The sequence below is a fragment of the Alosa sapidissima genome, chromosome 3 (genome assembly GCF_018492685.1).
Source record: "Alosa sapidissima isolate fAloSap1 chromosome 3, fAloSap1.pri, whole genome shotgun sequence".
NCBI classification, from domain to species: domain Eukaryota; kingdom Metazoa; phylum Chordata; class Actinopteri; order Clupeiformes; family Clupeidae; genus Alosa; species Alosa sapidissima.
The window spans coordinates 5,617,215-5,747,214 of NC_055959.1; the positions used below are offsets into that span (position 1 = coordinate 5,617,215).

At 42.6% G+C, this 130,000-nt stretch overlaps 2 protein-coding genes, 1 long non-coding RNA gene and 1 other non-coding gene across 5 annotated transcripts in view; 2 read left to right on the forward strand and 2 right to left on the reverse strand.

The window, feature by feature from the left end:
- The first annotated feature begins 59,856 nt into the window (after window positions 1-59,856).
- Window positions 59,857-81,063, forward strand: LOC121705911 (reticulon-4 receptor-like). The gene is made up of 2 exons (XM_042087238.1): window positions 59,857-60,316; window positions 78,957-81,063. Exons 1-2 carry the CDS (start codon window positions 60,295-60,297, stop codon window positions 80,336-80,338), a joined length of 1,404 nt encoding a protein of 467 aa, XP_041943172.1. The 5' UTR covers window positions 59,857-60,294; the 3' UTR covers window positions 80,339-81,063.
- A 9,472-nt stretch (window positions 81,064-90,535) lies between these two features.
- Window positions 90,536-90,607, forward strand: trnat-cgu. The gene has a single exon. It is a non-coding gene; the product is annotated as a tRNA-Thr (tRNA).
- Window positions 90,608-123,150: 32,543 nt separating this feature from the next.
- Window positions 123,151-124,510, reverse strand: LOC121705762. Its single transcript, XR_006030890.1, has 3 exons — window positions 124,344-124,510; window positions 123,814-124,010; window positions 123,151-123,703 (listed from the first exon to the last, which is right to left on the reverse strand). It is a non-coding gene; the product is annotated as an uncharacterized LOC121705762 (long non-coding RNA).
- A 2,912-nt stretch (window positions 124,511-127,422) lies between these two features.
- rab11fip4a (RAB11 family interacting protein 4 (class II) a) overlaps window positions 127,423-130,000 on the reverse strand; it is a 72,270-nt gene continuing 69,692 nt past the window's right edge. For both annotated transcript variants that reach the window (XM_042087194.1, XM_042087195.1), the window contains 4 exons: window positions 129,722-129,859; window positions 129,421-129,576; window positions 128,508-128,651; window positions 127,423-127,930 (listed from right to left, as the gene is read on the reverse strand). In XM_042087194.1, the coding sequence (XP_041943128.1) occupies window positions 127,814-127,930; window positions 128,508-128,651; window positions 129,421-129,576; window positions 129,722-129,859 (555 nt within the window). In that variant the 3' untranslated portion in view covers window positions 127,423-127,813. The remainder of the gene's footprint in view (window positions 127,931-128,507; window positions 128,652-129,420; window positions 129,577-129,721; window positions 129,860-130,000) is intronic.

Here is a 130,000-nt window from a genome sequence, read left to right on the forward strand (position 1 = left end):
TGTTAATAATCAATGATCTCTCTCACACACACACACACACACACACACACACACACACACACACACACACACACACAGGAGCACTAAAATAAGTAGTGAAGTCACCACCTGCCAACGGACCACACACTGGCAGGCACATTGAGAGAACACACAAGCACACACAAGCAAGCAGAAACTGACACACAATGATATACACACTGACACACATTGATATGACCACACACATGCCATCACACACATACAGACACACTGACAAAAAAGCATGCATAGGCACACATAGGCACACACACACACATTTGTGAGAGACAGTAGCTCCGTAGCTCAAAACACACAAGTAACCACAAATGAACAAAACTTCAGTGAGTTCTCTGCAGCAGGTTGTAGTATTCTAACAACCTATAGGCTGCACCTTTATCCACTGTTTATACTGATGAGGGTGAGTTCAGGTAATGTTTAGTTGGGTTCATGTGTATGTGTGTGTGTGTGTGTATGTCTATATTTGACTGCCATATTTGATTTACAGTCGTCTCATGTGCTGTCGTGTACAAGCTGATTTCACCCTGTGTGCACAATCACACCTCCCCTGCAGTGCTGCGAGTCAGAGAGTGTGTCACCATTGCTGTCCCATCAGCCACCTGTCCGATTTTCCCCGGGTGCACCAGACCCCACTCAGCATGAGGCCAGACCTCCACCAAAGTCCTTATAGGCTAGTCCCCCTACTCTGCGGCCATCTTGATAACACGCACTGGGCATTTATTTCGGGCAGCTATTTTCCTATTCAAATTAATGGGGAGGTATTACATAAGGGAAGTATGTCAGGCGAATCTGTGTTTAAATCTAAATTGAATATAAATATCTCCTCCCAAATTGCTAAAATAAGGAGATAAATGCGGTTGGATACTTACATTACAAGAAGGGGCAGGATATGTTTAGACAACTGCCGTATTGGTGTTACAAACCAATACATTTCTATGGAGGATTCTTTGAATGCTGTGTCTCATTAGAACGTTTCTGCCTCCACTGGCTCCACAGTTGTTTACAGACCACCACCGCATCACTCTCACATAGCTGCAGGAGGAAGACACTAAATCTCCTTTAAACACTGGTGCTTATCTTTTGCCTAAATAACCACAGTGTTGTTAAATAAACCTCTTTGACTGTAAATAAATGCTGTTTGCATGGTGAGACTTGATAGGCTTTGTGTGTAAACTGCAGGCAATCCAGTATCCAGACAAACTCGGAGGTCTGGGATTCTGTCCTTCTACTTGGAACTCAAAGTCGGAGTTTCCACTTCTAAACGGGCAAGTCTGACCTTCAATGTCCGAGTTGTCTGGAATGCATCTTAAGCATGTCTTTCTTTTATGAGGCAAGAGAGAAAGGGAGCAGTGGAGAGGAGGGAGAAAGAGTGAAAAAAGGCAGAATCACAAAATAGAGAGGGAGAAAGGCAGAGCTCCACTGTTCATGTCCATCATAGTCTTGTGGTGGGGGGTTACTTCTGTTTTCTTCCAACAGAGGGCACTGAGGGATGATGGAGAAAGAGAGAGAGAGAGAAAGAGAGAGAGAGAGAGAGAGAGAGAGTCAGAAAGCAAGGAAGCCTGATCTAAAAATCCAGACAGCTCATAGTGCAGAAAGTCTAAGACGTGTAACCTCACAGAAAGAAAGAAAGAAAGAAAGAAAGAAAGAAAATGCTTATAGAACGGAGAAGAAATGATTCAAAAGGAGAGCTCAAAAAGAGAGAGAGATGGGGAAGGATGGGAACTGGCGGGAACAGGGGGAAACATGAGCCAGTGGAGAGAGAGACAAACTCAGGGGCAGAGGAATATTTCTGTGTGGAAAATTTGAATGAGGCCGAGAGCTGCTAGCCACATCAGACTGGCTGCTTTTCAACATCAACCTCCAGCGACTCTCCGGCAGACTGCGCTCCCACTGTGAGGCACAGGCAGACAGAAAGACCAATAGAAAGAGATGAGATACGAGGAGAGACTCACGGTCTAACCATAGACGAGAACTTCTATCTTCTTGTATTACTGTGCACAGTAGTTCTCAAACAAACACGCACATGGTGAGGAAATCAGAGATAGGGTGAGAACGTGGTGAAGTCAGCAGAGACATTGGACAGGGTCGGAAACAAAAATGGACCATCTTCCAAAGCAAACCCAAGGTGCTCAGGGGTAACCTGAGCAGAACGGTGGGGGGGGGGGTGATGTCAGTGATGTCTGGACAGCCCTTGCCATTGTCTTCATCACAGCTGAAGCTGCAGTCGATAAGATAGGTGCAAAAAATGGAGAGCAAAATAGTGAGACAGAAAAAGGAAGGGTGAACCAGAAGAGGGAGTGGGAGGGAGAAATAAGAGAGTGAGACAGAAAGACAGAGAGTGAGACAGGGACAGAGAGTGAGACAGAAAGACAGAGTGAGACAAAAAGAAGAGAGTGAGGCAAGAGAAAAGCAAAAGAGACAAAAGCAGACAGACAGAATGTGAGTTAGACAGAGAGAGAAAGAGAGAGAGAGATTGAGAAAGAAAGAGAGAGAGAGAGAGTTGGGTTTCAATCCACCCATGACTGGATATTTTTCTTTTTTTTTTTTGTTGGAGTGCCAGAAGAGTCCTGGGTGTCTGCCCAGTGGGAGGGGCATCTCAAATATGAAGCCTACCATGGTTTCCCTTGTGGAGGGAAAGAAACCCTAGCAGACAATCTCAGGTCACGTCACTAGGAAAGAACAGACTCTCCCAGCATCTGCAAACATGTGCAACAGACCCTGAGCTCTGTATAAGGGTGCGTCAATAGAACTTAAACATTTTGTTTTTTGAAAGAAATAAAAGTAGGGATTTGGAAGTATTTGTGATTCCTTAATAATATGTCTCTCTTGTAGATTCTACTTATGAAATGAAACACTTACTGTGAAGCACTTCTCAGAGTTTTTAAAGCAGTCTGGGGTGGGGCCGTGTTTAGATGAGGGATGTTTTACCTTTCTGTAGCCTTGCCAGAATTGTGTAGAATGGTACATCATGCTGCTTGGAGGTCCTGGAGCCTGCTTCAAGCCATTGGACAGAGAGAAACTGCAGAGATCTCTGCCAGATAAACGACCAGACATGTGTTTCTTGGACCCCTACTTCATCACCATCCGGTTCTGGGGTTGAGGCGGTGTGTGTGTGTGTGTGTGTGTGCAGGAATGTCTGAACATCCCCAGTCCCAGTCCCCCTGCTGGAGAAACATGTCTGGAGAGGGAGGGGGGAACAAGCAGAGAGGGCCCCTGAAACCCCAGCGCTGCAAACACGCCTCCCACTCCGACACCCCCCCTCTCACGAGCCGCCACAGTGAACTCCTCACACCAGAATGTGTGTGTATGTGTGTGTGTGTTTCTCTAAGTGTGTGTGTGTGTGTGTGTGTGTTTGAGTGTATGTGTAGCAGACATGTTCAAAAGAGGAGTGGTGAAAATTACGTGCTGAGATGTGGAGAGAGAGAGAAAGAGAGTGAGACACACTATGTGAGCAAAAAGAGAGAGAGGAGAGCAAGAAGACCTGGAGAGTGTGGGAGAATGTGCGTCATAGAGGAAAGTAGCAGAAAAAAGGAAAGTGAGAGAGAATTAGACAAAAACAGAAAAGAATCACATCAAGCAAACATCACAATTAAGAATCCTACATCCTACACAGAGGGTTCTGGTGCAAACAATATCGTGTGTATATGAAGGGTTCAGATGCAAAAGCCTCTAAATGCCACCTACGTCAAAAATGAGATAAAGATGGAGAGTGGATGCTCTCCACACATAGTATACGTTAATCAAATAATTTTACTTCAAAACCCACTAAATACCACTATCTTCCTGGTCTGAAATATCGATTTATAGGCAAAAAATAGGAGCCTGAATTTAAATGCTCATTTAAAAGAAAAGTGGTCAGACGGATTTGGAGGGTTTTGCATCTGAACTCTTCATACCATCTCTACTGTGTCATGTCACACAAAATCATGACATCTCATATATCATTGGTCTGAAACATACCAAGCATCCCACTATATGATATAATGTATCCTGAGTGTTATTTAGATGCTATTAACTGGTGCTGATGCCATCTTAAAAAACATGCTTAACATAACTGTCTGCACATCTGTCTGTCAAGCTGTTAGCTGTGTAATAGCCTGCAAGGAATGCATGGATCAATTGAAAACCTTGCATATTCTTGCTCGTTATAAGGGTTTCAAAATGGGAGGGGGGGTGGAACTGTGCCAGGAGTGAAATGACATCTTTTAAAGCTGCTTGTGTGTTTAATTTATAAAAGAGCCTGGATGGTTTGTCATAGTAATGCATTGTGCATGTAGCCTGACGAGCCAGACCCACATCAATATGTATGGTCTGGGAACTTACCATAGTCACTGTTCAATCCGAGGGGCGGGATAAACAGTTGTCTTTCAAATTTCCTCTGCACGCAATAGGATAGTGCTACAACTCATGAGTCCCATGCATTTTCCCACCAGCGGAGCTAGTTGGCTAGTTGATCAAACTTTTGCCAATTTAAGAAAAGCTTAACTCGAGTTGCGATTTAAAGACCACTGTTCGCCAGCAGCAGCATCCATCTTCTTTGTTTTCAAGTAGCAGGAAATTCACGCGGAACCGTTGCCGACTCTATACATGATGTGATTGGCCTGATAGAAGTTTCACTTTTCCAGCTAACGGAGAGTTGCTAGACTACCCTGGCTGCAAATTACATTTGCTGCCACTAGGGTGCGTCTAGATTTCTAGGCTATTGTGCATGCACAGTATGAAATAATCCCCTGCCCTGGGCCCCAATCTGAGTCTTGCTCTAGCCTTTTATCTGTGAAGCTCTAGAATCATTAACAGCTGACAGTGGGCATTCTGCCTTTCTCTCCAATGCTTGCTCACTCTATCCCTCCCTCGCTCTCTCTCCTGCCTCATTTTTTACATTCTTTCACTACACATACAGTACATACATGCTTTACATGCACTCTCACACACACAGGAAGCAAACTGGATATCTACAGAAACATGCAGCTACAGAGCCAAAACACCACCCTATGTACCTGTTAGAGTTAATGGGTTTTAACATTACATGTACATGAATCTGCTGAACTCATCCCTGCTCTCCATCAGCTTTATCAAAGTTCTTTTAGGCAAGTCCCTCGACTTGGCACTTTAGGCAGTTATCGGGTAGCTGTTTTCCTATTCAAGTGAATGGAGAGGCATACAGGAGGGGGCGGGACATATGTGTAGACAACTGCCATTTTGCCATCACAAACTAACCCCGTGTATTTCTAGTATGGAGGATTCTTTGAGTGCTGTGTCTCCTCATTAGAAAGTTTCTGGCTTTATCACGTAGATGTGGAAATGTCTCATGCACAGGAACAGGGCACTATCAAGTTGTGAATGATCACAAATGTAAGCATGCATTTGTGGTGAATCACATACACCTTTCCGTAATGAGCAGCTGAGGTCACTGGGTTTCCCAAAAAATAACTGCAGTTGTACTGCAGTTTGTTTCCTTGAAGTACAATGCAGTTATACTACAGTATAAGTAGTGTGTGGATTACAAAGTGTTCTCCTTGAATGTGTGATACGCTGAGAAGGTTGGTTTGTGATCCTTGAAGGGACTGGTTTCCCCAGCTGTAGTAAGCCAAAGGAAAGTGGTGACCTAGGAGTAAACTTAGACTAAACACAAGAGAGCATAAAGCACAAGACATCACTGGTGGAAATTCCTCACAAAATGGACTCCTGGTCGCTGTCACAGACATAACTTAGGAAACAACTGGCATTACTGGGAAACTAGCAAACTAAAAAGCTAAGTCCTCCTAGTACAAGAAAAAATGATTACCGGTAGTCCAAATATTATGAAAACAGCCTGTTGAGGGTAAAATGAGGAAGTGCGGTTTTGAGCAAGTTGGTCACACTCAGGAGGACGCAGAGGAATATGTTTGACGATGGGATTTTTCATTTATTCCCAAATAAGGCCAATATTTGGCAATAAGGATGATAAAAATAAACAAAAGAAAAAAATACTTTCAATAAATTAAACAAAAAATTGACATGATAGTCAAAAAAGTGACTAATCAGTATAATAAAGGTAGCGCCTCGCTACTGTGACAGTGGGTATGCGCCCTGTCACACAGCCATAGTGTCAAAGGTTTAATATCATGAATCTTGTTTCCTTCAAGTATACTGACTCTATTAACACTCAGGAGACCATGTGAATCCAGCACAGTAGCTGACAGTCTCACACATAAACACTCACATGGTCATTCAATGCTGCTTGTCATTCTCTATATGAATGGCTGGTTATGATCAGCCTCTTCATGTTTGGACATGGCTTCATATAGAGTGTACCGGTATATCGATTAACATAACCTGTGACTGGACAAATTACAGCCTTGTGTTGAAAGACCGATTTTGATTTCACACACCTACCCCATGATTACAGGAACATTTCAACCCATGGTCCATGGATGTAATGACTGTGATTTACACAGTGCATATAACCTGTAAATTAGTGACAAGTTTGCATCATCCACACAATGGAAAACAGTCCTACACTGAAAAATAATTTGGATGAAAAGTTCTGTTAGCTACACTATGTAGTTGCAACCATGTGTGAGGGTTTGGCATTAAACATGAAACTAGTGATTCGTATTCATTTAGATAAAAAAACGATTTAAAATCTATTGTAAAGATGTTGTGTTCATTTAATTTGTTGCATGAACATCTCTAAATTGCTGAGAAAGTAAGAAACTCTTGACGAGGACTAAACTGGTTGTTTTTAGCCCGGAGAGCTGTGGAATTTTCTAGAAGGCCGAGGCATTAGGCTGCACTGCAGTTGGTGAGCAGCAGACGAAGGGAGATATTAGAAGCAGCTGTGGGTGTCTTGGCTGGGGTGCAGCTGGGACTCTCATCAGAGGGTCAGACCAACCAGAGAACAGGCTCAGGCTCAAGGGGTAGGTGCATATGGGTGTGTGTGTGTGTGCTTATGTGTGTGTGTGAGAGAGTGTGTGTGTAGCTTGAAGACTTTGTATGTGCTATACGCTTTTAAATTCACTACTTTCTTTTACTAATGTTGCTTTTCTGTCTTTATCTTTCCTTTGAAGGTTCCTTTTGCTTTTATTTATGTACATCACACTGAATTGCCTCAGTATATGAAATGTACTCTAAATAAACCTCGTCTTTCCTTCAGTGACCTCTCTTGGGTGTTTTGGACTGTTTCTGTATTGCTCTCTTTTCAGATATCTATAGATATTTAGTCTTGTTTTACTGCTATTGTTATTTAGGTTTAGATATGTAGTGCTTTTTTACTGATCCTGTGTAAGTATCAAAACCAATCTCTTTTCCACTGTGTTAAAACGGTCCTAACTCTTCACCTTGTCTCGGAGCCATTTCCCTAAGACTTGACTCTTCCCGTCCCCACAGGGTGAGTCATCTGGCTGCAAGGCTCTGCAAGGACAAGAAGCAGGACTGAGACCAATCCTTCTGCTATACATAGGCTGGCAGTGTGGGTTAAACACAGTCTAATTGAGAGTTGCAGACTGTGTGACGTGGTAGTGGCGGTAACTCAGACGAGCCTGAGTGTCCTCATCCTAACCTCAATCCACTCATCCTGTAGCTATATTATTAAAAAACGTAATATCAAGACCTATATCATTAGGCCTACATATTTTATTTCTGCTGTTGTCTTCAGTATACATACTATTATGTCTTTATTTCAGTCAGAGGCTTTCAACATTAGTTTGCAATATATAGTTTGTGAATATTTTGTTGAGGCAAGAGTCTAGCCCCTCCTTGTGTGAATTCATAGAATTCTCTACCTGCTATTCTATACTGTTCTCTGAATTAATGCATGGGATATGTAGAAGCTGAGGTGTGGGATGGATAGAGCTCCTTTTCGTTTTGCAACAACTCTAGAAATGACTTACTATATAGCATTTAAAAAATACTCAAAGTACATTATCAGTATCCTGGAGGGTCTGAACTTGTAACACTCTGCTGAGTGGTGTGAAAGCAACCACTTTGCACAAGCACTCTCAGAGCAGCTGTAACTGTATTCTGTAAGTTTGAATGAATGCTTCTGCTATGTATGTAAATGTATGCTTAAATATTAGAGCTACAACTAAACACACACACACACACACACACTCTCTCTCTCTCTCTCTCACACACTCAGAGAGAGAATCACTGCTGTGATATGGAGATTTCTCTTCTCATACCTTGTTGCCAGGTATACCGGTAAGTGAGTTATCTGGTGGTCAAGAATAGTCACATGCATGCACGGACGGACGGACAGACACGGGCACACACACACACACACACCCACACACCCATCCTCGCACAGACATAATAATAAGTAGTGGCCACCACACCTCAGTCTCAGAAGTGGTGAATAGAGGCCTCATAAAGTATTTACACATGAAATGACGATGACACATGAAATATTTACATCTTGAAAAACCCTAAATCCCTCTAAACAAGTATATTCATTCTGACTAAGGTTGCAGTCAGTGTTCTATTTGAAGGCTATATTTAGCAGGACAAAGACGAGAATAAGAGAATATGAGAAATAGCAGCTTCATTATGAGTGCATATATTCAATATAATTGGTTGTGGGGAGTTCTAAAAAGGGGGTGGGCTGTCAGCAAAGAAAAGGTGGGTATGGGGGCAGAAGGACAGCAAGAGCAACTGAGAAGGGGGGCAAGTGAGAGAGAAGTTAGTGAGAGGGAAGAGTGCACAGTAAGTGAGCAGTCTCGCCCCCCCCACCCCTCTCTCTTCCACCTCAATATAAAGAGGGCATTCATCCCTGAGCCGCGGCACACAGCGCTGGCCTGATCTGCCTCATGTTTCCCCAGGAAATGTTCACTTAGCTCTGGGAGCTCTGGGGCTTCCCACAACACCTTTGATTCCCGGCCTTGTCCAAATATCCACCGGAAGATGACCCAAGGGGCAGCGCCACCGCCAGGAGTTCCCGCTGAGGTCAGCTAAACAAACCCACGGGTGGCAAAGACAAACTCAGGCCAGAGGCACCTGCAGACACCTCCAGTGATAAGCTCTTGAGTTTCTGACAAATTGCTCACCTACACCATCCCACAAATTTCAAAATCACTCCTGACATGGACCAAGGCAGACACAAGTTCTGCCAACTCAGCATACTGGATTCAGACATGACCAAATAGAGGATAGCCTAAGAGACAGGTGCAGTTCTTCTAAGAAAGGAATGTTGAGGCACCTGAGATAAAATATTTAAATTTAGCGGATATCTTTACTCAGTAGTGTCAGGGCTGATGGCAGAGTGAGTTATTTTCTGTGATACACACAGCACATCAAAGCCAACAGTTTACCAGACATGTATCAAATGTGTCTGGCAATCAAACCCATGACCTTGGTAATTCTAGCACATTTTGCTACCATATCAGTAACAGAAGAGATTAACTGCCCCCCCCCCCCCTCATCCTCTGGAAGTCATTGTATAAGGATGTATTAAATAAACATATGGAATTTGTATGGAAATATTATAGACAGACCATACTAAAGTAATAATAATAATAATAAAGCTTTATTTGTATAGCACCTTTCATACACAGAATGCAGCTCAAAGTGCTTTACATTTGAAGCATGTAACACAATAATAGTCAGTCAGTCATTATCAATCACTTTTCTTTGCTGTTTATGATATACTCAGCAACATATCAAAAATATAGAAAATGACGTCATAAGACTGGCAGCCTTAACCCTCTTACCCCCCACAAGCACGCCATATGGCAACTGTGGCAAGGAAAAACTCCCATATTCCAGGAAGAAACCTTGAGCAGAACCTGACTTAATAGGGGGAGCCCATCTGCTTCTGGCTGGCTGCGCCCTCCAATAGTAGCAGATGTAGAATAATCTGAAAATGTAGTCTACAGGATAAGATGAGTTAACTAAAAGCTTTCCTGTACAGGTATGTTTTCAGATCTTTTTAAAAAATATTTACTGAACTCGCCTGCTTGATGTACAGAGGCAGGGTGTTCCATAGTTTGGGGGCATAATGGATAAACGCAGCTTCTCCACTTTGTTTGTGGAGCACTTTGGGTACGATTAAAAGATTAGAATTGGATGATCTAAGTTTCCTTTGTGGTTGATAAGATATTAAAAGCTCAGAGATATATGAAGGTGCTATGCCATTCAGAGCTTTGTAAGTAATTAACATAACCTTAAAATCAATTCTATAGGAAATAGGGAGCCAGTGCAGTTCAGCCAACACAGGGGTGATGTGTTCTCTCTTCTTAGTCTTAGTTAAAAGTGCCAATTTTGTAATCATAACTTAAAATGCTTGAGTCTGGGCCCCCATTTCACTCATGGGCATAGTCAACCATGCATGAACTAATGCTAATATAATAACATTTTGCTAATTTAATCCAAAGAGCAAGATCCTGAGTTTAAACCGAAGTGGGTCAGCCACTTTTTTCACCCACATTCTTTGCAGATAAACAAGAACTCCAAATTGCAAATATCACTTCCCACTCTTACGTACCAATCATGTGTCAAAATGAAAAAGAGAATAGCAGAACAATATAGAAAACTGTACTTAAAGGACAAGTTCGGTATTTTACACTTAAAACCCTGTTTTCAGATAGTTTATGATTAAATAGAACGTTTAAGATTGAAATTTGGACACATGCTGCTGTCCTGAGAATTTTCGGTTTCTGTGGTAGCGCCCCCCTCCTCCAGAACGCTGCATAGGTGCACTGGAACAATCCTTCCTAAAACGCATTAAACTTTCGTTTACAAAGACGTGAAACTCACCGAGTGGTCTGGGGTGTTCGCTGATATGCTCACACAAAAATCGCTGCAAAAGATGCTTTCCAGGTGTTTACCATGCGTTGTAAAACTGTGGAGCTATTTTTCCAAACGCCTCACACCCGTACATTTTCCGTTGAGAGCTTGAATAATAGACACTCCAGCCCAGTTGGTGGCGATAATGCACCTTACACCGTCTTGCCAATTACAAGCAAACCACTGGCATTTCATTGAATACACAGAAGAAGCAGAAGATCGCTGTTGAAGTATTTTGCAACAGACAGCTAAAAATGAGGCGATTTTGTGCAGTTCCGAATTGCGGGAAAATTCGTAGCAAAAAAGTTGTCACAGACTTCCTTTCAACGATCCAGAAAGGCTAAAGTTGTGGCTGGAATTTCTGGTGTTGGATGTGAGCGCACCTGTTGAGAATCTGCAGAAAGCTGATCACCGTGTCTCTGCGGTCTGCATTTTACTGAACTTTCGCTGGAGGTCGAAAGAAATCGCCCAAAAAGCTCTTTCGCCTGAGAAATACAGCGGTTCCCACATTACCTCCTGGGACAATAGAGTTGGAAGAACTTGGGGTAAGGTTGACATTTTTTAACGTAATGTTTGTAACAGGCGGAAAATGAACTTATTTGTTTTGTCCATAACCTGTCATGTTCACATCATAAGCCTAATACTAACCCTAGCCTACATTAATAATTTGGCTACATGATTTTGTACGTTTACTATTTTTTTGGCTGTGGAACTTTCATGATGAAAGCCTACGTGAATCATTACGTTTTCATTCACATCGTGCAAGTTCCAAGACATTTTAGCATTAGCCATGGTTGGACGTGACAATAATTTGGATAGCGTAGTAGCCATAGGTAGTAGCCTACGATACCGCGACTGCATAAGACTACAGAAAGAATACAAACAACCCTATATCCGTTTCCGGCAGCGGAGTAATACCCAGTTCCGTTATTCTAGCGAAATTAGCGATTGTTCAGCGAAAATAAGACTTCCGGTTGAGCAGAATTTGCTAAATAAAAGTCGCGTAATACACAACGTGTTCTAGACCTGTTTTTTTAGCAGATTCGGTCTTTGTAGGTACGCAAACCCGTGTATAATTGCTCAAGTTCGATTGACTTGTCAGATGAAAAGGAGAATTTTGAACCTGTCGCTATTCTGAGTGTCTGCACGTAATTCTTCATAACGTACTGATTCACTAGGTGCAACACCCAAACGGGTCCGTGCAGACACTAATTACATACAGAATATCGGTCCATTTGATTTGCTTTATATCCATTTAATATGCTTTACTGTTTACAGGACACAAGACCAGAAATCAAATGCCTAACAATAAAAAATAAGCGAAACAAATGTGGTAAATGTTTTGTTTAAATATTATTTTATTGTTCTTCATTTCATTTGCAATAAATATTTAATAGGTTTAAGAATGTGTAATTCTATTGCATGAGTAGTTTCATTGTTTCCTTATCAGCAATCAGTTGTTTGTTTAGGCCTATTTAGGCTACACATAAATACTGAAGAATTAATGATACAATGCCGCAATTTAGAATGCACATTTATTAATAAAGCTATTAAAACAGTGAACAGCTGGAAGACACATGCATTATATTCAAAATCTGAGGGTCAAGTCACAGTAACGTCGTACAGCACTGAAAGTACAAAACGGTTAACAGTAGTTAAATATAGCAAAAGACACTACGCCTAAAATAACACTAAGGCAGTTTACCAGGTAATTCAGTAAATGGTACATAAAGTTGCCTACAGTACATTATAATTTCCAAAAAAATACATAATAATTAGCCAATTAGTGACCCAATTGGCCAAATACTTTTCTACCAACACAAGGCAATGCCATGGGGAGTTGAACCCCACCCTGGTAAAACCAGAAGTGCCACCACCAGCATTTTTTGCCTTTTTGTAGGGAAAAGCAAAACCTGCATTACACACAATATGATACAATTAAGCCTAGTGTTAAGCTAATTAATGACATACATATAATGCAGGGAAAACGTTAATCAGTAAACTGAATTGTTTGTGTTTAAGCTGACATTATATGATAAGAAGCTACATGGACATAACATGCAAATGTGTGTGTGGTACCCTTTGGTAGCTTTAAAGTCAGGTTTCTACCAACATAGCCTAGTACATTATTCCGAGAGCTGAAGGACCTTACAGTGCATACAACTGGCACTAAACAAATACAATGTACTTCAGAAATTATGTCTAAATAAACTACATAGTCCATTCCTTGTCTCACCAGCTGGGAGGACCAGAGAAGCTTCATGTCTAACCTGCTAACGCAGGGAATAGGCAGTTATACACTTTCAGGCAATAATAATAATACAAATATGTGACCTGAGAGTGCTAGGCTACCACTCATGACACTCTGTACAACTTGTGGCAAGTGTCTGCATCACATAGGCCTAATTCACACTGAACCAGAGTATTGAAGAGTATTCAGATAGAAAAAGAGTATTCATATTAAGGTAGGTAATAGTATAGTATAGTATACATCGCCAGGTACGTTGCATATTTCCTTAAGTCTGTAGAATATTTAAGCCTATGCTTATGCTGGTTTAATTTAACAGGCAGACATGGATGTCTTCTATGTTCACATTAACGCTCTGGGATTTGTTTCCCTGTGACATATTGATTTAAGATCATATGAAATGATACCGTTGTTATCATGACGTTTATCACAGATCTCGATGGCAAAGAATGGTCCAATAATGTCCATGTGTTGGTGTCTGACATCAAAACGCAAAAGAGCTGCTGCACTACAGGAATTCAGCAATCTTTTTCACACCACACATAGCCTGACAATTACAAAACACTTGTAACCATGTATGACTTGCCCTTCCTCCAACTGTTCCTACACCTGTTATCTTCCTATCCTGACTGTCTGGTCTTATGCCTTTTTTTTCCCTTATGGTTTCTTCTCTCTGCCCAGTTAATGCTTAGGGATGGCGGAGCACATCTACACCCAGAAGGTGGTAAACAATGCCAAGTTGGACAGATTTGGGGCAAAGTTTCCTTTTTCGACTAAGCCTTATATGCGCTTGCTTCTCATTTAACCCAGCGTTTCTCAAACTTTTTCAGACCAAGGACCACTTAACCAATAAAAAGAAACCTCACGGACCACCTAGCTAAAACAGTAGACCTACTTCAACAGTATATTACACAGTAGGCCTACTCACTGAGCCACCTTGCTTATTGTATTTGCACCTTGCTTATTGTGCCAGAGGATTCATATGATTTAAACTGCATGGCGTAGCTTACATAGGCAGTGTTGAAGAACTGTTTGGATTTACATACAAATTGGTTCAATATTGCAAAAAACTAATCTATATTATATTTGACCACGTTTTCTCATGGACCACTTGGGATAGATTGCGGACCACCAGTGGTCCCCGGACCACACTTTGAGAAACACTGATTTAACCCACACGTTCTTGTCTGTGGTGACGGTGGAGACTGATAAGACCTTTTTAAATTTTGTGGAATACTCGGTTTTTTACTCCAGCCTTCCTCTGGCTCTGTCTCAACTTGTTCCGTTTTCATCTTTATCACAAAACTGCCTTTCTCGGGCCTAAATGTATGGGGTACATAAGGTCTGCTGGATCATTGTGGTTACCTAGATGGATAGATGAAACACCCTCTACAATATTGTTCTATCGTATTATTTTGTTCAGCACAAAGCCGTAGGAGTTTTACATAACTCTGAGGCAAATGTCGGCTCTGTGATGAGTGTGGTTTTAATAGCTAGACAACATCTACTTTTAAAATGGCCTTGCACCACCTTTCAACAGGTATCACCACACCCAACAGCAGGGATGTACAGTGCTACAAAATAAAAATTTGACCTCGAAACGCAAAAGAGCTGCTGCGCTACAGGAATTCAGCAATCTTTTTCACATCACACATAGCCTGACAATTACAATTATATTTTTGGAGCATGAAAACACCACAGTCTAGCCTACCCTAAAGCCCTTGTCCAGCAGTGTAAAACACTTCGGACAAGGTCCTCAAAATCCTTCCCGGGCTTTTCAATTGTGCGACTCCAAGTTATGTTATTACTTGGAGCCGTAATACATACCAGGTCAGGAGTCTGTGGCATGGTGACTGCCTGTAACTCCTGCCGGAGAGCCTTAGCAGTAGCCCCCGGCGTTCTGTCGAACCTGAAGGTCAGACCGCTGACCGGCATGGTCACAATCCCATCTACCAGACATCGAAGATGGGAAGCCCCAAATACCATGACAAACTAAAGAAATGCACACATTTGCAAATGACAAGTCAAATAGCTCACACAACCAGTTGTCAAAAATTGAGTTTTAGTGGCAAGGCACTAATTACAATGTCTTTATTCTAAATTATAAGTCCTAAATGGAATAGTCAGACTGCAAAAGCCTATAGCGATCTTCGTATGGCACCCTGATTGAAATTGCATTACTTATAACTTATCCTAACTGAAGTAGTACTAAACTTAAATTAACTCACCTTCTTGTCTGTCAACGGGTCTGGAAAGACCGTCTTGTGGTAGTGACCTGTGAGCTCAGATCTCGGCCACTGCGGACGGTGGCGATATCCTGTACCATACATTGCGTTCATTTTTCCTTACACATGCGATGCGAGTTTTTCAAGTGAGCGTTCAGAGCAGCCACACCAAAAACGCAAAACACTGTTAAAATCATGATGGATGCATTGCTTTTTATAACTTACTGTATGTGCAATGCTTTCTCTAACATCAGTTTACTACATTAGTCTACTGCATATTTTGGGAGCATGAAAACACAGTCTAGTCTACCCTAAAACGTACTTACCCTTGTCCAGCAGTGTAAAGCACTTCGGACAAGGTCTAACAACATGTCATCCATGCCAAAGGACACCAGACCTACACAATAGAAACCACCAGCAGGAACTGCAAAGTACACATTACTTAGAAGGCCTGTTAGACCACAATCTGGGGGGGCTACTCTTGACACGGACCTTGGCCTTGGCTAGAGGTGGTGTTGGGGGGTTCAGGTGCAGGTACGAAGCACACCACAGAAGGTCCACCAACACAAGCAGGCCTCTGTCATCACTCAAGTGGACACCGTCCCAACACCATAGGTCTGTGTTATGGTATAAGTATAAGTATATATATCTCTCTCACTCTCTCTCTCTCTCTCTCTCTCACACACACACACACACACACACACACACACACACTTGATGTTGTCAGTTCATGTCATAGCAACTGCATAGCCACTTGTGCATGTGAACCACCAATGTTCACACACATATGCATGCACACTCTCTCTCTCTCTCACACTCACACTCAAACACACACACACACACACACTCTCTCTCTCTCTCACACACACACACACACACACATACACACACACACTTGATGTTGTCAGTTCTCCCTCTCAAACACACACACACACACACACTCTCTCTCTCTCTCTCTCTCTCTCTCTCTCTCTCTCTCTCACACACACACACACACACACACACACATACACACACACACACACTTGATGTTGTTAGTTCATGTCATAGGCTATTAGGCTACTTGTGCATGAACCACCAATGTTAGCACACATGCATGCACACTCTCTCTCTCTCACTCTCTCTCTCCTTGCTGTCTCACTCTCTCTCTCACACACACACACAAACACACACTCTCTCTCTCACTCTCTCTCTCTCTCTCACACACACACACACTTGATGTTGTCAGTTCATGTCATAGCAACTGCATAGCCACTTGTGCATGTGAACCACTATTGTTCGCACACATATGCATGCACACTCTCTCTCTCTCACACACTCCCTCTCAAACACACACACACACACACACACACACACACACACACACACACTTTCTCTCTCTCACACTCTCTCTGTCTCTCTCACACACACACACACTTGATATTGTCAGTTCATGTCATATAGCAACTGCATAGCCACTTGATGTTGTCATATCACTTGTGCATGTGAACCACCAATGTTCTCACGCATGCACACTGTCCCTCTCTCTCTCTCTCACTCTCTCTCTCTCTCACACACACACACACACACACAGACACACACATACACAAACACACACATACACTCTCTCTCTCTCTCTCTCTCACTCACACACACACACAGACTTGTGAACCACCAATGTTCACACACATATGCATGCACACTCTCTCTCTCTCACACACACACACACACACACTTGATGTTGTCAGTTCATGTCATGGCATAGCCTCTCTCTCACTCTCTCTCTCTCAATTCAATTCAATTGAGCTTTATTGGCATGACAAAAAATACAATTTGTATTGCCAAAGCATACATGTACGTAGTAGTGTGTAAAGACATAAAACAAAACATCATGCATCATACATTACTGCAACGGCAGTGTGTGTGTGTATTTGAGTTTTTGTGTGCTTCACTGATGAAGTGACTCCCTTTGTTTATGGCAAGCATCTATATATCTTGCTGCGACTCTTGCGCTTTTTTGTTCCTCGCCTAATAGTATTCTTAGACTTAGATCCTTAAAGTTTTGAAGGTCTGGATGCATTTCTCTGAATTTAGGAAAGAATTGATCTCGTATGTCTTTCCATTGGCAGCATTCAGCCAAGAAGTGAAGCTCTGTTTCTATGGCACCTTGGTTGCAATTGGTGCACAGCCTGTCTTCTCTGGGCAGCCAGGTTTGCCTGTGTCTGCCCTTCTCAATAGCCAGACTGTGATTGCTTAGCCTGTACCTGGTCAAGGTTTTTCTCTGTCTGGTATCAGTGACTGTGGATAGGTAGTCTGCCACAGTGTACTCTCTGTTTAGGGCCAAATAACATTGAAGTTTATTTTGTCTTTTTGTTGTTTCAGTCCAATATGATAAGTAATTTTGTTTTTCTGCATTTATAATTTGATTAGGCCGAATTGTTTGAGAAAGGGTGGCAAGGTCCTGAGGCTGACTATTAGTTGTGTTAGTTGTACTATTAGTATGTGTGAGTCTCAGGACTAGCTGGATGAGGGGACTTGTTTTTACACTCATCTCTTGGCTTTTTAGGGCTTTATAACAATAGGAGTTGGGGTCGCTTGTTTTGAGATGTTCGAAGAATTTGATAGCTCTTTTTTCAATTTTAATTAGTAAAGGGTATTGGCCTAATTCAGCCCTGCATGCATTGTTAGGTGTGTTCCTCTGTACCTTGAGGATGCTTTTACAGAACTCTGCATGCAGGGTTTCGATTGGGTGTTTGTCCCATTTTTCAAATCCGTTGTACATAAGAGGACCCCACACTTCACTGCCGTATAATGAAATTGGTTCGATAACTGTTTGAAATATTTTGAGCCAGATCCGAATGGGTATGTCAAATTGAATAGTTTTTTTGATGGCATAGAAAGCCCTTCTTGCTTTCTCTTTCAAATCATTCACGGCCAAGTTGAAATTACCAGTTGAACTGATTTTTAGCCCAAGGTAGGTGTAACTTTTGAGACTTGATGATGCCCGTACGCCGCCCGGGCGATTCAGTCGACATAAATTGTATATTTTCTGAAAGCTGATGATGTGAGGATGTCACATCACCCCCATGTTGAGGGGGCACAAGACTTAGTTTTCTTAGCTCAACAACTTGAATGTCACTATACCATACCATTGATTGTGATGCGGTTGGCACATGATGATGCCCGTAGGCCGCCCGGGCGATTCAGTCGACATAAATTGTACATTTTCAGAAAGCTGATGATGTGACGATGCCATTTCACCTCCATGTTGAGGGGGCACAAGACTTAGTTTTCTTAGCTCAACAACTTGAAGGTCACTATACCATACCATTGCTTACGACGCGGTTGGCACATGATGATGCCCGTAGGCCGCCCGGGCGATTCAATCCGCATAAATTGTACATTTTCTGAAAGCTGATGATGTGAGGATGCCATTTCACCCCCATGTTGAGGGGGCACAAGACTTAGTTGTCTTAGCTCAACAACTTGAATGTCACTATACCATACCATTGTTTGTGATGCGGTTGGCACATGATGATGCCCGTACGCCGCCCGGGCGATTCAGTCGACATAAATTGTATATTTTCTGAAAGCTGATGATGTGAGGATGTCATTTCACCCCCATGTTGAGGGGGCACAAGACTTAGTTTTCTTAGCTCAACAACTTGAATGTCACTATACCATACCATTGTTTATGATGCGGTTGGCACATGATGATGCCCGTAGGCTGCTCGGGCGATTCAATCCGCATAAATTGTACATTTTCTGAAAGCTGATGATGTGAGGATGCCATTTCACCCCCATGTTGAGGGGGCACAAGACTTAGTTTTCTTAGCTCAACAACTTGAATGTCACTATACCATACCATTGCTTACGACGCGGTTGGCACATGATGATGCCCGTACGCCGCCCGGGCGATTCAGTCGACATAAATTGTACATTTTCAGAAAGCTGATGATGTGAGGATGCCATTTCACCCCCATGTTGAGGGGGCACAAGACTTAGTTTTCTTAGCTCAACAACTTGAATGTCACTATACCATACCATTGCTTACGACGCGGTTGGCACATGATGATGCCCGTACGCCGCCCGGGCGATTCAGTCGACATAAATTGTACATTTTCAGAAAGCTGATGATGTAGGGATGTCATTTCACCCCCATGTTAAGGGGGCACAAGACTTAGTTTTCTTAGCTCAACAACTTGAATGTCACTATACCATACCATTGTTTATGATGCGGTTGGCACATGATGATGCCCGTAGGCTGCCCGGGCGATTCAATCCGCATAAATTGTACATTTTCTGAAAGCTGATGGTGTGAGGATGCCATTTCACCCCCATGTTGAGGGAGCACAAGACTTAGTTTTCTTAGCTCAACAACTTGAATGTCACTATACCATACCATTGCTTACGACGCGGTTGGCACATGATGATGCCCGTACGCCGCCCGGGCGATTCAGTCGACATAAATTGTACATTTTCAGAAAGCTGATGATGTAGGGATGTCATTTCACCCCCATGTTAAGGGGGCACAAGACTTAGTTTTCTTAGCTCAACAACTTGAATGTCACTATACCATACCATTGTTTATGATGCGGTTGGCACATGATGATGCCCGTAGGCTGCCCGGGCGATTCAATCCGCATAAATTGTACATTTTCTGAAAGCTGATGGTGTGAGGATGCCATTTCACCCCCATGTTGAGGGAGCACAAGACTTAGTTTTCTTAGCTCAACAACTTGAATGTCACTATACCATACCATTGCTTACGACGCGGTTGGCACATGATGATGCCCGTACGCCGCCCGGGCGATTCAGTAGACATAAATTGTACATTTTCTGAAAGCTGATGATGTGAGGATGCCATTTCACCCCCATGTTGAGGGGGCACAAGACTTAGTTTTCTTAGCTCAACAACTTGAATGTCACTATACCATACCATTGCTTACGACGCGGTTGGCACATGATGATGCCCGTACGCCGCCCGGGCGATTCAGTCGACATAAATTGTACATTTTCAGAAAGCTGATGATGTAGGGATGTCATTTCACCCCCATGTTAAGGGGGCACAAGACTTAGTTTTCTTAGCTCAACAACTTGAATGTCACTATACCATACCATTGTTTATGATGCGGTTGGCACATGATGATGCCCGTAGGCTGCCCGGGCGATTCAATCCGCATAAATTGTACATTTTCTGAAAGCTGATGGTGTGAGGATGCCATTTCACCCCCATGTTGAGGGGGCACAAGACTTAGTTTTCTTAGCTCAACAACTTGAATGTCACTATACCATACCATTGCTTACGACGCGGTTGGCACATGATGATGCCCGTACGCCGCCCGGGCGATTCAGTAGACATAAATTGTATATTTTCTGAAAGCTGATGATGTGAGGATGTCATTTCACCCCCATGTTGAGGGGGCACAAGACTTAGTTTTCTCAGCTCAACAACTTGAATGTTACTATACCATACCATTGATTGTGATGCGGTTGGCACATGATGATGCCCGTAGGCCGCCCGGGCGATTCAATCCGCATAAATTGTACATTTTCTGAAAGCTGATGATGTGAGGATGCCATTTCACCCCCATGTTGAGGGGGCACAAGACTTAGTTTTCTTAGCTCAACAACTTGAATGTCACTATACCATACCATTGATTGTGATGCGGTTGGCACATGATGATGCCCGTAGGCCGCCCGGGCGATTCAGTCGACATAAATTGTACATTTTCAGAAAGCTGATGGTGTGAGGATGCCATTTCACCCCCATGTTGAGGGGGCACAAGACTTAGTTTTCTTAGCTCAACAACTTGAATGTCACTATACCATACCATTGATTGTGATGCGGTTGGCACATGATGATGCCCGTAGGCCGCCCGGGCGATTCAGTCGACATAAATTGTACATTTTCAGAAAGCTGATGATGTGAGGATGCCATTTCACCTCCATGTTGAGGGGGCACAAGACTTAGTTTTCTTAGCTCAACAACTTGAATGTCACTATACCATACCATTGCTTACGACGCGGTTGGCACATGATGATGCCCGTAGGCCGCCCGGGCGATTCAATCCGCATAAATTGTACATTTTCTGAAAGCTGATGATGTGAGGATGCCATTTCACCCCCATGTTGAGGGGGCACAAGACTTAGTTGTCTTAGCTCAACAACTTGAATGTCACTATACCATACCATTGTTTGTGATGCGGTTGGCACATGATGATGCCCGTACGCCGCCCGGGCGATTCAGTCGACATAAATTGTATATTTTCTGAAAGCTGATGATGTGAGGATGTCATTTCACCCCCATGTTGAGGGGGCACAAGACTTAGTTTTCTTAGCTCAACAACTTGAATGTCACTATACCATACCATTGTTTATGATGCGGTTGGCACATGATGATGCCCGTAGGTTGCCCGGGCGATTCAATCCGCATAAATTGTACATTTTCTGAAAGCTGATGATGTGAGGATGCCATTTCACCCCCATGTTGAGGGGGCACAAGACTTAGTTTTCTTAGCTCAACAACTTGACAACAATGTCTAATTAATTAACAACCTAATAAACAATAAATAATACTATACAAATCATAACACATAAGAAGCTTCATAAACTAAACGTATTTTTGAACATTTAACCAGTTTTTTCCTAATAAATTATTTATTTCACATGTATAATATTTATAATTATTTATTTCATATTCACATGTTATAGGGTTAGTCAAATCAAAAGTTTGTTTCATTATTCTGAACGATCTCCATTAAACCCAATGTGGTTAGCGGGACTTTTATTTTGAAAAAATGGCTAACTCTTAGCCGCCTTTGCTAGCAATAGATACATCCGGCACGAACATTCTATTTTCGCTAGGTTCACGCTGCTGTAATACCCGTACCTCACAGCACATCCAATACAAGTCAATGGAGTTGGACAAAAACTACGATAAAACCTGTTGGAAAGAATCTTTTGCAGCGATTTTTGTGTGAGCATATCAGTGAACACCCCTGACCACTCGGTGAGTTTCACGTCTTTGTAAACGAAAGTTTAATGCGTTTTAGGAAGGATTGTTCCAGTGCACCTATGCAGCGTTCTGGAGGAGGGGGGGCGCTACCACAGAAACCGAAAATTCTCAGGATAGCAGCATTTGTCCAAATTTCAATCTTAAACATTCTATTTAATCATAAACTATCTGAAAACAGGGCTTTAAGTGTAAAATACCAAACTTGTCCTTTAACTGAGCAAGGTTAGCCTTTTCTGCATGTGCATACTATGCACATGCAGAACTATTCTGCATACTACAGTATGTTTAGGGTTGTAATTATGGACTAAAAGGGTAACACAGGGTCAAATTTGCCTATAAGAGAAGAGTTTGGGTGATGCTCATAAAAGGCCACATTTATAGGGCCTTCATGCCACATCGGATATTCTGACCTCCGGAAAAATGACTTGAACGCAAAGTTGGCCTGAATTTTTTGCTCGGAGACTCATGCGGAAGTCTTGTGCCCCAAGGTATCCGACTTGACATCACTATCATATTCTCCAACCACGGCGGCCTCCCTTGCAACAACACAAGAGGCGAATTTCACTCTCATTACAAATAGGCAAGGTCATTTATCACTAAATTAACACTACATAGATAGAAACACTCACCTGACATTTTTCACTTGCTAAACCATAGTAAGCAGTTTTAATAACTTATTTATGCATTTCCTGTATTTGTTTTCCGAGCTGATCTCAGGAACACTCTTTTTTCCGAGGTCGGGATTTTTAAAGTCGAGTCCTCTGAACTTACGCATGTTACATGAAGCTCTTGAGTCACCTGTCCATTCAGAACAATGCTCTATGGAAACGAGAATGCATTACATTTTATACAGGACACAGCAGAGTACAAGACTGCATACAGCGGAACATAGCGATAGATAGATAGATAGATAGATAGATAGATAGATAGATAGATAGATACTTTATTGATCCCCAAGTGGAAATTCAAGAATACACTTGACTAAAGGTCAATGCCCACTGGTGGTGACATTCGCGTCTATGGATTTGATGCTCAAGAGAGAGAACTATTTCATATCCTTTGGCGTCAAAACCTGTGTTTTTAGATGCATCCATAATATTTGCAACACAGACAACTTTATCTTGTCACACACATCTGCAAGATTGTGTTGAGGACAACTTTCAAACTGATAATATTATATTGAAAAAAGTAGAAAATAACAACAGAGGACCAATTACACTTAAACAAGATTCATAGTTAGAGATAATGCTAGAGACTCAGAATGACTCCCAAGTCTGACTTTGTTGTGGTCAGGCTATCTGTAGCAGTGTTTTATGACCTAAGGGGGTGATATGGAATTCTTTATCCTGTTCCAATATGTACAACTGACAAAGTTCAAAGTCTATGACTGAAGACAGCTTTGCACTAAAAATGTCCTTAAGTTATGAGTTAACCCTTTGAAAGAAAAGAAGCAAACTTGGTAAATGTAAGTAAAAATATGAAAACACATTATGCATAAGCATACTTGTTTGATAAAAAAAATAAGATGTAACACACATTGTTTGTCAGAGTACAACAAAAGATTAGTCAAAGTCTTTTTGCAGCTTTTGAATTAAGCTTATGCACATCCTCTCTCTCTCTCCTAACCAATATCTGGATCTGTCTTTTAAAATGTGTGTGTTGGTTGTCCTCTGGTGGCCAAAAATGTCAATACAATTTAAGACTCAATAATAAAAAGACTCAATATTCTAGTGATGGAACTTTATTATTAGGCATATTCTATGTATAGTAGATAGATAGATAGATACTTTATTGATCGCCAGGGGAAATTCAAGGTCTCAGCAGCATACATACAACACAAACACATTCTTTAACAGCAGAAAGAGTAATTAAAGTATATAATATAAAAACACAACTAAGCAATAAGGACAGTAGAAAATAAAGTATATGCTAAATATACTAAAATACAAATTATACTAACTAACACTTAATACAATATATAAAAATATACTAAAATACAAATTACAAAAATACAAATTATACTAACTAACACCGCAGGGACTGAGCCTGTGATTCTCTGTGCATAGTAAGGTATGGTAAGGTGCTCTAAGGTGCTCTGTGTGAATGAGTGTCATGGTGGTAGTGCAATGGTGATAGTGGTCATGGTGATAGTGCAAATGAGTAAGTCCAACAGTGCAACAGTGCAACAATGCAGAAGTAAAGTAAAGTAAAGTCTATATATCTATATATTTAACTATTTAAGAAAATGTATAAGTGTGGCCACAGTTCGGCTGTGGCATGGAGGGGGGGGGGGGGGGGGGGGGGTTATGCATATGTGCTAATGTGCTAATATAGCACGCAAACAGTGAGGCATAAAGACAGTGGTACAAGTGGCTAGTGGACAGACAGTACCAAACATGGAGGGGGTGAAGAGGCAGACAGACTATGCAGAGAAGTCTATCTCTCCTCTTCCCTTAAGTAAGGCATTGAACAGTTCAATGGCCCTGGGGACAAATTACTTTCTCAGTCTGTCCGTTGTGCAAGGCAGTGAGCGAAGTCTCCAGCTGATCAGGCTCTTCTACTTAACAATAGTGCTGTGGAGTGGGTGACACTCATTGTCCAAGATGTTGATCAGTTTGTTCAGGGTCCTTTTGTCTGATATGCACTATCACCATGACCACTATCACCATTGCACTACCACCATGACACTCATTCACACAGAGCACCTTAGAGCACCTTACCATACCTTACTATGCACAGGCTCAGTCCCTGCCTCAGTCATTGCAAGCGCCTCTATCTGGATACTGTTTTTAGAATTGATTTAGATTAAGTGTTAGTATAATTCGTATTTTTGTAATTTGTATTTTAGTATATTTTTATATATTGTATTAAGTGTTAGTATAATTTGTATTTTAGTATATTTAGCATATTCTTTATCTTCTACTTACTGCTTAGTTGTGTTTTTATATTATATACTTTAATTACTCTTTCTGCTGTTAAAGAATGTGTTTGTGTTGTATGTATGCTGCTGCTGAGACCTTGAATTTCCCCTGGGGATCAATAAAGTATCTATCTATCTATCTATCTATCTGATAGTGAAGTGATGCACTCCAGTTCAGCTCCCACTACAGAGCCAGCTTTCCTTACCAGCCTGTCAATTCGCCCCGCGTCCTTCTTCCTTGTGCTTCCTCCCCAACACACTACTGCATAGAAGAGGACGCTGGCAACAACAGACTGGTAGAACATCCTGAGGAGCTTACTGCACACATTGAAGGACCGCAGCCTCCTCAGGAAGTACAGCCTGCTCTGCCCTTTCTTGTAGAGTCCATCAGTGTTGGCTGACCAGTCCAGTTTATTGTCCAGGTGGAGACCCAGATACTTGTAGGTGCTAACCACCTCCACATTGACCCCATCAATGTGGACTGGTAGCAGAGTGGGCTTAGACCTGCGGAAATCCACCACCATCTCCTTGGTCTTTGGAGTGTTAAGTTGAAGATGATTGAGTTTGCACCATTGCACAAAGTCCTCCACCAGGCTCCTGTACTCCTCCTCCTGCCCGTTCCTGATACACCCCACAATTGCAGTATCATCAGAAAACTTCTGCATGTGGCATGACTCTGTGTTGTAGCAGAAGTCAGATGTGTACAGGGTGAACAGGACTGGAGAGAGCACAGTTCCCTGTGGCGCTCCGGTGCTGCAGATCACAGTGTCAGAGAGACAATTCTTCAGTCTGACGAACTGTGGTCGCTCGGTCAGGTAATCTGTAATCCAGGTTACCAGGTGAGCGTCCACACCCATCTGCAAGAGCTTGTCTCCCAATCTGAGGGGCTGGATGGTGTTAAAAGCACTTGAGAAATCAAAGAACATGATTCTCACAGCACTTTTCCCCATGTCTAGGTGGTAATGTGTCCTGTGTAGAAGATAAGTGATGGCATCGTCCACGCCCACTTTCTCCTGGTATGCAAACTGTAACGGGTCTAGTGCATGGCGTACCTGGGGTCTGAGCATGCCTAAGACCAATCGCTCCATTGTCTTCATCACATGTGATGTAAGAGCGACAGGTCTGTAGTCATTAATAGAAATAGTATACAAAACCAGACTGAACTACAAAGTTCATAAAAGAAATGTTAAAACAAATAGAAAAAAGAAGAACTTCAAACAAAATTGATTCTAGATGTGATGTGAAAATGTATTATTTGATTTAATTGTATGCAACACTCTTCAGGTGATTTTTGAAGTAATGCAGGCGCAGTTTCATATGGACATCTTCTTTCCCTGGCTGCCGGAACTTCCGGTACTCTGAGTGGGCTTGCTTTGGCTGGTGCCCAATAACCACCCTAGGGCAGGAGGCCACCAGCAAACGCCCCAGGCCATCCATGAAGAACTCTGGTCAGGTCGAGTAAGAGATGCAGAGGGGAGGGGGAAGTAGGAAAGAGTATTGGTAACCTTTAAGTACTTTTAAAATCAGACCTAATTTACGACATACTGCAACTTTACTTGTATTTGTACTGATGTACCTGAAGTGTCTACATCATGAAGTCTTCACAACACACTGATGTGGAGTCATGGGTTTATTTAGACATCTTTCATGTGTCAAGCACTTCTCTACATACACTCAAACATGTGTATCTCTGGCTCGGCTCTTTCCTGGTTTGAATCCTACCTCAAGAGGGCGCTTGTTCCACATGTCCTGGCTTGGACAGTTCTCCACATATTACAACTACATTACAGGAGTCTGATTATCCACCTCTCATATCACTGCTTTGACACAGCTCGGGGAGCAGTGAGGGGTTAGGTGCCTTGCTCAAGGGCACTTCAGCCGTGCCTACTGGTCGGGGCTCGAACTGGCAACCCTCCGGTTACAAGTCCGAAGCGCTAACCAGTAGGCCACGGCCTACTTATTGCTGCACTAACATGTCCATGTCACACTGTATCATAAAAGCACCAATTACCACCCCTTTCGTTTGAAAATTCTAAAACAAAGATGTTTTTCATAGTTCAAAAAAATTGATAAATTAACCTTACATTTTTCAGTAGCCATAGGTGTGTAGACTTGAACAAAATCTAGTTCGGTTCTTACCGGGGCTTTTGCTGCCTGAAATATCTCTGAAATATCTCATACACTTATGTTCCTCTTCAAAGAAGATTTCAAGGAACTTTTCTCGGCCCTATATGAGCTTGGAATACAAATTTTCATCAGTGGCCCACTCCCAGCAGAGGGAAGCTTTGTATTTTCCAGACTATTCAGTTTAAACACCTGGTTTGCAAAAACATGCTTTTCAGTTGGGATGAATTTTATTGACAATTTTAACCTTTTTTGGAATCGCCGGGAATACTTTAGACCAAATAGCACAGACCTGAGTTGGACTGGGGCCAAGATCTTAACCGAATACTATCACCTCTCTCTCCTGCACCCAACATTTTTTCTGCCAACCTTGAGTCGAGCCTCTGATAAGTGCTCAGTGGCCATACAGACGGAACAAGCGGATGACCTCAACAACTCAGCTAAACCAAAACACTCTGCACAGGCTGAAACAGAGATATGCCCAACCCCCCCTGCTGTGGGGCCCTCTGGTAACCACCCGCTAGCCTCCACTGAAAATCTCAGCAAACAAATGGATGTAATGAGCATGAGGAGATAGCACCTATCAAAGCTGCTGGGAGGCTATCAAAAAGGAAGGGTCATGTTGTAACACCAGTACAAATATCCCTCCCCGCCTCCGTCGACTCCTTGTCACCACAAAGACACAACATGGAATACACTACTGGAATACATGCTGAAAGCGGAGCGTCTGCAACAAACTTCCCAGAACCTCAGCAGGCAGATGGAGACTCTGGATCAATTTTCAACCCCAACCTCCTTGATTTCCCATCACCACAAACACCCAATCACGTCCCCACCCAATCAAATTCCCCAGGCCACACAAACCCCCCTAATCTCCCATCACCATCCCCACCCCGTCATCCCACCACCCACTCAAACTCCTCAAGATCCCCTGAATACCCATCACCATCCCCACCCAAGCACATGATGTTCCCTGCAAGAATGGAGAGACTGCTACCAGTAGACATGCAGAGTTTTACTAGCCCAAGATCTTTAGCACCAAAGAAGCGAAAGGCACCTCCACCCCGTCGCCCTCCCCCTTCCCGTTTAGAAGGATCTCTTAAGCAGCAGCAACCTCTTAGTTCATTTTCTCAGGTGGCATATAGCATGGAATGTGCAATGGAAAATACAGATGGCAGCAGCAGGGGACAATTATATGATGACTGTATTGCATGATATTCTCAGGGTCCCTGCAATATAAATGGTACTGACAGTAGTTTTTAGAACATGCCGGGACCCAGTAAGCCCATGACATTCTCTATTCCTGTATTGACAAGAAATAGAACACAAATGCATTGAGCTTATAGGGTAAACCAGTCCAATCTCCTACCCGTACCACATCAACCTCAGATTTCCCCCATAGATCATATTTCCCCAACACTTACAGCAAAACTAGCACTCCTAAATATCAGATATCTTTCAAACAAATCATTCTTAATTAATGATCTAATTTGCACACACAGCCTTGATTTTTTACTTTTAACTGAGACATGGTTAGATCAAGCAAACAGTGCTGCTACGCTCATCGAATCAGCTCCCCCAAATTTCAGTTTTTTGAGTGCTACCAGAGCAAATAAAAGAGGTGGGGGGGTAGCCACAATTTTCAAGACGTCTTTTCAGTGCAATCAGTCGTCATTCGGTGATTTTACTTCATTTGAATATCTGTGTGCACGCATTAAGTCTTCTCCTCAGATTTTATCACTGACAATTTACAGGCCATTCAGCTAAAGTTTTTCTTGAAGAGCTAGGTGAACTGCTATCAGTCGTTTGCATAGAGTTTGACTGTCTTTATTATATCTCTATTATTATATCTCGTCTAGGGATCTAAACTTACATGTGGATAATCCTGAAAACAATTATGCCAAGGAATTCATTGCACTAATCGATACTTTCTCCCTAACACAGCATGTACAGGGGCCAACACACTCTCTCAGCCATACCCTCGACCTTGTTATCACAAAGGGTCTTGATGTCTCTACAGCTGTTAAAGACCTGGCCTTATCTGATCATTTCTGCGTGTTCTTTGATGTGTCTATGTCCCCACACACTCAAAACACAGCTATGATGGTAAAAAGGAGAATCATAAATGATCAGACAAGTGCTCTCTTTGAGCAAGCACTTTCACTAAAGTCAACTGTCAGACTCTGTAGAAGACTTATTTGATCACTTTAATGCAAAAATGGCAAACATTATGGATGTTTGCACCATGGAGGCAAAATCCAGCAGTTAAACTTCTAAAAAGAGAGTGTAGGAAGACTGAAAGAAAATGGCGTAAAAACAAACTTCAGATCCACTATGAAATCCATAAAGAGATGCTCCGCACATATAACTCTGAAATAGGCAAAGCAAGACAGCCTTTCTTTTCTAATATTATCAATAGAAGTTCAAATAACACTCGTATTCCATTTTCAACTGTTGATAAGTTAACAAATCCCCCCTCACAATTAGCGCCTGAACTTCTCTCAACTAATAAATGCAATGAGTTTTCATCTTTTTTTAAAGGTAAAATTGACAAAATCAGACTGAACATATCTGCTCAATTACAAATTCAACAACCTGAACTTCCAGCAACAAACAGAGTTCTACCAGAAAGACTCAGTAGACAGAATAGAATCAGTTAACAATTTAATTAGTAAAGGAACGGCTTGGATACAAGCATGATAAGAGTCCTGAATAGGCAACAGTCTTTGGCGTAGGCCCCGTCTCGGATCCGTCCAGCGATGAGCGGATCTCGTCTCCTGCCGATGGCCCCCCCCCCACGAAGAGACGGGGACCAACTGGTGGCGGTGGCTGAAGGAAGATGATGTGGTAGGCAGACCGTGCCCGATGGACGTGGACTGCTGGCAGAGGTGGCTGGAGGGGAGGTGGAGGGGACGTCAAAGTCGGCATACTGAGAAGCAGAAGCAGTGTTGGGCAGAAGCAGTGATGAGCGGATCTCGTCTCCTGCCGATGGATGAAGCCAGGGGCGGTGAGCCTACCCCCAAAAGGATGAGTGATGCCCGCCAGGGCGGTGACTCAGTAACCTGGTTCTGAGAGGAACAAAGACATAGTATATATACAAGATAATTTAAACAGCATGTCTGGGCAGGGGTGATGAGGTTGTGCCAGGACGCCGACAGGATTTTAAAGTGGCTATGTGTTAACCATTTAACCTAGGGTTGCAATGGGGCCCGCAGCATGCTTTCGCTATAGTGGGATTTAAAAGCTTGACGAGTTGGGCAACCAGCGTCTAGGACAACCTAGACCAATGCGGCGGCCGGGCAACCGGCGTCCAGGGCAACCTAGACCATAAGCACTTCACGATCTGGGCGCCCAGTGACTAGCAAGCTAGTACATCGTGACGAGCCAGGCAACCGGCATCCAGAGCAACCTGGACTTTAGTGCTTATGCGAGCTGGGCAACCAGCATCTAGGGCAACCTAGACCACGAGACGTGCCGGGCAACCGGCGTCCAAGGCAACCTGGACCATTAGCTGGGCAACCAGCGTCTAGGGCAACCTAGACCAACATGACGGCCGGGCGACCGGCATCCAGGGCAACCTGGACCGAACTGGGCCACCAGCGTCTAGGGCAACCTAGACGAGCGTCACGAGCCGGGCAACCTGTGTGGCGCGACCTGAACCATGAGCTGGGCAACCAGCGTCTAGGGCAACCTAGACAGACATGACGGCCGGGCAACCGGCATCCAGGGCCACCTGGACCAAACTGAGCAACCAGCGTCTAGGGCAACCTAGACAAGCGTCATGAGCCGGGCAACCGGCGTCCAAGGCAACCTGGACAGTGAGCTGGGCAACCAGCGTCTAGGGCAACCTAGACCAACGTGACGGCCGGGCAACCGGCATCCAGGCCAACCTGGACCGAACTGGGCAACCAGCGTCTAGGGCAACCTAGACAAGCATCACGAGCCGGGCAACCTGTGTGGCGCGACCTGAACTATGAGCTGGGCAACCAGCGTCTAGGGCAACCTAGACAGACATGACGGCTGGGCAACCGGCATCCAGGGCAACCTGGACCGAACTGGACGTGCATCACGAGCCGGGCAACCGGCGAGAAGTGACCTGAACCATAAGCGTCGAACGAGCTGGGCAACCAGTGAAAAGGGCAACAAGCCCATGGCTGAGACTAAATCACCACAAGCTACCGGCATGCTGGGCCCCAATATGTTTCAGCGATTAGTGCAAGGCGAATGCCAGAATTTAACCACCGCCACCAAGATTTGTGAAGGTAAAATGAGGTACCCGAGTTAACATGGGAGAGCAACTTCTGAGCATCGAAAATGTCAAGAGGAGTTAGTTTGATGCATCCTGATGGATGATGTGGATAGCCCTTTTTGGGCGGCAGTCTTGGCTGCGCCGATGCGGAATGAGTGAGAAGTGAACCTCTTTGGAGAGAGGTTACATTTAAGCAGCACGTTAGCTAGATGGCTGCTGAAAATCAGGTAAAGTGTGAGCCGTAGTTTACGGTAGTGAACGGGGACCAGGGAAGCAAAACATGGTTAGGGTTAAAAGGTTAAACATGATTTACTCAGGATCAATGCAGGGGAATAGAGCTTGTGGTTGCAGATGCTTGGGACCAGAGCAATGAGTTAGTTGATATGGGTGCTTGAGTATATTCGCATCAAAGACATGTGGTTTAATATTTAGGATAGATGAGCATTATGACTAGTTTTGTGGAAGACTAGTGCTTGTGTTCTTTGTTGCCATCAGAAACTGTACCTCAACACCAACGTCCTTGACCTGTGGTATTCCCCAGGGGTCAATCTTGGGGCCACTATTATTCAACCTCTATATGCTCCCACTTGGACAAATCATCCAAAATAATTATGACCGCCGCTAGCGAAGCTTATGGTCTAGGTTGCTACCTGGCAAACCGTCATCTACTTCCTGAATTTTTGGTCAACGATACCCGGGACACTGAACCACCGGGGCACATGAAATTTGGTGGGTATGTAGCCCCACTAGACTTTTACGGAAAAATTTTGTTTCGTCCCCGGGGGCCACTCCCCCCCCCCCCCCCCCCCCCCGTGCTGGGCCCCCTGAACCGCAAAAAAAGCAGTTTTTCCTAAATAACTACCTGAACCATGGCACTGAGGATGAAGAATCTTTTATGGTATGTTGGTCTCAAGGGCCCACATCAACCTGGCCCATAATCACTCATTTGTGATTTGCACTCCCCCGGTAAAAAATGAAAATGCAATATTACTCTGCTTTATTCGCCCCTATCTTCAGTTAAGATGTTCAGAACTGCACCAAATTTTATGTGTATGATTGACCTGGCATTCTCTGGGGGTATGCCAAGTTTCGTAGAATTTTATCAATGGGGGGGGGGGGTCTAAAAAAAATTAGGTTATGTGTACATTTAGTGACTGTACACTCATTGGCCTGTAGATGGCGGTGTACACATATACACATGCACACACACACAGGCACCCACATACTATCGGTATTAGAACGGCCGATACATAATTACAAATTCAGTAGGATTAAAAGAAAGCCAAAATAAATATTCATCATCATCATCATCATGGCTGCATTTCCAGTATTGGCGATAAGTAGTCGTTTGTCCACTAGATGGCGCATCGTTGCAGTGAGACGTAATTTTGTTGGAAGTTAAAAGTAGGTTGGAAAAACAATGGACGCTTCCTACAAGGACTGTAGTTTACCGCAGCAAACATCTAATAAGGATAGGACGATGTTCACATGAAATGTAATTCCCATTTCTTCTTGAAGCCGAAATAAATTTGAGGATGTTTATCGGACATGCTTGGTTTTTACTGCAGGTACGTTAATCTTATAATATCAATCAGGACCTAGGTAATGTTACCATTAGCGTTGGTTGAGTGATGGGGGCCAATTTGATTGATTGCATTTGTAGAAAAATACTATAAATGCGGTTATACCAAGCAAATTAATAGCACTGTAATTGTATCTTTCGACTGTCATTTGTTGCACGTGCTACAAAAATCATTCTGTGCAATGGAAGATTTACCAACGTTACACCGGTCTGATACAGTTTTGCCTATACATGTGTGAGACTGAGACGCCTGTTTATTTTGTTTTAAGTGCGTGCAGGGTGTGAGAGGGGAATCAATGTGCTTTGATTCCAGCTTGGTAGTTGTAGTCTGTGAAATTAAAAAGCACGTGTGTGTGAAGTATCCAAACAATGACACCTTCATTTCATTATGGCTGCTTTAGCAACACACCTTAAGCTACTGTGTAAGTGGGTCCCATTTAGAAGTGGCTACTTCATTCGCGCTTTCCTTGACTCATGGAGCTGCGTGAATTTTATTACAACTTTTCGCCATGATATGGCAGTTTAAGTCCGCTTGATACTGTAAGGCGTGAGCCATTGGTTTCCAAAGGAGATTTTATTTGTGTCGCCAGCATAGCCTATTGACAATTTATGTTGTAAATAGGCCTACCTTATAAGCCTACCTGTAGCTTAGGGAAGCTAACAGCTTTCTATTAGGATCTAGTTTGTTAGTTACAGTTTTGTCATAACTCCCTGATGCATTTTTGCATTTAGAATAGCCAGAGCGTGGATATCTCAATCGGAAAATTGAACAATATCGGGTGCCTATGGACTACCCAGCCTGATCTGCCCGCTATTTATTTTTTGATTTCTTAAAAGATTGAGCTTGGTCTGGTGAAAGCCAGACTAGCCATGGACCTCAGTTACTGTACACAATGCAAGGGAACATGAATCAGCCTATATTTGCACGAACAATAACGGACAACAGCTCTTCAACTTTGGCCCGTTAAAATGTGTATGAACAGTCTAGCGACGCATTTCATCAAGGCCCATTTGGACATGTCAGTTATTTGCACCACTGGTTAGATGTAAAACAGCATTTCGTTTCAGACTACTGTTACTTAATTTGTGCATTAACAATAAAGTATCACATGAATTAAAGATGACTAAAATCTTATGTAGAAGAAGAAACATTCACAAAAAATCCATCCATCCAAAAATGACCTTTGTTTTTGATAGCTGTTGAAAACGGCATGGAACTGACAGAGATGTTTTTTGTTTATAAATAAATAAATAAATAAATAAATAAATAACATTATGCTGATACCTTTTGCTTTTCCCAAATACAATGTAGCCTACAGGTGTAAGTGACCTTTCAGCAATCCAGTTGCAATGGATGAACTGTGATGAACTGCCCTACTTGTGATTGTTTAGAGATTTTAAAGGTTTTATAACAATGCTACAGTACATCTTCTTGGGCTATTCTACAATCTATTCACTTTTTCAGCACCAGTAGGCTACTTTCTGTGCAGCCGCACACACACACTCAGGCATGCCAAACAAGCATACACGAAAGTTTCAAGAGTGGGGGATGGAGTAAAATATGGAGACAAATTGAAGTGTGATTTCTTTGTACAGGACTGAACGGCGGTCATATTTTGTACCGCTATGCGGTACATCTAGTTTGATTTCATATCATAGCTATGCAGATGACACACAAATTTACTTAGCTCTGTCACCAAACGACTATGGTCCTCTTGAATCTATGTGTCAGTGTATAGAACAAATCAACACCTGGATGTCTCAAAATTTTCTTCAGCTGAACAAAGAAAAACCTGAAGTAATTATATTTGGTAAAAAGGAGGAAAGACTTAGGGTTGCCAGTCTCCTTGACACAAAAGGGTTGAAGGCAAAGGATACTGTTAAAAATCTTGGTGTATTAATTGACAGTGATCTAAATTTCAACAGCCACATGAAAGCGATAACTAAATCAGCTTTTTACCACCTCAAATACTGCCAAACTCAGAGGGCTGATGTCAAAACATGACTTAGAAAAACTCATTCATGCATTTATCTCCAGCAGGGTTGATTACTGCAATGGACTGTTCACAGGCCTTCCTAAAAAGACTATTAAACAGCTTCAGGTGATACAAAATGCAGCAGCTAGGATTCTAACAAAAACTAAAAGAACTGACCACATTACTCCAATTCTTACTGGAAGCCAGTGCAAGGACTTAAGTCACAGAATTGACTTTAAAGCACTATTGCTTGTTTATAAATCAGTAAATGGAGCAGGACCTAAATACCTGTCAGACATGCTTCAGCAGTACACACCTTCTCATCCTCTCAGGTCCCAGGTGAAAATACATCTTTGAGTTCTTAAACGCTTACGGCAAAATAAGCAGAGTTCTTAAAATAGACAGTCCTACTCCACTTTATCCAAATACTGCTGTTGTTAAATATGAGAGTGGTGCTGCCATTGAGAATCTAAAGCATGAGCTACCTTGTTCTAGAATATCCCCCTCGGATGAAAATGTGACTCGTCACATTCAACTCCTTTCCACTTTATTCACGACCTCCCTTAGCTCAAGCTTAACTGGTAGCTACATAGCAGAGCTGGAAAATGTCGCCAAGCTAGGTGGCATTGATTTTTGAAGTGCTACTTCAGGAGGAGTTAGCCAGAATCCGAGGGTCTACTAGAGTTGTATCCAAATGTAACTCCCCAAGTGAAACCCTGACTCCAGGAGAGGGATGATGTATCCATACAAATGGAGGAGGATGATTACGTACTTCCAAAGCCTAGTTCTTTTCCAAAGGAAAGCAGCAAGAGCCCTCTGTCCTTGCCCAGAGTTTTGGCTGACACTTCATCTCCCAGTGTTGCGATACATGTGCCCGTTGACCAACTAAGCACCCCTGGAGTCCAAAGATTAGTTGTTGAGCACATTGTAAAAGGCAGCGAGGGTTCTGCTCATCATAATCGTCCTCTCAAACTGAGATCATTCTCTGGAAAAAGTCCTGTTCCAGTCGGGGAAGTTGACTATGAGACCTGGCGAAGCCACATTGATTTTTACCTCAAAGACCCCACCTGCTCTGACTTGCAAGTAGTTCGTAAACTCGTTGAAAGCCTCCTAGCCCCTGCAGCTACAATCGTTAAACACCTAGGCCCTCAGGCCAGCTCTAGCTCTTACTTGAGTTTGTTGGATTCTGCATACGCTGCTGTGGGTGATGGCGATGAACTCTTCACCAAGTTCCTTCATACTAATCAGAATGCTGGTGAGAAGCCTTCGGCCTACCTTCAAAGGCTTCAGGTTGCTCTCAGCGCTGTAGTAAAGAGAGGCGGGCTAGCTGCAAGTCAAATGGATCGCCAGTTGCTAAAACAATTCTGTCGTGGATGTTGGAACAACAGCCTAATTGCGAACCTCCAGCTCGAGCAAAAGACTGATAACCCGCCGTCTCTGTCTGAGTTAATGCTCCTGTTAAGGACCGAGGAGGACAAACAAGCAGCCAAGTCAAACCGCATGACGCGGCACCTTGGATTTTCAAAAACAAAAGTCCAGTCGAACCTGCACGCAGTGTTTGATCCTTTTGCAAATGAGTCTGACATGTTCCAAACCACACCTGACCCCTTTACGGAAAATAAGAAAATGAAAAAACAAATAGCTGACCTTCAATCCCAGTTAGCTAATCTCAAAGCTTCAAAAGCACAAGACTTAGGAGGTGCTAGGCCCAAAACTAAGACCGCTAAAACAAAAGACTCAAAACCACATACACCTCAGCAGTTTGCTGGAAAAGCCAACAAAAAATCTAGACCCTGGTATTGTTTCAACTGCGGTGAGGACGGGCACATTTCACCCTCCTGTGACAATAAGCCCAACCGTGTGCTTGTAGAGGCTAAACAAAGAGAACTAAGAGAGAAACAAAGAGCCTGGGAGGAGCTTAATGCAGCCTCCATTACTCCGGCTTTAAACTAGCTTCTGCTCTTGTTGAAGGGCAAATGGAAGCAGAACTAAGTACCACTAGCCCTAAGCCAAAGACTGTATGCCAGGCTACCATACAGTCACACACTGTAAAAACAAAATCTAACACAAAACCAAAGTTAGTGGGTGAAAGGTGCACTGCAAATGTAAATATTTCTGGTGTTGACTGTAGTGGGTTATTGGACACTGGCTCACAAGTTACTACAGTGTCATTATCCTTCTATAATAAGCATTTGTCACAACTTATCCAACCCCTAGAACACCTCATAGAGGTTAAAGGTGCTAATGGGCAGTCAGTGCCATATCTTGGATATGTACAAATTAGTGTTAGACTCCCAAAAGAACTCATGAACAGTACAGATGCAGTAACCACTTTAGCCCTGGTTGTTCCTGATGCATGCTCCAACAGCGAAGTGCCCATTTTGATGCTCGACACAGTGTACAGTGAACATCTTGGAAGCAGCCCCAAAGCTAAGCGTTCCCCAGCCAACGGCTATGCACAGATCCTCAAGACCCTGGAGATAAGGAAAGTTAAGAGTACCAGTGGACGAGTGGGCCTGATGACGCTGAGAGGGAGAAAGCGAGAAACCATACCTGCTGGTCAGAGAGTTGCACTGGATTGTGCTGTGAGAGTTCCTACGACCCACTCTGAGCCGTATGCGTTATTGGAGCAACCCACACTGTCCTCTTTACCTGGCGGCATCAACTTAGTATATGCGATCACCTGCACTCACTGTCACATGTTATACATCGGGGAAACTGGACATACACTTCGCATACGCCTCAAACAACATCTGCACAACATACAGAAAAATACACTCAACACCTATCTTGTCACACATTTCCAGACGCACAACATCACACACTTGAGGGTCTGTGGCCTTGAAGGGAACCCAGGCTGGACAATTTTACAGAGGAAAAGAGCAGAGAGATTGTGGATTTTAAAACTTCAAACATTACACCCACAAGGTCTTAATGAAAAATTAAATTAAAGTTTTAAACCACTCTGTGTCTTTTTTTATAGTTCCTCTCTTTTATTTCCTTTTAACTTTTATTTTATTCTGTTTTATTTAATTTATTTGACTTTTAGATGAGACTAGGGGGGCGGGGACAACTGGCCAGTGCATAATGGTCCAAACAACCACTCACTAAAACAAAATTTTAATTCTAATTACCTTACCTAGTCAAACACCCAGCAAGTTTTCTGTATGGGTTAGAAACCAGACTGATCATGACATAACACTCCCACTGAAATGTGTTGTCGCACAGCTTAGTGTTGCTCTTCAAGTCCTTGAAAACCCGACTACTGAGAAGTCTGACATTGTGAAGTGCACAATATCCTCCCAAATATGTACTCATAGTCCAGTGGACAGAAAGGTGAACCCGGAAATGTTGAGTACACCAAAGTTTTATGATGGAAATATATAGTATGGGTTCCCAGCATGCAGAAACTGCCGGATGCTAATTTGCATATGTTGGGCAATTTGTGTAATTTAGCTCATTAGCATAAATTAGCATAATCACCTATATTGATCATATTATAAGAGCTGCTTGGCCAAAATGGACCATGTTAGTATGTTTTTAGGGGTTACTGGAGATGCTGAGTCCATATCTGACATTTTCAAGATTCAAAATCACTATTTAAACTTGGTTTGGCCACGTTTTTACTCTCATTAAGCTGATTTTGCTGAGTTTTTGGGGACGATTTAGACGGATTTTTGGAGGATAAAAATGTTCAGTGTTTAGGAATAATTTGGATTCTCAAGTTATTTCTGAATTCCACAATCATTTTGGAAATAGCTATTCACTGGCCCTCTGCTGTGACTCACAATTGAGTAACAAAGGGAAGAACTAGCCTCTACTACTCCTCACTGTCCTCATCCGTTGTCCTGTTGCCATCTTCTCCAGACTCTTCATCCCTGTCCTTCTGCTGTTTTTGCTGTGTAAATATATTGCCACATGTAACATCACTGCCTTTGCAGAAACAATAATTAGTACAGGCCAGGCCTGCAGCTGCACAGCTGCACTTTCCAGATACATGTATACACAGTTTTAACCCAGCTTTGCAGTTACAGCTGATAACATCTAACGAATCAGGAGGAGCAACAGGACAGGACAGAATCAAGGGTGGGCAAGTTCCTCTCCTTTCTTCGTACCTGTCTTCTAACTCCCTCGAAACGCGGTTATATCCACAGCCGGTGAATCAGGACGGTCTGCTGCTTTCCAAAGCAGCACCTGTAGATGGGCACGTTTTCCATGGAGGAGCAAGACCTCACCGCCAGTGATGAATTACTGCACGGGCCTACCGGGCCAGGCCCAGGGGCCCAAGGGGTCAGAGGACCCTGAAGCCCAAGCCTTTGCATGAAATCATTGCCTCAATATCAACACATCAGGATGAATCTAGGCTATGAATCTGATTGAATTTAGTATTGGCCATCCCCAAAATGCACCAGAATACAGGAAATCACATCCATTGGAGGAACGTTGCGGTGGTGCACACTGCGAAAGTGCGACCTGAGGGCGTTCTCTGAAGGGAGCTGGGGACGAGAGGCGACAGACCAGGTGACTGCTAGCACGCCCCGCATTGGGCCGCTGGTGGTTGTGGTTCCCCAGGGTGAGTAGGGCTCTTGCGGTGTGTGCACCCCACCTGCTGTGTGGCAATGCCCGAGACTAATTGCTGGACTCAATGTGGGAACGCCCGCGCCGAGGATGGCAATGGCTTGCTGGGGGAGCTGTGCAATGCCAGAGTGCTGGAATGTGCTTGAGATTCCCACAATGTTTCCCGCTGGGGATTCTGGGAGAACTGAATGATCATCTCAATACCAATGTTTCCCAAAAGGCTTGTCCCAAGGAGAACAGTATTACCTTAAACACACATGAGGAAACTGAACAGTCCAATCAGTAGACTAGGATAAGCTAGCCAACTATGCTACTTTGTATATTTTATATACAATACTTCCAGGCTTCAACCAGACAGCTGAATGTGGTAGAGTTATAATAGAAATAGTAGGCCTAAGCTATAGGCTAATCTGCATAAAGTGTGCTGTCATAAATATCAGACATTCAGTATTCTCTCTTTTTATATCAGGATATAAAATAATACAGATATATTATATTATTACCTCTGGTATTCTAAGGTAGGCTATCGAAATGTCTAGCCCCCCCAAAAAAAAAGAAAAATCAAGGTTTGTATTAAACCGTGGGTCAAAAATCGTGATACGAATCGAATTGTTAGGTTGGTGTATCGTTACAGCCCTACTGTATATCGCTACAGCCCTATCCTCCAAAAACGTTGAGAAGTTGAACACCTATACTGATGTCTTTGCCCATCACGATCTTGCCCATGCCACCAAGGTAAAGCACCATATAAAATTGAAAGATGACACTCCTTTCAAGCAGCGACCCAGAATGATCCATCCACGTGATCTGGAGGCAGTGAGAAGACATCTGAAGTCACTCCTTGAAGCTGGTGTAATCCGCGAGTCGATGCTCTGCATCGATTATAGAAAGCTTAACTCCCAAACCATCAAGGATGCATATGCGTTACCCAATGTGGAGGAGGCATTCTCTGCCCTTACCGGCTCCAAGTGGTTCTCAGTAATGGATTTGAAGTCTGGGTACTACCAAATCCAAATGGAGGAAGAGGATAAGCACAAGACGGCCTTTGTGTGCCCGCTGGGATTCTGGGAATTCAACAGAATGCCCCAGGGGGTCACCAATGCGCCGAGCACATTTCAAAGATTAATGGAAAAATGCATGAAGGATATAAATCTGAAGGAAGTGCTCGTATTTTTGGACGACTTAATTGTTTTTTCTGCCTCTTTAGAAGAACATGAAGCGAGGCTGTTGACTGTGCTTCAGTGACTCAGAGAAAAAGGCCTGAAATTGTCAGTTCTTTCAGTCACGTGTCCGTTACCTTGGCCACATTGTGTCTCGGGATAGTGTTGAGACAGACCCGGAAAAGGTCAGTGCACTGAAGACCTGGCCGAGGCCTCAGACGTTGAAAGAGCTCCGGTCATTTTTAGGTTTCTCAGGGTATTACCGCCGTTTTGTGCAAGACTACTTCAAAATAGTCAAGCCATTAACAAACCTGACAGCTGGGTACCCTCCATCTTGTAAGAACGGCAAGAAGCCTGCCAAAAAGGTGACCTACTTAAATCCAAAAGAACCATTCTCTGAGCGCTGGACGCCAGCTTGCCAAAATGCTTTTGAGTGCATAATCGACAGACTAACATCAGCTCCTGTGCTGGGTTTTGCTGACCCGAAGGTCCCCTATGAGCTTCACACCGACGCCAGTGCCATCGGCCTCGGAGCAGTACTCTATCAGCTGCAAGAGGGTCAACAACGGGTCATCGCCTATGCAAGCAGGGGTCTGTCCAAAAGTGAAGCCAGATATCCCGCCCATAAACTTGAATTCCTGGCATTAAAGTGGGCCATCGTCGAAAAGTTTCAGGATTACTTATATGGAAACACCTTTACAGTAGTAACGGATAACAATCCTTTAACCTATATACTCACGTCAGCAAAGCTTGATGCAGTGGGCTACCGCTGGCTAGCGTCGTTGTCCACTTTCGACTTCAATATCAAGTATAGGGCGGGGAGCCAAAATCAGGATGCCGATGATCTTTCCAGAATACCTTGTGCACCGTGGGATGACCCGTCTTCTGTGGAAGAGAGTGAGAGAATCCGGGAGTTCGCATCGCACCACCTTGCTTCATCACCAAAGTTCAAGAACCTACCTTGCAGTGTGATCGCCGCTGCCTGTACCCGTCACCTGTCAGAGGGAGGTGGTGATGACCTGACACACATGACCCTTGTTGAGTCTCTCGCCATGAGCATCGATGCTGTCCCAGATGTTTATGGCGATGAGCCAGACTTTGAGAGATGTGTGCTAATACCTACCTATACCAATGACGAGTTAATCAAACACCAAAGAGACGATCCCACCATCGGATGTGTGATTCAGGCTCTGGAAGCAGGATGCCTTGTATCTGGAGACCCTGCCACTCATTCACAAGACCTCAAGCTGATGATCAAGGAGTGGAAACGTTATGTCTTGAGGGATGGCCTCTTGTTCCGGAGACGGCAATGCGACGACCACCTTGCTTATCAGCTTGTACTTCCTGGAACACTGAGAACCTCCGTGCTCAAGTGTCTTCATGACGATATGGGCAACATGGGGATTGATCACACCATAGACTTGGTGCGATCGCATTTCTATTGGCCCAGAATGTCATTCGACGTTGAGCACAAGATCAAAACCTGCGGACGATGCGTGAGGAGGAAGGCACTGCCTGAACGTGCTGCCCTATTAGTCAACATCAAAACATCCAGGCCGATGGAACTCGTTTGTATGGACTATCTCTCAATCGAGCCAGACAGCCGAAATACAAAGGATGTTTTAGTAATCACAGACCATTTTACTCGCTACGCTGTTGCTGTTCCGACATGAGACCAAAAAGCACAAACAGTGTCCAAATGTCTCTGGGAGCAGTTCCTGGTGCACTATGGTTTCCCAGAACGTCTTCATAGTGACCAGGGACGAGACTTCGAATCCCACATAATAAAGGAACTCTGTGGCGTAACAGGTATCAGGAAAGTACGAACAAGTCCTTACCATCCAAGAGGTAATCCGGTCGAGCGCTTCAACCGTACGCTCCTGGATATGCTCGGGACTTTGAAAGACAAAGAGAAGAGTCACTGGTGTGATTTTGTGAAGCCGCTCACTCATGTGTACAACTGTACCAGAAACGAAGCTACTGGTTACAGTCCGTATGAGTTGATGTTTGGACGACACCCAAGACTACCAGTTGACATTGGCAAGTTGAAGGCAGTCAAGGAAGCAAAACCCCAGTCTCATTCCCAGTACGCGCAGAAGCTCAAGTCTCGTCTTCAAGAGGAGTTATAAAACTGTCACGGCGAATGCTCAGAAATTAGCACAGCGGAATAAACTGCGATTTGACAAACGGGTGCGAGAAACCAAACTTGAAGTGGGAGATCAGGTTTTGGTCAGGAACCTCCGCCTGAGAAACAAGCACAAGTTGGCTGATAAGTGGGAGTCTGTGGCCTATCGTGTCCTGCAGAGAATGGGAGACTTGCCTGTCTACAAAGTCCAACCGTTGAGTTAAGACGGACCAACTCGAACCCTACACCGTGACCTCTTGTTACCTTGTGGGCAGTTGTCTGACGAGGATGATGAGCCAGCTGCACCGGAACCTGTTCGTCGACCACAAACTAGAACAACTCCATCACAAGATCCTCAGGAGGAACTTGATGATTCTTCTGATGATGATTTTGGTCCAGCCAGCCCATCACCCTTTACTGAAAGAAGGTTCACCCGAACCTATGACATCACAAAAGCAGTACCTGCAGCTAAAATCTCTGAGAGCCATTCACTACTTTCGGACAGACAGTCATCTTCAGTGATGCCACAACAGACCTGTCCAACTCTGGAACCTCCTGCACCAGACATTGCTGATGTGCCTTGGATGGATTCATCAGAAGGAGAGAATGGTGCGCCAATTCCTGTAGCAGAGGATGAGGTGTCCCCCCTTCCTGAAGATTTGACTGCTGTCATCTCCCTGGAGGAGGAAATGACAACAGCAGCAGCAGCAGCCTGAAACTGATATAGCTTCTGAAACCCAGAATGCTCACACAGAAACTGTTAGAGATATAGTAGATCAAAACCTAGTGCGTAGGCCTGAACGGATGCAACGACCTCCAGGTCGGTTCACTTACCCCCAACTAGGTCAACCTTTAATTTAATTTGCCCAAACTATTTTAGAAAGTTTCAATACTGTACTCAGTTCAGTTACTGTTAGTGATAATCCTTCAGTGATAATGAATATTTAACTTAATGTAACGCATGAAGGGACTCATGCTGATTCAGAAGGGGAGTGTGTAGCACTGTTAGATTCAGTGCCACTAAGGCACCGCGCATGCGCGATAATACATTCCTTGCCCCTGTTGCTCTTGGGTGCTCCTTGTTGGTGCCCCCCCCCCATCCTCCCCCACCTTTCTTATGCAGCCCTTGCCACGTAATCTACTAAACCCCTCTTCTACTGCACTTTTTACCCCCCCCTTAAATGCACAAATAGGCTGACAACATAATTTCACTGCATTTCTTACTTCCAGTAACTATATGCATGTGACAATAAACTAACTTCCTTGTATCCTTGTAATCTTTCTCTTGCTTTTGCAGTCCAAGCACGTCACCTTCTTGAACTAAAGAAAATATTCGATATAACTACACATTTATAACTTCTAGAAATATCTATCGTGATAGATTTTCTACTTCTTAACTTTATGTCTCTTATATTGCGCACCAAGAAGATATTTTATTTTGTTTCAACACGAGAAGAGCTTCGATGAGTTTATCTTATCACGGTTGTGAATGATATGTGAATAGTCAATCTTATGGTGAATTGGAGACCATGAAAGCTCACAAAAAAACAGTCGAAGCATTTACACATACACTACACACATACAGACACTTTTATTTGCTGAATTTGAGTGGTAGGAGATCCACATTTTCTTTGGTTGTTTTGATTTAAACGCGAATCTGCGCAGCTAATCTGTTCACTGAACTCACATGGTGATATTAGCTCGCTAATATACTTAGAAATGAATGTTAGGTTGACTGTTAGTCGACACTTGTAGGTGAAATATGTATTGTTGTATATTTTCCTTGATAATTACGGGTGTATTACCGAACCGTTCTATGTACATACTGTCTGCTCAAGGTTGGTTAGCCGTGCTGGCTTACCAGTAATTTGTGCTAGCGATCTGCTTGTTGCAGCTCAAAGTCAAAGTCAAAGTCAGCTTTATTGTCAATTTCTTCACATGTTCCAGACATACAAAGAGATCGAAATTACGTTTCTCACTATCCCACGGTGAAGACAAGACATATTTTACCAATTTAGGTCCACAGACAAACATAACAGCTGAGATGTAGCCTCCATTTATGGCAGTATTACAGCGTTATGCCTATTGATTTTTGATGCTATAGCAAAAGTTTAAATGAGATCTCATAGAAAAGAAATGTTTGATGGTAACTGTTACACTGTTTCGTATAGATTGTTTTTTTATACGGATAGATTTCAGTGGATTCTAGACGAGCTAAGATGGCGAGCCTGTCCAAGATATTCAACGTGTCGGCCGTCTGATCAACTGCAGCAAGGTTTCTTCAACATCTGTGTGAACTTCGAGCAGCGCACACGGATTACAGATAAGCGTTCCTTCCCACACAAGGAGCCCAAAGGAAATTACTTTGGAATTTTCTGTTTATACCATAAGGGACTTTTGCATTTATTTATATCTCAACATTTTCTTTAATACCTAAAAGGACTTTTTCTTACTTTCACAAACTCACTGAACTGCACTCATTGAATTGCACTTGCTCTTGAAGGGTGATTGATTGATACTGGGAAAGTGTTTATTTGTCATTTTTACAATTATACTGCCTTACATACACCACATCCATACATCATACATTGCTACATTTTACTAATAATTACACACATTTATTTTCTTTCATTTACTAAACTAAGGGAAACTGTACAAAATAAAGTGCTTATAGTTGCCATATCTCGGGTTCAGCTTTTACTTATTACACGGCTCAAGAATCTAGTCATCTCAGATGTGTAGCTTTTAACTGGTCCACAACACAAGTGCTACATAGCCTAGTCTGGATCATAGGCATGATGATTCATTCATGGCTTCATAAAATATCAACATCCCATGTTGCTTTTAGAGTATTCTACCATTGGCCCAAATAGTGTGAAATAAATCTAAAACTAGATGTACCGCATAGCGGTATAAAATATGACCGCCGCTCAGTCCTGTACATCCGTTCCGCGAAAATAAATCACACTTCAATTTGTCTCCATATTTTACTCCATCCCCCACTCTTGAAACTTTTGTGTATGCTTGTTTGGCATGCCTGAGTGTGTGTGTGCGGCTGCACAGAAAGTACCCTACTGGTGCTGAAAAGGTGAATAGATTGTAGAATAGCCAAAGAAGATGTAGAATTGTTATAAAACCTTTAAAATCTCTAAACAATCACAAGTAGGGCAGTTCATCACAGTTCATCCATTGCAACTGGATTGATGAAAGGTCACTTACACCTGTAGGCTACATTGTATTTGGGAAAAGCAAAAGGTATCAGCATAATGTTATTTATTTATTTATTTATTTATTTATTTTTTATGTATTTTTAAACAAAAACATCTCTGTCAGTTCCATGCCGTTTTCAACAGCTATCAAAAACAAAGGTCATTTTTGGATGGATGGATTTTTTGTGAATGTTTCTTCTTCTACATAAGATTTTAGTCATCTTTAGTTCATGTAATACTTTATTGTCAATGCACAAATTAAGTAACAGTAGTCTGAAACGTTATTGTTAATGCACAAATTAAGTAACAGTAGCCTAGTCTGAAACGAAATGCTGTTTTACATCTAACCACTGGTGCAACTGGTGTTCATACACATTTTAACGGGCCAAAGTTGAAGAGCTTTTGTCCGTTATTGTTAGTGCAAATATAGGCTGATTCATGTTCCCTTGCATTGTTTAACTGAGGTCCATGGCTAGTCTGGCTTTCATCAGACCAAGCTCAATCTTTTAAGAAATCAAAAAATAAATAGCGGGCAGATCAGGCTGGGTTCACCCAGCCTAGTCCATAGGCACCCGATATTGTTTAATTTTCCGATTGAGATATACACGCTCTGGCTATTCTAAATGCAAAAATGCATCAGGGAGTTATGACAAAACGGTAACTAACAAACTAGATCCTAATAGAAAGCTGTTAGCTTCCCTAAGCTACAGGTAGGATTATAAGGTAGGCCTATTTACAACATAAATTGTCAATAGGCTATGCTGGCGACACAAATAAAATCTCCTTTGGAAACCAATGGCTTACGCCTTACAGTATCAAGTGGACTTAAACTGTCATATCGTGGCGAAAAGTTGTAATAACATTCACGCAGCTCCATGAGTCAAGGAAAGCGCGAATGAAGTAGCCACTTCTAAATGGGACCCACTACACAGTAGCTTAAGGTGTTTTGCTAAAGCAGCCATAATGAAATGAAGGTGTCATTGTTTGGATACTTCACACACACGTGCTTTTTAATTTCACAGACTACAACTACCAAGCTGTAATCAAAGCACATCGATTCCCCTCTCACACCCTGCACGCACTTAAAACAAAATAAACAGGCGTCTCAGTCTCACGCATGTATAGGCAAAACTGTATCAGACCGGTGTAACGTTGGTAAATCTTCCATTGCACAGAATGATTTTGTAGCACGTGCAACAAATGACAGTCGAAAGATACAAACAGTGCTGCTATACATTTGCTTGGTATAACCGCATTTATAGTTTTCTACAAATGCAATAAATCAAATGCCTCCATCACTCAACCAACGCTAACGGTAACATTACCTAGGTCCTTATTGATATTACAAGATTAACGTACCTGCAGTAAAAACCAAGCATGTCCGATAAACATCCTCAGATTTATTTCGGCTTCAAGAAGAAATGGGAATTACACTTCATGTGAACATCGTCCTATCCTTATTAGATGTTCGCTGCGGTAAATTACAGTCCTTGTATGAAGCGTCCATTGTTTTTTCCAACCCACTTTTAACTTCCAACAAAATTACGTCTCACTGCAACGATGCGCCATCTAGTGGACAAACGACTACTTCTCGCCAATACTGAAAATGCAGCCATGATGATGATGATGAATATTTATTTTGGCTTTCTTTTAATCCTACTGATTTTCATTTTTTACCGGGGGGGCAAATCACAAATGAGTGATTATGAGCCAGGTTGATGTGGGCCCTTGAGACCAACATACCATAAAAGATTCACAGAGAACTGTGTCTGCCCTACCCTCCTTTCGGGGGGTCCAGTCCAGCGGGGGGGCTGCAGATCAAAACGAAAAATGACGGTTCCATGCTATCCATGTGGGGGTACATGCCCACCAAGTTTTGTGTACCCCGGTCTTTCAGTGTCCCGGGAATCCTTGTTGGTGTACGTCACTAAATGTACACATAAATTATTTTATTGTAAGGCCCCCCATGAACGAAAGTACACAAAACTTGGCATGCATTCAGAGGGTGTCATAATGATCCTACACTTTCAATTTCGTGCAGTTTTGACCTTGTCAGCCAGAGATATTGAGATGAAAACACCTAATTTTTTGCTTTTTAATTTTTAACTAGGTGGCGCTATACATGAAATAAGTGGTAATGGGATGGGTTGACATGCCCCCTTAAGACCAACATACAAAAAAAAGGTGGACCTCCTAGGCCCTACGGTTCTCGAGATATTCACAGAAAACTGTCTCCGGCCACCTACAGGCCAGTTGGTGTATAGTAACATAAATTAATTTATTGTGTGGCCCCCCATGAACGGAATTCCACAAAACTTGGCGTGCATACAGAGGGTGTCATAATGATCCTACACTTCCAATTTCGTGCAGTTTTGACTATGTTAGGTCACAGATACCTTCAATTACACCACCTCATTTTTACTTTTTTGTGTTTAACTAGGTGGCGCTATACATGAAATGAGTGGTTATGGAATGGGTTGACATGGCCCCTTGAGATCAACATACAAAAAAAAAATGGTCCTCTTAAACCCTACGGTTTTCGAGATATTCACAGAAAACTGTGTCTGCCCTACCCTCCTTTCGGGGGGTCCAATTCAGCGGGGGGGCTACAGATCAAAACAAAAAACGATGGTTCCATGCTATCCATGTGGGGTTACATGTCCACCAAGTTTCGTGTACCCCGGTCTTTCAGTGTCCCGGGAATCATTGACGGAAATTTGGGCATGCGAAAAAGAAAAAAAAAAAAAAAAAAGAAAAAAAGAAAAAAAAATCTGACTAAACCTATATGACCGCCGCTTCGCTGCGCGGCGGTCATAATAAAAGTAGAATTGCACATAGCAAGAAGCTGGTCTGAGGGCAGATCTGGCGTTGTGCTCATCTCACAGTTTTGACCATTTTTATCAAAAAATATTTTGAAAACAATCAATGGTATTATCTTAATATTCTGGCAAGTTTATGGTCGAAAGTGGGCCAGAGGTGGCGATCTGATATCTTGAAATCTGATCTCACTATGGGTTTGTGTTCACAATTTGGTCCCCCTCACTTTCAAAATATCTCCTGCGCCCCTGAGAAATGATAAATATAAGTATAAACATATAACAAAACTCCACTGTACAATAGAGACAGTAGAAGATAACAAAAAATAACAAAACTAAATATACTATATAAATTAAATAAAAAAATCCACAGTGTGCTTGAGGGTGATCAAGCATGAGATGTTTGCAGTGACAGGGCCGGGACTGGCCTGTACAGTAGTTCTGTGTGCATGGTAAGGTGCTCAAGAGAGTGAGTGTCATGGTGATGGTGCAAAAAGTAGTCCAACAGTAGTCCTGTAGTTTTGTGTGCATGGTAAGGTGATCAAGAGAGTGACAGTCATGGTGAAGGTGCAAAAAGTAATCCAACAGTAGTCCAACAGTGCAAGAATAAGGTCTAGAGACCAGCATAAATAATATGGACAAATAACAGAGTAAAGTATAATGTAGACAGGGCAATATAAAAAACGATGTCGGTGCAAGAATTGGTTGAGGTAATAGGGTTACAGCCATTCAGTATTGTAGCAGAAGCCATTGGTCATGTGTGCTAATATAGCATGAAAAACAGTGTAGCAGTAAAACAGTAGTAAAAACATTAGGCTGTAGACAGTAGTAAAACAGTAGTGGGCAGTCAGTACTCATGGAGAGGGTGGAGAGGCAGACAGACTATGCAGAGAAGTCTATCTCTCCTCTTCCCTTTAGTGAAGCATTGAACAGTTCAATGGCCCTGGGGACAAATGACTTCCTCAGCCTTTCAGTTGTGCATGCAAGTCTCCAGCTGATCAAGCTCTTTTGCTTTTTAATAGTGCTGTAGAGTGGATGACATTCATTGTCCAAGATGTTGATCAGTTTGCTCAGGGTCCTTTTATCTGATATTGAAGTGATGCACTCCAGTTCGGCTCCCACGACAGAGCCAGCTTTCCTTACTAGCCTGTCTAGTCGCCCAGCATCCTCCTTCTTTGTGCCTCCTCCCCAGCATACCACAGCATAGAAGAGGACGCTGGCAACAACAGACTGGTTAAACATCCTGAGGAGCTTACTGCAGACATTGAAGGACGCAGCCTCCTCAGGAAGTACAGCCTGCTCTGCCCTTTCTTGTAGAGTGCCTCAGCATTTGCTGACCAGTCCAGTTTATTGTCCAGTTGTAAGCCCAGATACTTGTAGGTATTTACAGTTCCACCCCCACATTGACCCCATCAATAGAGACTGGTAGCAGAGCGGGCTTAGACCTGCGGAAATCCACCACCATCTCCTTGGTCTTCGAGGTGTTGAGTTGGAGGTGGTTGAGTTTGCACCACTGCACAAAGTTCTCCACCAGGCTTCTGTATTCATCCTCCTGCCCATCTCTGACACACCCCACAATTGCAGTATCATCCGAAAACTTCTGCATGTGGCATGACTCAGTTCCGAGGAACTGCAAAAGTGGGTTTGATCAGGGGAATGGAACTCGGCCTCATCCAAGGATTCCAATGATACCTCATTTATGCAAATCGGGTACACGGATCAAAAGTTATCTGCATTAACGCAACATCCAATAACCTAAAACGCATAAATAACGTGGTTGCTATGCTGGTTGCTAGGGCAATCATGCTGGTTGCTATGGTGGTCGCTAGGTTGACATTACAGGGGTGGTTTCTAGGGTAATTAGTTAGTTGCTAGTAAGCCATCTTAAGCTGACTGCATAAAGTGATTATTTTAAGAGATACATTTTCAAACCAGAACTGTGTATAGGTCATGGTTAAAAACGTATCAGAATCTCAGAAATAATCACGTAATGCAGCCAGTTTAAGATTTTTTAAGAAGTCAGATTTTTTAAAGGCAATCAAATTTCTGCTTACTCTCTTCTGGCTGCGGGTAAAGGCCAGCGCCTCCTGAGAGGCCTGAAGGGTCAGTTCTGAGGTTGTTGGCTGCTGGAACCGAAAAATGGACTGCATTTTCTTAAAAGACAATGTGACTGAATGTGATTGAAGTGCGGGCAAAGTTTGCACAGAAATGTACGATTTTTCCCACCCTCATCGACCTTGTCATAAAACTTGTTTAAATGATCACACGACGCCTCCTTGCTGCTTTGTCGTCTACATCAGCCTCTCAAACTTCTTTGACCTGAGGCCCAGTCAAGGCATACTTTGGGGTCATAGAGCCCACCTACATGAACCCACCCCCCATCAAATTGTAATGATATCACAATTATTATTAGTTTTTATACTATATTGCTATACATGCACTTCAAAACAGTCAATGTTTAAAGTGCTAAGATTGTTCACAAAGGTTTGTGAAAGCATGCACATCAGAGTACTGCTTTACTAATGTAAAATATAATTAGGCCTACAATAGTTTCATTGTTTTTGCATTGTTGCATGAGAAATACTTCTCAAAACAACAGCAATTATATGGGTGCCGTTGTTTTGGGATGTTTCCCTCATGCAAGCATCATACACTGATAGAGTATATAAATGCTATTTAATTACATTTCATTTGAATGTCTGAATGTAAGAATTCAGGAAACACAATACCAGCTTTTAACATTTCTGTTGTTTACTAGTTTATGTAAATCACATAACACATGAACTGTTTACATACTACTGATAGCCCATTACTGTACACAATAATACTGTGCCCATTCATTAACATATTTTAAACATCAGGCGTCTTGTTTACACATTTAAACCGAATTTCGACTCCAAATTGTAGTAACTACATCTACGAAGTCTAAGGAAGATAACCAGGTAGTCTTTTCAAAGATTACGTCGATTTTATGAGAACGCCAGCCCTCAGAAAATCAGTAACTATTCATTCCTTCACTTCCTTTTTTCTAGCTCGCAAAATCGCGGTTGTCCTGTTTACACATTAAAACCATATTTACACTTCGAATTTCGCCTCCAAATTGTAGTAACTACATCTACGAAGTCTAAGGAAGATAACCATGTAGTCTGTTCAAAGATAAGATAAATTTGACAGAACTACAGACCTCGTGAAAGTAGTACCTAAAATGACTCCATTCACTTCATTGCAAAATCGCGGTTGGTCTACATTAAAACCATAACGTTACTAATAATTTACATTTCGACTCCACATCGTTGTAACACCATACCAAGGGTCTTAAGAAGTGAGTCAATTTGGCTGATTACGTTTTTAACGCATTTCCACGCATTTTTAACGCTTGTCAGCTCAAAAAAAGCAGTGGCTATTGCTAACACATTCATTTTCAATGCTTAACATGTTAGCTAACATTAATAGGTTTGTATACTGTAGAACTTCAAATAATCGCCGAGTCCCTAAGAGACGCCGGTCTCTTTTAAACGCCTGGCGTGGCTACAGGTTTGGGTTAAAGGCCGGTCTCCAGTAGAGGCCTGGTCTGTTTTTTAGTTTCGGGTTGTATTTAATCTTCTAAAACCCGTCAGATCGTCTGTTTAAAGATTCGCAATGACACGAAACCGTTACAGAAAGGAGGTTACAGCAGTGTGAATTAGATGTTGCATGTCGCAAAGCATTCAAATGTCTGGTCACAGTTGCAAGGTTTTAGAATGTTGCATCAAGTTGCTGCTCATCTCGTTGCAAATCTTGGGTGTGATTTGGGCTTAAGGATGGCGCAGACTGCGCACGTTATGATTAGATGCCATTAAAAGACTGCGGTGGGGAAAAGCTACAGTTCCAAATTGTATAACTTTTTTCCCAATATGAACTATGCCTATATGTCCGACTTAGTCATCCTTCAATTAATCCCTTGTGTTTAAAATTTGCGGATAGGCTGATGGTAAGCTTGTTTTTATGCTGGCAACAAAACCAGAACGGTTCGCGAACGTTATTCTTTATTCTAAATGCCATGGCGATAAAGAGAAAGAAGTCAGAAAAGGAATTTACCTTAGACTAGGCTATATCAGAGCCCGTCTACGGACATTCTCTGGCTATATAACCTACTGAAATAGGTTTATGTAAATGTAAAGTCAAGTGCGCTTCTAGGTACTGGTGTGTGCGCGCGCAGTTTTTATTGATGAGTCAGAGTGCTGCGCATAGTTGCAGTGGAATGTGGCTGCCCAGGGCATTATAAAACTTCTCACTCTTAGACCTACTTATACACGGCGGTGAAATGGCATATTTAGCTGTCTAAATTCGAATCATATGCTGGGGGAGAAATCGTCGGACATCCATGATTATTTTGTTATTCAGCACCCCTGGTCAAAAATATGTTCCCGCGCGCCTGGAAGTAGGCTATGATTTGAATGTAGACTGTTGTCAAATTTGGCAAATACAAAACGGGAGAAACAATATGGTTCATGCTCTCTCATGCTGTTTCATTCATGCCGAAAAGGAGGGAGAATTAAACATTAAGCACGTTCCACTTTTGCATAAATAATTCCTGAACGGTTTTGGTCAGGGCTGATAATGCAACTGTATTTGACAAAGGACCGATATAGGCTATTTGCTAGTGACAAAATATGAGCTTTCAGTGTGATACGATCTCTTTGTAGATTACGTTTAATTAAAACGTGTTTCATCTGTTCTGGCTATCCCCGCTATTTGGATCTTACTGTCTCACTCAATGAACAACATCTCAACACTAAATGAATGATGATCCGTAATTGTCATCAGATAGCTTAGTCATATAGGTAGACATTCAGTGTGTTTGAAATAATTAATTCGATAATATTTTCCATCTTTGCAGAGGAAAAGTTTTGTGTAAAGGGAATTAAAGGCCTGTCTCATATAGACGCCTGTCTCTAATACTAGCCGGTGCAGTTTGGCGATTTAGGAAAATAAAAGCCCGGGCTATTATTTGGAGTTTTACGGTATGTGCTAACGCTTACTTGAACGTTCCCTATTGTGGCTTGTGGGGTAGAATCTAACTTGTTGACACGTTTAACATTACTGTTGTTTACTACTTTATGTAAATCACATGACTATAATAAACTGTAACTTACTGAGAGCTAAGGTAATTCTGATTCAGACTCTCAAGTAACATCCAAACAGTGTGATGAATGGCCATCACGTAAAGCATATGACAACAACAAATAGCTAACGTTTACGTTAGCCTAACTTACTTATCGTTGACGTTGACCCGACACATTCATAAGTGTACTGTTTTTCTTTTTAATAAACTGCCTGTAGACTTACACAGTTCTAAATGCTTCGGTTTACATGTAGATACCCTCACTATGCTACGGTGTAAGTGTGTTGCTATTTGGAGCCTTGGTAGCGATTCATTTTTACTCTACGTTCAGTTCAAGCATCGTTGTTTGGTGGGTCAGGTGACGAGCCGTCGAATCACAGCACAGCACCCAGAATGCATTGCATCACACTGTCATGAAGGGACTCATCGTTAGGTCGGCTTTAAATGGCATACAAAACCTATAGTAATTCAACGTTGTCTGTAAGCTCCACAGATCGTGGCAAGACAATTGAATTGATTGTGGACTTCTTGCCGGGCAATGATAAGTAACTTAACTTGAATAGTAGTGTTGCGTGGATGTGCATAATATCTGAATGAATGTGTGTTTCTCAATGTTATAATCTATACAACTGTTTACATGACTAAGTTTGAATGGAGCTAGCTGGGCATTGAACGGGGCTTAATGGATTTGGAAAATATATTTTTTTTTTAAATGACCTATATGAACATGGATTCACTTTAAAAAAAAGTTTTGATCCAGCCATGCTGTGGGCTTGCTGGATCAAACCCACTAAATATTTGTGTTTCCAGACTATTGCATCTACAGTACTTATCACTTCACTTAGGTCATAATAAACCATTCCTACTGTTGTGTAGCTTAAGATGTCAGTCCACATCAACAAGATACAATTGAATGGGGGTCCTCAGAAAAAAATCTCTCCCACAAGGGGACCCTGGTACCAAAACCAAATCGAAAACCCCTATGCACGTGCCCTATACCTAGCTCTGCTATTTTCGGCTAAAACACTGGTAGACTTTTTTTGATTTTGTAAAAGTTACCAAGACATGGATACTGCATTATCTGATAAACTGTTATTGCAAACAAATAATACTGTTTACGGTGATTTCTGAGGCCTCTGCCAGCAGTGCAGTAGTCTCCAACATGTAGTATGCTGTATCAAATGTGAGTGCACCTTCCAACACAGCACTTCCCCATCGAAAAGTATCCAACAATGGGCAAGTGTTTTCTGAGGGCTAACAAGTTAATAATAAACATTATTATACAGCTCTTCACAATGCTAGTAGAACACTCCATTGACATTATCTAGAATACGGTCAGAAAAATCTACCAAGAAGTTTGAACATTTGAGTATGGAAAAAGTATGGAATTTTAGCTGCTGTTTTACATTACAATCCTATGGAGTAGATCGTGTTTTCAAACTTGCTTTCCCTCATGTTTTTATCATTCAAAAAGAGGGCAAGGGATTATAATTCAAGCCATCCTATATCATATGGAACACTACAATATCAAGATTCACCTTGCTACTACCACATATATGGATGTACCAGCGCTAAACAGCATAAGGATACCCTTTATTATGGGAACGGACGTTTTTATGGACATACAGTGTAAATACTATTTAAAGTGGGATTAGCTGTGTTCTTGTACAGTAAAGTGTAGACGTGTTAGTGGTATATCCGTAAATGCTAGGCAGACACAAGTGCAACACTACTCTGGCTTATACTGCACAGCCTGTGTTAATTGCTTGTGTTATCTCCTCTATCCATCCTCCAACCACTTGATAGCTGAGTAATACTACGTATTGAGTACTAGCTGACCTGTGGTCACTCAACCCTCTGCGAGTTTACAGTCTGGAGACAACCCCTTGTGATAGTGGATTAGAAACATGTCAAGCTCTAACAATAACAAGACCTAGGCCTTTATTCGGTTATTCGTTTTTTAATGTTGACTACAGAGGTAATACAGGCAGAGTACATGTTTGTGGAGAAAGGTTGTTGACACTGCTGAGACCTCATTAACCGATTAAATGCACCAGATGCAACATGTTGAATGGCTGGAATTGTTTATGGTACAAGTTGTTTTAAGTACAATCTTGTTAATGAATACAAAATGTATTTATTTGAAGTGTGTTGATTCTGCATGATTTTAGTATGGGGAATCGTGCAATTTTAGGAACGGTTCATATAGATTTTTGCAACTGGTGATTTTTTACTTTTACTAGGACCCCATTCAATACAAAACAACCTGTTTCCAATTTTTTTCTTCATTTTCAGTGCCAAAATTCAAGATGGTGGACAATATATGCAGAAAAATAATATAAAGGCTTAAAGTGGTCAATTTTTTTGATAAATATACATATAATAAGGTAGACAAGTGAAATACAGACTATTTACAAAAGATGTATTGCATCATTTGCCAAGACATTTGGAGAAAAATGGGAAAAATAGAAAAACATTTAAAAAATCTGCATTTTGTTTCATTATTGAAGAGTTCAACAAAACATTGTCACTCAAGTATTTATCCTCACCACTGTCACTGTCCTTTTAATATTGGTGCACATCTCCTCAGAGCCTTCACACCTGCAAAGTTGTGTGAATGGTAAGTTGTTACTCTTGCAAGAACACCTTCTACTGCATTGGCTGGCAAGACAACAGCACTTCACAAGCTCCACAACAGCCTGTGGTGCTGGTGGAAGTTTTGACAGAACAGGAGCCCATTGCCCATCAACAATTTGCCTCCATCCCAGTGATGGTGAGTCAAGAATCTTTGGAGCAGGCACTGTATCTTGTGCCCAAACATTTGCTTGCCTGTGTGCTCTCAGAATTTCAATTTCAACTTAATTTCACTTATAGAGCGTCAAAACATTACCCATGTCTCATGGCGCTTTACAGAGTGTTAAACATTCAGACAGAGCCAATGAGTAACAGGGGCGAGGAAAAACTCGCAAGAATTGGAGAAACATATCGGATGAAACCCTAAGCAGATCCACGACTCAAGGGCCTGACCCATCTGCCTGGGGTCAGTTACAGGACAGTAAGGTCTATATACAGAGAATAGAACATGATATTTAGAGCCACCTGAGGTATATGTTACAAAGTGGTTAGATGGTTACATAACCAGTATGATAATGCATGAATCCTATTTAGTGTTAAGTTTAAATAGTCCAGTGTAGGGGATGAATTGTCCATAGGGATTAGGAGTTGTCATCGGGCAAGTAGTGGGTCTCTAGGCTGCGCGGGCTGGAATCCGAGCATGGGGACAGCAATAGACGATGGTAGGACAATCATAGGGATGGGATTTCCCTAGTTCCCGAGTTCCACTTAAGGACTTTAGCTGTTTGAAAACCATGTTTTGAGGAGCTGACACACAAATTTCTCACATCCAGCTAACACGTCTGGAGATGGATGAGGACCTACTACAAGCCTACAAAGTGTGTTAATGACATCATCATGACTTGTTTGACTTGAAACAGAAACCTTTCCTTTCCCACGGGATAAACAGTAAATGGCGGGACAAACGGTTGTCTTTCAATTTCCTGACAGGATACAATAGGATACCCGATAGGTCCACCGACTCTATGCACGATGTGATTGGCTGGACCGAAGTTTGGTTTTTCCACCTCACAAGCCAACGGAGAGTTGCTAGACTACCCTGGCTAGAAATTACATTTGCTGCTGCTAGGGTGCGTCAAGATTTCTAGGCTGAGATGTATCTTTTGTCGACGTTCTCCAGTGATATTGAGACTGTCTTTGTTGATGTCTGGTACCCTGCGAAGGGCAAGCACCAAGACATCTGTGTGACGTGTAGATATGTGGGGTTTTGCCAAAATGACTTACTGCTACTGCCACCTTTGTGTGTGTGAACTGTGACTGGCAGTTTACATAGTTCAACAGCTTTATGAGCAAGGTAGAGGACGAGGTTGGCTTTGGTTTCCTTCGATCCCAGAAAGCTTTAAAGTCTTTGATTGGTGTAGTCTTGTATTTTGTATCCCTTATCATGAGCATTTTCCCATTGTATCGACCTGTCTCGTCCTGTCTGTCATGGAGTTTGTGATGGTATAGTTGTTAAATAATAAGTAGCCTATATGTCATTGTAGCCTCGTGCCTCACTTTCAACATTTTCAAAGAAGCATTCTGCCAGATCTTAGCAACAGTTTATGTTACTTTTCCTGACAACCATCTCCTGCACAACAGCCATGCCATCTATTAAGATGCTATCCAATGTGTGTGTTAATTGCACTGAGCTACTCTCTGTAGATTGTTCAGATGATGCTGTTTCTGAAACCAGTCACAATTCATGGATGAAGGCAGACTTAGCTGTAGTGGGCAGCATTAGGCTTGCATATAATCAACAAATTAATATGTTCCCACAATTTCCTGCAAGTCCTGTTAACAGAATTATTGAAGACCAAAGAGCTCATTGTGGACTTCAGGAAGCTTTCTATCTGAGGAGGCTAAAGAAGGTCCACCGCCTCCTCAGATCATGGTGAACTTCTACCGCTGCACCATCAAGCGTATCCTTACCAACTGTGTCACAGTTTGGTATGGCAACTGCTCTGCCCACGACCGAAAAGCATTGCAGAGGGTGGTAAAAACTGCCCAACGCATCACTGGTTCCTCACTCCCCTCCATTGAGGCCATCCAGGGCAAGTGATGCTTGCATAAGGCGCACAGCAGGTTCAGAGGAAGCTTTCCTGCAGCTGAACTCTAGCTCTGCATCCTGGTTGACAACCAACCTACAAAGCCACCCCCGCCCAATGCCTCCTTGCCTGTGCCTGTTGAGGTGTCCACGACCATAGCAATCTTGACAGGGACAACAAGGAGGCAGACCCACCCCCCCCCCCCCCCAATGTATGTTGTTTATACATTGTTCACATTACATCACTGGTTGATAATCATGACATCTCATGTCACCCATGGTCATATTTATTACCTAAGTCATTAAATTTTATTAGAACATGTATGTATATAATGATAATACCTAACATATATCCATTTAAAATGTTTAAAAAGGCGATTATTTGCAATTTTTGGTGATATATCTGCCATCTTGGATTTTGGACCTGTGCAGTCCGGGAAAAAAATGGAAACAGGTAGTTTTGCAAACTATAGGGTCTGAAGAAGTGAAAAAACATAATTTGCAAAAATCTATATGAAATGTTTTTTTGCTACATATCGCCCTGCACTATTTTAGATTATTATTGTTATTGATGGTCATTTTCAAAATTCTCCCATAGCCAGTAGGCCTACTTATATTATTTTTTACTTCAGAACCTTGTGGATTTACAACTGACAAAATCTAATCAAAACTATTCAATCTAATTCATGGTTTCATCATTTCGGACTGACTGAATGGAAGACGTGTTCAGTCAAATGAATCAATATAGGCTACACCGTTTTTTTCTCCGAAACTCTGGGGGCATGATGCATGTAACGAATATAATGTTTTTAACGATGTAGAAATAGGCTACATTTTAAGTGTGTGTTGACCATAGGAGTCTAAAATATGGACTATAGACGTGGTTACTGTTCATTTAGGCCTACTGGAATTATTTTGTTACTTAATCTTATATAAACCCATGTATAGCACTACTGTCTTTAAGGTGGAATTGATGTGGTGCGCTCTCTCTCTCTCTCGCTCTCTCTCTCTCTCACAACATACACACATTCACGCGCACCAAACCCCCCCCCCGGATCCCATGCAGGCGCAGATCCGCCACGAGTCCCCACCCTCGCGGGCATGCCGAAAGCAACACAAGACACGATAACTATCGCCGAGCCCATAATAATCACCTGGAAGAGTGCATCCTTGCTGCAGCGGATCGTGTCGAGAGATAGTCAGCCTATCGTCGTCTCAGTCCTTCGTTATCTGTGTTAGATCCTGCCCACTTTTGTGCTTCTGGAACGGGTCAGATGTGATATCTTGAGAGAGATATTTAGGAGCCGGCGTGAATGACAGTTTCTCTTTTAATCGTTTCGCAGTTTGCTTGCTCAAATGGCAGATGACGGCTCTGAGAGGAGACAGAGCTCTCCGGGTCGTTACCGTGTAGTGGCATCTTGCTAAAGTTTTGAAGATCGGCACATGTCATCCTCATCAAGACTCATGGAACCCTGATCGTATGAAGACAAGAAGTGGCTGTTCTCAATTTCATCAGATTTGAAAATGACGCCCATAACATGCGAAGGTAGGTCACGGCATTAATTAGAGGTTTTGATAACACAGCCTCTAGATCAAACGCGGAACAAACCCGCTAATGTAACGAGATGAGAACATGGTTGTGTTTTAAAATAATCAGGTAGGCTATTGGGGCATGGATTTTGGTGATATGTGCTTTTGCTGCCTGGTGTTAATATACATTTTCTATGATGCTGAAATGTGAGCAGAAGAAATAGCCTACAGACAGCAGGTGCGTGTGTTCGGGGTGGCAGGTCAAGGCGGGCAGTGAGCTGGTTGTTTTTGCGTTGGGGAGGGGGGGGGGGGAAATCTCCCCCTCTTCCGCGCTGTGAACTTGGTTTAAGTGATTTACTTCAGATCACTTTCACATCAGACTTGCATCTGTGTGTTTCTGTGATTGAGTTTTTCAAAGCATCGTCAAGCTTTGAAAAATGTCTGATTGGCATGATGTCAACCAATCATCCACACCTGAATGCATGCACAGCTGGGAGACTAAGATTCTGTGTGGGTTTGCCAGTCTGACTCATGAGTAGTAGCGTGCCTATGTCAGGTGGACCAAGGCCAGGAGCCCATTATAGAACTGAGTCACATTTTATTCAGTGACTTGTAGTTATTTTTTAAATACTTATGATTCACTATACTTACACATCAGTAGCCTCTGCACCATGGATGGATTATGAACTTTCGGGCCCCTGGGCCCAGATGTATTAAGGGCCCCCCTACAAATTGTCGCATATGTGGGAGGGGGGGTTTGGGGGTCCTCCCCCAGAAAAAATGTAATTTGTTTGATGTGATTTCCTGTATTCTGGTGCATTTTGGGGAGGGCCAATACTTTAATTCAATCAGAGTAATAGCCTACATCCTGATTTGTTGATATTGAGGCAGTGATTCCATGCAAAGGCTTGGGCTTCAGGGCCCCCTGACCCTTTGGGCCCCTGGGCCCGGTAGGCCCGTGCAGTAATCCATCCCTGCATACAACACAGCAGCCATGTCTTCTTGTCTTTTGCCCTAATTTTACCAATACGCATACATTTATTTTAAATAGTGTTCAATGCTCATCTACATTGACAATGCTCAGTTGTGTTGAAAATACAAAAATACACATCAGATATAGTCATCAAGGCAATGTCATCTTTCATTTTGCTTGGTAACAGTACCATCTCATCTTTTGGCTAGTAGCAGATTGAGGATATCTGATGCCAAGTAGAGAGAGCACCTTAAAAAGCTCTCATATCTCATATCTGAAAAGATGAGAGCCTTCTGTCCACCCACACATAAGCTGCAGTGGCCACTCATATAGCACACATCGGTGCACACACACACGCTTCAAACATGACTTCATTGAATAGAGGAATACAGATTACATCATGGAAATGTGCACTCAAATCTGTCCTGAAATATTTTTAGGTGAGATGATCGTAAACAGATGGGTTTCAGTATGCACAGGCTGTCACATACAAGTACGTACATAGATACCTAGACATACATAGATATACATGGGCAATGTTGAGCAGAATTATGAAAAACATTGAGTGTTGCAATAAGTTTGTTGATTGTTACACAGAACTCATAAGATAAAATAAAGTAAAATTGTTACATATAACTCATAAAACACTTTCAAAGCAAACCATTCAAAGCAAAAATGCATTCCAGAAATATATTTTGGATTTGATGACGGCTGCAATTTTCCCACATTAACATACCTCCAATTTCATATCAAATCACTAGGGTTGGGTATCGTTTGGGTTTTATCCGATACCGGTGCTAAATCGATACTTTTAAAACGGTGCCGGTGCCTGAACTGGTACTTTGTTTTTAAAATGTTTTAAATTAAAATGGTCTAAAGCATGAATTGCTTTTTTTTTTATTGATAAGACAAATTTGAACATGAAATTGAACTGTTATATTCAATTTACGGTCAATATCTCATTGCTCCTATGAATAATACATTTAAATGTTAAAACAAACAGCTTGCCATGCATGCACACACAATGGTAAGCTCTGCTTTCAAGTTTACCCAGTGTAGGCTGTTTGCCATAAGGTATGTTAAAACCGCTTGCCATAGAACTGCCAGGTCATGCACAACGGCATTTGCAAGCAAGCTAATCTAACAGGGACTCTACTTTCTAGTTAATTCAGTGTGTTCCCAAATGCTTCAAGAAATTTCATGTCTTTACCCATAACACGCAATAGTTTTGAACATGTTAGGCTACTTCTCGGTGTTGAAGTGTTTAGATTTCCAGTGCTAGCCTAGTAGGCATTTTAACAGCAACTATGGCTATGCGCTAACACCAGTCAGCTGAGTTTAATTAGCGATAACCCACGGAGATGGTTTCGTAGCCTCTTTGACAGCTCAGTGACATCAGGTATGTAACCTACATATTTATGTTTTTGCCAACTAACTTTTAACATGATCTTCATATTCATTATGATGCTATATGGGCCTCATGCACATGAAAGATTAATATCATGTCATTATGTTGTTTAGAACACACCGTGAAATAAAGTTTTCACCTTACAACTTTGCTGATAACATTTCAAATAAATGCCAGTTAGCGCATTAGCAAGGATATTGTGTAAGGTATAGGCTACTGTTGATGTTGTTTCATAGCCTTTTGCTATGGGCTCACGCAAGCTGTCAAACACTGTCCCCTCGCCTATGTGGTGCACTATGGTTGGTTTATACATCCAATGTTTATGTTAGCTAACTGTATCTGGATGTGTTGCTATCAGAGCAAGACGGTAGAGATGGCACATGACATGCAGTGACATGCACCGGTGCCATATTAGAACCGTGTTTTGGTGCCCAACCCTACAAATCACACACATATTCACATTACACCCATTGGAGTTCTTAAACAATACAAAATCCATATATTAATTAGGCTCTTATTTGCTGGTCACTCACTGTGTAAATCATGCTTAGCCATCGTCATCGCCAGTGCCGGCCCGAACCTTTTGGGGGCCCTAAGCAGAATTTGATTTGGGAGCCCCCTCCCACAACATGGAGTCACCTGTGCTTGACGATAATTGACAACTTCACACTACAATGTTATATTATAAATTAATACAGTGAGGTTATGAATTAATACAGTGATGGACTATGAGCTACTGCCCCCCAAGGCACAGATGAATAAGGACCCTCTCCCACTACCCTATTTGTGCAAAAGTGGGTACAAACGGATAGGGGGTTCTGGGGGTACTCCCCCAGAAAATTCTGAATTTGGTAGATGTCATTTCTTGTATTCTGGTGCATTTGGTCAGCTAGAGAATGGCAATGGTCTGGGATGGTCAGCTAGAGAATGGCAATACCTACATTTGTTCAGATTCATAGCCTTTTGCTTTTTGACTTATGTATTCATATTCAAAGTGAAGCACTAAGTGTGGTTTACTGAAGTTGAATTGACAAATAACAAAATACAACAGCATTTGTATTTGTTGTAATTTAATGACTTGTTTCTCAACAGATTTGCAGAACAAACGTGCATTAAATGAGCAATCTTCAACTACAAAATAAAACCAAAATAGACAAACATTAATAATCAAAAATATGTCCCAAAAAAGATACTTATTCCTACTTCGTTCTTGGCTTTCAGGCATCTGCAACTCTGCAGTTGACGAACCTGCAATAATTAAATAAATACATAAATAAATAAAAAAGCTATGTTAAATGTGTCATGTCATATTAACAGGCTATGTAACCATTTGCCATCAAGAAAAACCTCACCTTCTGTGTCATCGGCCATGGAGGCAGACACTTGATGAAACATCAGGGATAGAGATAGGTAGAGGTAGAGATGTGCTCCAAAGTACTTCAACAGTGTTCCTGAAAAAAAGAAATAACATTGCATAAGTGCATAGTTGATCGAGCAGAATGAGTTTATTTTGCCATCATTATTTACACTCATCAACAAGCAATTCCACATCTAACAATTCAATTCATATTCTATTGTAGCCTGGCTAGCGCCACCACTTCTCAATGAGACGTGGTCTGGGAACCAAACATTCATTTTCTCGTATTTGAAAAAAATGCCCAGATCCGTTTATTGGGTGCCACGGATGTCTATCAAATGCGTCTGTGCATAGCTCATCATCGTCTTGCTTTCCCCCCTGTTCTGTGATTGGTTCCCTATTTGAGGCAAAAATTAGGGCGGTAGTTTCCAGGCTGCCTTAGCAGCGTGAATCAAATCGCGCGCAAGGCAGCATGGGAACACCCAGGCTAATTCTATTGGCAAATGAGGCATAATTGCAGTATGGTGAATGATTAACATGGTGATCTACTTTCTATTTTCATCACAGAAGTCTCCCCACCCAACATGGTATATTTTCTCATAAACACCAATACCATCTCTCACCAAAGATCTTAGAGCAGAGCGCACGTAGTGTTCCATGTGTGCCTATGAAGCTGGAACGTTACCGACGCCCAGAGTCGCGCTAGTCAGTGGGTTGGGGTTGGGACATGGAGCCTGGGCTTAGCCTGTTGTTGCTATCAGACGTACCACTATGTCACATATTACAGAACAGTAATAAACTATCAACACTTTCAGGTGCGAAATCAGAAACAATCCCTCTGTGGTAAATTTGCCTGTACGTTTTCATGTAGCTAGTGCTAATATCCACTTTAGTCAGCTAGCTAACTTTAGTTTACAACATAAGCCTACATAGAGCTAGTAACGGGGTACATGCTTGATTGAACATCATAAACAATCACACTATCCTTGACATCTGAAATACACCTAGATAAATATATAATAATGGGAGACATTTCTCTGTTGATGGTGGGGATTTAGCTCTGGTGGTGGCGTATATTAGACATTAGATCATGACAGCTAGCTAGCTACCTCAAGCACAAAACATACTGTAAATCATCATGCAAAAATACCTTGATCTTGCTCGTTTTTCTCGTCTGTCCTTTTCTTCTTTCTGTTTTCGGCACCAGAGGGATACGTCCTTTTTTGTGACCTGTCTTAACATTAGCTGCTACCATATATCTCTTCCGATTTTTGAACTTGATGCAGTATCTGCACGAGTTGTATGCACGCCGAGGTGTCTAGTTTATGTGCATGATTCAAAGGCTGGCAGACACCGTAGCAGTAGGCAGGTATATTGATCATGAAATCAGATTTTTTAAAATTATTATTATTAATTGTTTCATTTATTAATTCATTTATGTCACTTGTTTACGTTATTTAATATGTAAAAAAAAAGAAAAAAAGAACTCAATCGGGTGCCCCAAGCAGCCGCTTAGTTCGCTTATGCCTCGGGCCGGCCCAGGTCAATGTTGGTGGCAGAGATGCCAGTGGACATAGGAACAGACATGGCCTTTGTTTGGCCCTGGTCTTAGCCTGACGTCATTAACACTGCAGCGTTTGAACGACGGAACTTTGACCAAACAACACCACTTTCTATACACAGGTGTTACAAGGCTGAGCGAAAGTTGCGTCCATGGTGGTTTAGCAACAATACAGCTTTTGTAGAAACGCACGCCTGGTCTTTATCTCGCTCTGATCTCGTTCTTATCTTGCTCTGCTCCAGTCTTGATCTGGTCCTGATCTCATTCTTATCAGTCTATCTGGCTCCGATCTGGTCTTTATCTTGTCCTGATCCTGTGTCTATCTGGCCCTGATCCGGTCTTTATCTGGCCCTAATTTGGTCTTTATCTGACCCTGATCCGGTCTTTATCTGGCCCTAATTTGTTCTGACCCTGACCCGGTCTTTATCTGGCCCTAATTTGGTCTGACCCTGATCCGGTCTTTATCTGGTCCTGGTCTGGTTCTGATGTGGCCCTGATCTGGGGTGCGTTTCTAGAAAGGATAGTTGGCTGCGTGCCAGAGCCAGCTATGTTGTCAGGGTGTATGCTACACCAGCTCAGCTACACCTTTGCTGACAGTAGATAAAGAATACGAAGGATACCTGTGCAAATAGAATAGGGAAGAAAATAGAAACAAAGGAATAGGTGAAAATACAGGCAAGGGCACAATGACATAGTATAGTATAGTATAGTATAGTATAGTATAGTATATATACTTTTTTGATCTCCAGAGTCCAGAGTGCTAACCAGTGGGCCACGGCTGCCCAACTTGGACTGACTTAGACTTAGACTCTTGCCAGATGATAACAGAAGTGAGAGTGAAACAAGTGTATAATAATTAGCGCTAATCCTAGCCAAATGGCTGCAACTGAAAATACATCTAACAATCCATAGCTCAAAGAGAACAATGTCGAGGAGATGGGCAGACAGAAAAGTGGAGGGGGAGAGGAGGGAGATATTCCTTCCCCATTTTGACTGAAGGGAGGATATTCTTGCACCACTGTTGTGATGGAGTGTCCTCCGTTGGGGATAATGTGTACTTCGTTATTTTGTACTTTACCTCTAATCCTGGCAAACTGGTAAACCGCTTTGGCAGTTTTATTAAGGAAACAACACATGATCTACACATTTGTCCAGCTTCAATTCTTTCATGTTTGCTGGAGATGTTTGCTACTACTTGCTACTACCGTTTTATTGCTTCCTCTACTTCTACCAGTGCTTCTTCAATATCGAAACTGTAACGTCACCCCCTCTGGTCGCTGACTGGCCCGCCTGACAGACTAGAATCTTATTGGGAGAAAAAGAGCTGTATGTAGGATGATACTGGGTCAATCAGTCCATACATTGAGAGTGACCGATTCCTCAGTACATGGTTCTAACACACAGCACTGGGTTGAGCCAGGCCCTCACCCAATAACTCAGCTGCTGTTTGTGTTTATATAGATAACCCCAGAATGTACCGGAGCATTCCTCGCATCAGTAGTTTTTAAATTTATATAAAAAAAAAATAGGACAGAAATTTATTGAGTGGTGTTTGTTTTCTGCAGCTCTGCAGTGGATACTCCATGCGGTTGCCCTCGGGCTTGTTGGGATATTGCTGTTGACTCATCCCTCTTGTCTCAGCAGTCATCTATTTTGGAGAGGAGCAGTGGAACGAGGATCTTTAGAAGTGGAGGAGCTCTGGTGGGTGCTGGATAAATAAGTGGTGGTCACCTTATAGTTATGAAAAAAATAATAATCACTAGGACTAGAACTTGAGAGCTGAATTGTATTTGGCAGTCATATTGCTTGGTTAAAGATGTTAGCCTCTCTCTTCCGTGAAGAACTCACAGACATGCAGATTTCATCAGTGTCCTATCTCTCAAAGTTCACCAGCTAAACTTTCGATCTATGAATGGCAATCTGTTCCAACTTTGATTACTTGCAGGGAAGTGGCTGAGCTGTTGAGAATGTCCTCTTGCACAATGCTGACTTGTCATACTTCAAAGAAACAAGCAATTCAAAAACAGTGGCAACATCAATATGTATGAAGCAAACTCTTCACGGCTCATAACAAATACATTTGTATTTTCCTCAAGGCATTCTTCAGAAATTGTCTACAAATCTCCTGCTGTTCCAGGCCTCTTCTCCAAACATATCACCCAGAAACGTCTTCACAACACTCCAAGAACTGTCCAACATGCCCAGATAGATGAGCACTGTAAAAAAATGTTCTAGTTTACGCTGTTTCATTGGTCAACTCTTTCTTGTTGTATGCTTGGGGCAGCCGTGGCCTGCTGGTTAGCGCTTCGGACTTGTAACCAGAGGGTTGCCAGTTTGAACCCCGACCAGTAGGCACGGCTGAAGTGCCCTTGAGCAAGGCACCTAACCCCTCACTGCTCCCCGAGCGCCGCTGTTGTTGCAGGCAGCTCACTGCGCCAGGATTAGTGTGTGCTTCACCTCACTGTGTGTTCACTGTGTGCTGAGTGTGTTTCACTAATTCACGGATTGGGATAAATGCAGAGACCAAATTTCCCTCACGGGATCAAAAGAGTGTATATATATATATATATATATATATATATATATATATGTGTATATATATATATATATATATATACTTTAAAAACATTACTTTAATATAACCATTTGTGTGGGAATAAGGATTTGTCCGTTTTTAGCATCCTTTTGCAGTAATATTCCGAAAGACATAATCAAGAAACACTAAACAAAATCCTAAAAAATATTCCTGATATTTAAGCCATTATGTTTGTTCCATGACCATGGCATTTCAGGCATTATAAAACATTCTCAGAACAGTGCATCAGAAGGTTGGCATGTAACATTTTGAGAACTTCTAGAGAATGTTATATAATGTGGCGAAAATGCTCTGTTTACTAGGACATTGGGTTTACTTGCGCAGACTAATCGCCGTTCACAGATGCGGTGGTGGCATCTGTATTTTATGACGCCACCTCTCAGCCGTGGTGTTTATAAATCTTCAAGCCAATTGGCTGTGCTGATAAGACTGTGATGAGAAGCCATTAGTTGTGCAGCTGGACAGAGATTAGGATAAATAGCAGACTGTACACACACTCTCACCCACTGAGTGGACCCTTTCATCTCTCCATACGCAAGGTTTAATGAATTAACACACTAGAAAGAAACGTGTGTAGCGTGTGTGTGCTTGTCACTAACACGGGACTGGACTAAATGTGTAAGTGAGTTTGCAATGTGTGTGTGTGTACCTCAATTATAACTTATAGCTGATGACGTATTGTGTTTATGGACCACTGGGGAAATAACATCTTCACCCTGCGTCCCCTCTCTGTTGGCACGTATATTCACTTCTCAATTCTCCTCACACTTCCAGCATCCACGCCAACCCCCCCATTCCCAGCTCCCTGGAGTCAAAGCAATTCAGAGCATGCACAGAGTTCACCTCTCCATAGTCTGGGAGCCGTTAGGCGAGTCAGTGTGCAGATTGGAGCCTGTTTCACTGCCTGCCCTGGCATTATACTAATGGCAGAACGACTGCTCAGCATGCGTAGGGGGCTCCTGCTCAGTGATTTAGCTCTCAATGAAGCCAGGTGTCTCTCACCCTCACCCCGGTGGAGTGTTAGTGGTCATGCTGCATAGCTTCACAACATGTTACCCTCTCAGGGGGACAAAAATGTTGTGGAAGCGAGAGGAAAAACAACACCAGCAGAGAGGTTTCAACTATTGACTGGATCACATCAATTGGATAAATATTTGTGATAAAGATATTTTCAGATCTTAAAAGCACATAACAAGGTGTACATGGCATCTAATGGGAGATTGAAAAGATGCTCAGTGGAACAAATTGGAAGAATATCATGTGAAGTAAATACATGTATAATAATGAGGAGAGGTAGCCTGGCTGCCCTAATTATCTGTATTCTGAAACCTTACCTGTGCAGCTGCTGCAGCAGTTTGCCTTGTAGATTTTTGCTTATTTATGTGAAGGTTTAATTGACAAATTACAACCAATCTATTATTAATCTGTCACCTGCTGTAACAGCGGCAGTTTCAGTGTTCTGCAGGAGAACAGATTGCATCCCTGCTGTTCATTAAAATGACAGCACGCCAAACCACACCAACAAGATTAGTCGGTACCAACACACAACATGGCTCACAAAATGGCTCTTAGCACCCATGCTATTGATTTGATTGTCAGCGGATTGGTCACTTACATAGTGGTGCGTCATTGGTGATGCATAAAACAATATCCACATGGTTCTCGTTCTTTTGTTGATGTTCCCTAAGCAGCAGTCCACAGTGGGAAAAGGTGCTTGCTGTCCTGCTCTAATGGGTACCATCCCTTCTCATGCATTTTTCATGTAGCATTAAGAGGTTGTTTAGACCTGTGCATTTCACACAGAACCTAATTAATCCGCTGACTTGCCATAATCATCATTGCACTCACCACTGTTTTATTCATGTATACATTAACAATAAAGATTCCCCTGAAGGCACTTTAAAATTAATATCAAATATTTTATTGTAATATGATAGATATGAAATTCACCACCAAGATGATTGTACCCGGTCCGGGTTGGTATTTTGTTGTTTTTTTTTACATGTTATTAAGCTTTTGAAATCAACCTTCACAAATAGCATAGGCCATTTGAATTGCACATCCACAATGTAAAGGGTACATCATCACATACACAGCAGTTTGCAGGAAATCATAACGCCGGCAATCTTCACTTTGTCCTCAGAAGGCAAAACACTCCCCAAGCGAATTTCTCTTCTGATACAATCTGCATCCACCTTCCCTCCCCTCCACCCATCCCTCCCCAGCATCTCATCTCATTCTCAAGCAAACTGCTTTTTTTCCCATTTTACTCTAGCAGTTTTTGTTTTCACTCTCTCTCTCTGTCTCTTTCCTAATTCCACACATTCTTCTTAGTCTCAGGGCAAACTGGCCCAGGCAGCTTTGACAATCTGTGCAGCAAATAAAACTAAATAATTTCTTTCTCCCTTGTTGGAGAAATGTATCCTTTGATCTCAGCCACCACCACAGCCTGGCTTTTTAGACAGACATTAAGAGAGGGAGAGAAACAGTGAAAGAGAGAGAGATCTTTGGAGACAGTGAAAGAGAGAGAGATCTTTGGAGAATTTGTGTGAGGAGAAGACGGGGGACAGGGAAGCTTGAAGATTGGGACACCCGTAAAACCCAGTGGGAGAACCAGGGATCCTACACGGCCAGAGTCATGGAAGTCGAACAAATGCCACTATTTGCGGGGGAAACACTGAGAAAGAAAGGGCCAATAGAATATTAATGCCTTGCTGCCCATGCCGCAAACATGACCCTTGCTGGCCCTTAACAAATGCAGTGGCTCTCCTCCAGCGCTCTTAGATGGCTATGGAGGCTCCTTCACTTCCCACTCCTCTAATGCAGCGCGATTCTATTTCAGTATATAGGCTTCCTCCGATCTACCCATTTCCCTGGACTGGTGAGCTGACCCTCTGTGTTTTGGCTTTTAATATGGAAAGACAGTGTGTGCAGGCTGGCTGGCCGGCCGAACCTCAGTGCTGAGAGAGAGATCCAGGTGAGGGGAAAGGGAAGGGCTCACTGTTCACTCATGTGTGTGTGTGTGTGTGTGTGTGGTTATGTGTGCATATGAAGAAAGGGAGAGAGTGAGTGTGTGTGAGAGAGAGAGAACATACCATGGAGGACACACACCAAATTCTGCAGCGTGGCAGTGTGAGTTTCTTCCCAATGATCAAATACTCCTCTAGCTTGAGTGTTCTCTTCGATTTTGATCTGATGTTGGGAAATTTCTTTTTTCCTTTTGATTTGCTCAATTTAATTAATTTGGTTGTTCCTTTTACAGTACAATGGAGTGCCTTTCACACTACCACTGTTTTGCATTGTCTCGTCAGAACACAAAGCTTCAGAGAGTGCTCATTGAAAATACTTCACTTCATTTTCTGTAGATAGCCACAGTCCTTATCAAGCGCTTGCCACAAGGGCGTGAAGAGCCCTGAAAGGATCAAATCTTACTTTGAAGCCACAGTTCTCTCTTCAGCTTTGAGGATGAGAAGCACTTACGCACGCACACAACGCCCAAATATCTAAATATCAGAGCAATCAAAGGCAGCCAAAATAAATCCATTTATCTATCTATCTTCCTGTCTCTGTCTGTCTGTCCACATAAATACAGGTATAGATAGAGACTAGGACATTACACTCTTCTCTCAAAACAAAGTGCCTCTGATACACCATAATGACACTCTATTTCCCCCTTTAGTTGAAGGCTAAATTGTGTTTTTGCAAAGGGTAATTACTTACAGTAACATTGCACTCAATACAATACAACAGTTTTAAGGTTTAATTGGTGTTTTCACTGACACAAGGGATTCATAATTCATTCAAATAGAGCTCTGTCAACTCTGCAGGATGCTTTATGAAATCTGTGAGGGAGACAGACTGGAAAGTGGAGAAGACTCTTAATGGTGAAGCTTTTTTTTTTTTCTGGTGGCGGACAAGTAAGAGGGAAGGAAAGGGATAATGTACACAGTTCCTCCATTGTGTTTGTGGCTTAGAAATTGCAGGTGTGAATTATGCAAGGGAGGAGGAAGTCGGAGCCAAGCTTGACGCAGACCGCGCGGAGCAGGGTGGCGCGAGGAAGAGAGGGATTGGGAGAGAGGGAGAGAGAGAGTACCGTGAGAGGCAGACTTGAAATACCCTGTGGAAATCCATCTGGCATCCTGCCTCTCCGCACAGTAAAAGTGGCATCCGCTCCCCCTCCACACAATAAAGGTGACGGGGAGTCAGCCCACTAAGCTTTTGAAAAACAATGAAGTGCCTTTAAAAACAAAAATAATAATAAAAAATAATGCATTGCACGTTTTGCACATTTCCATCGCTTTCACATGCATGGGCTTTAACAGGTTGTGTGAGTGAGACTCCCATCCACGCTTCGTTTCCTGTGTCTCTGTGGCCTGTTAAATACACCTTAAACACCATCTGACAGTCATGTTGAGCCAGGAGGGGCCCCAGGCAGAAACCACTCGACTCGTCCCCTTCCGCTCCATGCCACGCTCTGCCCTTCACGGCTGATCTGGGATCTGATGCAGCACAATGCCACACTTGACCTGAACAATCAGGACTTCTGTGAGTCCGCATACAGGCTTGAAGCAAGCAAGCCAGATTGCTGCGACAAAGCCTGTCAATATTCTGTACTTTGCGTTTCATATTCAGACAGTTGGCAGGTGCCATTTTCATAACAAACAGGTGAAGCAGAACACCGAATTGGCGGCTGAGGCAGGTGCCCACATGGTTTGTGTGCGCACTGCGCAGCACGAACCTTCTCTGCTAACACAAGAAAAGGAAATGACTAATTTCACCACCTCCTCCTTTTGTTCCTACACTCTGAATAAATAGATCCCTTATTTGTCCTATACAAAGTGAGAACTCCTGCACGAAGAAACCCTTAGCAGACATTAGAGCACCTCAAGGCTGCTGTAGAGATGACAAATAAAGAACCTTATGAGAGGCTCTGCAAACGCAGAAACTGACATTGTTCTTCTATGGGGGTAGATCAAGTATATCTGCTGGCTTACAATGGAGTTTTGAGGATGGCACATTGTACTCTATCTGCATCCATGTGTGCAGATGCTATCTGAAGTGTGAAGGTTTGTCACTACTCATACTGTAGCTGTAACTCAAACTGAGTTTGGTTGGGTGCGTACTTTTTTTCTCCAGCACAAGTCAAGTAGTGTCAGGAACCATTTCTGTCTATTACTGTCCCTTCTCCGTGTCTGCTGCTGTTCTCAGGCCATGCCCTTCAGCTTGCTGTCAGGCTAGCCCTGAATCAAACACGCTATCTCCTGACAGATGCCTCTCAGCGTTCTGGTTCCCAGGATCGTTGTCGTTGGTCCTAATGCTCTCCTGATGGTGAGCGCGTGTGCAGTATGTAGACTAGCATGAAGGACTCTCTTGTGATAAAACAGCAGATGAGAAACGCAAAAGGGCGCTACAGCGGCACGAACACTTTGACATGGCAGAAAAGCATCCATGCAAAAATAGGTGCAATCTCTGGTGCTTTTCAGATGCTAGAGGGGAAAAAATAAGATTCCTGCTGTGATCATGGGGACAAAATTCATTTCATTCCAAATTTGTTGTGTGTTGTGACTGACAAATGATCTCTAGAATACATTCCCTAAAAAGGAAGATGTCTAAATGGAGACAAGAAATCACATGGAGGGCGCACTGCTGCAGAAAACTAGACAGCATCATTCTGAAAAAAGACTCAGAAGTCACCAGCCTGTTAGGGACTCGTTTATAGTTTTGGGCTGTGCTCAATTTGTCTTGTTCAGAAACATATTTTAATTTGGATTACCACTTGATGTGTATTCCTTGTTTGGAGTTGGGATGTTACGCCACAGCGGTTTTGCTGCAGATTTCGGTGGCGACATGTCATTTGCTCAGCAGGTCAATAAACCCTTGTAGCATACTAATGCACCAAGTGCAGCAGACCAGGTAGGAGAGGAATTGATGAGTGACAAGCTGTGTTGTGAGTTCTGGCATTCCCAAGCCTTTGTAGCTTGCGATTTTCTCTCCTCTCTCCGTTTCTCCCTCTCTCTCTCTCTCTCTCTCTCTCTTACATGCACACACACATAGACACACACCCTTATTTTCAGCAGTGCTATCAACAGCCGCCAAATCCTCCTTTATCAGCCGTGTCGCTGTGGTCAGCTTTTAGTCCCTTTTCTCCTGGATTGAGTGTAATAAAAATCCACATTTCCCATCGACTGCATCTCCTGCATTATTCACTGGGCAGATAAAGCAGCCTAAAAGGAGCATAGGAAATAGACAGATGGCTCGGCAGCGAGTGAGCAAGGGAGCTGGGAGAAGGCGCTGAGACGGACATGCCCGCGGAATGTAGAAAAAGTACTGGGGATCAATAAAGGGGCCTTGACCAAGAAGGCTCTTATCGGGACGATTAGCTTGCCTGAGTAGCCCGTGGTCTGGAACCAGGGCTGGAAGCACACCGGACGTACTCAGGCCACTACGACTTATCGTGGCAGTTAATGTGGAAGGGCTGTCTTCGCACCGGGGGCTTAGTGCACACAGGCATGCCCCATGGGGAGCAGGTCTTAAATAATGCAACATTTTTCAACCCTCCTCCCCATCTCTCTCTCTCTCCTCCTGAAGCAGGGCTATGAAAGGCCTGCCTGACAAAAGTCTCTCACAGGAGTCAACCCAGGCTACTCCATCCTGGAAGGCTGTGCACGACCAGGAGGAAAAATTAGTTCTGTCTCTTCATGGGGGAAAGAAAATAGCATTTCCCTCCTGGAAGCATTTGTACATTTTCAAATATTATGGGTAAAAATGTGGCACCTGTAAGCATGTGAGTGTGATTAGGGCAACTATCCACTCCAATTCTTAAATAAAACTGAATGTCTTTGAGGGAGCTCCTGAGCTTGCAGTTTTATTAACCTACAGTAGGCCTATCCTTTGGCATAGATTGGAGGTGACACAATGACACTTCCTATCAAGATGAAAAGTAAGATTAGATTAAACAGGTTAAGACATCTACATGAACACTAAAAGGTTGGTTAAGACCTCCAGTTAGTTTTGTATACCACAACAGTATTATTTCTGCCTAATATATTAAATATGTAATTAAATATTTCAAGTGTTTATTGTATCAGCAAGTCAAACTTTGAAAATTTAGGAGTTATTTTAAAAGAAGCCTTTACTGTAGGAACAGTAACGGTAGGCCTACAGCACAGTAACATATAAAAGCTTTTTGGAATATTCAGACTCCTACTGGAAAGAGCACAAGGGTTAGGCCTATATTTCTCAGAAATATAATTTGTTGCCAAGGGGTGTTGCACACTGTAGGCCTATTATTTACATTTCATTGCATTTATTCATTTAGCAGATGCTTTTATCCAAAGCTACTTACTCATGTCAATTATATTACAAGGGCCATTGTTCCTGGAGCAGACATGTTGACTTGAGACTTGGTGACTTGGACTCGAGTCGCTATTTTTATGACTTATGACTTGACTTGACAAAAAATAAAATAGCCTAGGCTACTTGAGACTTGGACTTGGAAGTTAAAGACTCGGACTTGACTTGACTTGACTTGACTTGAGACATGACTTGAATGACTTGAGTGTTTTTCACGTCATGTTTTCAGTTTGAATATAAAATATATAAATTATTTTAAAAAAAATAAAGTTGATTAGGCCTACCCAGCTGGAGCGCAGGCTGAGAATATTGTCATGACTGGATCACGACACTATCATCAGTCATGCCCTCTCATAGCCTACCTTACGTAGGGTACATCACGCCCACTTAGATCAGATATCACATCAACATGTCAGCCGGAGGGGGTCATCGCTTTCGGCTTCAAGAATTACTCACAAGATGTCAAAAGACGAAAAGTGCAAAGCAATACAGAGGTACGAGTTAGCAGCACACCTCTTGATGATAATAATGCTAGCCGCCAGCCTGGTCAAAGTTAACTTTGCTAACGTAGCCTATTATTTGCTTAGCCGGCCCTATGACCGACTAACTAACTAACTGACAGACAAACTCCCTTACTAAATTGACTACATTTGTTGCACACTTGAAACAAAATGTCTTCAAAAGTATGTTGAAGGTGGTTACATTTATTTCCATTCGTGTTTCTCCAACTCCGGGTACTTTTATGTCCTTGTGGTTGTTTTTGTGGAAAAATATAATATTTTTGTTTCAATCATGTCAATTTGCAAAGGCCATGCCTATATATTCTGATTTACTGCTCTTTTATCAGTGGATTTGGCCATTTTGAGCTTGTCCCCAACCCAGACTTGTAACCTTTAACTGTTAAAATACACTAAAAACAAATTAAACCTAGATGATTTTGTACCATGTTTGTTGCAAGAAAGAGTTAAATGAACACATACCATTTCAATTTCTAATGCAAATAATGTATTTATATTATTTTTTAGGGAAAACATCAGTGTCCCCAGGTTTTCCGTCATTTCCACTACACAAACTATTTCCAGTAATATATACTTTTTACCTAAAAATGTTTATTTGTTTACCAAGGGAAAACATAGTGTTAGTAAAGAGGAAGTTTGATGCCAAATATCAGAGACATATGGTGATCAGAAACTGAAGAAAAATCATTGTAACCATCACTGGAGAATAGAGTATTTTTATTCAACGTCATTTCCACCACAGCTGGAACTTTGTCAAAATATGCAAAATAAGTTAAAAAAAAAAAAAAGCATAGTTGTGTGTATTTTGGATACAGTGTGTCCTATCTCCAAAAGTATCTGGGTATGGGTACCATCTGGGTACCATCACAACATATGTTTTAAGGGAATAAAACATAATTCCAGGTGACACAGACTTATACTTTTTTCAGAAACTATAATCCATACTTCATTATTAATAGAAAAACATGTGAGTGACTTTAATAATTTATGTATACTTTAAAAAAAAAGAGTATTTTTGATTATGAAAAACATAATTCATTGTACTGAGCAACTTCAAGCAATATACACTTAGTTCACAAAGTCTTAGGATTTCTTATGTGGTATGATTAGGTAGTCATAGACATGGTAAGTGATATATAATGTAACATAATGAATTATATTGTATAATCTGCAAATAAAGGACATCATTTAAGGCGTGGTGGAAATTACATTTTTCCCTTACGCTTTAGAAAATTCATAAAATAACAATATTCCATGTCATGCAATTGTGCCCAGTATCATACTCAAGACATATTAATGAGTGTATCAATGATGTTTTTTTACATGTTCATACAAGTATTTCTACTCAAACTTGAACTGCTCCATTTCTTATCCTATTATGTTTGAATGGCCTTAAAAAGGATAAATCAGGGTAGCCTACTCTGCACATGTCATTAACAGTGTCGTGGTAGTGAGTGAGTGGTAACTTCAGTCATTTGCATTTATCATGCTAAAAATCTACCACTACCTGATGCCTGAGCCAAAGGGAAAATTATAATAAAAGAGAGAGACGTTGAGCTTTAAAGTCTATAATGTTGGTTTGGCTATGAGATATGTTCATAGCAAAAATGGATGCATGCGATTAATTTATATGAATTAATCACAGAATATGTAATTAATTAGATTACATTTTCAATCAATTGACAGCCCTAGTAATAATAGCTGAAGTAGCCATTAACATCAGGCACAAGTAGCATCGTCCACTAATAAGAATCAGTGTAGAAGGGCCTGTCTGGAGGATTTTGATGATAAGCAAGATAGTAAATAAAAACTACAAAAAGCAAATCCAAATTATTGTAATTTACTGACAGTTACTTATATCTTGTCTTTTTACTTTATTAAGATCAGATTCTGCAGGTAAAATCTAAATAATAAGGTGACTTGACCTACTACAGGACTTGACTTGACTTGACTTGATATAGCCTGTGACTTGACTTGACTTGACTTGATATAGCCTGTGACTTGACTTGACTTGCCCAAGAAAAAAATACTTGGGACTTGAAGGTTAAGACTTGAGACTTGAAGGTTAAGACTTGAGACTTGCACATGTGTGACTTGGTCCCATCTCACACAACAGTGGAAGCCTGGACTTGAACCCACAGCTTATCAAATAATAACTCATTGTTCATTACCACACTAATATAGACAGCAGCGATCTGGAAAGACAGTGAAGAATCAGAAAATTTTTGCAGCTTCTTTTTTCCTCAATAGGGAAATAAATGTCTTTAAAACATACTGCTCTGCAAAGTGCAAAAATGGCTGTAGTCTCTGCACGATATCTGGCAGGTTTGCTACAGTCCTCTGGTGTATCTTTTCCCATTTATCTGGGCCATATAGGAATAAGCAATAAAGGTCAGGGATTGGGATTATAAAAATAGAACTCTTACTCACCCTATTGTCCTCCTCCTCTGTTTCTGTTTGAGAAAGTAGCCCTGCTCTCACGCTGGCAGAGGAAAGCACAGTTTTAGCGAGAGTTTATGATACACACACATACACACACACACACACACAAACACACACACACACAGTGCTGCACTGGCAGTCTGGTAAAGAGGGACAAATCCCGATGGGCTGCCGCATCTGTGGGCCGGTGGACCATCAGAACAAAATGTACATTGCATTTTCACTAGCCCTATATGCCACATCACTGACCCACGTTACCAGCCAGGATTGAATTTTTTTGCCAGTACACCCCTGTAAACAGACATTGAATTGTGTTAGGGAGGTGTGACCATAACGATTAAATTCAGGACACGTAATATGATGAGATATTAGCACCCAGTAATAATGATACACTGGTCGGTGGGTAGCCATGTCTCCGACTAACATTCTCTCTCCTTTTCTTTTGCAGTCCGTGGTTCCGTCCTCTTGCTCCTCTGGCTGTGGGCGGGTGGGGTTCCAGTCGACGGCTGCCCGCCGAAGTGCAGCTGCTTCCGTGAGCCTCGCCTCACCATGGCCTGCCAACAGCGCGGGCTGTCCGCCGTCCCTGCCGAGATCCCGGGCCACGTCCAGCGCATCTTCCTCCAGATCAACAAGCTGACGGAGATCCGCTCCACCGCCTTCAGCCTGTGCCGGAACCTCACCGTCCTCTGGCTCTACTCCAACAACCTGCGGCACATCGAGGCGGGGGCCTTCTATGGTCTGGAACGCCTGGAGGAGCTGGACATCGGAGATAACGGCGACCTGCGGACCATCAGCTCCATGGCTTTCAGTGGCCTGTCCCGGCTGCAGACCTTGCACCTGCACCGCTGCGGGCTTTCCGAGCTGCCGTACGGCATTTTTATGGGTCTGTCCTCCCTTCAGTACCTGTACCTCCAGGATAATGACCTCTTGGCTATACACGACGACACCTTCCTGGACCTGGCCAATTTAGCCGTGTTGCACCTGCACAACAACAAGATCAAGACGGTGACGGACTATATGTTCCGCGGACTGTTGAGCCTGGACAGCCTGCTCTTGCACCAGAACCGTGTGAGCGCAGTGCATCGGCACGCCTTCCATGACCTGCGCAGGCTCACCACGCTCTTCCTGTTCCACAACAACCTGACGGCGCTGAGCGGCGAGACCATGGAGCCACTCGTGTCGCTCAGCTACCTGCGCCTCAACGGGAACCAGTGGGTGTGTGACTGTCGGGCCAGAACGCTGTGGGACTGGTTCAGGAGCTTCAAGGGGTCCAGCTCACTGCTCGAGTGCCACGTTCCAGAGCGCCATTTCGGAAAAGATCTGAAAAGGTTAAAGAGCGACGACCTGGAGGGCTGTTACGACAGCCACCGACATACGTGGACCAGCTTGCTGAATACAAGGAACAGTCGGTACGGGAAGCTCTTTAGCACAGAGAGCCCACTAGGGGCAGCAATTCCCAGGTGCTGCCTCACAAACTCGGACAAGTCCTCAATCCTCTCCGACAAGGGGCTTCCGGATCTCTCTTCCTTCAACAGCCAACAGATCACAAAGAACCCCCTGAAGGAAAAAGAGAACATATCTAAAACCAAGGGTGTGGAATCAAAAAACGACACCCATAGAATAAACCACGGTGATTCAGCTGGAACACTGAATCACCCCGGGGGCAAACAGAGCCATGACTTGCCTGAGGACCAGAGGTCATCAGATAACCCACTACAGAAAAAGTGTTCACAGAACACACATGGCCATTGTCGTGTTGACAGTGGATCGACCATCAATGTTGTTGAAATAATGCTGCTTCCAGTAGTCTGGCTATTTTGGTCATTGTGATCATGAATTGTATGATATTACACACAATGGCAGTGTCAGTCATAGAGAGAGCAAAAGACAGAGAGAGAGACAGAGAGAGGAGTGAGGGAGGCACCTTTACCTGGACAGAGCTGAGTGTTGATGTTTTTATCTGCAGTGTTGCATCTACTGTGGTGTCCATACATTCAGTGGTTTAGTGCTATTTCTATTGACTCCCCTCCAGCACTCTGCGGGGAAAGTCCAGGACTCTGAAGTTTAACCTGCCGTGCAATAACATCTCTAGTCCCTCTGAGGTCACCTCAAGGTCACATGACACATGCCTTGAGTACCGGGAATGTTTTGAAATCCTCTTGATTGCCCCAAAGATCAGATGAAGGCTATGATTTACTAAACCCTTTAGACTAGAAAAACGTTCTACCAAGTGCAAAACCAATTACATAATTCCTGACTACTCACAAGGTGATTGTCATGCACCAATAAGTAAGATGTGTTTAGTGTTGGTTTTGCATGGGATGAACAATTCTGAACCTTACAAAAAGCCTTAAGTAAATCAGGGCCATTATAGTTTTATGCATATTTCGCTACTATGTCAGAGTTTATTTTATTGACACGTGTACTTATATAACTGTTTTATTGCTTATTGTAATTGTTGGTGTTAGCATCGCACTTGTGGTACGGGTTAAAAATGCAGTCACCTATATGTTATTTTCCCCCCATTTAACCTGTATATAACGTAAATATAAATGTATCATAAATAAATTTTCTTTTCTTACAAAAATCAAACAAAAATGATAGCTGATAGTAGATTTTTTTTTAAAAATCCATGTTTGAGTACTATTTTTAAATGAAATTGTAAGAAAATGTGGAATATGAAGTGCATAATTTGGATCATTCATTTAATTCACTTGTATTTGACTGCTGTATGTCAGATTGCTGTAGACCAGGCCCCCTTATGCACCAGTGAGCCAGTAAAGTAGCAGCTCACTTAGCCTGTATAAATCCCTTCAGACCTTTGAGGAGTGTGTTGTATGCAGTCAGGGAGAGCACTTTCAAACTGTTGATGTAAGATATTTTTTATCATACGAGTATACATTGACAGATGCTGTATGAAATGAGTAGACAGATAAGCCCAGAAACAGATGCATTATTTGTTTACTGAAACATAATTTCCATAACGGATGTGACAACAGTTGTACAAGTACAAGGAGGCCATCTAGTGGTGAGAATTTGGTGTGCAGCACCCAGTGGGCTCCATTTTCTGGTTTAGTTCTGCATTCTGGACTATTTTTGTGACATCACACATATAAACATTTCTATAAATTCAGCATGCTAGATGTATTTTTTCCATGTGATATGCCTTATCAAATCCCATCTCTCCCTCAGGGGTACTTTTTCCGTTGATGGTGCCTCAACACTTTTAATGTCATTCATGACCCAAGTTCATCTTTGATTCTGTCATACACAGGAAAGATGTGAAACACTTTGTGCTATTGGTCAGGCACTTTCCACAGTGGCCGACCAACAATCAAGCCAAATTAATACAATATGACGCAAGATACAAGTTGGCTTGAAACTGCCTCGAAACACAGGGCACGTTAATGCACTCCTACAGCATGTAGCATGTGCTGTTCACAGCCGATCACCAACCCAGATTAATCACACAACAGGGCGCAGGACGTAACCATAAACAAGCCGCAACATGCACCACATTTTCAGGCCTAATAGCGCTCCGGCGCCACGCGGGATTTCTGCACGAAAGTCATAGAGTGCAACTTTATGAAGCCAGGGGAAGACACCAAACTTGTCGATAAAGGTATAAAGAATAAATGGTGCTGGTCTTGGATAGAGGAGGTAGAGACGAAAAGCCCTTTGGAAGCTGGTGTCAAAAACTCCGGCAACCAGGAGCATGTTTCTGCACTTTGTGCGTAAGGAAAATATTATATGGAACTAGAGGGGGGAAAGATAGAAAGATAGATAGATACTTTATTGATCCCCAAGGGGAAATTCAAGGCCTCATAGCATACAGACATCACACACAACATGCACTTACAGCAGAAAAAGTAATAAAAAGTAATATACTTTTTCTGCTGTAAGTAAAAAAACTCCACTGTACAAAAGAGACAGTAGAAGATAAACATGATACTAAAATACTAAATATACTATATAAATTAAATCAAATATCAACATTGTGTGCTTAAGGATGACCAAGCAGGGCAGGGAGTGGGACTGAGCCTGTAAGTCAGTGCGCAGCTGAGGATGATGCTTTCTTGTTGTCCCTGTCAAGGGTGCCATGGTCGTGGACCTCTCAACACACACAGCAAGATGCAATATACAGTTGAAAGGGTGGGGATAGAAATATGGACATGTAAGAGAATAATGTATAATATAGACAAGATAATAGGGAGGGGTTGTGCAAATGTGCTAATATAGCATGTAAACAGACTATGCAGAGAAGTCTATCTCTACCCTTAAGTGAAGCTAGGGTGACAATTTCCATAACACCAAAAAGGAGGCGGCATATCAATAAATTACTATGGTGTACATAGGACTCTGGTATACTCTCATTTACAATACAATTTTGTGTGGTTTAAAGATGATGTTTGTGTAGCTGAATAGGAAAAAATATTAATGAAAAGTCAAAAAATGTTTGTTCACAGTATTTATTCAATACCTTGTGGTGTTCAAAAACTGACCACTGAGATTAATCTTTTAAAGTGCAGAGTGCCACAAAGCATAACATGGTTGGACTTAAATGTAAAAACAAATAACAGGTTAAATACATAATACAAAATAAACTGCTCAAAAAGTGTTACGGCATTGGACATTGTGCTGCGTCCCAGCAAAGATTCTAGAACTCCGCTCTTCAAGCCTGTCTCAAAAAGGAGGACAAATACGCGTCCTGCTTGATGTTGCGCAGGACGCAGGACAAGGCATTGAAAATCAGGACTGTCCTCCCTAAAGCCAGACGTCTGGCCACCCTAAGCGAAGCGTTGAACAGTTCAATGGCCCTGGGGACAAATTAATTCGTCAGTCTGTCAGTTGTGCATGACAGTGAGCGAAGTCTCCAGCTGATCAGGCTCTTCTGCTTTACAATAGTGCTGTGGAGTGGATGACATTCATTGTCCAAGATGCTGATCAGTTTGTTCATGGTCCTTTTGTCTGATATTGAATTGATGCACTCCGGTTCGGCTCCCACAACAGAGCCAGCTTTCCTTACCAGCCTATCTAGTCGCCCAGCATCCTTCTTCTTTGTGCTTCCTCCCCAGCATACCACAGCACAGAAGAGGACACTGGCAACAACAGACTGGTAAAACATCCTGAGGAGCTTACTGCACACATTGAAGGACCGCAACCTCCTTAGGAAGTACAGCCTGCTCTGCCCTTTCTTGTAGACTGCTTTAGTATTGGCTGACCAGTCCAGTTTGTTGTCCAGTTGTAAGCTTGTTTTGTAAGTGTGGTATACTTGTAGGTGTTTACCACATTTACCCCATCAATGGAGACTGGTAGCAGAGCGGGCTTTGACCTGCAGAAATCCACCACCATCTCCTTGGTCTTTGAAGTGTTGAGTTGAAGGTGGTTGAGTTTGCACCATTGCACAAAGTCCTCCACCAGGCTCCTGTACTCCTCCTCTTGCTCGTCCCTTTTGTGCTGCCAAGGCACGAGTTAGACCCTAGTCATCAAGTAGTTGTCCGAGCAATTCAACACACCTCACATAGGTGGCTGTTTACTCGGCTCCTCTGCTCAAATTCGCGTCAGGTTGCTCCGCAGAATTTTGCTCAACTTCACTTAAAAATCATCCCGCTCCAGCGAAATCGTTCCACGCTCACTCCAGTTTAAAAGAGGGAGAAATAAATACAAGCCGAATTGTCACCTTAAACAGAAAACTTAAATCCCAAAGAACTAAGAGCAACAGCAGTTTCATAGATCATTTATTTTAAAATGCAACACGATAGTGCATCAACGAACAAGCTTGGCAACGTCAATACACATAAGCATAAAACTAAAGGGATCAGTGGGACTATAATACAGGCTTAGCATCCAAGTTTTACTTTCATCCTTCTACTTCATATGAAGCATATTCAAATTGCTCACATTTTTCTTTGCCCTCCTTTTAAGGGTTGTGTTTCAGGGTAAGATGTGTTGCAACCATCTTCAGGTGTTGAGGACTGTATCAATGTGTGCAGGCTAGACCTGTGTGATGTATGTGATGGGAAGAAAGACAGTGGACAAAGTGGAAAGTCAGGCCAACACTGTTCCAAAAAAGGTAAACATAGGTATCTGCTCCATAAAAAGTATTGCGATTCATTACAAGCTTATAGGAGAAAGAAAGTTTTACCGTTTTATCCAGTGGCTACACTGTGAGTTTAAGTTTAGCAAACTGAGGAGGCAAACATTTCAAGCAAACTTGCAGACGTTACTTTTTCTTCTTTGGGAACCATAGGTTCCCTCCAGATGCTCTGATGTTGTCTGTAGCAGGGCCAGGAGACCACACTGCTGCTCTGTCCTCTGTAGGTTAAATGGGGAAGGGAACCCATGACTGTCAGACAGACTCCATCCAGTAAAATGGAAGAGCTGCGGACCACTGACTCCTCTAGTGACGTATGGCAAAGATTGGTGTGTTTGATTTAACTTTAATACAGACGTTTCCGTTAGTTTTGGCTACACCTGGGATCAATGGGCTTGTAATAATGTAGGCCAGTGTTTCTCAAAGTGTGGTCTGGGGACCACTGGTGATCCACAAGCTATCCTAAGTGGTCCGTGAGCAGACGTGGTAAAATATAATATAGATGAGTTGTTTGCAATATTGAACCAACTTGTATGTAAATCCAAAAAGTTCTGCAACACTGTCTATGTAAGTCTTGTAAGATATGCCAGTTTAAATCATATGAATCCTTTGACAATACAATGATTTGTATGTTCGTATTTTCGCTTAGCTTAGCATACAAAGCTAGCTAGCATGCTAGCGGGAATCCCATTCTCTGCCTATGGTTTACTAGCGTGCTAAACTAGCAACACTGAACTGCCCAAGATACACCACACCACACCACTCAACAACAAAATCCGATTGGTTGGAACATTTTTTCACCATAGGCTGCTAGACATAAAGGAAACCTATGCCGATTGCTGTGTGCATGTGATCGACATATGTGCAGGGTAGAAATTCGACTGAAATTGCATTAAATCAGGTTGTTTTAACTAATATTAAACTGCAAGATGGGGTTTTGTCCATTACATTTAAGTTCCCTGTTATAGACTAGCTTGCCATATAAAAAATTCCCAGTTTATTCCCATTAATTCCCGTTTATTCCTGTTAATTCCCATATATTCCCGTTAATTCCCATGGAAAGTTTCCAACTTTGAAAATTCCCGGAATTTTGCAACCCTACTTGTGATGTACAAAGCCTTTACACTTGCATCCCACACACGGCGGGGATCGAGGCGCTGTCACATTTCTTTGCCACTCGCCCAGCTGCAGTAGTACCCCCCAATGAGTTTCTGTTGTGTTGATGCTGACGGAGCTGATTTTAACTAGAAACTATTTCCAATACACCATGGGCGTAGATTTAGGGTGGGACGCTAAGGACTAGTCCTAATCAATATTTTAAGATGACAATATTGTCCCCACCAATATTTTAGCGAGCTTTGTGCTGCTGATCATTCCGACAGCCAGCACGACAGTACAAGAAACGTCGTCATATGATTTGCTGAAAATCAGCTGACACGCAGGCTACACGCACGGAGAGTGTCAAAGCACAGGCTACTTTGCACTGGCAGTCAAGCGAGCGGTGCCAACGACAACGGTAAGTTAGGGCTGTCTGTATAGGCCTACATAGCCTACCCAATAAAAGGCCAGAGTAAAACATTGTGATATTCCCTTTGCCCTTCAGCATGTACATGTTTGCCCCTTTTTGTGGTTTGTAGATCAGCTATAAAATACGAAGCTTTTTCATTATGCAGTCTAGGCAAAATAACGCCATACAAACTGGTACTGGTGACCAGGCTTTCAAATTCGGATTTTACTGTGTAAAATAGCATTAGCTGTTAGGATATTAGCCAGGATATTGTCACAGCTTAACCTAGCTTCTGTAATCTTTCAACCAAAGTTAGGAGTCATGTTGAATAAGGGTGTGCCGCATGGACAGTCTCATAGGCTATAGCACAGATAGGCCTACAGTAGAAGTCACCATCACTGACTGTTAGGCTAATTGGGCTACCAATCTTGCAGTCGCAATAAACAATGGATCCGAGACATTTTCCTGTTCCTATATTCTGTTTATGTAGGCTAATGTATTTGTGAATGTGGCCTGCACAATGCAAAGAAATAAAAGATAAACTGGTGCATTTCCATACTCATACAAATGAACATTGCGAGGCACTTCTATGATCTCATCCCAAAAAGATTTTCTTTGACTTGTTAGTTTTTTTTTTAATCTATTGAAATAGCAAACATGATAAATTGAATCCACATATCCTTGCACTTGAGAAACTATGTTTCACGCCAATTGCGTTCACGTTCCTCTTAAGTGATTAGATTTAGCCTACACACCACAATGTGATGATATTAAAGACAAGTGTAGCCAAGTAGGCCTAATTTAAATATCAATATGATGTATTCAAATTACTAAATATGTTTAGCTATTAGTAATTATGCAGATCACAAAATACTATAAATAATTAACAATATAAGTTTATAGTTTATATGAATTCCAAAATATGAAAAAGAAACCTATGACAACCATCACTTTCTATGTGTGTGTGTGTGTGTGTGTATGGAGGGTCAATCAAATTTTATGATTGCCACTGATGTGAATGATCACAAATTACAAATCACACAAACCAAATCAAATTTTAAAAAATTGCAAAAGTATCGAAATCGAGATTCTTCACTTGTTATTGGTATTGAAACAATAATGTTGGTATCGTGACAACAGTCAGATAACAGATGTGTCCCCACCAAAGCTGAGACCAAACCTACGCCCTTGCAACACGTATTATCTCCAGAAACAAGGTGTCAGTATGGGAAGTTGTTTTGCGCCCTCCTATGCATGTTTAGTGATGGGACTCTGGGAGGGAAAATGTATCTACAATTCCCTCAACAATAGATTTCTACACAATATCCCCTTATGGAAGAGATACATAGATGATGTATTTTTTATTTGGACCGGACATCTAGCTGAGTTGAACAATTTTATGGAATATATCAACGGCACCACCCCTTTCCTTAAGTTCACGAGTGAGCATTCACTTGAAAACGTAGATTTCCTGGACTTAACTATACGGAAAAATACCCAAGGCAATTTGGAGACAACCATCTACCGCAAACCTCTAAGCAGGTATACGCTCCTCAGAGCAGACAGTCACCATCCTAAGAGATTGATTAAAAACATCCCAATTGGTCAATTCTTGCGCCTCAAAAGAAATTGCAGCACTGAAGCCGACTTTGAGATCAAAGCCGTGGAGATGGCTGATCGATTCCGTGAACGCGGCTATGCCGAAGTTGACATCTCCGCAGCGTATCAGCGAGCCAAATCCACCCACAGGCCACACCTCCTTGAGAAATCTAGGCGCGCTTCAGCTCCGCGTCTCTAGGCCCTTTCACACTGGCGATTAGAGATTGCAAAAAATCTAACTGATCAAAAGCAGCAATAGCAGAGACAGCACAGTATGTCAATCTATAAATTCACAAAGTCTCCAGACATTCAATGCCTGCTAGAGTTGACTGTAGCTTGGAATGCAATCAGTTGCCATAATAGGCTATCCTAAAATCCAGCGAAAAAACAAAGCATGAACTCGTGAGTTCTGCCCTATATGTATATCCTCTGATTGTAATGCTTACAGATATCTAGGCGATATTTGTAACATTTGTTTTGTATTTGGCCTGTTATAAAATCATGTAGACCTATTGAACAATTTAAACACATTAGGAACCGCAAAGTTGGAGACATGCATAAAGACATTGCTGCAAATTTAAAACCGGATTACTCTGGAATGGCTAACTGTACAGAGGCATGCTTTACACCTTTTTGTTCGGTAAGGTCTACTGTTTATTCTGATATATGGTTTCTCATGTGTTGAGGTAAAGTTCGCGAAGTAGCCTATTCCACCAAGATGAATGGGTAGGGAGACGGGCGCAAAAAATATGATTAAATTAAAGTTACTTTTCTCGCGAACCGTTTACCACAACAACTAACCACTAACATCGTTTAAAAGCTGACAAAAAGCTCTTTCGTGTGATACATGTGATGTCTGTGATAATAGGCTACTTCGCAAGTAGTTTGGGTGGGACAGAATACCTATACAGAGCAGCAGCTCGCCATATCGGCTCTGGCTCACATGATGTACTAAATGCATTATCGCTTCACTACCCAACACGCGAACAGGAAAGAAAAGAAAAAAGAAACCAATGTGCTTATGTCGCGATTTTCGATAGGCCCAGGCCTAGAGAAAAGACAGCTATGGTAACCTAAGAATTAGGATTTGCTTTGCCTACACTGCTGTTTGGTTGTCCCAAACTTTGAGACGATCCATACTCGCATTAACTGAATCTTATCAACCCGAACTGCGATGTTCCAAACAGAGTGACAGGATGCAATGCCTAATAATCTCACTGCCTTCGGCATAACTGCTAACAGTGCCCCTGGGCCTACTGTTAAACACCTGAAAAATATTAAGCTGCTGTTTTCTTTTCATGACGAGCACTAGGCCTACGCTTAAATGATTTATGACTAAATGGAACGTTGCGTTTTTAAGCGCCAGAACTGCTTATCACGTCGTGTGACAAAGTTTACACCAATCATCATCTTCTAATGTATCCTTTAGATGTCCATTCTCTTTGCCCTAGGCTATCATTTGTGCGCGAAGCATGTTTCAATTAAGATAATACACAAGCTATTTTTTATTGTTTTATTGTCTCTGCAATGTTACCAGTATGATTTGACTCTGAGGAAGACGCAGTGCGTCGAAACGTCAGTCGTTTGTGCACCTTAATAAAAAAAAAGTTTAAAAGTTCTCTGAGTGCTCCGGTCATCCCTGGGTGTAGTCTCTCGGAAGTGGCCCAGCCAGTCTTTCATACATAATATTAAATTGTTACAAGCAGTTATACGTTTCTTATATTAAAAAGGGGATACAATGACAAGCCACCTGGAACCTGCCATCCTCTCTCTCTCTCTCTGGTGCGCACTCATGATTCGTTCCCAATTAATTAAAGTAAGTAACGTTCAAGTTAGATCTGCTGCATGATCATCTTTGCATGTAACACGGAGTTGGTGCATTTTGACATCGTAAACATTCTCCAAGAGAGAAAAGCAGTAAAGCTCTTTATTGGCTACATTTTGGTACTTGGTGCACTTGTGCGTGATGCGCGTGGTGAGAGCGGCGTTACTGTGTAGCACCCTATATATACAATGTTGAAACATTTCCTATAGTCTCTTATCTATATTTGCCCTGTGGCTTATCTATATTTGCCCAGTGGTTGCGCGGCAGTTGCTATAGGTAATAAGGTACACCGTATTTTTGCTGCCAATCAACAAAAAGCATGCCTTTTATGTCTGTGTAACACAGGATTACACAGGATTTGATGTACGATAAACACAACAAGAACAAAACTGAATAGCTGTTTCATTTGAAACTAACAGAAATTATAATTTCTCCAAAAACCGGGACAATTCGTGTCCCGGAAAATATTATTAATTATCCGGGACAGTCACTCAAAAAAGAGAACAATCCCGGGAAATCCAGTAGCCTACATGTGGCAACCCTATCACAACTTGAGTTGAAATAACCAAGGCCTACAGTTTCTTCCGCTGTTGTGTTTTAAGGAAGAATTGAATTAGGCTACGGGTCTGGCAACAATCTAACAGTTTGATTGCCAGGGAGGGTCATGGTGGAACCAGTTGATAAAATGTTGGTAACACTTATGTGCGTGTCCCTGCGATTCTTCAATGGAGAGGGCATACTGGTGTCCCAAAGCAGCAGACAAGCTACGATTCTTGATAAGCTTTAGCCACAAGTCCGTGTGGACGATGCAAGCACAGCCAGAACTACGCTATTCATTCGCCAAGTCAACAAGATCTATGAACGGTATGCTACTCACTCGTGATGGCATATGTTGAGATTGTACTATACAAAATCAATAGGTTAAATTCAATCCCTTTAGATAAAAACATGTTTAATCGAAGGCTTAAATGTGTACTATTCTTGCCTCGGCTAGTGCTGTCTGGCGCGGTGGCCAAGTGGTAAGGCGTCGGTCTCGTAAACCGAAGATCGCGGGTTCGAACCCCGTCCGTGCCTCTTTGAGTAAACCCATTCACTTTTGATATAGAGAAAATCTGGAAGTAGCCTACCCGATTCGATTCTACCAATTCGGTAGAAGAGTTGTGCCGTTTGTCGACTTGTGCTCTCAGAAGCCAAAGCTAAGTAGCGCGTCAAAATAAAGTTATGGCTTGCAAAATGTTAGCCTAGGTAGACAAATTGTAGATGTCGCTTAAGGTAGACTAGCCTACACGTCACGTAGACCCCACATACAATATGGTCATTTAGTCCATTGGTGCTGATTACGATGCCAACTACACTTTTTCGGACATAGAAACAGGCTCATCGTGTGATAGACCTAGAGTCGCTATTACAAGTGATGACCAAAGGATGTCGCCCTAAACAAAAAAATGTCCTATTCCGCAGTTGATGTTGGAAACTCTTACCAGCCAATCATGTCTAGGTAAGTTACAGTCCTCAATGTAAACTCTGCCACACTAAACTCGTTTTCAGATAACTTTTAACAAACAAAGATGTATCTTCAAAAGGTTGAAAACTGTTCCTAAATCAGAACAAGAACATTTACTGTCTGGAGTCTCCACGTGGATCCGTACTAAAGTGGACTGTAACCTATATGATCCATCGTAAGTAATTATACATCCCTGATGCTGAATTGTTGAATGTCAACGTTTGGGAGCATACGGCTGTAAAAATGTTGATGTAGTGTGTTTGTGTGTCAACATTTTGGGAGCATAAGGTCGAAAAATAATAAGTCGATGAATTGTGTGTGTGTGCGCGCGCGCAAATGTGTTTGGGGGGGGGGGGGGGGTAGAGAAAGAGGTGCGTCGGACATAACACACAGGATTTCGTAGCCTACGCTGTCCTTTTTAGGGAGTGTCGACTTGCCTAGGCCGTTGCAGAACACCCAAACATGAGATCAATGTCGTCTCCTGCTGCAAAACGCTGTTACGCACTCACACACTGCGGACGCAGAGCACCCGTGTGGAGCTTCCCATTGCAGTAATATACTTTCCAGTAAGTTGTTGAATCTCATAATGGACTGCAATAGCTAACTTTGGGAGCTCTCCAGCGCGTATTCTATTTTAGTCGATATCAGGATTTATGACATCCTATAGCCTACTGTGTATATTATTATTTTGGAGAAAAATAGATTTTCAAGAGGATAAGGACTATGGTGAAGTATGGGGGTATGTTCCTTTGGAAACAGTTGCCAATCGTGGGACACATAGCGCATCGCAGTTTCGTGTATTTGGAGTCAGGTTATGATAATGAATTGGACGTCGACCAACTTCAGTCATCACTTTTTTATACTGCCTACACTGGAGATCCGGGACAGGTAAATAGATTTTAAGTTTACGACTTGAAACCTTTTTGGCAAACACGCATGTTGTCAATTGAAGTGGCTATTTTAGTGAGTTAGAGGTCATAGTTAAGCCCATTAGAAATTAAAGAATATGGAAACATTAGGCTATAGGGTTGCTTTGAATGAAATCATGCAAAGCACGTGAGGCTTCAGACCGAAGCGCACAGCTCTGGGGCCAAACTCTGACCGCTTGCTGAAATTAGATAATCAGTTCACATGTTTATGTACGTGGGTTACTGGACTCCACATTGCAAACAAACATTTGGATGCTTGGATGGACGTTTCGCAGTTAAAACGATCGTGATGTTGGCATAAAACAGTGAATCAGAAGTTGGGTCTTTGCGGGCAAAGTGAGTTGTTCTACATCTCTCAACTGGCCTACAAAGTCCCAGTCTCTGGTTCATATCATCTACTTTGCTTTGTATTTCCAACATGGCAGTTTGATACTTTTATTCTTAATGTTAACATCAAAGTCATGCTGATCTTTGGAGAGCTGCTGTGAAGGCAACAATCCACAGTTTGTCATCTGTTGATATTTAAAATGTTACCTCATTCTTTCTTTCTATTTCTTTTCTTTCTTTCTTTCGTCCTTCCTTCCTTTCTCTCTTTTCTTAAAAAAAAACAGTACATGGGAGTCAACATCATTTGAACATTTTAATTGTTGATAATGATAGTAGAAGGTCTCCTGCTTTTAGGTAGTCTACTTATGTTTTTGTTTCAATCTGGTCTTGTTGTGTTAGAAGAACTAAACTGAGTGTTCTGAAAAGTTGGGACAGTACAATGTATTCATGCACATGAGTGCCAAACAACATGTTCACTGATCAGTAGGCTCAATATTGGGATTTATTGCTGGAAGAAATAGGCTATGTTCGAACTTAATTACAACTTCCATTTAGAAGTACATTACATTACAAGTTGTCTATATAAAGTATTAATGTTTTCTAATAGAAAAAGGCAAATGTAGTAGGCTATCTGCCTATTTTCAGGGTGGTAAGTGCCTTTTGCCATCACTAAGAAAAAGGTTACAGAATACTACTGGGAATTGTCAATGTCTGTGCCACCTGCAGGCTCGAACATATCTGCTTGGATTAGCACAGCTTGAATGAGCTTGTTGGCTGTGGAGCTTCTGGGATGGAGACCAGGGTTTCTGATTTGAGTTGTGAGATAAAGCAGTGCTTCGGTTTGTCTGCCAAGAGTTTCTCAACGGTATTTAGCATCGTCCAGTCAGGTCCATCAGTTGAGTAACTGATGTACTGAATGCCTTGGCACCAGGTATTTCCTACAGTAACCTACCACTTTGCTATCCTGATGTAGCAACAGTGGGCAATTTGTAAAGGTGAATAGTGGAGACACAGCCTTCATGCAACTCTGTGGTCTCCATGGGCCCTCCCAGTAGACAGAAGGGCATTGATTGATTAGAGCTCAAATATTCTGGTCAGCCCTCTCTCACTGTCATATGTCTGCAGCCAGCTGAGTGATTTGTGAGTTCATGCTGAAGTCACTTTCTCTGCAGCCGGGGAAAGCCTTCACTTAGGGAAAGGAGTCCGCTGAACTCGTTCACCTCCCCCAAAGGCGCAGACAGGCAGCCCCCGCACTCTATTCCTTGACCCTTTTTTTTGTAAGAGTAATTTATAAATGGCTGGCATGCCACTTTGGAGGAGGAAGTGAGAGAAATTCCCCTCTCCCCCACCCCCTCTCTCTTTCTCGTCTTAATTTAATTTTTTTGGCTGTTGGATGGGTAACAGAATGCTGACTCCCCCATTGCTGGAGGCAGTTGTAGTAGCAGTAGCAAAAAGAGCTGCTTTGCACTCTCCTCTGATCCAGTCCAGCATTCTTATTAATACTTCTGTCTCAGATGTTTTGTGTTTTTTCAATATGGTTTGTCTGTCTGTCTATCTATCTGTCTGTGTGAAGGATTACACAAAAAATGACCTATAGTAGTTTGGTGGAAAGGTGTAGCATGGGACAGGTCACGCTCATTCCATTTTGGAACGGCTTGAAGCTTGAAGAGTTTTGTTTAATTTTGGATTCAAAAGGAAAAGAGTGAGAAACAAAAGAGAGTTTGGTCATGGTTTGGAGTGCTTCTGGTTCTTTTGCATTTGCCTAATTCTCTCCTTTCCCTACTCTGCGCATATAGCTGTCCTCTAGTTCGTAAATCCTCCTTAGTCCCCTTTTTCTGTTCTGTCAGCCCCCCCCCCCCCCCCCCCCCCCAATCTTCTCTCTTCTTCACTCTTCTATTCCACACTCGAACGAAAGAACGAATGTGTTGAAAACATCACAACTGGCATTGTTTTTAACACATCTCTGTTCTTTTTTTATTTGTTACACAAAATGTGTTATAACACATTATATATTACAACTTGCATTGAAAACAACACAACTTGTGTTATAACACATTATATATTACAACTTGCATTGAAAACAACACAACTTGCGTTGTTTTAACACATCTTTGTATCCAGATAGGGACAACACATTTGTTTTAGGAGTGCAAGAATCTTCTGTTCTCAGCCCTCCACTTATTTCCTTTCCCATGGTTCTCTCCTCCTCTTCAGTCTGGTCTCCACCCCTCCACCCCTTTCCTGATCTTCCCATCTTTCATGTCCTCTCACTCTCCTCTTCATCCTCCATTTTCATCTTTTCATTTGATTCTTTCTGCCATTCCCCCTTTTAAAAACACCTAACTTCTCACTCTTTTGTCTCATCACTCCTCTCCAATCAACCATCTCTCTCTTCTCTCCCCTTTTTTCTCTTCTCATCCCTCATATTCTCTAGTTTCTCACTCTTCTCCTTTCGTGTTACTCCTGTCTTCTCTTTTCTTCTCAGGCCGACATCTCTCCTGTTTTCTTCTCCTCTCCTCTCTTCTCTCCCTCTCTCCTTGGGCAAGCCTTGTCTGCACCCAGTGGCCAGTGCAGATGGCGTGGGTAACAGCAAGCTTGTAAGCTCCGCTGGAACACACGTCTGGGAAGAGGAGCCAAAAGGCAGCAAGAAAAATGAGGGACTTTTAGGGGCAGCTGTGTTTTATCAACTCAGTCATAATGCCCCTAAAAATCCTTATTGCTCTTGCAATGTTCAGCAGATTTTTGTGTTTTTCATTTGTTTTGCTTTTTTTGAACGGAGGGTAGCCGTGTGTGAATTTAGAGACACAATGCAGCTCACTTATAGACATATGTTTATCTTCGCACAGAGACAATGGCCTATGCAACTAGGTCTAAAATGCAGTTGTATTAGAATGTGTTTCAGCTGAGAGAAAGAGAGAGTGTTTCTATTTAAGGCACCGTTCTTCTTTAAGTCATGTGCTGTTTTCTTAAAATTCAGGTAATTGTCAGAAATTGCACTGTTTGTTGAAATTGTGCCATAGGGTAAAAAGGGTCTCCTTAGCAGAGATGATTCAGTTTACAGAGGCAGCATTTTTAGCAGTGCTTCTGTGTTTTTTTTATCTACATCTGTGGCTGACCTTCTTTTGTCGTGTTTCCCCGAATAAGATGCTCTAAAGTGGTGAATTAAATTTTCAGAGCAGAATTCAGGCTTCACATCTGGTTTATTACGGATCTGCTGACACAAAGCAGGATACTGTTTCAGCAGAATTCTTTAAAGTACCGAGTCCGCCCCCTCCCACCATACAAACACACATACACATACACATACACATACAAACACACACACACACACACACACACACACACACAAACACACAAACACACCACCAGCTCTTACACTGGCTGCTGCTCAACTATCTGAGTGCTCTATGTGACTCTGTGCATCATAGTTTAAAAGAGGAGAGGTGGAGTGTAGGCTGGACTTGGGGTCTCACGGGGGTGGGGGGTGGGCAGAGTGGACACTACCTGATGGCTCAGCTCCCAAACTCCTGCTGTCTGTTTCACTCTTGACTGTCTGTCACCAGCATGACACATGCACACACCCAGGCACCAGGGTTGTGCACAATTCCAAAATTGAATCGAAACTGGCTTTTAAATTCCGTAAATTCTTCAATTTCACTTGCATTTCAATTGAGGTAGCAAACAGGAAGCAGAATTGCAATTTGAATTTTGCACAACCCTGCCAGGCACACACATAAGCATGTATACACACACATGCAAATATATTATATTTATCATATTAATATTCCCTCTCTCTCTCTCTATCTCTCTCACACACACACACACGCATAAACACAAACAGGAACACAGGCACACACATACAGTAAACACAAACAGTACATGTGGACGCTTACTGATTCCACTCAGCCCCCTCTGTCCCGCTATCACTCTCTCTCTATCTCTCTCTCTCTCTCTCTCTCTCTCTCTCTCTCTCTCTCACTCTCTCCCCTTCTCTCACAGTGTGTGTGTGTGTATGTTCACAACCATATACTGTAGCTCAGCCCTTTTCTTCCTCACATACCTATCACTCTGCGGACACACAAAAGCAGACAAACGCACACACTGCTGGGGTACCAGTCTTTCAGCATTGCCCTGTTTCTCCACCACTCACTCCATACAGACAAAAATAAACACACATTAAATATCACCAATACAATACACCTCCACTACATGTGTCTCTCTCAAAAGTGGAAACTTTGAGGTTTTGTGAGTAAGCAACAGATAGTCATTCCGCCATGTTTCCTCCTGCTCCACCCATGCAATGAGGCAGCAGATTGCACTCATCAGCAGGTCAGCATCTGCTGCATGAATCATTCTAGTTCACTAATGATTATGACAGCAAGTATATGGGAGTAATTGGGAGGGGTGCCATTTTCGGAAGCTGACCTCAGTGTCAGCCTGTGGGCAGGAGATGGCCATGATGGCGTCTTGCGCGTGGCGACTGAGTCATGTGACCCACTTGGGGAGCGAGTGTGGAATGTCATAAGGATCCTTCAAGACAGGTCCACTAGTGTGCTATGCCTCTAATTAACACACACACACACACACACACACACACAACCCTGATCTTAGCGAGGCAGCCTGAAATATCCTGTGTCCCCCGAATTGTTCAGAACGAAGCTGTTCTTGGTTCTTCAAGGTCTGTGCGGCGGTCTGACAGTGCAAACCCACAGAGTGTAGGATACTATGTCGGCTTGTTTCCCAACCCACATTATAGTAGCATATTACATATTAACAGAGGCTTTTGGGCACATTGTGAGGTCCTTCTGGAGAGGAAAAGTGGCTCTCTGGCCTCTAGTGTGCGGAGACGGTGGCGGCTGAAGTCGGAGCTAAGCATGCCGTATGAGCTGCTGGCCCACTGCAGTAGTCCAAGGAAACGTTGGGAAGGTAATTGGAGGTTGTTAAAATTAAAAAAGAAAGATTCTCTGTGGGAGGAAGGAAGGAAAGAAAGGAGACATTGGTTTTTCAAGCTTGGATCTGTGGTATATATATATTTTTTATTTTTTTTGCTTTTTGTTTTTTAAATCAATCAGTCAAAGTTACACAGCAGCAGGCTAACCTAATGTTATGTTATATCTGCAGGCACACGCTCTCTTTAGTGGGTACATATAGGAATTGATTCAGTTTTCATATAATAGTCAAACAAATAAGAATGCTAACCTCTGCGGTGTCAGTTTTAGCCACATTCTTGTGACATCAAAACCACTTCTCTTTCCTTCTGACAGGCATCCGTCCTAATGTCTGAAATAGCAGTTAGCTAAATGTATTCCTTTGTTTCATTGTTGTAGGTTATGTCAAGTCCCTTAATACTGTTTTGGTCAGTACACTACTCTTTCTTCATGTATTTCCCCCAAAAAACATTGTTTGTATATGGGGGTCCATAAAAAGACATCGCCAACCAAAAACTGGGTCATTACACAAGCAAAGAAATGGTCCAGTGCACTGAGACAAACTGCTCTACAAAAGCTTTGATTAACTGCACAGGATCTCCTCTATATGCACCACAGGTTGCAATGTATTGTATACTCAGCGATCTACCGGTTAATCAGGTTCTCTTTCCTGAGACGCATCCAGAGGCACGTTCAGAAGCTGCATTGTACAGTGAGCAACAACAGTTGTGAATACACATGTCACCCCATGTGTACCTACATACCTAACCATACACAGGTATGCCTGCTCTTGTTCACTTGCATGTGCTATACACACACACACACACACACGGACGCACACACAAACACACACACACACACGCACACACAGACACATATACACACGGACACATACACACACACACACACACACACACACACACGGACGCATACACACACACACACACACACACACACTCAAATGCCCAGGTCCTCACACACACGTGCCGAGCACAGCACATGCGTACACTTAAACATCCACACATGCACACATGATTCAACACCTGTAGTGATTCTCACAATTGCAACGTGCAACATGGGAAATGCAATTCGAAAAACAGGGGTTCCCAACAGGGACACTTATAATATGACTTATAACAGTAGATTAAAAAAGCACTTTTGTTAAAACAAAAAAATCTGTTACACATTTTTAATCAAAACTTAAAAACACAGAAGTATGACACTTTACTATGTTGTAATGTGTGTGTGTGTGTGTGTGTGTGTGTGTGTGTGTGTGTGTGTGTGTGTGTGTGAAATTCATCATTGTAGCCATAGCTGTGACCAGGGTAAGTGACAGAAAACAACCTTCTGTTTGAGGAAGAAGACTTCCTCATCATAGCTCCTGTTTCAGAACTCCACTCCCTCAAAAATGTCCCCTGAAAGTGCAGTTATTATGCACTTACATTATTTATTATAATGTATATCTTTATATTTTTTTATAATGTAGTTAATGAGTGACTGCTTAATGAAGGATGATTGTTTTATCAAGTTGACTTTTTTGCAAGTTGAGTCAACTTGGACTCAGTTGGACAACTGCTGGACCATCGTTTCCCTTCTAGCAAGGTGATGGTAGTGCGGTGGGAACACTAGAACTTGTATGAAACGAGAAAGAGAGGTTTCTATTCAAACCCCAGTTACCTAACTGGCACTGGAAGGCTGCTTGATATTCAGGTCTCACTGTTGGATCGATGGTCCTGAGGTCATAAATCTCCCAATCTTCTCAGAATCCAATGGCAACAATTGAGCCCAAAGCAAACTGTGCAAACGATGTATTGTTTCCTGTTTCCTTCATGAAATAGGTGCAATTCTCAGTCTTTGTCCCTCGCACAGCATAGCAGCTGCCCAATGGAACAATCGCCACTATTTAAACAGCAGGCAGCAATTTAGGCTTTCAGCGCTGGGCCAGTCAAAGGCGGTATTAGCGGCGCTATCGGAGAGGTAGCACTGTAAACAATACTAATATTCCTCTCCTCAGCTCAGCGGGGCCTCAGGGGTGTCAGAAAAGCTCTCATGCCGAACCCAAAATATGCTTCATACGAGCCACACAGCTCTAGCTAGATCCAGCAACAGCACTTGGACACCACTGCTCTGCAACTCCAGGAATCGTTGTCTTGTTGTCTTTGGGTTGCTTATCATGGACCGTGTATGTAAGTATGGGAGCACGTGCGTGTCTGTGTGGATAAGTTTGAGTGAGTTTGTCCAAGTTCAGTGTGTGTGAATGAGAGAACAATGCCAAGAGAGAGAGACAGAGTTGTAGAGTGCAAGTGTGAGACAGTGTGTGTGTGTGTGTGTGTGTGTGTGTGTGCATGTGTGAGTGAGCAGTGTTGGGAAGGTTACTTTCAAAACGTATTCCAATACAGAATACATGCCCAAAAATGTAATTTGTAACGTATTCCGTTACATTACTCAATCTGAGTAACGTATTCTGAATACTTGGATTACTTCCGCATTGAATTGCATTTTATAACTGTAGGAATGCGGCTATCAAATCCTGCTTACTAAACAGGCCTATTCTGGTGTGTTCTTCTGTTCCAAATGGCTGAAGTGTTAGGCCCACATTCAACTGATACAACTATAAAATAGCAAGGTGACCACTGAAACTATAGCAGGCGACTAGGCTAATAAAAAAATAAAAAAAATTTGGGCTACTTTAAGGGCGTAGCCAGAAATTATAATTAAGATGTGCCTGTGAGATTGTAGGTGGCATCAACCCAGTAGCCTACAAGTGAGGGGCACATATGACAGGTGGAATGCAAATGACCTGCATAAACACTACTACTACTGTATATCAGTGCTCTCAAAATTAACATGATCACGTAATGACAATCAAAAACCGCACGTTAAAATACGCAAGAATAATAATAATATAATAATAAGTTTATTTTATATAGCGCCTTTCTCAAACCCAAGGTCGCTTTACATAGAAGGAAGGCAGGGAAACACAATAACAACAAACAAAACAATACAACAGAGACAAAGGCAGGGAAACACAATAACAAACAAACAAAACAATACAACAAAGACAAGTTATCTGTATGGAACTATGTGTTGGGTGTGGAGGAGAAGTGATCATTAAACAGAAAGGTCTTGAGATGTGCTTTGAAGAAAGGAAGAGAAGGATGGGCACGAAGAGGTTGGGGGAGGGAGTTCCAGAGTTTGGGGGCCAAGGCACTGAAGGACCTGCCACCCAGGGTGGAGAGTCTGGAGCGGGGGATAGCCAGGAGGTTTTGGTCAGAGGATCTGAGTGAGCGGGAAAGAGTGTAAGGGGTCAGGAGGTCGCAGATGTAGGGGGGAGCAAGGTTGTGGAGGGCTTTGAAGGTGAGTAGTAGTACTTTGTATTTGATTCGGGACGGAACTGGTAGCCAAAGTTACTGTATTCTAAATACCAACTATTTAAATTGAAACTGTAACGGAATACAGTTACTCATAATTTGTATTCTGAATACGTAACGCCGGTACATGTATTCCGTTACTCCCCAACACTGTGAGTGAGTAAGGGAGAGAATATGTGAACACTGTGTAGGCTGTGTATGTGTGTCTGTCTCTGTGTGGTTGTCTTGCTTGGCTCACCAATCAAAATATTTTCTGACACGGCCACAGTCACCAAGTATAGTAAAATTGTTGTGTTGAGTTAAACCCTTCTCTTTCCGGGGGCTACTACGGGCCTCACTTCTGAAGATTCCCCCCAGCCAGACCGGATGCTCTTCAGCCAGGAGTACAGGATCAACATGGAGGCCACAAGGTTCCAGATCAACATGGAAGCCACACGGTTACATGACTCTGTCTGGCATAGTCCCTATAGGCCCGGGCACCGGTGCCCTGGACATCCCTGTTGTGTGCCAGGGTAAACGAGGGGCACATTGTGCTTGAAACGGGCCCAGAAGCACAACCCAGGGCTCTGCCAGGCCAGGCCTGATCAGATCAGATCAGACAACCGCGCGTGAGTGGAAAACTGGGGAGAAGGCCAGAAGAAACAAAAGCAGTTTTGCAGTTGTGACCAGCCATATTGGAGCAGGCGATGGACATGGAGAGAGGGGGGGGGGGGGGGGTAGAATGAGGGAGGTGTGGAGAAAGCAATACAGGAGAGAAAGATAACAAGACATAGATTATTAGGATACAAATGGGAAGGAGAACATGGTCAGACAGAACACAAAGAGACAGAGAGAGAGATGTCTGGACTACTCTGGTCAGAAGGAACACAAGGAGACAGAGAGAGAGAGACGTCTGGACTACTCTGGTCAGAAGGAACACAAGGAGACACAGAGAGAGACGTCTGGACTACTCTGGTCAGAAGGAACACAAGGAGACACAGAGAGAGACGTCTGGACTACTATGGTCAGAAAGAACACAAGGAGATGGGGAGAGCGACGTCTGGACAAAGCAGAGCTGCTGTTGTTACTGGAGTGTGGTGAAGGCTGCTGGCTGCCTCTTTCCTCTCCACAGAAGCACTGGGTCCCTGTGCCCAGTGGAGGCGGCAGGAATGGAGTGACACAAACACTGACCCAGCCAAGGCCACCAGGATACCATTGCTCTGCTGTCACAAGAAGCAAGAGCTCAAACCTCCATTAGAGACAAACAGAACCCTCAATGAACCCTGTGTTTTCACACCTCCCTTTCTGTTTTCCTTTCGCCAGCCTCTCCAAAACTATAAGAAATCATAGCATGTAGCAATGTAGCATCATACTGTATAATCATGTTTTTGAAGAGTTCCTCCTGCAGCAATCTGACCAACAACATAAATCCTAAAAGGAATGGCATGAGTGGAGTTATGGATGCTCTCTGTTAGGGCGTTAGGGTGGTCTGCCAGTCAGGAATGTGGCATGCCATGTTGTATCAGCGAGCTCGCTGCCCTGGCATACCTCCCATAAGACAACACAGTGAGGGCTGCCTGGACTCTACAAGGCTCTTAAAATGGTTTATGTCTCACTAAATGTTAAACATGACAGCTCCGCCCAGCTAGACATGTCAAATAAGGTTACAACGACTGGAGAACGGCTGTGGCGGGCAAGTGTGAGTGAGGCTGGTTTTACTTTGAAGCCTGCCATGATTTAGGCATGCAGGATTGTGCAAGCAAAGAAAAAAAGTGCCTAAGAATGCTCCGATAATATTTGTGGAAGTTCTTTTCCTTCCTATGCGAAATTGTTTCTGGATGAGGTGAATTTAGTTAATTTCAAAAAATGGAAGAGATGGGTGAAATAACGACTATATTTTGATCTTTCAGAGTGAAATCAAAAAGGCTCCCTGAGTGATGATGGCTACCTTTTAAATCACACAGGAAATGAGGTCAAAGCAACGATGACAACATTTATAAAGCTCTTTTCAAGGCTCCCAGAGCACTAGACAGTGAAGGGAGAACTTCACTAACCATCACCAATCACCCACCTGGATGACACAGCAGCTACTTTGCATGGGCCACAGTGCTCCTTGCACATAAGCTTAAGTGACAGTGAGGGATTGTAGTGAATTTACATTTATTTGTATTAATTTAGCAGACGCTTTTATCCAAAGTGACTTACATATCTCAGTTATATTACAAGGGTCATTGTCCCCAGAACAACTTGGGGTTAAGTGCCTTGCTCAAGGGCACAACGGTGGAAGCCGTTTCAGGCTACTGCATGCAGGCCCAGCTCCTTCAGCCACTACACTACCACCACCCCAAGTGCACAGCAGCACAGAGCAGTGGGCATCTAGTTGTGTGGTTGTGTTGTGTTGTGCCCTTGTTCTTGTTGTGTGGTTGTGATGTGATCTAGTTGTGTGGTTGTGTTGTGTTGTGCCCTTGTTCTTGTTGTGTGGTTGTGTTGTGATCTAGTTGTGTGGTTGTGTTGTGTTGTGTGGTTGTGATGTGATCTAGTTGTGTGGTTGTGTTGTGTTGTGCCCTTGTTCTTGTTGTGTGGTTGTGTTGTGATCTAGTTGTGTGGTTGTGTTGTTTTGTGCCCTTGTTCTTGTTGTGTGGTTGTGATGTGATCTAGTTGTGTGGTTGTGTTGTGTTGTGCCCTTGTTCTTGTTGTGTGGTTGTGATGTGATCCAGTTGTGTGGTTGTGTTGTGTTGTGTGGTTGTGATGTGATCTAGTTGTGTGGTTGTGTTGTGTTGTGTGGTGCAGTCTACCCCTGTGCTCTTTTCATCTTTCTCCACAGCTCCTCTCAGAAGGTATCTGCCGTCTCTGACAAGTGGCGGCTTAAAGCACTGCGCAAATCAACGAACGCACATTCACTGCATCGTCGCAGCTATAAATAAGTTGTTTTGTTGAAGAAATTGTAGCCTGTTTTGGGGAAAAAAATGATTATGGGGTACATAATTCCTTGGACTTCACTGATCCATGTTGTACCTACCAGTGTCCTGCGGCCCACTCTAACTTCTGTGTCTGCTGTTTTTAAGTATGTCAGAGGTCTCAGGTCAACCCTGCACAACCAAACTGGGTGCCCATCCTGCATCTCAGAAGAAGACTCCTTCAGAATCTTCAGGACATGCAAGGTTGTTGTATGGGGACTGCACCAAAAAAAAAAAATGTAATCGCTGTGGTTATTGTGTAAATACAAAACATTGTAAAATCTGCTGTTATGTAAATACACATGTGTATATTTAAGATGGACTCGTTGCCCAGGGCTTGGTTGAGATTACCACTTTAGACCTCTAAAAACGAACCTGTATGGCTGAATTGCCTGTATTGCCTTGGACTCTCCTGTATTTATTAGTTATTATAAATTCTTTCATTTTGTACAGTACTTTGGTCAGTGAAAGTTTTGTTTGAATGTGCTTTATAAAAAAAAAAATACTTACTTACTTAAACACAGCGGGAGCTATGGCAACAACAGCAGCACTCTGGCGACTTGAGTGACCTTTCACAGTAGCCGCTGGCCTACGGGTGAGTCATGAGTGCGTGGGTAGCGCCCGGACACACCCCCAATGTTCCACTACCACCAAAAGGCCTATTACTGTAACACTCTGAACTCCAAGCCACAACAGCACGATTACTCGTGTGATTTGTGTGTTTTTTTCAATGTGTTATTGAAGCCATGTTCAGCTGTCCAGGAAGAAAAATATATAATTCAAATATAATAATTGTCTTGCCGGATTAAATGAAAATGTGATGCAGATCAAAAATTGTCATGAGGCGCTGATCACTGGAACTTTGATAATAAAAAAAGTTATCACACACTCTTAACTATGTATTTTTTGTTTATTTAAGATAACGTTTTGGCCTTCAGGTCTTCTTCTTGTGTGGTGGATACATTAATATACTGGACATGCAAATGAATAATTATGCTGTGACAGTTTTACATAAATCATGTTTGGTGTGAAGTCATTTTGCTGAGGTGATTGCTGTAATCTCTAGAGAGAGATACCCATCTCTGTTGAAGACTATTTAATAGTCCCAATTTAACAGGCCCAACCAGGCAGTGGGACTTTACTGGTCGATGCCGACGGCTCTGTGCAGTGCGGCCATCGCTGGCACAAACCCCCTTCTGTTCCCCTAAAACTGCACAACAGCTCGCTTAAAGACAGAGTCCATGATTCTGCTGAAAGGGTGTGGATATTTGAGCTCAACAGCCAATCAAATCTCACTCTGTGTTACTGAAGCGCCGTGTTGATTGGTTGGAATTGTCTATGATGCGTTCCATGTTTGCTTCCCATTTACAGAGTTAGGAACATGTGCAAACGACAGGTTTTTTTTTACTGCTCACAGTATGAATAGCTAGAGAAGAATGAGGAACAATAAGTTGAATTTGGCATTGAATTAGTGTATTGAAGTAGGACCACAAACCACTCTTCAAGTCACGTTTCTTATATTTTTTGTATTTTACATTAGAATGTCACATTGGATTAGAGACCTTTATCCTGTGTTATAAAGGTCATCTGAAGTTATAGTTACGATATAAAGGTTTTGGTTTTGACATATGTTCTGAGGTGTTGACAGAAAGTAATTATGTATTTTTATTAGAAAACAAAATGTGACCTCATGGGAAGTCCGTCCTGCCACCCCCCACATAACCCTCTGAAGTGCCCTCAAGAAGAACATCAAGAAGGGAGCAAATCCACCACCATCAATCTCATTCAAGCTAGATGGTGAAAATGTTTCTCTCTCCGAGTGCTTGGCAAACTTAAGAGATGGAACAAACCCCCCCCCCCCCTCAACTTCACTCTCCCCCACTCACCACCCCACCTCTTCTCACATAGACTGAGGGTGTTGATTATTTTTTGGCAAATGCGTCCGCAGACTGTAACTAATTACCACGTGGCAGTGAAGCAGGCAAAGCTCAACCTCAAATAACCCAGAGAAACAAAACGGCACTCTTGCATGGACGCAGCCGAGCTTCCAAATAAACCCAGCGCACGACCCACTTGTGCTGGACACACTGAAGCATGTGTGCCTCTTTTTTATGGAGGAGGAGGGAGCAAAGTTTTTTTTGCATCTTTGTCGCCACTAAACAAATAGGGCCATTGGAGACCAAATTTAGCCCCATTCCAGGAGCAACTGATGAAGACTGATGCTGTTAAACGGGACCAATGAAAAGGCCAGTTCTCTGAGTAAGAGGCACTGTGAGTGTGTGTGTGTGTGTGTGCGTCCGCATGCGAGTGTGTGTGTGTGTGTGTTTGAGAGAGAGAGAAAGAGTAAGAAGTGCATCGATAATAATTTGTATGTAACCAAACAAACTTGCTGTTCTGCATCCCTTCATGTGAAATGTGCTTTTGGTGTATTTTTGGCAGAGCATCATGAGTGGCACCGCTGGCTGGTTTGGGTTGAACCCACAGCTTTCCATTTAGAACCTGTGCCCTCCCTCCTCACCCACCCACCCAAACCAGCCGTGCTGTACGAGGTCGCGACCCCAGCAAAGGGTGCTTTGACTGCCCCCCGACCAACCCACCCCACCCCCATCTCCTGTTGCTATGATTTATATTCCCAAGAGCTGTGCAAAGTATTCCTAGAGCTCTCCTGCAGACTGCTGCTTGTGAACAGATTTACTGGGCTGTGTGTGTGTGTGTGTGTGTGTGTGTGTGTGCACGCGCATCTATTTTTGTGTATTCATGTTTGTGCATGCATGCTTCTATGTTTATGTATGAGAGTATATGTGTGTGTGTTAGTGTGTGCGTATGCGTGTGTGTGTCTGTGTGTGTGTGTGTGTGTGTGTGTGTGTGTGTGCACGCGCATCTATTTCTGTGTGTTCATGTCTGTGCATGCATATGTGTGAGAGTTTATGTGTGTGTGTGAGAGAGTATGTGTGTTGGCTGGTTGTGTGTGTGTGTGTGTGTGTGTGTGTGTGTGTGTGTGTGTGTGTGTGTGTGTGTGTGTGTGTGTAGGTGTGTGTAGGTGTTTATGAGTGAGAATACATGTCTCTGTATTTGCTGATGTGTGCCTGCTGAGCACATTTCAATATCTGTTGACATTTCAATTCTCATGAATGTCCTAATGAATACCACACACACACGAGTATCAGAATTTGTGGCCCCAATTCATATTGAGTGTGTAATCTCCATTCATTCTAAATGAGCTGCTAAGTACCCAGTGTTGCTTATAAGTTTAAGGTTTTACAAAACATACCTTGGCTTTCAGGAGTAACATATATTACAAATACTTATGTACAATGAATGCAGCAGTGCCAGTTCAATAATATGTACTATGTAAGGCTTAATAGACTGTGAGAGTGCATTTCTGTTCACATGAGAAGACAAGGCATATTAGCCACAAAAAGCTGATGAATGATAATGAAATATTGGGGCTTGAGCCAGATTCTCTTCAATATGGGTCACCATAGCTTTGAACCCACTGTAAAGCAGGCAGGCAAGCTGGTTGGAGTGTGTGTGTGTGTGTGTGTGTGTGTGTGTGTGTGTGTGTGTGTGTGTGTGTGTGTGTCTTTGTGCGTGTGTGCGTGCGTACGTATGTGTGTGTGTGTGTGTGCAGGTTGCTGGAGAGACCGGGCCCCGCATAACTTAATCCATCCTGCAGGCCCAGGAGGACAGAGGATGTTTTTGATGAAGTGGGTGGCCGAATATAGTTGTGGCATTCTCAGCATCTGCCACCCCACTGCCATATACCCCAGCACTCAGGCCAGCACTCAGGCCCGCATTAACAAGCGGGTGTTTATTACTGCCGCAGAGTGAGAGAGAGAGAGAGGTGGAAAAAGAGAGAGGGAGAGAGAGGAGGAGGGGGGTGGAAAGTGAGGGGACAATAAGCAGCAGAATTCTCACCGAATGATTCCTTGGTGAAAGAAAAGCATCGCTGACATCATAGCAACCTATCAAAAATCATTTGGTGGAGGTGTAAGGGTTTATTTTAGCACAGCGCTCAGGTATGAAGTTACTGTGACAGTGATAGGGGGAAGAGGCAGGGTCAGGGTACACACTGTTTCATGGACACACAAACACAGACACACACACACACACACACACACACACACACACACACACACTCAGTGCTGCTCCATCACTTCGCCCTGAGGTAAGACGCTATGGAAAAATCCTCCCCAAATGTCATGGGTGTGATCATCCACCATCATAACCTCCCAAATACACCCAGATGTGTCGTTTCCATGAACACAGCTAATTCAGCTCTACTTACTCCCAGCCCACCCCACCCCACGCACCCACACACAAGTGCATAAACACATATGCATCTATACTATTAATCAGCCATACGCACATACGCAAACATTAACTGACTACAGACACATATCTGTGCACACACATACACACTCCTACTCACATAGAAACATGGTTACTCATAGATTCACATAAATACCTAATCAAACAGGCAATCACACATTATTATTTCTTCTCTCTCTCTCTCTCTTTCTACCTCCCCTCCCTCTGTTCTCTGTGGTGTTGGTTTACTTCTGACCTGTGAGATGGGGTTTTATGAGGCGATGCTAACAGGATCCTGTGTCCGGGGTCCTTTCCCTCGTCGTTCCCTCTCTCCCTTTGGGGGCCCCTGAACCCAGCACGAGGTCAGAAACCGGAGATGAAGATTAGATGGCCGCTGCCGTCGCGGGGGGTGGGGGGGGGGGGTAGAGTATGTGCCATGGCTCACACGCACGGACGTATGCTCGGCCCGGCCGGATGGACGGACGTTCTGCGCCTTCAGCACTCTCTCGGCTGGACAGGAATAGCCTCCGCCAAACTCCTCTGGAGACATAAATGATTGCGCTTTAAAGATACACGGCACACTTACAGCCTACACAAACACACACACACACACACACACACACACACACACACACACACACACACACACACACACACATACACACACACACACACATAGGGTCAACCACAGGTGGGAGCCTGTGGCCACTCTGTGTTTTTTCCCCCTTTTTGGAGACCTGCTGGTCCGTTCACCTCATTCGCCTTTTTCTCTTCATCTCCCTGGCACATAAACGTTATTGTGACCATGGAGATTCAGGCCCATGAATGAGGCCAGAGTATCCACTAGTTTCCACGGGGTGCAGCTGTACTGAAGAAAATGGGTAAAACGCCCGGTCACTTTTCAAAAACATAACTTTTCACAACATGAAAAGAATGGAAATCCATGGAAATATTGCCATTCTCAAATTTACACAAATGATGTTTAAAAAACTAGTTGCATCAGCCTGAAATTGTTTTTGTCTCCAGTTTTTCATCCAAAGTAAAATTGCTACACTGCAAGCTGTGGGTTTTACTATGGTGCCATGGTTATATTTACTGAGTAAGAACTTATTTCAGGGAAGGTGAGATCTGAACTTTTGACGAGGACATGCTATAAACAAACACAGGTTTATTTCAGTATGAGCCTGTTGGTTTTTACTCCATGTTTCAATCAACAAGAGTGCGCTAAAGTGCAGATATTTACTGCTGAGAGCAGAGTTCTGGTGTCTGGCAGAGTCTGGTAATCAGTTTACACATGGTTTGGTTGGCCTCATATCCAGGACAATTAAACAATCTTGAGTAAACAGGGAAATCAGGGCACAAAACCAAGAGCCAAAGAGTTGCGCTCGTTAGATTCATGCTTTTCTTGATTACGATGGTCTGACCCCAAAGATCTATCACCATTTCAATTCCAATTCCCATGTCCTGCTACAAATACTATGTTCTCCTACCACATTCTAGACTGATGAAATGAACAAATTAAAACTAATGACAAACAGCAGCAGAAAAAAAACAATTCTAGAATATTGGTTTAATACAGAGATAAAACACTGGTTGTTGAATGCGCAATATATGGCTAATTTGAATACTCAACAACCAGATTTAACTGGGCGAAGCCCCAAACTGTGTCGGCCTGGGGATACGAAGTGGTAGAATTGAACAAGCTCCTTAGACACCAATAACACATGTGTTTGTAAAATGTTGTTTATTTGTTTTGATTTTTATTTATATGGGCCCATCTTCTCTTTTTTCTGTTATTTTACTTGTATTACAGTTTTTTTTCAGTCGCTAACAAGCGTTTGTCCAATCAGTTGTCACATTTTCAAAACTCTAAATACAGTTAGCACAGCATCGGTCTTTTGTGGCCATACCATTCACACATTTCATGTCGTTTTCACACGATATGCAGTCAGTGAATAACTTTCCTCAATGCTTACATTTTCTTAACAGACAAGCTATACCTCCCAACAAAATTATGGATTGTTTTAGCAGTATTTACGAATTTTAACACACAACATCCCACAATAGCAAAAACAATATTCCAAACCTTAGATACAGTATAAAAACCTCTGCTTCTGCAATGATATCAGTTCAAAAACAATATATCTCAGCTGATAATACAAACAAACAATTGAATAATTGACACACAATTGATTTATGTTGGGTAAATTGGGCCAACCACAGCTGATTCCAGTCTGGCTTAGACTCAGTGGCAGGGGTTATTTTTTTCTATTACACTGACACTTATACAGTAAAAGGAGGACTTTGAGGAGTGATGTTTTTAGAAACGGAAACAGAAAAAGACAAACACTGTAATGTCTGGACGAGGAAGAGTAAGAGCAAGGGGCCCAGGGAGAAGAACAAGCCCAGTGAGAGATGCAGTGAGAGGTGCAGGAGCAGTGAGAGATGCAGGAGCAGGGAGAAGAGCAAGGCCAGGGAGAAGAGCAAGGTTGAGGTGTAAGAATGGTGGTGGCATTCCAAAGGCTGTAAGAACTGTTGTCAGTGATGAAATTCATGCCACTATCATTGACCATGTAATCAATGTGTTGTTGATGAAAACATGTGGCCTAACCCTGAAGATCCTGAAGATCGCATAAATTAGATACAGTAATTGTGTGCTTTGCTTTAGCTCCCCCCTTTTTATCTGGGCTTTTTGCTGTTGTTTTTTTGTTCAGAATGCTCCTGTGTGTGTCATGGATATTTTGTTCACTGTAAGCAATACTGTAAAACTTTTTCTGTTCTATCATACTGTAAACAGTATTTCTACTGTACCTCCTGTAGTAAACAGTAAAGGGAAAAATAAACTGATTTGCTTTTTACTGGAATGCTTTTGAATGTGAACATAACATGTGGACATACAGTTCCCAACCAAGAAATTTTGTGTAATTATTGCATGCAAATACCTGTAAAACTGAAACATAAAAGTCTATGCAGTTTTTGTAATGTCAACAATAGCCAATATTTTGAAACCTGGTGTACTTTGATTGACTGCAAGTACCTTGTGAAGTGAAAACAAGTGTTATTCTTTGACAGAATAATTTCATTTTGAGTCAGATTTCCAGTGTTTTGGTAAAGTTAGTGTGTGCAGAGAAATATGTGTTAGTAATATATTTAACAAAATGTGTTTTTGAGAAGAAAATTATCCGTTTGGCCAATTGTGTTTTGTAGGTGTGAGTCTGTGTTAAGAGTTTAGAAAAAGTATCTGAAGTATGGGTAAGCGCTTGTTAGCGATTGAAAAAAACTGTAAGTGGTGTACAACTGTTTTCCTTGGTTTTGACTTTTGCTTTTACTGACGGTCAGTGTTTGTGTGTTAGTGTAGTTTTGTTTATGTTGTGAATAAAAAGTTAATCACAAAAAAATAATGACAAAATGCTTGTGTAGATAATAACAGATTGCAATAGAGTTGAAGTAAATTGTTCATCATTATTAGAGCCAAATCATCATCAACTGGGAATTAACAAGTAGACAAATTAATTTTTATATGATTTTATTTTATATCATTGGTATACATTATATAATCTTAACATTTGGTCCTGTATTTGTTCAATTGTGGAAATGTCAAACCATCAGACCGTAATTATCATTTGACAAAAACCTGCCCCTGGAAATTCTATGCATACCCACACGCATGTACACGCACACACACACACACACACACACACACACACACACACACACACACACACACACACACACACACACACACTAGGATGCACACACACACATACACACAGACACACACACACACACACACTAAGATGCACACACACTCAGTCTAAACCCATCACCTCTCCACCTAACATTACTGAAAGCACACTGAAAACATCTAGATACTCAAGCTGATATTATCACAACACACACTTCTACTGATTACTTTAACCCCAAACAATGTGCTTTAGCCTACAGATGAATTATATCAACACAGAGCCTCCATCTCTCATCTCTCTCTCCCTCTCTCTCATACACACAGACGCACACACAGAAATACACATGCACGCACGCACGCACGCACGCACGCACGCACGCACGCACGCACACACACACACACACACACACACACACACACACACACACACACACACACACACACACACACACACACACACACATAGGGATGGAACAGAGAGGCAAATGGACATGGATCTTCACAATGATGTAAACAACTTGATTTAGAAAACTTACAAGAAGATTTAGAAGCAGAAGAGTTAAATATCCACTGAAACAAAAAGGTTTTCAAAAGATCTGTGTAAAATGTTTATAAGGCAATTAATTGTAGACATATAGTACTGTAAAACAATACTTTGCAGGTATACTTCCACACATCTCATCTCATGGGGAGAATTCACCTCACCTCTTCCTCAATAAAAAGGAAATGGAGAAAAGTTCACACACATACACACACTCACACACATACACAAACACCACCAGATTTCTTGTCAGCCACGAAAACATGTAGGTTAGGGGGAGTGGGAGCGCCTCAGAGATCGGTTTCCTCAGCGATGAAGCTATCCTGGCCACTCTTGAAAGACATGGCCATTATGGTTGTGTTAAGATTACAGTCTGCGGGTGATTTAAGGAAGGCCTGGAGGGAATTGCTGTGTTCCTCTCAGGGAGTGTGTGTGTGTGTGTGCGCGTGTGTGTGTGTGTGTGTGTGTGTTTGGAGGGGGGGCTTCCAAGGACTTGAGAGATGCATGTGGGGCAGAGGGCCAAGACTCAGAAAAGATATCTCAACTGTGGAGCAGCTGAAAGAGTGTGTCTGTGTGTGTCACTGTGTGTGTGTGTGTGTGTGTGTGTGTGTGTGTGTGTGAGTGTACAAGTGCATGTACATGCGCCCAAAGCCTGCACAAAAAGCCCAGAGAACCATCTTCAGCAACACACATAGAGAGAGAGAGAGAGAGAGAGAGAGAGAGAGAGAGATAGATAGAGAATAGTTTTGGACAGAGGAGAGCCAAGGCATGTATTATAGTTATCTACTTTCATTATTCATACACTGTCCAGACAACCTAATCCAGGCTCTTACAGTGATTGAGGATCGGGCCGATTCTCTGATCCCAGACAACCCAAAAACGAGGCCTAAAACCCTAGTGTATATCCACAGCAACAGTCACTCAAAGGACAATTTACTGTAATAAAAGACTACACAGGAGGGTAGATAAGCCAAAATGCTGACACGACAGGCTCCCAGAATGCATTGCTACATGATGGTAAAGGAAGGGTCTCCTCTCTCTCCTCCCCCAGACTCCTCCACCCCTACCTTTGCCAGAAGATTTACACCCCTCTGTCAGATAAGTCCGTTGGATTCTGAGATGATAATTAGGTCACTGCCACAAATCTCAGACATCATTTTTGGGGACTGCATTTCTAGTGCCATACATTTTTACAGTCATCCTATGACCCAGAAATGAACCAGGATGTACGTCAGCACTTTGACACTATCAGAGCTTCAGAGTCACTCCGTTTGTGGACATATGTGGTCACAGATTTCCATGACTCTCCTATGGCTGTTGTGCAACTCTATTGCGTCACATTTGACAAACAATACGATATTAAAGATGTGAACAATTTGCTGTTTGTGCTACTTGTCACAAGCCCCCCCCCCCCACCCCCCACCCCCCAAATGTGCAATCATTTTATTCATTCTAACACAAGGCACCTTTAACACTGCCAATTGTTCAAAATTCCCTTGCTCAATTATTAATGGATTCCATCTCTCTCTTGTTTGATGGTGTTTATGCTTGCATCCATTACTCCAAGGAAAACCACCCTTGAGTCTGAACTCTTCCCTGTTCACATGCTTGTCCTGGCAAAGAGGAGACCTAAGGGGACCAAAGCGAGATCCAACACAGCAAATACACAAACACAACTGTTAGTGGCTGCCATGACAACATCGGGCCCCAATTAAAGCCTGTATAACTATGGGTATTAGAGTATCAAAACACAAGTCTTAAATTCACCATGATGGACTGTGCAAACGCCGTGGCAGAGCATCCTTTTGGAGAGGCTCTGAGCACCATGGGGACAGGACATCTTTCCAAACGCCATGGGGGAGCTCAGGCACAGCAACAAATGTTCTGAAGAAGCTCCATGTGTAGTAGACGTTGGTCTACAGTGACAAAATTCCACTTAATTCTCCACTGGGCGACAAGAGGGGTTTGAGTTTTGGGTTTGTTACAAAAGGAGACAAATAGTCTAACAGAACATGAGTACTTAGGGTAACACAAAAAAACATAAAAAAGACATACAATTCTGCCACCATTTAGAAGGGACTCAGCAATCTTTAATGTTGACATGTGTTGAGTTTGTATTGAAAAACTACACACAACACTGTGAGTTCTTTGAATACACTTTCTACAAAGTGATGAATAACTCTTGTATAACATAACTTAGGCATGGATAAAATTCAGCACATGTGTCTATGAGGCTGGCATCTAAAGCTAGTCTTGATTGGTGGATAAACTGACTGCCAGAGGAAACCCCAGGAGAGGTACACTTTAGCTCCCTGGGCACTGCTTGGGCACTCCAGGATGGTGGGGGGGTCGTTGAGCAAGTTCGGTCCAACACTGACAAGCTAAAAAAGAGACAGAGTGAATCCTGCTCTTGTCCTTGTGTTCCCTGGCAGCAAACTGCCATCACGAAAGCATGTCTAATTTCCCTGCTTTCCTGCGCTGTCTCACTTTGCATTCCAGCAGGAGTATGAAAGAGGATCCCTGCATGGTGCACACAGTCTTGCCCAGTGGGGCAGCCAAGTGGAGGTGGTGTGTGGTGAGGAAGACAGATGGTATAGCCCGGCTGGGCATTAACAGACTAGCCTCGGGCCTGCAGGGGTTTGGTTGTAGAATTACATGGTTAGACCACCTCTCCCCAGGGAGTCATACCCCCCCCCCCCCCCCCAAGCACACACACACACACACACACACACACACACACACACACACACACACACACACACACACACACACACACATATAAACACACAGATGCATTACTGTCCTGACAAATGCATAGGAGCCTCTGCTAAACCAATTTTCCGATGGCTACACGCACGCACGCAGCAGAAGTTTTTGCCAGCGTCTTAAAATAGCATCGTTAGCACACCGGAGTCAGATGGTTTTGAAATACATGACAAATGCCTGGGGGTGTTTACAGTTCAAGTAGCAGGGGCTGCAAATTAAGAGGAGGTTTCACACTCTCACGACGGCCACTCTTTTGCGCGCAAGCCCACCCAGGTGAAGACAAAGGGGGAGAGAGAGGGAGAAAGAGAGAGAGGGGAGAGAGCAAGAGAGATGGGGGTCCACTCTTGAGATGCTTGAGGGTTGGAAAACACCTGTGCTTTTTTCAATAGGAAAACACCTCAAGAGCCCTCCAGCCTCGACAGCACTGAGGGGACACACAAACACACACAGAGAAAGGAGAACACGTCTCACCAAAATAACATACAATAACTGGCCATTCAGTAACTCTCTTGAAGTGCAAAACACTGGTATCGGATCACATGCTAAAGGACCACATCTTAAGCTGATACATGCAATACACTATCATTATCATTATCATTATTATTATCAATGATACAACTGCTATACAAAATGGACAGCATGGTGTATCAGACACTTTATGTTCTAAAGAAATGAAACCAGAATTGATTGATTAGTGCGTTTTGGAGTCAGAACGTCTAAAATGGATAGATCTGGTCTTTGATTATGATGGGCTGGATCGCGTTCAAAGCCATTGTAAAACACTCTGCAACCATTCACGTTGACCCCATTCCATTCTGTATTACTGCACCTTGAATTGATAGAAAACAGTTAATAAGTTACAACTGTGTCTGAGTTGCTGCATCTCTGCATTGCTTGGCAACAATTCTGCTGGAAGAACTACATTTCTTGGCAGAAAAAAAATAAATATTTATGAATAAATCATTTTATTTCTAGTTGTGTATTTATCCTAAGAAACCTTGCCAGGTAAATGTAGTAATTGTTTTAGAAAAGTGATAAACCCCATGAGGTTATAGGTTATAGTAGTTTTGGAAATAAATACCCTTTTGTTGTCTTAAAATCACTGGAATCTACAGCCTCTTGAGGCTCATTGCTTAAGCATTCTGGATAGCAGTAGTAGTGCAAGGGGTGTGTTGCTTCACAGTCAAGTCATAAGGCTCACCCTGGTCACAGTGAGGATGAACACCACACAAACAATCCTGTTGCTTCCGTCCACATCCAAGGGTGCGTTCAAATTCGCAAACGTGGGTGAACGTTCACAAATGTTTGCAAACAGTTTTCTGTTTGCCCTGAGTTTTCCGTGAACATTTGCGAATACTCACAAACACTTTCAGGAGGTAATTCTCAGCGAACATGTTGGGAGTTGGATGGAGAGTTACCATTGACATGTAATGTTAACATAAAATCATTCACATTGATCTGTTCAGACAAACATTCAAGCATATATTCGCTTCTCTTCATGGAATTTGAACACACCTCAGGTCACATGTAGCCAACAACGAGTCCAGTCACAGAGCATACTTTATCTGTATGTTGAAATTTGGGCGTTATAGAGCATACTTGATCTGTATGCGTGATGTCTGATGATGTGAAGATGTGAGTCAGATGAATATACAGAGACCAACAGATGGTGAAAAACAGCTGAAAGTGACAGCGCTGTGATTAAACTGTCTCATAGCAATGCCTCATCGTCCTTCTGGGCCTCATCCCGTACTGTATGTACTCAGCTACGGGCCACCCAGCCTGCAAATCACTGTCAAATCATTGACTTTAAAGAAAACGTGTTAACAGCCAAGAGTTGTGTGTTATTGGTCATTAAAACATGTCACAAGCTACTTGTGTTTTGGTGACTGACGCAGCCTTGTGCTTCTGAATGAAAGCCCACTGAAAGCCAATGGGTGTGACGGGAGATTAGGCTGGCCTCTGGGAGACCAGGCCATAGGCCCACCCCACCTTTCTGGGTCATAGTTGTCATCAGTTCATATCTAGGCCATATTGATATGGATTGCAATATCTGCTGCATTGGGTTTTTTTTTCACAAGGTGTGTCAGCTTTCTAGCTTTCTAGATTGAATGGGACTTTGGAGAAGAAAATGAAAACAGCCAATATAGACATAAATAAAAATAGAGGACAGAGACGTGTTCAGAGCATATTCACTTGCATTTTGTACTGGCACATGCCTACTACTTCACCGTAGGACCGCAGGATTATTGTCATAATTTTTTGTCAACATAGGATTGATTTTTAACCACAAAAACATATATTTTTTTAAATGGATGTCTACATAGAAACGATGTTGTAGGTATATACATTTCTCAGGTCAGATGAAAAGTTCTGAAAGAAACCACTGCCGTAATATATATCAATTGCAAGAGGGTTGCTAGTGTAAGTGTTTTCCAGGCTGATGATCAGAGGATGAGACTCAAGGAAAAACTCAACAAAGACCTTTTCTTCAGAGGGTTCCAGGAACTCTCTCGGCTCCTGTGAACACTCTGAAGAACCCTGAGGAGTTCCAGAATGCAATCTCTACTCTCTCCTTTCAAGACTGCATTGTCTGCTGTGCGTCATGAGAAGAAGTCTCTGTGAGCACAGCCTCCATGGCCCTGAGCAAACCTAGGCCCAAGTTGGCACCACAAAGGCAGGGAAGCATGGGCACAATCACTCCCCCACTCCTCCGTCCCTCTCACTGGTTCTCATGAGGGGTGAAGTCAGCACAACTGGTGACTTTTTTTCTCCAGTCTTTCCCTTATTCGTACTCCTTATTCTACTCTTTCTCTCCAGAACAACCATCTCTTTTTTTCTGGTTTCCAGCAGTTGCTGTGGGCTACCAGTGCCAGGGCCTGAATCTGTTTCTGTTCAGGGTTGGGGGAGCTAAGCGAGGCGGATCGCTGCCAAATGTCATTCCTCTCAGGCCGAGTCGGTCCGACGCTGTGGAATGCGGCCCGACGGTGCCGCTCCCGCTAGCTCTCGTTAGCGGCGGAGCTCCATCTGGCTTTCCACCCATTCCCAGTCCCAATGGCGGCGGTGGTGGTGGGGGGGTTGGGGTGTGTGTGTCAGGCTGGGAGAAAGAGTTAAAGACAGAGAAGCGAATGGCATCGACAGAGACAGGGAAGGAGGTGGACAGAAATGAGAGAGAGACAAGAGAAGGCATAGGAAACCAAATGAATGAGAAGTCAGTCTGTGGCATACAGAGAGGGAGAGGGATAGAGAGCGAGAGGGATAAAGAAAGAGAGAGAGAGAGAGAGAGAGAGAGGCAGAAATCCCCTACTTTGAGCTGCACACTTGCATGAGTCATCAGTGGCTGGGAGAGAGACGGGCCTGGAGACGTGCCTGGCCAGAACTGGAGTTCCCCTCCACTCACACTCACACTCACACTCACATGTGGACATGCTCACGCATACTAAAGAACATACACAAACACAAACACACACACACACACAACCTGAGCAAACATACACACACACACAGATATGCAAACACGCTAACACACACACACACACACACACACCCACACACACACACACACACACACACGCCCATGCAAACACACACATACGCACACACACACACACGCAAATATGCAAACACACACACACACACACACACACACACAGTGCAGATATTTTGAATCCAGACATATTAAACTTCACACATACTGTACATTCATACATACATAATAGTGCGCACACACACACACACACACACACACACACACACACACAGACACAGACACACACACACACACACCTCTGTGAACACATTCAAAACACATGTGGAACACAAAAAACAGCACACTCATCTTACCAGACATATACTTCATGCCACTACCTAGGTACACAATTACACAAATATGCTTCAAATTAAAACACAACACTCTCTCGCCCTCTTTGTCTCTCTCTCTCTCTCTCACACTCACTCACACACACACACACACACACACACACACACACACACACACTTAAAACACACACAAATGCTCAAAAATGTGCACACCCACGGGTTAGCCCTGTGCAGCTGTTAGACATAACGTCAAAGCAGAGCCATAATTTATTACAGTTTAATCAGATAAAGCTCCACTCCAAAAGCGCACATCCAAGTTCTTCCTTTTTTCTCCCTCCTTTAAGAGCCTCACCCCGTGGCAAGGGAGTGATAACTTAATATGGATCACCGGTGAATAAACCGCTAACCCATCCATTCCCATCACACTGCCTATAGTTAGAAGCGTTGAGTTGAGCCAGCTGAGTAGAGAGCCTGTGTCACATCTCAGCACCACTCTCTCTCTCTCTCTCTCTCTCTCTCTCTCTCTCTCACACACAGATCTCAGTAGCTCTGGTTCAATTATCCCTCCCTGCCTGGGCTCACAGAGAATCTAATTCGGAGCTACGCATCTGCAGCTAATTTCTTCTGTGATGGTATGCTGTCACTAATTCAAGAGCTATAAATGGGACTGTAAAAAGGTACAGGTAAGTACAGGTAAATACAGGTAAGTACAGGTACCAAAGTCCTTTTAGGTAGGTCCCTCCACTCAGCTGCCATATTGTAAAGGATTTTGGGCACTTATTGGGCATCTATTTTGGACAGAACTGCATGTGCGTGAATACACGTGATTGGCACGATGTATTCACAAGTCAACTTTTGGCGGGGTAAGGGGCGAAATATGTGTAGACGACTGCCATGTTTGCATTATGAACTAACCCCATACATTTCTATGGGAGATTCTTTGAGTGCTGTGTCTCCTCATTAGAGAGTCTCTGCAGATACAGGTAAGTACAGGTACAGGGGAGTTGTTGCACAAGCATCTGTACCACATTCTGGTCCATGTGCCCATGGGGGATCCAACCCCATCTCTGTCCTACTCACCTCCTGTCACTCTCCACTGTCCTATCTGAAAAGGCAAAAACCTAAAAAATATACTTTGAAAAACTGCTGCATCACGTCTGCTTCCCTAAGATTTGTCTATGAATGGAAACAGCACTGCGGAAGTGTGTGACTGCAAGTGATTTGCAATTCACAAACAATATTGCATACTTCTTTTTACATTCAAACCTAATGTAAATTACAGTATATACATACGTTTTCATGCGCTCAGACACACACACACACACTTTCTCTCTCACACACACACACACACACACACATTTATACACATGAATTACAAGAACATAAACTCAGCCACATTTTACACGCATCCAGTCAAATAAACACGTGCAACTGAAAACCCATATAAACACTATGCAGAGCAACATATCCTCACAGACACATACATATTGCCCCAACACAACACCAATATGAGAGAGCAGCAGAGGGATGGTGACAGCTTTGGAACAAAAAATGGAATGCCACACCATTTTGACAAGACCAGTAGGGCACTCAATCACACTGGAAATGAAAACAGCCAAAACCTATTCATCTATTCACAGGAGAAGCTCCAGTCACAGAAAAGCACCATGTGTTGTTTTGTTTTTTTAATTCTGTGATGAGTGGAGACAGTGTGCTGGTATGTTTGCCTCTCAGGTGATGATGGACCCAAACAATGTGACAGGACGGCCCCCCGGGTCTGTGTCAAACACAAAAGATCTCTCAGCAAACACCCAGGGATCTCTCAATAACACACACACACACAAAAGCACATACACACACAAAAGCATGCACACACAGACACACACTAACATACACAAAAGCACGCACACACACACAAACCCACAGACACACACACGCACACACACACAGAAACAAACACACACACACCCCTATCTGCCCATGCTGCTCGTACTGGGTCACAGTCAGACAAAACCACAAGAGAAAGTAGCTTCTTCACACAACTATACACCATTCTCAGAACTCCAGGAACTTCATCATTGAATTTAATCTCCTTTTACAGAGCAGGAAATTACCCATTCAACACCTACTGTGGCGTCCTCGTTTACTGAACTGTGGCTGAGGGTGGGTGAGGGAGATGGCGAGCCCAGCCCAATGCATTATAACCCAGGCGCCTCTGACCCATTAGTCATGGTGTAATCATTACCTCACACTTGGGGGCTAGATGTCATCTCAGGAGACACAGCCTCTGAGGCATCACGGCAGGGCTGGCCAGCTGTCAGGCCGAGAGGGAATCTTTAAATATTAGTGCAAGAGATTAAGATTTTATCCAGGGTGTGCAGATCGCTAATAGTCGGAGAGAGAGAGAGAAAGAGGGATGGAGAGAGTTGAAGAGCTGAGACAGGCAGAGAAGAGGGGAGTCAAGGACAGCAGGAGACGACCCAGTCTGAGAGCCATGAGGGAAGGAGGGAATGAGTGTCAGTGAGAAAAGAGGATGAGAGAGTGCGTAGAGAGCAAAAACAGAGAGTAAGATTGGGATGGGTGGGTGAGAATCAGAGAAAAAGAGGGGAGGACAGACTAAGAGGCTTGGGACCAACAGAGAAAGTGGATCAATAAAAGACAGTAACACTCTGAAACTAATAATAAATGCACAGACCACAGACTGTTCCTCCCAGCCAGGACTGTACTGGACAGTCCATGGGAAGGGAAGGACTTTGTGAGCATCGTTAAGGCACCATCGTCAAGCACTCAATCATGTGACATGGTGGCGAATGCTGTGCTCCACCTGGGCAGGGACAGAGCACCGGCTCCTTTCCTCCCCTGCCAGTGAAACTAACACTACCGTGTGACAGGCGGGCATTCCCTGCCTGGTCACATCAGAGGTGACCCACACAGACGTTTTTGAAACGAAACATTAGCAGCCTTCAGCCTCTCGGGGGAGTTCTGTTTGAGACAGTGTGCATGGTGTGATGTGATGTGACATGTGGCTGGGAGGAACTAGGAGGTGGAGGGAAGCAGGGCCAGAGAGCCACTGGTCCTGAGAGAAGAATCTAGTCCTGATCAGGATGCCCCAACCACCCAACAACCCCCCACCCCCACTGTTTTGTTGTAGAACACTGGTGCCAAAGGGAAACCATTCTCTGCAATCTCACTGCAGACAGTTCCTTCCTCCAAGTTTGTCCTCATTATTATTTAAGCAGACATCAAAGCAGAGTAATCATAAATGAGAGATAGCTTGATGGAGGCTGGGACATGGGAGAGACTATTTGGACAGCTGTGATGAAACACATGCAAGTCATTTTTTAAGAGCACTCTGTATTCCAGCTGGATCTGTCTGATGCGGGCTGAACGGGTGGTTACTGGAGATTTGGACACAAAGCCATGAAGCAGTGAGATGCAGGTCAGACCCCCCCCCCCCCACACACACACACACACACAACATACACGTTTGAACGCATGCATATACAGACACAAGGCCAAACACATACTGTACACACAGCAATAAACTTGTAAAAATGTGAACACACACAAACATTTGATTGGCAGTGCATTATTGACATCATGATCAATAGGCTACAACGAATATCTATTAATTTAAAGGTATATAGGACTGCACTGTACCCTGATATGATTCAATTAGTCTCAAAAAACTTGTTTAAGAGAACACACACACACAGATACATACACAAAGACACTCATTCACTAAGTCCATTTTCATTATCCTCTCATCTCTTTCTTTGGCAACCCTGAATGAGCTCGTAAGCCTGTGATTACACATGTCTGTTTATGTGTGCAGGTGGATGGGGGGGTCACAGGGACACGTGGACATGTCTAGGCCTGTCATATGACTCTTAAATTCATCAGTTAGTTTCAGTGGCTATTCTCTCCATACAGTAAATAGCCTCTGGGCTGTCATTATGGTGCCCCCTGTAGGACAGCATCATGATTACAAGCCCTATTTTCCTGCTGTCCAGGACAGAACATCATTAAAGTATTTCTTTACTCTAGCTACCCAGTCATTCACTCCATAAATATCTTTTGACATGAAGAATTAAATAGCATCAAGTAAATTCCCCCTGCAGCCAATGCGATACAAGGCCCATAATGAAATCATAATGTATTAGAGCTAGTCCAGTGGCCTTACCATTTGATTCTGATGATACTGACATTGTTCAAAGGAATGGTTTAGTTTATGGTAAGGCAAGACCCCAAAGATAACATTAGCATAAAAAGGCATTTTTACATGATTGACCATTTCGACCCATGTCTCTAATCATTAGGCTATGTTTTTGATGTGCTACATCAATTTCTACAGTTGTCTTTCAGTTTCACAGTAGCCTAACCTACTGACAAAATACACAATTCCACATCATTGGATTGCATTGCCTACTAAGTAGGCCTACAATATCAGAATCCCCCTTAACCAAAGAATGAGTAGACTAGGACAGATTTCACAGCATTTTTATTATAGGTCTCTATAAAGTTGGATGCATCTTTTCCTTTCAAAGAAATATGATGATTTTTCAAGCCTGCATTAGGCCTACAACCCAAAAATTTTAAATATGATCCACAACCTCTTCCTCGATATTTTATCCAGGCTGTCCTTGCTCTGCTCTAATGCCTCCTTATAAATGTCTTTCAAATGCCAGAAACATAAATAGGCTATAATCCTCCTTCTTCATCTGACAAGTGTTGCTTTTGTTAAAAATAAAGAGTGATTACATGTTCGGAATAAATCTCACACTTGATTTACTTTATTCACAAATATCATCCTTCAGACTCGCAGACCGAAGTGCAGAGTGCTGAGGGAAGCAAAAATATTCCCAATGAAGCTTTCTTTACTCCTCTGCATCCTCAAACTGATCTCCTTCCAGGACCGCTTTCTGGGCTGGAATACAACGCACTGGTGGTACATGGTGAATCGACGGATTGTATTTTACCTCAGACAACTTGTGATCAGGGACGTGGAATGGCATTTTAAGATGGGGGTCTTCCATAATAAGGTCCTCTGGTCCTAAGGCATTCAAAGGAAAGTCCATATTGTAGGCTGCTGTGAAGGCTACTGCATAGATTAACAGGGACGTCTGTCAAGTATAATAAGTCGGTAGATGTAGGCATACCTACCATAAGGTATAACGTTACTTAGCTGGATGATTTCACTCTCCCAATCCTCCTCCTCAACACATGGCGGTTGAGACGGGCAGCAGTCTTGCATCTGATCACTATCATTCTTGATCTCCATCTTCTCCACATCATCACCCTCATCGTCCGACAAATTCCAATATGTATTTGGATAAACCATTTCACGCACTTTTTCCTGTCTACATGGTTTACAAAAAAGGCATTTTAAAGACTTGTGTGGCGAATAAGCTACGTTAATGAAAGATCCATCTGGTTACCCCCAAGCTATCTTGCAAGTTGTAGCTGAGTTATCAAAGCTGAAATATTTGACAAACCAGAAACAATTCAACTCCTAATAATATTGCATTTTCTAGAGACTTTAAAATATACTGCCTGTGCCGTTGGTGGTAATTAAACGAAGTTAGCAGCTATTTTTTAGCAGAATTGCATTTACGTTATAACATTAGTGCAAGCTTTAATCACCAACCATGTTGGTAATGTTAGCTAACTTTCTAAAAGAATAACCTAGTAACCTTATCTCCGGAGTAAATAATTCTTCGTGTCCTCTAGGAGGAAGCTAATTCTTCTTGTGATGAAGCGAAATTTTAAAATTGCAATTGATTTGAATCCAGCAATAAAGATTAGCCTAGAAGTTAACGTTACAGGGCAGTTAGCCTGGCCCTATAAACCATGCAGCTGATTCGAGTTTTTCTCGATTCCAACAGGCGGCGACAATTATCAATTTTGGACGTTTTTAGAAAGCTAGACTAGGCCTATTTTTCTTAAACCATATGGCTACACTCAAGGTAACTGTGTGAAGATGACAGTGATGCAAAGAAATCTATATTTATTGGAGCTTGTGTGTGTTTATTTGTAGCTTACTTTGTGTGTGTGTGTGTTTGTGTGTTTTGATTCAGCCAATAATGTTTGGTTTAAGAGAGATAATCTTGCTGCTGGTTATGGGGCACAAATCTCCTTTATTCTTTTAGAAGCGGTGACAGCAGATGCAGAACTCTAAAATCCAGATAGGCCTACCACAGGGTCACATATGACGTAGTTTCGAGCATTGCCATTATGTCAACCAAACAAAGCAACAAGTGAGCTAGCATTCTCCTGTGAAACAAAACAATAAAGAGGGGGGGGGGACATCTTATTTGACAATGCCTCAGACAAAATGCAATTAACAGGACATAATATACCTTGCTGTATGCTGTCTTATCAGGCTGTTTGTGATAGGGCATCCACACATTGACGCTGCAGCAATATGTCTGCATGGTAGTTGGAGGACCATTAGCATAATTAAATAAACTTAAAACACACATACACACACACACACACACACACACAGGAACCGTCTGATAGGCCTTGAAGGCCATGAATTGACATGCTCTTTTTGACGCCTGCTATTACATTGTTATGACCGATAGCCCTAAGGGGCCTGAAAGTATTGCCAAATAAAATGTTGTCTAATGAACATCTTACACGACGCTTGTTTGCACATAACACTTCTACTGATATCTTGCTGCTGTATTGTATCATAAAACTGTATAAAAGACAGCCTTTTCATTTAGTAGGTCTGATGAAGGACACATAAATACAAATATTAACTAGTTTCTGTACAACATTTACAATTTATGAAAAATGCTCAGACAAGACAGGAATACTGTATATAAAAAAGCTCCTATGATTGATCAGATGAGTTAGATCAAAAGTAAACATAAAGTAAATGAAAACAAACACAGACTCGTGCCAATTAAAATTTAAAAAGGCACACAAACCATTTTAAAAGGGATCAAGCAAAGAAAATGCACAACATCCAAATCAGTACAATTTGTGCAACAAGGCAAAACTAGCTTTGTGACAATATAGAATACACCAGTATTAGTCATATTTCCCTAGCTACACAGTTGCTTAAAATACTGTGGTGTACGGAGCCTCAAAGGCAATCTAAGTAAATCCAATACGATCAAGGGCAAAAAGGTGAGAGACAGTAACTCTGAAACCGTGATACATTCATGACATGTACAGGTTATGCATTTTCATTTAGTACGGCCAAGGGTGGCTGTTACCCTCAACAACTACAGAATCTATTCTACAGAGTGATTATCTTAATAGTGATTATGTAGCATAATTTATGAACCCTATTAATGAATAATTAATGACATTTGTTTTTCTGTTTTTTTTTCTTTAGCGTTAGAACAATTGCTCTCTTCCCTATTCCCAATTCATGTACAGCTCATATGTTTACCAAACCAGGCACAGAAACAGTCAGTAGGCTTTGTCACTCATAAGCACCCTTCCCCATGGCTGTCAAACGGTATATTTCACAGCCACAGAGACTGTGAGAGAGTGCTGCAGGGCCAGGCCTACAAAGTTAAACCGTCCCGCCATATTTTTAACCTCCTGCATACACCTACGTTGAGTTTGCTGATCTCACACATTAGTCATAGCTTCAAGTGTAGCTGAGAGAATTCAGTCTGGGGTACTCAAATGTGTGATATAAAATAATGCATGGAGGTGGGGGTAGGGGTCTTTTACCTTAAACTTAGCCTACAGATGGGCATAGCTCCTGGCACCTCCGCAACAGAGCTCCATTCCTGCTCTCTAAATGAGATTGGCCACTTAGACCCAGCATGCTGTTCTTTCACATCTCCACATCCCTGACTCACATAAACGCCTGAATCTCCTATCCCCATGCTCATCACACTACACTGGACTTAACCCTCAAAACATTATTTATAGATCTGTATGAAAAAATAAACCTTTTCTCCATTCTATACACTTACAACCATTATATTCCACAAAATAAAGTACATCTTCATCAGTCAATTCTGCCATTTTCCTTAGTTTGTATGTATATGACTCAACCATTCCAATTTTGTACTATTGTACAAAAACTATGTTCTTGTATGGCCACTTAATGCACTTGTGCTTCAGCAGGTGTGACTACAAGTGATTCCTGTGCATTCTCAGATTTTCTACACTAATTCTTTTAAGTTACTGTGATAGTTTGTGACAAGTCAGTCCATTTAGCCACTTCTATGAATTGCAACCCAATTGCAAAAGCCATTTCCAAACAATTATTTTTGCAAAATTAATGTTTCACTGACTATTTTTAAACTGACTTAATTTGACACCTCAAGATTAAGCAGAAATACAGCCTATTGGGGAAGAACATGACATAAGTCAGTGCACCTCCATCTGATTAATCTTATTTTTCTGGTTAATATGTGTTATTTCACATATCTATTCATTTCCAATTCCTGCACTTCTTACTCACATTGATAATGCAACATTATGTGAGCCTAAGACACAGATATGACTATTCATGTCAAAAATCTATGTACCCATCATGGTCTTCATCTGACCACAGAGCACACTTTGTAAAATTGTCCCCTGCCTTTTATACGACTACAGCTCTGCCCTCTCTCACGCATGCACACAAGCTGTGGTTTTGGACTACACAATCACAACACACATGCTAATGGCTAACAGTGCTCGCTTGTTAAAATGCTACATAACTCTCCTACGAACTGCCTGGGAGCTTCCACGTCACATAAACATGTGTGCCTTTTGTTATGGTGCCACGCCCATGACGGAGAGAGAGAAAACTAGCACATCACACGCTCTTTAATGGTCACATTACACATTACACGATAGACTCGTGAAAGCACTGGACCTATGTACCTAGAGGTAGTGTGTATGCAAACATAAGTTAAAAAGAAATGGAAAGTGAACATTCGGGTCATGTGTGTATGAATGCTTCCAGTTGTAGTCCCTTTAACTCCATCTCAATGGTCATCTCAACCAATGGGTGATTTGCATGGCGATGAGACAAAAAATGCCAGAACTCAAAAGTGGGCATGAGAGGTACCATGTGGTCACTGACAACAGCAGATTCTCTAAGTCCAGTATGTGATACAGTTCATGTGTCCAGCCTACAGAGGGCGCTGTATGTCCACCAGTGAGAGAGAGACTGGACAGTGGCACAGAATTGAGGGCTTTAGTGTTTGATCTCTAAGATGGAGGGGTTGTGGTCCAGGATGGCCAGAATGATCTTGTCCATGTATTGTCTGAGGCGATAGTTAATCTCCTCTTGTTCTTTCAGGGCGTCCACAAGCTAGAGAGAGAGAGATAGAGAGAGAGAGAAAGATAGAGAGAGAAAGTAATAGTTACTGTACTTGCAAAACAACTCATTATTTACATCCTAAACATCCTTTACAACTAAACAAAAATAGACCCTACACTGTACACTGTATTTTGTTGGAACACACCATGAAACAACGTTTTCACATTACAACTTTGTTGATAACATTTCAAATAGATGCCAGTTAGCGCGTTAGCAGGGTTTTTGCTCAGCTGGAAAAAACATGCTACTGTATGTGCATCATGTTCATGTATCCTCCATTGCTTATACATCTTGGTGATTAGGCTACATGGAAACCACTATAAAGGATGTGAATCCAAGGCAATGTACAATATCAAACCTCCACCAGGAAAGTTTCAATGTATTAGCAATTAGCTACCAGCCTCTTTCTGTACAGCACACACAGCTTACTTCAATAGAACATTCCTCCATCTCATCTACTTTCTAAGCCCCCTCATATGTATGTATGTGTATGTGTATGTGTATGTTTGTGTGTGTGTGTGTGTGTGTGTGTGTGTGTGTGTGTGTGTGTGTGTGTGTGTTTCCTCACCTCATCCCGGGATGCATTGTCTATTTCGGCGGCCAGAGACTGGGCCTTGGTGGTGCAGCTGAACAGGTTCTTGGCCTCGTACAGACTCAGGCTAAGGATCTGGGCGTTCAGGTCATCATTCTGGTCCCGGAGCTTATGGTTCTCCTGCACAGAACCACATTCCCATCAGAAAGGGCTAGAGTTTCACACATACACAGACCACACTTCACTGCCAACCCTTTCGATGGTGACACAATTTCAACACATGCTAGCAGCTAACTGTGCTCATTTACTTCAGAACTCTTTCATGAATTGCCTGGGAGCTTCCATTTCTCATACACGTGTGCCTTTCGGGCAATCCCATCAAAAAGGGTTAGAGTTTTACATGTGTGAAAAACAAAACCTCACTCCCAAGCCCTCCGATGATGCACTGGCGACTGAGCCAAAAGCTAGTTACATAAGTGATGGGATATGGGAAAACCCATCACATGGTGAAATCAAAAATCCTTGATTTCTGCTCTGTTTCAACCCACATCCCATCAAATATGGTTTCAGCCCCATTTTAACATTGGAAAAAGTCAAGACTTGCCCCGAAGTCTTGAAGGCTATTATGCTGAAACACGTAGGTATGTTTTCACTGAATTGCCATGTGAGATTAAAGGCTTTTGAAACATATAACCTTGGTGAGTGCCTCAGATTGTTTTTTAAAAAAAGATCAAGATTGTTTAACTGAGGAACACCAGAGGCACACCCAGCCTTACACCCTATCAGTACTCCTCACAAACTATGGCTGAACATGTTAAATTAAGTAACGGGTTAACCGGTTCCGGTTCCAGGTCCGAAGCGCTAACCAGTAGGCCACGGCTGCCCTTAAATTATGTTGTGAAAGTCCTCTTTGAGTGTGATAAAAAAGAGACAGGTGTGACCAGTGTACCTGTTTGAGGCGCTTGACCTCATGCTCCATTTCAATCTCCCGGGTCTTGGCGTTGTACTCTGATAGGCCGGCTGCTGAGCCCCGCCCACGTCCACGCTCCGACTCCAGCTTAAACAGCTGCAGGTGCTCCAGCTCCCGACGCAAGTCCTCTATCAACTACACACACACACACACACACACACATCAACACATGTAGAGAAAATTGGGAGCTTGCATTTCTTAAGTTAAGTAAAAATCACTATGTGTGTGTGTGTGTGTGTGTGTGTGTGTGTGTGTGTGTCTACACAGATGGCTAACTGACCTCCTGCATGGATTCCCTCTCCTTCTGAAACTCATGTCTGTTCTGCCACAGCTTGTCCATCATTTTGCGATACAGGTCCATCTCATCTTTCAGGCGCAAGCTGGTGTCTTCCAGTTTGTCTGTCATACGCTGCTTCTCCTGCAAGCGTGCGCACACACACACACACACACACACACACACACACACACACACACACACAGATAAAATGGCTACCCTTTTTGACATTTACACACAACCATTAATGTAAAGGCTTGGATTGTGGTTATTACAACTAGGGAA

Coding starts and splice junctions, on each gene's coding strand:
- LOC121705911 (XM_042087238.1), top strand. CDS start 60,295: ATGACGCCCATAACATGCGAAG. Junction 60,317..78,956: donor GACGCCCATAACATGCGAAG/GTAGGTCACGGC, acceptor TTTCTTTTGCAG/TCCGTGGTTCCGTCCTCTTG.